Genomic DNA, 122,682 nt, shown 5'->3' on the forward strand with positions numbered 1-122,682 from the left:
ATGAGAACTAAATCTGTACAAACCAAGAGTGTTACCCAATTCATTCATGCACAGTAAGAAATTGTCACTAACTCTTTGTGAGGTAAAATTGCCAGTAAATGAACATTTTTGTGTCTCATTATGTAGGAAGTATTCTCGAATCTGCGCTTAGGTGGTTCATAACAAACAACCCTCTAGGGCGATGTTAATATTATAATAATATTAGAGAGAGCAATGGATTACTAAAACTTGTTTCGATTAAACTTTAACTTGATGTTACCAATAAACAACAGAAAAAGTCTTGATAATGTTCCAAACGATGACGTCGATTTGAGATAAATATCCGATCCTCTTGTCACCCGACCGATTGAGTAGGTACAAGGAGCGCGTGCATCAAACAGACATCTCCACAACTCCTCGCCTAACAGAGTGGTACAACTTCTCAGTATGTCAGAAGAAAAAGGTACGGTGTCTAGCCTAGATGCCACTAAAGCACATGTAAATTCTTAATGGTCACTGATAGAATTGGGTAAGCTGTTAACTGTAGTTTCTTGCCCATTTGAGCAAAGGTGACATTCTGATTACTTTTTTTAACAGAAAGGTTGGTCGGTGGCGGCAGTGGCGACCAGAGCCCACCGGAGTATACACCGCCAGTTTACGAAGCAACGACACCACCCGTACAGGTTTGTTTACAAGGAGTTGCATTCACGTTACTTTTAGGTTTTATCAACAAGATATCAGAGCCTTAAAAGTTCTTAAAAACAAGGCAAGAAATGGTGAGACAAAGATTATAGCGAGTATACTCTTTTCAGCAGAAAGCATGAATGTCGGAAAATGTTTCCTCTTACTGCGTCAAGCTCTAATGCTCTTCCTTGGGTAACGGGACGACTCAACCGCCGTGCGGGTTGGACTGTGTAATCAACTTGAACCCGGGTGTAATATACCCTTCACCCCTTCAGCAAATGAAATATTTTGCTCGCTACCGACAGGAAGAATATACACTAAATGGAATGTATGTATACACCATGTAACTTTGTACCCGACCGCTTTGATTTTTGATAAGCTGAAGTCACGCTGTTCCAGTCTTATCACAACCGCATGTGGAACAGGATCATCTCGACCTTTGGCTGTTAGATTCCACTGGTCGTATCTAACAAACACACACACACAAATTAAATATATGTCCTTGTGGGAAATATGGTCCGAATAAAGGCCACACCATATGATATTGAAGGAGGAGTTGGTGAATTTTCGATAAACAAACTGATGTTGACCAAATGTGAAATACAAAACTGTCATAGCAGTAAAGCATGAGAAACCAAATGTATTTTTGGAGAGGTGAGAAAAGAATTAGATGTGAAGCACAGAATCCTCCCTGATCGGTAAAGAATGTGTTCAGTGGGTTCTGGAGTTGCTGCCTTTTGTAGCATGTGTCAGCAGTACATTTTTCAACTATTCAAAGGAAAATGACAATGTTATGGTACATTCAAGAATGTACAAAACTAAATTGAACATAACAATTTCCCTGAAACCACTAAATTTTGTTGCAAATGAGGAAATGATCAATGCCAATCCCATGTAGATTAAGATAGAATATTAAACAACCATGTAAAGCGTATATCATCATTGTCAATGGTAAAACAATGCTAGATCAGTAATGTGTATGATATTCTGTGTTCAAATGCCATAAAGGTTTAAAAACACTACATTACATGTATGTTTGAACTTTTCGTAAAAAATAGTTACTGTGCCTCTCTACTGTGCCTCTCTACTCGACAAAAGACATTTGCTTTACTGGAGTACATATTCAGAGGATTGTGGTGTGCATTTCAAATTGCATGTAATTATGGCCATTGGTGGTCCCTGGAATTATACAACTGTTATTTTTATTACTGTACGTGCACTAAACTCGGCCAGAACACCTGATGCTGGCTCATGTGATTAGATGTGGATCTTGGCACCTCAATAAGTTAAGTTTTACAGAAGAGTTTTTTTATAGGGACAACAAGTAAACTTTATGTTATTCTATGGATATCACCAGTTATTTCATGTCGATGTAACTTACAATTACAGGTTGTTTATATATGCCAGGTTTTATTTCAAACCTAAACATGATTTCAACTCCCAGACAATGGCTAGATGTTAGACAACTTGCCCACACTCGCTTGCTTATAATAAGCGTTCAGTGCTGACACTGATCAGATAGCGAGTGGTTGATCGTGGTATTACATAATAATTCGTCGATTTCTCACACTATAAGATATACTTTGTCAATGCGCTATATAATCTCACACATCTACATTCTTAAAATCTAATCTCCGAGCGATATGACTGTAAAGACAAAAACATTATTATATCATATCATGCTACCATGCGCCATTCTGATTGGGCGAGAGCTCATTCACCGATGCTAAAATACTGTTTTAGCACTGATAGCAGTGGTAAAACGGGCCCCTAAACCAGCATTTTCGAAAATTTCCCACTCGCTGCATTTGAACGTACCCATCTAAACCATAGACCCTCGCGAAAAACCGAAACAGTCCGCTTTGTTTCAAAGAAAGAATACCGAATTTTGATACACAGATAAAGTGTGGGTCTGTAACTCACCTCTTGGTGAAAATAAGTTGGGATCGATGATAAAATACATCTCTGAAGCAGCACATTTGAGTGTGATGTAGACGAATTATTGCGTTGAGGCGACAGCGCACCGTGCACTTTTCTTGATATTGCGGGAATCGAGACGTGATATATCCTGCCGCTCTTTAAAATGAAGCTACTATTCGTTCACACACTAATAAATTGACACTTTCTCACAGTAACGGTATGTCAGATATTCTTTACCAAAGTTTGGGCTGCAACAGACCAGGGTGTCCTAACGATGTAGACCAAGAAGTTCAAAATAACAATGGGACGACTCCTGGCGACTGCGACAAAATTTGACATCAAATGCTGCGAACAATATCAGCGTCCAGCTCTCGCTGCATCGGGCAACACACACTGTACAACTGTCCATCACAATTGCAGTCATCGTACGTCTGGATTATTTCAAAACTGCATGTTTTCTGGTACGTCCAAATTATCCATCAAAAATACATCCTGTAACTTCACTGTACCACCTCTGAATGTCGCGACGGGCGACGTATACCGTATACGCGTTTAAGCGGTACAGAATGAGACAAATCTATTTTTAGTATGCCAAAAAAAACAGGACTATTGTTCATATGTAAATTTACGAAAAAATTGTTACTTTTTCTTTTGATTTGAACTCTTGATTGACCTGTTTTCTGTGTCTGCAGCAGGTATTTTAATGATAGTCTTCGCGTTGCATGCGAATAAAATGCAATGTTGATGAACGTATGCGTATTTATCGTACGATACTGTGTGCGTGTGTACGTAATCCCAACATAAAAATGCTCGGTCTCGGGCGCAGAATTTCCGACGATCGATCTCTCACACGGCCATTTTCTGCATTTGGGGCTTCAAGTGACGAAAATACTCAAACAAGACAACAAAGACACACAAGTTGATATAATATAATAGCAATAACCCCCTTTGCAGTCGGGTATACACTCGATTTTGGTACAATTCGCTCCATATAGCACTCGCCTATCGGCTCGTGCTATATGTCGCGCATTGTACCAAAATCTCGTGTATACCCTCCTGCGGCGTGGGTTATTGCTTAATTTGACTGCAAGGGCAGAATTTGCAACGACTCTGCACCTCTACACACATAAATTAGTTTTATCAGGAACACTATTAAGGTGAATTGTAAAATTTCTCAATCATTTACCTAAATAAAAGTGTAGCATATGAATTACATAAAGTTGGCTGCAGGAATTATAGCACTAAGAATATAAAAACCTGAATCAACAAGGACAAAAGTTTGCCTACAAACTTAAATGCCTACTTAACGAGTCACGGCCAAATTCCATGAAAATATCATATGGAGGAAAGAGATCTTGTTAGTAATTTTCAGCCACATCGCAAGATGGCTGTTTAAATGCAAATTAGTCACTTTAGGACAAATAATATATTTGTGTCGAGATAGGTCATAACGGTAGCGTCTTCCACTTCCAAGTTTAATTTGCTCTCATAAGTGAAGGATGATTATTGAGCTATTATGTTAGACTGCAAAAGTTCTTGGCAAAGTTCAAGTGAACTAAGGTGTAGACCAGATCATGTCTAGAGGCGGTGACAGATATTTGCCAAAAGCAAATTTTCTGGAAACGTTTCAATGTTCAAGATATAAATTTTCAGTAATTTTCATCTGCAAAATACAACTGTAGAGAGGAAAAGAATTAGTCAGAGCCAAACCTTTCCGAAAAATATTTAAACTTCCAGTTTACTTTACTCTATTGCTCTCCACAGTTCAAAGGTTATGATAGCACAACATTGCCCTTATGCTTTTATAATGCCAAGGAGTGAACCTATCGATATGTACGGTGAGGCTTTTTAACATTTGCTATTGTTCAAAAGCATGAAGATGAATGTGTATTTAAACAATATTGCCATTGGGAATTCAGTCAATTCATCAAATTTCATATAAATATTTAACATATTCATACAATGTAACATTCATACAAACATGTAACACGTTTGCATACGTGATTTTTTTTTCTTAATCAGCAGTCATGTAACTTGAGACATAATTATTGTACTTTGAATAGGCCATGAGAAAAACACCCTTGAAAGGCAGTCAGTCAACACTTTGAAAAACTTACAAAGTTAAAAGACATTGCTCAGTGGAGTAGGTGGAAAAATAATGCCATCCCATAATTCTTCTGCGACCCGCCAAATTTCAACTGGTCCACTCCCTTAACCTTGTTGACTCAACTGTACTGTCAACCCGATTGCCTAATTGTATGGCAGATTTGTATTGAATGATTGCTGCAGTTATATTGCTGAAACTGTATGCTAAAGCCAACATCCTTTGACAAAGCGTCCCTGTATAGATATTGACTTTGCTCCTCTTATAATCAAGTGTCTATGAGAGATGAGCTTCTCTTGCATACTCTGGGGATTAAACTCATTTTGGCATCGTTTTTTTTCCACAAAACAGTGATCATACCAGAATCTTTCCTGGAATTACTTTGCAACCTACATGCCATCTATCAATTTCTAAGAAAGCAAGCAAGACCACAACAACAACAACAACAACAACAACAACAACAACAACAACAACAACAACAACAAAAACAACAACAACATCTTCAACAGACAACAACAGCCAGACCTTGGGAATGCCATTTTATATAAGACCATAGAAATAGGTAAGCCATACTGCGTTGAAGCTTTGTGTATGTGACAAAAAGGACATGCCCCAATATAATTTGTGATTGACACAGAAGCACTAAAATATTCATTCAGTGAAGCTGTGCATGGCCTTGCTGAAAAATTATTCTATGATACTGCACTGGCTTTGCATGATTAATTGTGCCGGGGTTCTCTGACAGTTGACACCACATGTAGCAATGTGTAGCATTGGTCATTGCATCGTCTTCTCGCACTGGTCGTTTGGTCGAATACAATCTCCCAATAAATTACCAGTATAGAAACTACCTGCTATACTGCCTTACGAAAGTCGGATGAAGCTTCAAAATCTTGCGGACCAATCACAGCGCATGTTACGCACATTACATAAACGGAGAAAACCAAGATTGCACCGGCCAACTGCCGACTGTGCATGCAACCTAGGTGAAAGAGATCGACGAACTATCTTTACTTCAACGTTTCAACTTGTTTCAACAAAGATTTGCCACCTCCAGTTCGTCTCGTCATAAAGACACAGTTGCCAATTAAAATGGAGCTTACTACTTTCTTTTGTTTGTCAGTCAAACTCTTAACACAAAAGACGCTCGGGATACATTCTTCGAGGTCACTCTTAGATGTCGCCCTCTTGAAATGAAGTACTACTAGGAAGCAATTCTATATAACAACTTCAAGTACAAAGTAATATGTACATGTATGTATTTATATGCAATACTGTTAAATAACACTAATTCAAGTAAAAGAGTAATGATTTATGTTTCTTAGTTTCAGGCATCCAGCAATCATCAGGCTAATTTTCTCTGGAACTTCACTCTTATTTATATGCGTGGGACGTACCTTGGTACTATAGTTTTAGGTGGTGTTGCAATTAAATAGAAAATAGTTGTTTTGATGGTGAAACTTCGAAACCAACTCAGTAATTGACCATAATACATCAAAGCCCTAGGCCTTTTTCTCGAGAGACCAAATGAACTTTGATATTTCTGTAATTTTCTCATACTTCTTGTTAAGGAACATTGCATGTGATTAGCGAAGTGTGTCTTGAATGTTTTATTTTGTTTCAATGCAGGTATTACATGCTAAATATGCTCATGTTCAAGAGGACTACGGTCGTCCGATGCTCGATCCTCCAAAAGACCATCTGGCCCTTGCAATATTTGCCTGCATTTGCTGCTGCTGGCCACTTGGATTGGTCGCTATCATCAATGCACTAGATGTAAGCTCAGTTTCAAAATTCTTCTATTTTTCAGCACCGTTCGTAGGTTCTACGAATAGTGCTGTTTCAAATTCAAGGAGGGCATTGATAAAGGAACTAAAATACCAGCCTGTAAAGCCAGTCAGCGACCTAGTAAACTTTCCCCACCTACATAGTACATATCTATATCTATATATCTGGCACCCAACAGAGGGCAGTAGTAGTTTACTGTTGCTATGGTTCCTTTGTGGAAAACTGAATGTATACTTAGTATTTGTTCTTAGAAGTAGAAATAGGCCGCCCGTTATTCCTCGCCAGCCGAATCATTTAGGATGTTATCATATACCTTGATTCTCGTGCAAATTGTAAAGCTATTTGGAGAAGCCTCCTCACATCTGTACACTTGTTTTATTACGCACGTCCCAGTGCCCATATTTGGATGAACGCATCGAATTTCGGATCTAGTTTTGTATGAAGAAAGTTTATCTGAGTGTAAACAACAATGTGCGAGATTCAACAGTTACAGGCAGGCACACGGCGTCCAAATATGGGCAATCACGATCATTTCAGAATCCTGGTTACTACGCGCGTTGCTCTCAGCGCGTTCCATTTGTAAACGAAATGAGCGAGAGATTCGAACGTCTCCTTGTTCTGATCGTACGGGCGCCAGTGAAGTTAGCGAGGTCGGGTGATACCTCTCAGGGTTTCATATTAAAACCCAGTTTTCAATGAGCACGTTATCGACGACGTTTGCGTTGTTTAAAGATTTGAAAATGAACCTAATGTAAATCAGGTCGAGTTCGATCATTCGATAGATAAGCTAAGCCGTCACATGTACCTGCCGAACAGCTCTAAGTAGGTCATGTTATAGTAAAATCCTCAGAAATCAGGCTTAAAGGCACAATATTTCTTTTCAATCGAAACTTTCTGCTGCTGTTCGCATCTCATCGCAAGTGTAATGTAATTTACATCAATTTACACCACACCGTCCTTCTCACACCTCAATTTACATCCCATTCTTGATTGGTATATGAAGGTTACGTTGCTTTACAAGTTCTACGGGTAAATAAATGACGTCATTAGGCCTATGTGTACCAATACGTTACAGTACGCAGCCAACACTTTTCCAAAAAAAATTAAAAAATTGGCAATATATGTTTGATGTCGCACGTATTTCTATCACCATCGAACCTCAGAGTCAAAGGTGGAAACTTAGTAGGAAGGAATTATTTTGCGTTGATCCCGTGAATTACTTGAAAGAGCGGTTGAGAAAAGAACTAGCCTTGACGACTGTCGACTTCCTTTATCGCTGAAGGGCCCCTTGAAAAACTAAAAAGTTTCCTTTGACGGCTGAAAAACAGCAAAATAGAAGGAAAAACATTCAAAATTTGTCAAAAGGCTATCCCAACTGTACATGAAAACGTATGGCAAATTGCGCGAAATTATCCGACCGCTGTGTTAAGGCTCCGTATAGGGCGCTCAACAGGCCCCTTTTAGCAAGCTAAATACACTATCCTGTAAATTACGCAGAATTACCCAGGTCAATTTATTACACAAGTACGGGGTTGAAAGCGGGATTGAGGAAAGGACTAGCCTAAATGGCTTGATGACTGTCGGCCTACTCTTTCTACACAGGTACGTGACGCAGTGTTGGCTGGAGACCGTGTAAGAGCCGAAACCTCCTCGACCGGAGCAAGGAATTTCGCATATGCGTCTATCTGCATTGGTGTCTTCATTATAGTTGCTTCAGTTGTAGTTGTCAGAATAACAGTATCATGGTAAAGTGTCTGTAACACCGTGGTTGAAAGTTTGAGGGTGGAGTTTTGTAACAAGTACATCGGATGGACGGAGAGAATTAATTGGAAGGTCATATTTTCAAAAAAACTCTCATGGAGGGTCATATCTTATATTTTAGTAATTGAAAGATGAACACAAATTCTTAAAGGGCCAGTTGTACTACCTTTGATGAATCTGACTGAATCCGACTATTTTGAATTTTTTAAGTCAGTAACAAGTAATATTCTACTCCCAACAAAACGCTGAAACACCCAATTAGCTTGTCACAATAGTATCCATGTGTGTAAAATACCAAAACAATAAAAACCCTAAAAACCTCTAATGAAATACTAAAAACCTATCCGGTGAATCGCACCTGTTCCACTAATAAACATTTTTACTGTAGTATTTTCACTGTTTGCACTACATTTCTGTGTTCAACGCCGTGCAGCATATTGGAAGTCAGTGATTAGATTGTATTGTATGCATGGCGCCAGGCTTTGGAGCAAGAGGTCTTTGTCGATGCTTGAAGCAGAAAAAAAGTAAATCTTAAATGTGTTTTGACTATCTATCTGTATCGCGAAATTGAAATGAAAAATAATATAATACTTAACTTCAAAAAACTACAGTCTGAGGTTTGGAACTTTGTGTGTGGACTATCTAAAATGTGGAAATGCCATGAAAAGTTGTTAATTCACCATTTGCAAAACAATAGAGTGTCTACTGAGCAACAACAAAGAAAATATTAGGTTTGAATCTGGCGCTGTAAATAAGAATTCAAAGACTTTAAGGGACAGCGGTCAAAAATGGTTCAGGATACAAAGCCGGCCAGCACTTATTCACTACTGTAACAAAGTTTATAAATATTATGCGGTTCTCAAAACACATAAACTCAAACATCTTGTTACTGTGTTCAGCAAAAGCTTTGAAACATTTGCGATTGAATATAAGTGCTATCCACAAATCAAAATCCTTCCTTGGTCATGTTGAAGCCCAAAAGTATTCAACATTTCCTCAAATTGGCTTTATGTACCAGGCAAGCTATCTTTGGAATCTTATCTATAATATGTCGAAAAGTACATGCTGAGAAAATATAAGAAATATACTAGCTAATAAACTTTTGTGAAACTTTTTAATTTTTAAATTAGGAGGGCCTTTTTTTAGAAAGGTAAATTGAGGAGTGTCAATTTTATTGAATCGACCTGTCCAAATTCCTCCTTGACGGCTGTTCCCCAACACATGCATCTAGAAGTGGCTTTTACAACTTTTCTCAACATTTCTACGACCAGACCACTGAATTTTACAAAATTCGTGAAATCCACAAATTTTGATTTTTAAGCTGACACTTAAAGTCCTCAAAGGTCTGGAGAAATCCAAATAATTGTTCAATTGTGTCTCTTACCCCAAATTTTTCCGCAGAAAACATAGCAACAGACACCTTTTAAAAGATTTTTTTTGGCCCTTAGTTACTTTCCTTATTTCACAAAAGGCTGTCGAAATGCGCAGTACACTTGCTTAGCTGGCACTGTTTGTTTATGCAAGCATATCATCAGCTACTTTTGTCGACGACGTAAGTTTGGTCATCATGAATAAAAAGACTTTTCAACTAAAACTCTATGGAAGGACAAGCTCAATTGAGAAGCTAAACGATGATTAAGTGAGTAGACATTGCAACAAGAAACTGTGACATGTTATTATACAAGTATTGAGGATAAGTATGCGCAAAGATAGTTAAGCAGAGAGAAATATTGGTTCCGTTTATCTAGTATTAGCTCTACTGTCTTTAATGTATAATGGTTATAGTGATAAATTTCTCATTCATGTTATCATGTTTTTAGACCTCATTATCACATTATTGACGGGGAATGAGGTGCACTTGAGTTTCAATCAACAGCACACGAAAACAGGAAAGAATGAGCCTTCCATGCTATTTCGTTTTTTAACAACTTTCCTCCAATGTTAGCCATGAGCAAAGATCTTACTTTTCAGAAGTAAATAAGAGTTTCAATGTTTTATCGTATGTACCATGATCGCCTTGTCTAATGAGTACTCGTCGCCGTGATCTGTAAGCAACTCTGTTTCTGATGTTATTAAAGCGTGTATAACTTTTACAAGTTTTCATGAAAGACGCGCACTCAAGTTTCTTGATATATCCCACATTAAGTTACACGTCTATACATAAATATATAAATCTATACATATATAATACATAGATAATAGACAGATATCTATCTATCTATCTATCTATCTATCTATCTATCTATCTATCTATCTATCTATCTATCTATCTATCTATCTATCTATCTATCTATCTGTCAATCTATCTATCTATCTATCTATCTAGCTGACAAGTTAGCTGGATGATAAAAGGAACAATAGATAGAACAATAGATAGATAGATAGATAGATAGATAGATAGATAGATAGATAGATAGATAGATAGATAGATAGATAGAAGATAGATAGATAGATAGATAGATAGATAGATAGATAGATAGATAGATAGATAGATAGATAGATAGATAGATAGATAGATAGATAGATAAACAAATAGATAGATAGACAAACAAATAGATAGATAGATGGATACATACATAGATACATAGATACGTAGATACATAGATACACACATGCGCACATATATCCATCCAAACATACATACCTACATACCTACATACCTACATACATACATACATACAAATACATACATACATACAATCATACATACATACATTCATACATACATACATACATACATACATACATACATACATACATACATACATACATACATACATACATACATACATACATACATACATACATACATACATACATACATACATACATACATACATACATACCAAACAATTTGGATAGAAAACAAAGGTCTACGAGAATACCAAAAATCGCTAATCCAAAGATAAGTTTTTGAGTAAGACCTGTAAATTTTGTTGGCGTCATGCTGAAATAAGAAAGAAATATAGTATATTTTGTTTGGTTTGTTGAAGCTATGTTCTTTGCTACTCACGTAACAAGATTGTTGCCTTTCTTACTTCGGTCGGCTGTTCTGGTCAACGCGAGCGATTTGAAGATAACATTTGGAAGTAGAAGGTGAAGGTCAGACATAGGTATGTCTCTGCTAACTTTACTTTTAAGCTTGAACAGACTAGAAAGAGATGGAGAGTGAGCGAGTGATCGTCAACGAATGAATGAATAAACGAACGAATAAATAAAAAGCAGATAATAAATAAATCAATCAATCAGAAATTGTCATGACGGACAATTACCATTCAAGCACGTGTATATTGTGTGTCAAATAATGCATAAAAGATTCTCACACTGTGCACGTACAGTGGCAGTTCAGTAAGCCTCAAACAAGATAGGTTTTAAAATGAGAGAAAAGAAACAGATGACTCAAACTTCGTTGTTATAGAAATAAACAACTTGGGAAAAATCTTGAAAACGAGTCACATGATGACCACGGTCGGACATCAAAATGTTATCCTGGGAATTTTAATTGTCACTGGTCTTTTAAAAGGTACTTAAAACCAATTTTTCGTTACGTACCCAGTTGTGCGAAGGTGACATTGTGATTACTCATTCAACAGCACAATCAGACACGGGCAGCGATTGCGATCCTACTATCCACGTCATACACAGCAAGTTTACCATAGCGACGTCACTGCTAGTACAGATTTTATATAAAAAGCATTCACATCTCTATTCGTTTTTATTAACAAGAAATCAACACGATTTCTGACAAGACAAGACAAATCGTGAGACAAATATTGCAGCACAATTACCTGATTTTGAGCAGTAAACAAAGTTGGAAATTCTTTTCTTTTAGTGTGTCAAAGTCACATCGTCTTCCCGGGGCAACAGGGCGATCCACGTTACCATTAATTACACGGTGTATTATTAGCATGCGGGTGTAATGTACTTTGTACCCTTCGATTAATGGAACAATTTGCCTGCGAGCCTCAGGAAAAAAAGACATGAGCGACTTTTGTACCCGACAGATGTCATTTTAGATTAGCCTATGTTGCGTCTTTCAAGTCTTATTACAACCCGATGGAGAGGCAGATCGTTTCGACCCTCGTATATTATTAGGTAGTATTAGTAAGTAAGTTTATAATCCTCGATTTAATTGGTCGTACCATCGTTCGCAACCAGTACGCACTTCCTAATTTCGATCTTTTTGCAAGGCATCATAATGTATGTATGTATGTATGTATGTATGTATGTATGTATGTATGTATGTATGTATGTATGTATGTATGTATGTATGTATGTATGTATGTATGTATGTATGTATGTATGTATGTATGTATGTATGTATGTATGTATGTATGTATGTATGTATGTATGTATGTATGTATGTATGTATGTATGTATGTATGTATGTATGTATGTATGTGTGTATGTGTGTATCTATGTATGTATATGTGTATGTATGTATGCATGTATGTATGCATGTATGCATGTATGTATGTATGTATGTATGTATGTATGTATGTATGTATGTATGTATGTATGTATGTATGTATGTATGTATGTATGTATGTATGTATGTATGTATGTATCTATGTATGTATCTATGTATGTATCTATGTATGTATCTATGTATGTATGTATGAGACTGAGACTCATTGTTTCATTTAATTATTTTCAACAAATAATCAGCTTCTAAGTAGTCCTAGCCTCAGACTCTTTGAATTGCTGTAAAAAGTGACAATTTAGCAATTAATCATAGCCTTCTGAGACGCTGCCCTTTGGGAGGATACTTACCTATCACGGTCACCGCAAAGTTCATAATTGTTGTCATCCTTGTCAAAGCGTTTCACTCAATTGGGAACAGTATGTCAAATCATTGACTTGAACCAAATCTACGACAATCCTGACTATATAGGAGAATTAAAAACGACATCAAAAACCTATTTACGCTCAGAGTATAACAAATAGCGTGTTGCAAATCATATTATTAGCAACCCTGCCTTACCAAACTGAATGTTTTAATTCATGATGTTGAAATGAAAGCAAACTATATAACCCTTGAGAGTACAATGCTTATGTATCTCTACAAGGAAGTGTCGATAAACGTATCTCTACAAGGAAGTGTCGATAAATGTTCATATAACTATGAGCTCTTTCGGAAGCTTGAATATTTCGTATCAACTTAGACTTGGTACAAGTCTATGAATGAAATTGTTTTCTGCATGTGATGAGTATTCATGAGATCTGATTCCGCCTGTAACTCACCCATCTAGTTCACTCCAATAATGCGCAGATACTTTTATACAACTCGGTGAAAAAGCATTGTATTGTACGATTGTTTGCGGTCATCCAGGCCAAAGCGTTTGACATAAAAGTAACATGAAACAGGTAACGTACCAAAATTACCATATTTTACAAAGCGACCAACTTGAATCAAGTTTAACAACCACTGCAAATGATTCTGTCGTGTCGTTATGCAACGATCGGTTTGCACGAATCGATAATTAAGCTCCGGTGCCGTCAAACTGTAAATTTACCTAAAAAGTAATGTTATGACTGTGTAGATCGTCAATGGTAATCTCGATAATCGTGTAACTGTTCTCGAATATTTATACACCGTTTTGTGTTCATTTTTATTGGTGACGTTATTTTTAGGCGAGTTAGTGAGTGAGTGAATAAGTGCATGAATAAACAAACGAATCAATAAAAAAAGTAGTTATTAATGAATAAAAGAGCTATGTGATTAGTTACATGGTAATTGTTTTGGAAGCTTTGGCAATTCAATTTTACATGAAATGGAGAGAAAAGTATGAGAACTAAATCTTTACAAACCAAGAGTGTTACCCAATTCATTCATGCACAGTCAGAAATTGTCATCGACTCTCTGTGAGGTAAAATTACCAGTAAATAAACATGCTTATCACATTATGTAGGAAATATCCTCGAATATTCACTTAGGCGGTTCAGAACAAACAACCCTCTAGGGGGATGGAAAAATATTATTTTAAAATTAGAGAGAGCAATGGATTACTAAAACTTGTTTCGATTAAACTTTAACTTGAAGTTACCAATAAACTACAGAAAAAATAGTCTTGATAAATTCCAAACAATGACGTCGATCTGAGATAAAAGTCCGATTCTCTTGTGACCTGACCAATACAGTAGGTACAAGGAGAGCGTGCCTTAAAGAGACATCTCCACGGCTCCTCGCCCAACCGAGAGGTACAACTTCTCTGCATGTCAGAAGAAAGAGGTACGATGTCTAGCAAAAAGCTGCCATTAAAGCACATGTAAATTCGAGCGGTTTTCTCTATGGCCTCTCCGCTAGGCGACTGATGCCGTATGTTGTGGGTTCGAACCCGATTGAAAACTAGCCGTATCTTAATGGTCACTGATACATTTGGATAAGCTGTTAACTGTAGCGACGCCCATTTGAGCAAAGGTTACATTCTGATTACTTTTTTCAACAGAAAGGTTGGTCGGGGGCGGCGGTGGAGACCAGAGCCCACCGGCGTATGCTCCGCCAGTTTACGAAGCAACGGCACCACCAGTTTACCAAGCAACGGCACCACCAGTTTACCAAGCAACGGCACCACCAGTTTACCAAGCACCACCATTACAGGTTTGTGAAAAAGGAGTGGCATTCACTCTACTCTTAGTTTTTATCAACAAGATATCAAATCTTAAGATCTGAAGACAAGAAATTGTGAGAGAAAGATTATTGTACGACTCCTCTTCTCAGCCGAAAACATTAATGTCGAAAAATATTTCCTCGTACTGCGTCAAAGTGGAATGGTCTTCAGCAAGCAACAGGGCGACTCCACAGCCGTGCGGGTTGAACTGTGAAATCAACTTGAGACCCGTATGTGATATACCCTTTACCCCTTCAGTCAATGAATATTTTGTTCCCTCTCATCAGAAAAAATAGACACTGAATGGGATGTCCATATACGCCGTGTAATAGTGTAACAGACCAATGTAATTTTAGTAATCTGAAGTAAGGCTGTTCAAATCCTATTAAATGCCGACTTACAGCGGGATCATCTGGACCTTTGTCTATTATGTGACTTAAATGCCATGCATCCTGCAATCATCAGCTTGTCTGATGGTTGCATAATGCATGAACACGACTAATATATATATATATATATATATATATATATATATATATATATATATATATATATATATATATATATATATATATATATATATATATATATATATATATATATATATATATGAGAGTGTGTTTGTGTTTTGTGTCTTTGTGTGTGTGTTTGTGTGTTTGTGTGTGTGTACAGATATCCTTGTGCGAAGAAGGGTTCAAAGAATTAGGTAAACAACAATTTGTTATAAATTATCTAGCCCCGTCGCAACATTATATGGTATCGCCCTTCTTTGAACCCTTCTTCGCACAAGGATATCTGTACACACACACACACACACGCACACGCACACAACACAAACACACAAAGACACAAAGACACACACACCATATATATATATATATATATATATATTATATATATATATATATATATATATATATATATATATATATATATATATATATATATATATATATATATATATATATATATATATATATATATCATGTTCAAGAGGAATGAAGAAAGAATTAACTGTCAAGCACAGAATCCTCTCAGATCTGTAAAAATAGGTGCACTGCATTTTGGTAAAGTACGACAAACTCACACACTAAAATTAAAATTAAAAGTAATGTCATTTTCACTGAATTTTGAAAATCTATTGTTTAATATAGTGTCATTTTAGAAATGAAATAAACAGTTTTGTCACCTTATCCGTTTTCATTGAATTTGGATCTGAATTGGGCTTCCCGATTGAAAACTAGCCTTATTTTCTACCCTGGGTTGGTAACTCTGCTGGTGGACAGAATTGTCCCCGAGGTTATCGTTCTCCCAGTTAAAGCGTTGAATTCGTTTCTTCGCTTCGATAAAGTTTGTATGTGCGATGTGTGATAGTGAGCATGCGTGCGTGAGTGCTTCACGAACTCTACAACGTGTGGAGCGGTCTCAGTCAGAAAAAAATGCAACAACTTAGCCGGCTATTGAACCACTCTTTTTTGGGAGTGGAGATTTAGCCGAGCGGTTCTCTCTGTGGCCTCTCCGCTAGGCGACTGATGCCGTATGTTGTGGGTTCGAACCCGATTGAAAACTAGCCGTATTAGATATGGAAAAAATGCCAATTTCAATATACAGTCGATTTTAACATTCTAAAATACGGACATTCTTATGTGACATTTGGATATTTCCATCAATTTTTTATGTTTTAAAAAAAATGCTTTATCAGATATTTCACTGCTCACTGCACTTTAAAAAAGGTACGATAACTAGATGTCAGTATGACGGGAAATTTTCAAAATATATCCTGATTAATCACTTTGCATGACTGAAAAAATTTTCCCAACTTTGACTTAACTGCCTGTATTAATAATGAGTAACCTAGAGGGTCATCACAGTGAGTGGGTCAAAGGTCAATGAGGCCCCTTCAAATAGACACTGAACTGTTCCTATAAAACTATAGTCATGTCAATTGATACTACTAGTGTCGTGAACATTAATATCTTTCTTTTATTCCACTAAAAATATTAGCACTTATTTCATATCGATGTTACTTAACCTTTTAGGTTGTCAATGTAAGCTAGGTTTTATTTCAAACCAAAAAGTGATTACAACTCCAGACAATGTTCAAGCTATATGTTAGATTACTTTCAGACACTTGCTTGCTTATAATAAGTGTTCAGTGCTGACACTAATCAGATTGGCGAGTGATTGATCGTGGTATTACATAATAATTCGTCGGTTCCTCACATTCAGAGATATACTTTGTCAACACATTTTATAATCTCACACACCCACATATAATCCCAGATACTCTTAAAAATCTAACCTCCGAGGAATATAATGTGACTAAAGTTGCAAAAATAATATTACACGCAAGTTCAGAGTTTGAAATGACCGTGCACCTCTAGACGCTCAAAATTGTTTTAGCAGGAACACTACTAAAGTGAATTGTATCATTTCTTGATCATTGGTTAAATAAAAGTGTGTCATAGAACTTACATGAAGTTGGCTACGAAATCCGCAGCACCAGAAATATATAGTAATATCTCAATTGATAAGTATAGTTAATCGCACCTTGTAGGTGTGCTGTTCCAGTTGTAAACACCACAATTATGGTCAAGAACTTGTGAACATCACGAGCCTCGTGATGTTTACAAGTTCCTGACCATAAGTGTGGTGTTTACAACTGTAACCGCACTCCTACGAGGTGCGATTAACGACTTATACCACGAAAAACAGGCCAATCTTCTCTAAAATTTGAAAATTACTGTGTCAATAAATCGTCGACTTTTGATTTGAACACCCACAATGGAATGGGGCGAACCATTGTACGTCGAAAGGTTCACAGAGGTCATTAGGCACCTGGCATACATGTTTGGGAGAGTGACCTATCCCAGACAAGTAGGACAAGTGCTCCGGTCAACTGCAAATCTGCATATAAATAAGGGATATAGAGTGGTATAATGCACCTGCGCAAAAGGAAACTGTTTCAGTCTGATTGGTCAAGTAAAATGGCTACCTTTTCTATGTCGTATTGGCTATTGGCTGGCAAGAAGGCATTCGATCTATAGATGCACGTGATAGATCGAAAGCAACAGTTTGCGCATTATGATGTTCTTGCCTCGTTGATAGCTTTCAATGCCATTTTCGTGTTTTCGACTGGTCAAGATGGACCTTGTCAACTTGTTTGATCTGATGACCCTAGAGACTTCCTAGGGTTCCAAAGATGGCCATGTAAAAACAACCATAGTGGATTTTTCACAGGCGAACTGCCCTGTAAGAGCAGCCGCTACTATTGGAGCGCATCAAATCCATTATGTGAAGTTCAACTTGTAAAAAGGTACTTGGCCATGATACCATCGACAGGACCGTACTATCGACCACCCTTGCCAAGGGATAATCAAGTTCTCCTCCGAGAAAGTAGACGTCTTTACACAAAGCAAATATGCAAGATGGCTTCGAAAGAAGGCCACCATCACACTGGACATTCTAGCAAGGTGGTTATTATTTTACTAAAATTTAATAGATAAAACGAATTCTGTAAAGGTATAAAATTAAATTCATTGATCAATATATTTTGTTGTGTGTGCGGCAATATCACAGAATTTCTTTCGACTATCCCGTGGACATAATAAAAAGGCTGTACTTGTTTCCATGCTATTTGTGACATATATTCATATATTTTGTGTTTGATAATTTCAGGTGAATGCAGCAGCATCTCTGTACCATCACGGATTCGATGAGCAGCTTATCAAAAAACAAAGAGGTCACAGATCAGATGACAGTTTACGCGCCTCGAATGCATGTCTATCGCACTACAAAAGCATGTGTCGAATACATTACTACCACCTCCATCTAGTGTTAAATCAGAGGAAGCTGTAGTAAACCAGTTTCTCAAGTTGCTACAAAACAACACAACAAGGCGGACAGAATTGATCCAACCCAAGAAGACACTGTATCTAAAGATGGACAGTCTTCATCAACAAATCCTGTTGCTTATATTGAGCATGGTTCAAAGAAAGTTAAAATCGAATTATAAAATGTGATGTTATAACATATCAGTTGAACAAATTGTCTTTATTGTGTTACAAAATGTGTGTGAGTGCCTTAGGCATCTCGACTGGACCTATTGTTTTCATGCAAATTAGTAATCGGCCATAATTTTTTAACATTTAAATGAGTAATCACTACACTTTGATTGATATGATAATGATTTTCTTTCATCAAAGTGTGGTGATTACTTATTTACATAAGAATAAAAGTATGACTGATTACTAGTTCCATAAGAACAATAGGTGGCAGTCGTGATTTAGGAGATAAATGGATGGCGATATGGTGGTTTCAACAGGGTTTCAACTCACAACGTACGGTACCCAGTCACCAACGAATAAAAGTATGACTGATTACTAGTTCCATAAGAACAATATTGGCAGTCGTGATTTAGGAGATAAATGGATGGCGATATGGTGGTTTCAACAGGGTTTCAACTCACAACGTACGGTACCCAGTCACCAACGAGAAGCAACAGACAAAACCGCTCGGCCAATTCCCCAATCTCAAAAAAGATTGGTTCTTAACCGAGCTAAGTTGTTACAATTTGGGCCAACTCTTCCAGAGGCGTGCGCATATGGAGTCCATTCAAAGTATGACTGATTACTTGTGGAGTGGACCTATTGTTCTCATGCAAACTAGAAAATTCAAAAATCTAAAATGATTGGGTCTTTGTCTATGAATAGAAATGTAATTGTGCCATTTTCACCGTCATTGGTTCAGTAATGAGATATTCGAATCAGAGAGAAGTGTGCAATGGTACACAATGGTACACAAGATGCCATTGTTTTCTATGGGCAATCAAGCTTATTCGTTGCATTGTAAAATTAAAAATATATCTGAAAAAAACCCGTTCGTTTAATTTTCTCAGTTCGCTTCTATTTCTCAATATATTTGAAATTAGACATTTCTTGAAGGTTAACTAAAACTCTGTTGCTTTATTTTTTAGAGATTCACTCTTATTTTTATGAAATGACGAATTAACGATCGTTTGTGCTGTTGGCAGTGTTTTTACCTATTTTGCGTATGGATGTTATCACTTAGGTAGTTTTAGAATTCCTCTATGAAATTATTTTAAAAATGTAGTAATGGAAAGGGCAACATATAAGGGAAATAGAATCTGCATATTTTTCATCAATATTTAGCTATGCAGTGAGGGAATTTGACAAAATTTAAAACATGGCGCAGAAGGCGAATTCCACTCTCTATATGCTTAGTCGCCATATCTGTGGGAAGAAGTTGTATACACTATTGTGAAACAAAAAGGGGGCCTTTGGTCCCCCAGGGCATATTTCTCTATGTCTCTCAAGTGCAAGACACTTGCAGTCAGTAATGTGTGAGACAGTGGTTAGCTAGTTGTCTTTGAAGACATTCGACGCGTCTTCAGGCTACTTGCTGCTGACTTGCAGAAAACTTACTGCTGGACTTGCCGTATATCTCTATGTCCCTTATGAGATCGTTGTATGAGACATCATCAGTCGTTAGACGGGAGAAATAGACAAAGCATGATTAGCTTTGTCCAGCCCTCAGCGCAAAGACCCATGGAGATCCACACATCCTCTGCCGAGGCTGCTGCACCTCCCTTACTCTCCAGTGACTTGCAGAATGGGTGGCTCCTTGACCTTGACTCAGAGATGAAGATCCTGGGTATTGTGCCGGCACAGGTATATCGAATGGCCTAAACGGAAGTAGGGGTGCAGAAGCCTGTCCTCATCAAGAACACTGGCACCAGCGAGGTCTCGATCCTCTGACCACATACCCAGCAGTGCAGTGATCCTTGTTTGTTGCTGGATAGCCTAGTTGCACATTCCTGCCCCTGGGACGTAGATATAGCTCTACTGTCCCCTATTAGACTGAAAAATACAGTAACTGTCATAGGTGCAGCACAACCTCTTAGGCACACCTTCATTTTTCGGAGTCTGGTCCTGGCTGCCTATTTTGGGCGCTGCTTAGTCAGCTCTCACATTAATAGGCGAGGGTGTCAACTCCGTTTTCGGTGATCCAGTGCTTGCTGTCGAAAGAGGGGGAGAAGCCTTATTCAAGAGCTGTCCATAGAAAAGGTGCTCCAAGGAACGCAGCACATTCATGCCTTGGCAGAAGCTCCTCCTGCTGAAGAGAGCCTCTTTGAACTGCTCGTGGAGGATGAGCCATGTCTGCACACTTTTTTCACGCTATTGGCCCTCTTGATGACTGCCCCCTGGCCTCTTTGATTGAGTACATCATGGAACACAGGCCAACATACTCTGCAATAGGGTGCCCGGCGTACTCGTCTTTCATGTTCCAAGCACCTTGGCCCGGCCATGTCCTGGTAGATGTCCTATACATTGACCTCGACGAGGAGCGAGTCAGTATCCATGTAGAGCAGCTGACAGCACTCCCTGTACTGAGTTTTCATCTGATTGTATAAGAAGTTGTACATGTGGACCTTCGAGAGGTCCAGGATGCTCATGCCCACATACATGGGGAGGTTAAGGATGAGCCAGTGCTTGTGGAGCTGCTACAAGGTCAACGCCAAAAATGTTGGGCCGCACCTAGGCAGGTCTCGCCAGCAGGTGCTGAATCTTTTGCATCCCCATATGCACACACATTAGCTGCACGTCGAGCCGCTTGTGGAGGTTCTCAATCATTTTCCTGAAGATGGAGTTGTTCATCAGCTTGTAGAGTTTCTTTTCAAATGTAGTGGCCGTCTGCTTCTGGAGCTCTGTGTTAAGCTGGCTGTAAAGCTCCATCCAGGGGCTCTGCACAAACTTCACTGTGCTGGGGATCTCTTCAACCTCATCCTCTGGGAGAGGTACAGCTACAGTGTAGGATGTAGCGCTCTGTGCCGCAGAGGTTGGGAACCAGCTTTTCAACCTCAGTGGGTGCTTTATTTCCTCCAAACAGCCCTTTCTGGGGCGCCGACAGCCTCTATACCTGAACCACCATGAGTTATTGGTGAGAGGGTAATCATTGTCAGCCTGGTGCAGCTCGATATGGTACTGAAGGTCTGCCTTGTGGATATAGTCTTTAGGAGCGCCCTCTGGGAGGGTGGTGATTGTCGCTTTGGGCATTCCATATTTATCCTCCAATTGGAAGCCCCCTGTGGGTAACATCTGGCTCATCCCCGGCCATAGATGTTGTTAGCGTCCAGGTAGAGGATGTAGCTGTTTGGCATGGCTGGGTCTTATCCATCCATTGCGGGTTGTTTGCCTTGTGTATCTTTTTGTCACCATTGAGATTCCTCTTCGAGCTGGTTCTCAACAAAGAGTGCTAGTCATAGTCAGTTAGCAGATCTAGCATGATCCCTTTCTTTTTCAGAAGCGCGTCCCAGGAGAGACTGGGGCTGGTGTAGTAGTAGGCCAAGTTCAGGCCATACTTGCGCAGGCTTGTCTTTCGGAAGCTCTTGAATACGTCTGCCAGGAGGAGGACGTCTGTGCCATTGTAAAGATGATGGTAGTCACCCTGGATGTTGCAGCTGAAGGTCTCCCAGGCTTCTTTTGTGTGAGCGCGGTCGCTCTCTTTGATGCCTGAGCAAGAGAGCTTGCTGTGGAAAGTTTCTTTTGGTGGGACCTGGGGCTCAGTGAAGAATGCAGGGGTAGATGCCTTTGCGATGCAAGAGGGCGCATCACTCTTTGCAGGGCTTGTACTTCGCTGTTATGCAGAAGGCCTAGGGCTGGTTGGCTTCCACAAGCTTGTCTAAGGAGGTCAACAGGAACTGGCCACTGTCGATGAAGCGGAGCTGCCTAAGTGAGAAGAATATATACTTTTCTGTGTTGTTGGTGATGCAGGTGATCCTGCTCTGTACTTTCAAGATACCCTGTATCAGACGATAGGAGTCATAGCCCTGCAGGTTGTTGAAGACTACTAGTATAATTGTGGTTTGGGGGCTCAGCCGCAGCTTGAGGTTGCAAGCATTGTGGGCTGCCCTGCAGTACTGCCGTGTGATGTGGCAGTGGTCATGGACAGAGTCTCCAGCAAAAGGCTTCTGGCCTATGTGGCACGTAGTGGGACAGCAATAGGCCTTGAAGTCCTGTAGGGTCATCCTTAAGTCTTAGGGGTTGCCATGATTTCCTTTATATGATGCTCCCCTTCTTGGACAGCTCTGAGGAAATGCTCTGCCGGGTTGGGCCCTCCCTTCTCCACAGATGGGTTTGTCATGCCGTCAGAGCGCACGACCATGTTGCAGAAGCTGCTGATGCTGGGTGACCTAGGTGTTACTGACTGCAGGCTGGAGCTTTGGGCCCTCCACCTTTGTGATCAGGGTCCCGAAGTCAGCGTAAATAAAAAACGGTGCAGAGAGCTGCTTATGGTGGTTCAGGAAGGTGAGCTTGTTTTGCCTTCTTCTGGAATCTCGACCCTCTCAGCCATCTTCCCTATCCCGAGGCACTCAGGCTTGTTTGCCTCCAGCAGGTCCTGCCCTGTGTAGCCATGGAGGCAGCATACTCAGAAGTGTTTGTGATTGTCATGCTTTGATTGGTTATGCAAGAGCCGGTTGATGTCTTCAACCAGTTGTAGTGGAATTTCCCCAGCTGCCTCAATCGACATAACATTTCAAACATCTCCAGGGGAGTGGGGGAAGACTTCGCCTAGTGCCTCATCAATCTCCTTGGCCTGTATGTGTACCTCTTGCCTGTTGCAGAACACAAGCTCTGAGTGATCAGGGTTACAAGCTTGTTTGTCTAGCCTAAGGTGGACCCTCAGCACCAAAGGGAACTTCAGGCCCACCAGGTCAGAACCTCTTCATTGAATTTCTGGCTGATCTAGGTTGGAAATCGTCCAAGAAGGCTGGTTGGTCAGCTCTGAGGCAAATTCGTTCTGCAAAATCCATCTGCCAGCTCCGCAGTAAGTTCTTAACTGCACGATTTGTGCAGTGGAAGTGGAAATGATGAAACTAGAGCAATTGATCGGCCATAACTATATCTATGCACAATCTCCTTAACTTTATGCCTTCACCGCCAACCTCTAAAGAAAATAAAATATCCGCCACATAATTAAAAATCGTTTTATGCCCTTCTTGCTGTTTTCTAACGATGTCCCTCTGCTCTCAGAGCAGAAGCATCATAAACACATTTTTGTACCCACACCTCCCACAAAGGGATATCTTATTTGTTACCCATTCCCACGGACATTACACAGCACGAACCCCTCTTGACTTTAAAGTTGTGTATGCACAGTACTCCCCATGCACTTGCGACCGCAGAACTCAGTCGAGCTCAGCTTAAGCCACTGGCATGTGTTCTTTGGAATTTTCATGCTTACTTTATATCATTATACACATTATCACCTATGTCTAAAAGGATTTGCCGTGTTTGGTCTCACTCGGCAGTTGGTAAGCCCTCCCAGGTGAAATGGGCTTATGAACCCCAATTGTCTTTCGCTGAGATTGCGTATTTTTGCAAGTTGCGTGGTTCTGTGTTGTGAGCCTCCTAAGTTAAAAGGAGGCTTAGAAAGGGAGGTGTGGTTCAGAACCGACAGTTTCTATACTAGTAATGTCATTTTATAAAAGAACATAGAAATCTGTAGGCATGCTATGTTGAAGCTTTGTGTATGTGACTGAAAGAACATGCTGTAATATTATTTGTGATTGACACGGGGCAGTATAATATTCATTCAATGAAGCTATGTATGGTCTGGCTGCAAAATTGGCCTGTAACACTGCACTGTATTTGCATGATTAATTGTTTGGGTTCTCTGAAGATGGACAACACATATCCTTTCGAACGGGTCATTAGTTCCATTACAATCTCCCAGAAACTAACCTGTATAGGAACCACCTGCTATTCTATCTTACGGAAGTCGGATGGAGCTACAAAATCTGGCGGACCAATCACAGCACACGTTAAACATGTAACATTAATAAAGAAATCTAAGATTGCGCCAGCCAAATGCTGACCTAGGTGCAAGAGAGTGACTAAATATCTTTATTTCAACGTTTCAACAAAGATTTACCACTTTTAGTTCTTCTTGTAACAGAGACATTGTGGCCATTTAAAATGGAGCTTACTGCTTTGTTTGTCAGTCAAACTCTTAAAAGGAAAGAAACTCGCCAGACATTCTTCGAGTTTGTTCTTGGATTTAACCACCTTGAAAGTAAGTAAGCAATTATGTGATTGTTTATATACGGGTCATATACAAGCTCATGATGGAGCTATGAAAACATGATCCAAGTACCTGTTCCGCCATGGTCTTAGATGTCAGAGAGCATCAAGCTGCCCCGACAAGAGACCTTGGCAAGTGAAAATGCAGTCATTGGTACAATGATGCATTTGCCTTGCGCCGTATAACCGAGGACATGTATTGCTTAATACTTTTGTGACAGCATTCAGTGATGTAAAATAATTTTCTTTGAATATAAATGTCAGCCAGGCTACTTTGAGCTTTGATTTCTAGATTCTTGATTCTCCACTCAATAAGGCATACCTGTCTTCAGACATTGAATTTGGTCGTTTGTAACATTGGACATGAACGCTGTTGAGTAGTGACCGTTGGATTGGCTTTATCAAAAAGTAATCACTTGATATCGTTAACATGCAATTACTTATTGCATTGATTGGAGATGTTTAGGATGTTTGTACATACATACATACATACATACATACATACATACATACATACATACATACATACATACATACAAGAATACAACACAAAATTGCATCAAGTACAAAGTAATGATATGTGTTAGTTAAGTTTCATGCATCCTGCAATCATCAGACAGAAGAAGATGAGGGGACTGTTAAACAAACGCTCAGAGTTGGTTTCAAAATGTCGCAGCCTAAACAAACATTATTTGATGAATTTCAACACCATCTACAGTACCTGAAGAAATTATATCATAATTAATATAAGTATTATATAGAAATAATAACGCGAATAATAATAGGTTCAATTCCCGTGAAAATTTCACAAGTAGGGTATTTTGGGTCGAAAAGACCAAATATGATATCGATTTCACTGCCCCATGTTTCCATGGTAACCATTTTAGGGGTTGAAAATATCAATTTTTCTAATATCCCATGAAAAGTTACTTTGATTGATATGAAAATTATCTAGTGGGGGAGTTCGGGTCAGAGAACACAAAAACAGACTTATTTTAATGTTTCGAGTTGCCATGGTAACTATTTTGGGATTGAAAATGTTACTTTTTCCCTAATTCCTATTAAAGAACGATTGATTGATGTAAAAATTTGATCATAAGGGTTTGTCTGGTTAGCACACCAAAAAAATCACACTCATTTTAATGTGAGATGTTTCCATGGCAACCATTCAGGAGTAAAAATTACCAGTTTTTCAAAGATTCCATCTAAAATCCAGGAATCAACAGAATGTGTTATATCAAAGGGATATTTTGGGTTAGAAAGACCAAATATCCAGTGTAAAAATCCAGTAATCAACAGAAATATTATACCAAAGTGTTATTTTGGGTTAGAAAGACAAAATATGATATCAATTTTTACTGCCCTGTGTTTCCATAGTAACCTATTTGCATTTTAAAATTTCAATTTTTTTTTCCAAATTCCATTAAAAGTAATCCCAGTTACTATGCAAATGCTCTCCTTAGTGTATTTATCACAGCATGAACTCCATGTTCATTTTTGTTTTATGTTGCCTTGGTAACCATTTTGGAACCACAGTTTTTTTTTAAACCATAGACCCTCGAGAGGATCTATGCTAAAACATAATTCACTGTTTTTTATTTATTTTGTTTGATGCAGTCATCCCAAATAGGCTAAGTGTTATATAGTACAGTACTAACTCATTATGCATCGAATTATGTTTATGCCTTCAAATTAATTTTATGTGCTTAAAATTAATTCTACTAGTATCTCAATTAATTTTATGAACCCAATTCCCCTTATCACCCAGTGTACCATTATTTATCACAGGCAGTTACAGTAGCGCACAGTTTTTTTATTTAAAACATAATTCACTGGTGCTTATTTATTTTATATATTATAATGAACAACGTATTAATATTCATGTTATAATAATTTATTTTGATTTCTTTGCCTCATTCCAGGAAGAATAATGAAGACAAATTATTTCTGATTGTTTAACTAAAGTAAAATTATGACCATGTAGTGGTGCATTATTTTTGTGTGACCTGGCCTGGCCATAAACTTTATGATTAGCTAGATCTCCCCTTTCCATGGTAGCAACGGCTAAATTTGAACATGGTGCCTGTATACCTTTAAACATTTTTTTAAACCCAGCAGGCCAAGACAAGGGGGAAATATTACAAGTTAAATGTTTCATGTTTAATACTGCCCAGGGCTCGAAATTAACTTTTTTCCCTGGTAGTCCACTTGGGCTACCATTTTCTGAAGTTGGTAGCCCAGTGACAGTGGATTGTAGCCCATGCATATTTTAGATCAGGGGTATTTTTTTCGTTAACCAGACAAAAAAAGGCTATTTTTCAAGATTCTGCCTATGAAGTGAATTTTCTAGTCTTTTGATGTGTATACTTGCACACCTTTAATACCCAAGGAAACAGGTATAATGGACGACAGTGGGACTCCAAAGTTTTGTGACCCATTAACAACCCGTTCAACCCTCAGAGTTGTATGCAAATTTTAAAAGTCGCCATGACAACCTGACAACAACATGGCCTTTTCAGCACTAAGACATAGTGTAGCAGGGCTACAAATAGGCCATGGCCCTTCTGTCAGGAGGAGGCATAATTTCTGTGTCATTGTGATTGATACATTATGCTACGAGAATGCGTTTTTATTGGCCATCGTTTCCTGTGTCTGTCATTCAAGTATGCCAGTTCAGATATTGAAACTTTGTTGCAAAGTTCCACCGCACGGCCGGTTGTCTTCGTAATTTCCAGAACAAAGTCATATTATGGCAAATTTTTGTGCCCAGCCTGGTTTGACTGCATTTATCTAGCTCGTCCCAAAGTGACGGACGCATCTTTCAACCTTTCAGCTTGGTGAAAAACGCATTTATGGATTCGCCAAAGGCCTGTGGATTCGCATATTTTTGCACAAGTGCTACATGGACATAGGAAAAAGTTCGACTCACCCTAGCCCTCTCGATTGTTGAATAAAACCACGGTCCATGAGTTCTCGAAAACTGTAGTGTAGCATTCCAAAGTCTGTCACCCTGTTTTTTTTCAAAGTTTGGAGAAGGGCGGCATTTCCATCTGAATGATTGAACGACGTGAAACGCAAAATTCTATCGCATATCTTCCGGCAATATGTACAGTACCGTCAGTAGAAATACTGTATACGCTGCAGTGCTGAGTTACGTAAGCTTATAAGCTTATACTCCACAAAATGGCTACAGGCGGCGTGAACTTTCTGAAAGGATTTCCTAAACGTCCTTCTTGGTACCTTAGACACTCACATGTGATATCCTGAAAAGTATTCTCTGCAGTAATTCCAGTTTCTGTCAACATTCCAACGACACGATAGCGCGAGATCGGAGACGTTCTAATGTCACGCCACGCACTCCCAATAGCGCATGCTCTGGGATTCGCGTCGCGTCTCTGAAGGGCGCGCGCGTGTTCCGACGGAGAAGAACGCGAATCGCAGGGTCTCTGCCAGATTACACTGCCAGGGCGAAACATGCGAAATGCAGAAAATGTTTATTCTGCAATGCCAATATGACGCTTACGAAGTAAGTCTGAATAAGTTTTAAATTATACAACAGAATGAATCCATTGTACATTGGTACATTGATACGTTTATGAAAGAATTAGTACAGGATACGTTATGTTAGAGTTGGGGTGGGGGGGGGAATATTCGTTCGGTGGTCGCAGCATAGCAATTTCACTGCAGAGAGAGAGAGAGAGAGAGAGAGAGAGAGAGATTGTTAATTTATATCGGAAATCTTTTTCATAGTCGTGACTTTTGATGGAAGAAAACTAAAAACAAAATTAAATTGAACCGATTGAACGTGTATCCGTAAAGTTCGCACAAAAGTTAAAAGTCTAGGCCTGCTGGTATCGCGTAAACTGCTTAGTGTCACTTTTCCGACAAGCATTTAATTACCCCTTGGCTTAATGATATCCCCCTCTCTCCGTACAGTATAATGCATAATTCTGCGCTGCACGTAAAACAATTGGAAGTCACCCCTATTGACAAAATTAAAATATACAACACTTCTTTTTCAGAATTCCTACACAGCTTCAATGAACTGTTATTAGATTTCTATATAATACTTATAGCCCCTAAACTTGTAATAATAATAATAATAATAATAATAATAATAATAATAATAATTAATATAAGTATTATATAGAAATAATAACGCGAATAATAATAGGTTCAATTTCCGTGAAAATTTCACCATAAGGGTATTTTGGGTCGAAAAGACCAAATATGATATCGATTTCACTGCCCCATGTTTCCATGGTAACCATTTTAGGAGTTGAAAATTTCAGTTTTTCTAATATCCCATGAAAAGTTACTTTGATTGATATGAAAATTATCTAGTGGGGGAGTTCGGGTCATAGAACACAAAAACCAGACTTATTTTAATGTTTCAAGTTGCCATGGTAACTATTTTGGGATTGAAAATGTTACTTTTTCCCTAATTCCTATTGAAGAACTATTGATTGATGTAAAAAATTGATCAAAAGGGTTTGCCTGGTTAGCACACAAAAAAATCACACACATTTTTAATGTGATATATTTCCATGGCAACCATTCAGGAGTAAAAATCACAAGTTTTTCACAGATTCCACCTAAAATCCAGTGATCAACAGAATGTGTTTTATCAAAGGGATATTTTGGGTTAGAAAGACCAAATATCTAGTGTAAAAATCCAGTAATCCACAGAATATTATACCAAAGGGTCATTTTGGCTTAGAAAGACAAAATATGATATCCATTTTTACTGCCCTGTGTTTCCAGAGTAACCTGTTTGCATTTTAAAATTTCAATTTTTTTACAAATTCCATTAAAAGTAATCCCAGTTACTATCCAAATGCTCTCCTAAGTGTATTTATCAGAGCATGAACGCCATGTTCATTTTTGTTTATGTTGCCATGGTAACCATTTTGGTTACCACAGATTTTTTTATTTAAAACGTAATTCAGTTTTTATTTATTTTATTATTTATTATATAGTATAGTACTAACTTATTATGCATTCATTGAATTAAGTTTATGCCTTCAAATTAATTTTGTGCTAAAATTAATTCTACTACTATCTCAAATTAATTTTATGAACCCAATTCCCCTTAGCACCCAATGTACCATTATTTATCACAAGCAGTATCAGTAGCGCACATTTTTTTTTATTTAAAGCATGATTCACTTGTACTTATTTATTTTATGGATTTATAATTAACGACGTATTAATAAAAAAATTATTAATCAAAAACTGTAGCCATGCTCGAATACAAATGTCTTCTCATTAAATTACGTCATTGTTATACAAGAGTGAGCATTCCTAAGTCTGTCACCCTGTTTTTTTCAAAGTTTGGAGAAGGGCGGCGTTTCCATCTGAATGATTGAACGAGGTGAAATGCAAAATTCCATCGCATATTCGGCAATATTTACAGTAGAAATACAGTAAAAGCTCCAGGTTATACTCCAAAAAATGGCCACAGGCGGCGTGAACTTTCTTAAAGGATTTCCTAAACGTCCTACTTGTTACCTTAGAGACTCACATATGTTTTCCTGAAAAGTATTCTCTGCAGTTATTCCAGTTTCTGTCAAATTGCACATCATTTCTAAAGCTCAACGACACGCACGAGACGAAGAAGTTCCAGACTGAACGTTCACGCGCACGGAGAAAATTGCGCATGCTCATATTGTCAGCTGCACTGGCATAGACTCTTTCTCCACAGTCGCTAGCGCTGTGCCTTGTTTTGTGCGCGCCCACGGTGGGCCTGCATTCAAAGGCTACGCTGTGCATGTGAGCACGCGCTGCCAGACACAGCGACTGTCAGTTTTTGCAAGATATGAATATTCATAAGGGTAGTGATGTCAAAAGAAACACCTATCTAACTGGGCAGAGAGAATATATACTAGCTGGTAGACCTATAGTATACGCGGTATGTTTTTATTTTTCATTTTTAATTTTATTTGGCTATGGTACTTGTCATTTTTTTTATTAACGGATGTGTGCATTTCTATAAAGTACCCGGATCAGGCTGAAATCCGACCAGTCGCTTGCAAGAACGTCCAGACCCTGGGATTCGCATCGCGTCAATACCTGCTGGTATCGCTTAAAAACTGCTTAGTGTCACTTTTCCGACAAGCATTACCCCATGGCTTAATGATATCACTCCTTACTCCATACAGTATGATGCATAATTCGGCGCTGTACATACGATAAGTCACCCCTATTGACAAAATTAAAATAAACACGCCTCTTTTTTAAAATTCCCACAGTTTCAATGAACTGTTATTAGATTTCTATATAATACTTATAGCCCCTAAACTTGTAATAATAATAATAATAATAATAATAATAATAATAATAATAATAATAATAATAATAATTAATATAAGTATTATATAGAAATAATAATGCGAATAATAATAGGTTCAATTTCCATGAAAACTTCACGATAGGGGTATTTTGGGTCGAAAAGACCAAATATGATATCGATTTTACTGCCCCATGTTTCCATGGTAACCATTTTAGGGGTTGAAAATTCCAGTTTTTCTAATATCCCATGAAAAGTTACTTTGATTGTTATGAAAATTATCTAGTGGGGGAGTTCGAGTCAGACAACACAAAAAAAACAGACTTATTTTAATGTTTCGAGTTGCCATGGTAACCAATGTGGGATTGAAAATGTTACTTTTTCCCTAATTCCTATTAAAGAACTATTGATTGATGTAAAAAATTGATAATAAGGGTTTTTCTGGTTAGCACACCAAAAAAAATCACACTCATTTTAATGTGCGATGTTTCCATGGCAACCATTCATGAGTAAAAATTACCGGTGTTTCAAAGATTCCACCTAAAATCCAGTAATCAACAGAATGTGTTATATCAAAGGGATATTTTGGATTAGAAAGACCTAATATCAGTGTAAAAATCCATTAAATCAACAGAAATATTATACCAAAGGGTTATTTTAGGTTAGAAAGACAAAATATGATATCCATTTTTACCTCTCCTGTGTTTCCATAGTAACCTATTTGCGTTTTAAAATTTCATTTTTTTTTCAAAATTCCATTAAAAGTAATCCTAGTAACTATGCAAATGCTCTCCTAAGTGTATTTATCACAGCATGAACTCAATGTTCATTTTTGTTTTATGTTGCCATGGTAACCTATTTGGGAACCACAACTTTTTTTAATTTAAAACAATAGACCCTTGAGTGGGTCTATGTTAAAACATAATTCACTGTTTTTTATTTATTTTATGAATTTCTAAGTAACAACTTTTAACGTTTGTTCTATAATAATAATAATAATTGTAATTTCTTTGCCTTCATTCTAGGAAGAATAATTAAGATAATGTACATTGAGGCCATTCTTGTCAAAATTGTTTTCCGTTTGTTTTAGTGTGTTTGAATTAATATTAGTTTGACCAGAAAAAAATTTTTTCAAGCATTCTTAATTTTGTTTCATGCAGTCATCCCAAATAAGTGTTATAGAGTATAGTACCAACTTATTATGCATTCATCGAATTCATTTTATGCCTTCAAATTAATCTTATGTGCTAAAATTAATTCCACTTGTATCTCCAATTAATTTTATGAACCCAATTCCCCTTATCACCCAAAGTACCATTATTTATCAGAAGCAGTAACAGTTTTTTTAAAACAAAATTCACTGGTACTTATTTATTTTATGGATTTATAAATAACGACGTATAATAATGTTCATTTTATAATAATTTATTTTGATTTCTTTGCCTCATTCTAGGAAGAATAATGAAGACATATTATTTCTGATTCTTTAACTAAAGTGAAATTATGGCCATGTAGTGGTGCATTTTTTTGTGTGACCTGGCGTGACCCCATAAATTCTATGATTCATATGATTAGCTAGATCTCCCCTTTCCATGGTAGCAATGGCTAAATTTGAACATGGTCCCTGTATACCTTTAAACATTTTTTAAAACCCAGCAGGCCAAGACAAGGGGAAATATTACAAGTTAAATGTTTCATGTTTAATATTGCCCAGGGCTCGAAATAAACTTTTTTCCGTGGTAGTCCACTTTGGCAACCATGTTCTGAATGTGGTAGGGCGGTGACACTGGCTGGTAGCCCATGCATATTTTAGATCAGGGGTATCTTTTTTCGTTAACCAGACAATAAAGGGCTATTTTACAAGGTTCTGCCCGTGAAGTGAATTTTGTAGTCTTTTGATGTGTATACTTGCACACCTTTAATGCCCAAGGAAACAGGTGTAATGGATGACATTGGGACTCAAAAGTTTTGTGGCCTATAAACAACCCGTTTCACTCTCACAGTTGTATGCAAATTTTAAAAGTCGCCAGGACAACATGACAACAATATGGCATTTTCAGCACTGAGATATACTGTAGCAGGGCTAAAAATAGACCTTGGCCCTTCTGTTGGGAGGAGGCATAATTTCCGTGTCATTGTGATTGATACATTATTATCAAAATGCACCGAGAATGCATTTTTATTGGCCATCGTTTCCTGTGCCTGTCATTCAAGTACGGCAGTTCAGATATGGAAACTTTGTTGCAAAGTTCCACCGCACGGCCGGTCGTCTCTAGAACAAAGTCATAATATGGCAAATTTCTACGCCCAGCTGGGTTTGACTGCATTTATCTAGCTTGTCCCAAAGTGACGGACGCATCTTTCAACCTTTCAGCTTGGTGAAAAACGCATTTATTGATTCGCCAAAGGCCTGTGGACTCGCTTATTTTTTGCACAAGTGCTACATGGACATGGGAAAAAGTTGTTGAATACTCACTGTTTCAGTGAATCCGTCATGATCAGAGTTCTCAAATCAAAACATGTTGCCGAGCTCGAATACAAAGGTCTTCTCATTGAATTACGTCATTGTTATACAAGAGTTAGCCAAAGTCTGTCACCCTAATTTTTTCAAAGTTTGGAGAAGGCCGGCATTTCCATCTGAATGATTGAACGACGTGAAACGCAAAATTCCATCGCATATTATCTGGCAATATTTACAGTAGAAATACCGTATAGCGTCGCTCCAGTCCAGGTTCGTATAAGCTTATACTCCACAAAATGGCCACAGGCGGCGTGCCACTTTCTGAAATGATTTCCTAAACGTCCTACTTGTTACCTTAGGGACTCACTTGTGATCTCCTGAAAAGTATTCTCTGCAGTAATTCCAGTTTCTGTCAACATGCAAAGCTCAACGACAAGATTATAGCACGAGACGTAGTGTACAGACGACACATTCACGCGCATGCTCATATTGGCAGACTACACTGACACTGGCAAACGAGTGCGCATGCGTGAAGTTATATTTGCAGCACAGATTTCGCGGAAAACTCATGCTTTTTCCATCCCAAAACTTCCTCGATCGCTTACAGTAAATGCACATGAACAAAATAAAACCCAACAACGTCAGCACAGGGAGAGGGTTTATGGTTTTTGCCACAAACTACAAATGCCACGCTGAAGATACATTTAACATTCCACTGGCATAGACTCTCCACAGTCGCTGTGCCTTGTTTGTGGGCGCCCACGACTGCTACGATGGGCCTGCGATCAAAGGCTACGCTGTACAGCTCAGCAGCTGTGAGCACGCGCTGCCAGAGACAACGACTGTTGGTTTTTGCAAGTATATGAATATTCATAAGGGTAGTGATGTCAAAAGAAACACCTATCTAACTGGGCGGAGAGAATATACGTACGACAATTAGAAGTCACCCCTATTGACAAAATTAAAATAAACAACACCTTTTTCCTTTTTTTCAGAATTCCCACAGCTTCAATGAATTGTTATTAGATTTCTATATAATACTTATAGCCCCTAAACTTGTAATAATAATAATAATAATAATAATAATAATAATAATAATAATAATAATAATAATTAATAAAGTATTATATAGAAATAATAACACGAATAATAATAGGTTCAATTTCCGTGAAAATTTCACCATAAGGGTATTTTGGGTCGAAAAGACCAAATATGATATCGATTTCACTGCCCCATGTTTCCATGGTAACCATTTTAGGTGTTGAAAATTTCAGTTTTTCTAATATCCCTTGAAAAGTTACTTTGATTGATATGAAAATTATCTAGTGGGGAAGTTCGGGTCAGAGAACACAAATGTCAGACTTATTTTAATGTTTCGAGTTGCCATAGTAACTATTTTGGGATTGAAAATGTTACTTTTCCCTAATTCCTATTAAAGAACTATAATTGATGTAAACAATTGATAATAAGGGGTTTTCTGGTTAGCACACCAATAAAAATCACACTCATTTTAATGTGAGATGTTTCCATGGCAACCACTCAGGAGTAACAACATTTTTTTTTCAGAAGTCTCACAGCTTCAATGAATTGTTTTTTGGATTCTATTGTTATGTAGGTCATTTCCCCCACACTCATCATGACCTGAGTTCAATTAGTCTAGAACATTCTCAAGGTCACTGCCCTTGATGACCTCACAACCTTGAATTCAATTAGTCAGTGTTTGGAATGTTCTGGAAAGTTGATTAGTTGTGTAAGGGAGATAATTTTAGAACAGTAATTAGCATGTCAATAAAAGTTCTAGATTGTTCTTATATGCCTTTATAAAAGGGACGTGCACAGCTTCCAGTCAGACTTTTGGGATCGTGTCTCTTGTGTGTTACTAAACTCCAGCAGTAGTCATTCTCAAGACTTTTCAAGACCTTCACTGTCAACGCTGGATTTATACTGTGGACTTTGTGCAGCTTCAAGCCTGCAAGCCAAAGGACTGTTCATTCATCCGACTGACTGTTACAACTCTGAGACTGGAGCTTTGCCGTCCCAGCTGAGATAAGTAGTCTGTACACTTTTAAAGCTTGTACTCTGTCCCTGACTTAGCAATTAGTTTTGTTTTCGTAATAAATTTTGTTTAAACGTAACTGCTGAGTTCACCCTTTTGTTCGTTTTCTCTGCACGTAACAAATTGGGGGCTCGTCCGGGATACGAATATTTTGAGCCGTTTGACAACATTTTGCCTACCTTTTCAAAACTACTGTATACTGTGAACTCAGCGAAATTCAATCATGGCGGAATTCAAGCCAGACGAATTTATGGATGACCTTGATCAGGACACATTTAATTCCCTCAGAAAAGACAACCTCATAGCACTGGCCAATTTCCTTAAAGTAGATGTCAAAAGATCTATGCGCAAGCGAGAAATACAGTTCAAGATTGCAAAACATTTAGTTAATTCTGGCCATTTTGAGGAGTCTGCCTTAAAAGATTATGAGCCTGAGTCTTCCTTCGAACTCAAAAAATTGGAATTAGAAATACAGGCAGATTTCGAGCTAAAAAAATTGGCATTAGAAAAAGAAAAAGAATTACAAATGAAAGAAAAAGAATTACAAATGGAAAAGGAGAGACAGGCATTAGAAAAAGAAAAATACAAATGCAGTTAGAAATGGAAGAAAGACAGAAAGAGAGGGAATTGGAAATGAAAGAAAAAGAATTGCAAATGGAAGAAGACAAAGGGAGAAAGAAAGAGAGAAAAAGAAAAGGAAAGAGAATTAGCAGAACACCGACTGCAGTTAGAAATAAAACGTTTAGAGCTTGGACAGTCAGGAAAATTCTTCCCTTCAGACAAGTTTGACATCACTAAGCATTTCAGGTTAGTTCCCCCTTTCCAAGAAAAGGATGTCGATAAATATTCCTTCATTTTGAGAAAATTGCTCAGAGTCTGAACTGGCCTAAGGAGTCCTGGTCTATGCTTTTGCAGAGTGCTTTGGTGGGTAAAGCCAGAGAAATTTACATTCAGTTGTCAGTAGAGCAGGCTTCAAATTATGATTCTGTGAAGGAATTAATTCTCAAGGGTTATGAGTTGGTGCCTGAAGCTTACCGTCAGAAATTTAGGGATTGTGAGAAGGTGAAAGATCAAACTTATGTTGAATTTGCTCGAACAAAGAACAACTGTTTGATCGTTGGTGTTCTTCGGAAAAGGTCAGTCAGAATTATGACAAATTAGACAACTTGTTTTGATTGAGGAATTTAAAAGGTGCATTCGGAGTGACATCAAGACGTTTATCAATGAACAAAAGGCAGATACATTAGAGGTTGCTGCACGTTTGGCCGATGATTATTCATTGACCCACAAATCTTCATTTCTCAGCAAACCATCCCAGTCCTTTTCATACAGAAACAATGCAGGTAAATTTAACTCGTCCTTTTCATCCAAGAATTTTTCAAAGGAGAGTAGGAAATCAAATGACAACAGTTCACAAATTCAAGTAACACTTCCACATCATCAGATCCCAAGTCTCAATCTCCTTCTGACAAACAGTTCGGTACACTTTCTTGTAATTATTGTAAGAAAGACGGCCATTTAATGTCAGAGTGTTTCAAATTGAAAAGAAAACGTGAAGGTCAAAGTGGTCAAAGTGGATCTAAGCCCACCGGCTTTATTTCTTCATCAACTCAATTAGAGTCTAATAATGTGTGAACACATTTTCTGAGGTTAAACCCCTCTTATCCCCAATTAATGAGGTCAAGGTCAATTCTTCTCAAGATAGCATTATGGGTATTTTCGAACCATTTATTCATGATGGTTTTATATCACTTTCTAGTGATTTCTCTTCCGCTACCCCTGTCAAAATTTTAAGAGATACCGGGGCTTCCCAGTCTCTTTTGTTGGCAGATACCCTGCCGTTTTCTGAAAAGTCATTTTCAGGTTCTAAAGTTCTTATTAAGGGGGTAGATTGTAATGACTACATTCCTGTTCCTCTCCATAATGTCTATTTGTCTTCGGACTTTGTTTCTGGACCTGTGGCTTTAGGTATTAGGCCCTTTTTTGCCTTTTGAAGGGATTCACCTTCTTCTTGGAAACGACCTTGCTGGGGACAAGGTCATTACTAATCCACTTGTGACTGATAATCCTAGTTTAGATCAGGATCCAGAGCCAATTGAACAAGAGATACCCGATTTATTTCCTTCATGTGCTATTACTCGAGCCATGTCAAAGAAAACTTCCGAGAATCAAAATACTCTCAAAATAATGTCACAGATGTTGACTTAAATGACACCTTTCTCAGTCAGGTGTTTGACACGGAGCATTCCGTTATCCCTCGTGGATTTGAAACTTCCAGTAAAACTTCTGCTGACCAAAGTCAGACATTTTCTAGATCAAATCTCATTGCAGAACAACACAAAGACCCAGATATTTTGTCTTTGTTTGACAGGGTAGATGATGAAGATAAAACTTCAGATAGCTCTGTTTCCTATTATACAAAATCTGGTATTCTCATGCGTAAATGGAGACCTCCAGATGTTTTAGTTGATGACGATTGGGCTATAAAAACATCAAATTGTGGTTCCAAAGCCCTACCATGCTGAAATATTGCGCCTGGCCCATGAAACGCCCTGGGCTGGTCACTTAGGAGTCAGGAAAACTTATCATAAAATTCTCAGTCACTTTTATTGGCCTAATCTCAGGCAGGATGTAGCACATTTCTGTAAAACTTGTCACACATGTCAAATGGTAGGAAAGCCAAATCAGACCATTCCAAAGGCCCCTTTACAGCCAATTCCTGCATTTCAAGAACCATTTAGTAGGATACTAATAGACTGTGTTGGGCCCCTACCAAAAACAAGATCAGGAAATGAGTACATGTTGACAATTATGTGTACATCAACTCGGTCCCCAGAAGCCATACCACTGAGAAATATAAAGACAAAGACTATAGTGAGAGCTTTAGTCAAATTTTTCACTTTATTTGGCCTCCCTAAATGTGTCCAGTCCGATCAAGGCTCCAACTTTATGTCTGGAATTTTTCAACAAGTAATGGATCAGCTAGGCATTAAACAGTACAGGTCATCCGCCTATCATCCAGAAAGTCAGGGTGCTCTTGAGAGATTTCATCAAACTTTGAAAAACATGATTAGGACCTACTGTTTTGACACTGAGAAGCAGTGGGATGAAGGAATTCATTTTCTGCTCTTTGCTGTTAGAGAGTCAATTCAGGAGTCTCTTGGTTTTAGCTCATTCGAGCTTGTATTTGGACATACAGTCCGTGGCCCACTTAAGCTCGTTAAAGAGAAATTCCTATCAGACGATGATGATTGTCTGAATATTTTGCAATATGTGTCAGATTTTCGTACAAAACTCTCTAAAGCATGTGAATTAGCCAGAGAAAATCTTGAGTCATCTCAGCAGTCAATGAAAACCAAATACGATAAAAACCTCAAAACGGAAGTTTGAACCAGGTCAAAAAGTTCTTGTTCTACTTCCGGTTCCTGGCAAACCACTCCATGCTCGTTACTTGGGCCATATCTAATTGATAAGAAATTGAGTGATTTAAATTACATCATAATAACACCTGACAGGCGAAAACAAAAACAGCTATGTCACATAAATATGCTTAAGCCATATTTTGATAGGGATAATCCTACTATAACTCAGCCTGTCAGTGCAGTCAGTTCAAACCATTATGAAGATAGTGATACTGAAACTGACTTGAGTGAAAATACTCTAAACTCAAAGCTGGGCTCGGTCAAGCTTCAGAACTCAGAAATCCTGGAGAAGCTGGAGTCTACAAAGTTGGCACACACCTCCAGCCAGAACAACAACAACAGCTGAAGAACCATCCATGAACATTTGTTCCAAGATGTTCCAACGAGGACAAACATCATCTACCACAACGAAGATGTCTGCGACAGTAATCCAGTGGAACAACATCCAGACGGACTGAATCCTGCGAAAGCGGAATATCTCCAGGAGGAAGCCAAGTATTTGCCGAACAATGACTTTATCGAACTCAGTAAAAATAACCGGACTTTGCCGTGCATACTTTATGCCAAATTCAGTGCCATTTCAAGTTTTCCAACAACAAATTGCAAGAAGATAGTCATGGGACATCCTGTTTGCTATTTTTCACGCAAATTTAACAAATCTCAGAGAAACTACTCTACAATTGAAAAAGAGTGTTTATCTTTGATATTAGCTTTACAGCATTTTGAAGTTTATGTTACTTCTTCAAATCAGCCAATAGTGGTTTATATTGATCACAACCCTCTTGTTTTTCTGCAGAAATTCAAAGGCAAAAATCAGAGATTGCTAAGATGGAGTTTAATGTTACAGGAGTTTAATCTTGACATTAGACATATCAAAGGCAGAGACAATTTACTTGCAGACTGTCTCTCTCGTATTTAGAGTTTATTGTTGTTCACTTTCAAGAAATTTTATTGTTGTTCACTTTCAAGAAATTTACTTTAGAGTAAAACAAATTTTGAGTACTTAAATCCTTTTCAAGATTACATTTGCAAAAGAAAGATTTTTCTTTGAAAAATTTTCTTTTTTTTGAAGAGGGGGTGTGTTATGTAGGTCATTTCCCCCACACTCATCATGACCTGAGTTCAATTAGTCTAGAACATTCTCAAGGTCACTGCCCTTGATGACCTCACAACCTTGAATTCAATTAGTCATGTTTGGAATGTTCTGGAAAGTTGATTAGTTGTGTAAGGGAGATAATTTTAGAACAGTAATTAGCATGTCAATAAAAGTTCTAGATTGTTCTTATATGCCTTTATAAAAGGGACGTGCACAGCTTCCAGTCAGACTTTTGGGATCGTGTCTCTTGTGTGTTACTAAACTCCAGCAGTAGTCATTCTCAAGACTTTTCAAGACCTTCACTGTCAACGCTGGATTTATACTGTGGACTTTGTGCAGCTTCAAGCCTGCAAGCCAAAGGACTGTTCATTCATCCGACTGACTGTTACAACTCTGAGACTGGAGCTTTGCCGTCCCAGCTGAGATAAGTAGTCTGTACACTTTTAAAGCTTGTACTCTGTCCCTGACTTAGCAATTAGTTTTGTTTTCGTAATAAATTTTGTTTAAACGTAAACTGCTGAGTTCACCCTTTTGTTCGTTTTCTCTGCCGTAACACTATATAATACTTATAGCCCCTAAACTTGTAATAATAATAATAATTAATAAAGTATTATATAGAAATAATAACACGAGTAATAATAGGTTCAATTCCGTGAAAATTTCACCATAAGGGTATTTTGGGTCGAAAAGACCAAATATGATATCGATTTCACTGCCCCATGTTTCCATGGTAACCATTTTAGGTGTTGAAAATTTCAGTTTTTCTAATATCCCTTGAAAAGTTACTTTGATTGATATGAAAATTATCTAGTGGGGAAGTTCGGGTCAGAGAACACAAATGTCAGACTTATTTTAATGTTTCGAGTTGCCATAGTAACTATTTTGGGATTGAAAATGTTACTTTTTCCCTAATTCCTATTAAAGAACTATTAATTGATGTAAAAAATTGATAATAAGGGGTTTTCTGGTTAGCACACCAAAAAAAATCACACTCATTTTAATGTGAGATGTTTCCATGGCAACCATTCAGGAGTAACAACATTTTTTTTCAGAAGTCTCACAGCTTCAATGAATTGTTTTTTGGATTTCTATATAATACTTATAGCCCCTAAACTTGTAATAATAATAATAATAATAATAATAATAATAATAATAACAACAACAACAACAACAATAATAATAATAATAATGATGATGATGATGATGATGATGATGATGATAATAATAATAATAATAATAATTATAATTATAATAATAATAATATAATTACACACACACTCACACACACAGACACACACATACACACACCACACACATATATATATATGTATATATATATATATATATATATATATATATATATATATATATGCATATATATATATATATATATATATATATATATATATATATATATATATATATATATATATATATATATATATATATATATATATATATATATTATATACAATTACACATAAATGTCCTTGTGCGAAATTACAGTGCTCGATGCCGAAAAGAGCGCATTATAAATACATAGCACAAATTACTTAAAGTAGAAGTATATATATATATATATATATATATATATATATATATATATATATATATATATATATATATATATATATATATATATATATATATATAATAATACAAAACAAAACTTCAAGTAAAGAGTAATTATATCTGTTTTATATGTGTTGTTTTAATTTTCAGGCATCTAGCAATTATCAGACTATACTTTTCCGTTGGACTTCAATCTATATGGTTCGGACGTACCTAGATACTATAGTTTTAGGTGGCTGCGATTTAATAAAAATAGTTTATATGGTGACACTTTTTAACTAACCATGAGCGTTTGTTTAACAGTATGAATTTATCAGCGTCTATGTGTAGCTTTTCTAATGGACAAATATTACATCGCTTGCTTATATCAGAATATCTCGCTGCTTTGTCAGTAATTGACCGTGATCCATCAAAACCCTGATCTTTTTCTTGAGAGAGCAAATTAACTCTTACAGTTGAATACTGTTCTCATATTTTTGTACGATTGCATTTGATTAGCGAAGTGTGTCTGAATGTGTTCTTTTGTTTCAATGCAGGCATGCATAGTCCAGGTCCAGCGACATGTTCAATGTGTTCACGTTCAGGGGGAATACGGTCGTCCGATGCAGGATCCGCCAAATACCTATATGTGCCTTTCAATATTTGTCTGCCTTTGCTGCTTCAATCCATTTGGATATGGCGCCTTCATCAAGGCACTAGATGTAAGCTCAATTTCGAAGTTCTTCCATTTTCTCATCTAGTTCCTGGAACTATATTCAGGACAGATCTGCCAGAGACAGCTCTATTTCAAATCTCCGGATGACATTGGTAACAACACTAAAATGCAAACCTATCTACCCATCCGTCCAGCAAACCAGTCAGCCACCTAGTAAACCTTCCCTATCTACCTAGTACCTACATAAATATCTGAAACCCGCCAGAGGGCAGTAGTCGTTTACTAGCGCAACGGTTCCTTTGTTGAAAATCGTTTGTACTTAGTATTTGTTCTCAGAAGTAGCAATAGGTTATTCTAGTCACCCGAATCATTTAGTATGAAAATACATCTTTATGTACCTTTAACTCATCTGTTTGATTTTGCCACATTGTGCTTCGGTATGACTTGCGTAAAATATTACAAATCTAATGTTGACAATTCCCAAATGTGCCTGTCAATTCATTACCTTAGTTTTAGTGTCTGTGGGCCAAATGACAGCATCTGTAACTTATCATAGACACTCAATTCCAACGAGTTACGGAAAGCAATTGGGTCTGGATAATCTGAGAATGTTACAGCACCATCGAACCTCAAATTGAAAGGTGGAAAGTTAGTAGGGAGGACGTTTCTGCGTTGATCTTGTCAATTACTTAAAAGAAGGGATAAGGAAAAGCTAAGTTAAGTGTAGCGTTGACGACTGTCGACTTACTTTTTCTACACAGGCACATTACGCAGTGTTGGCTGGAGACCGGGTAACAGCCGAAAACTCCTCTATGGAAGCAAAGAATTTCGCAACGGCGTCTATCGTGTGTGGTGTCTTCTTCCTAATCGTTCCAGCTGTAGTTGCACTTGTAGTGATATTTATGCTTTGAAACAGTAAACTGTCTGTAACACCACGGTCGATAGTTTGAGGGTGGAGTTTTGTAACAACTACATCAGATGAACGAAGATATTTGATGGGGGGAATTATATTTTCGAAAACCTCTTATGGAGTTTTACAAACATGTCTTATGGAAGTCATATTTTATATTATAGTAATATCAGGTAAACACAAATTCTTAAAGGGCCAGTGATACTACCTTTAGATGATTTTCTCACGATTTTGAATTTTTTATGTCAGTTGTCAGTTGCAAGTTGTTATTCATAATGTTGAAACACCCAATTAGCTGATATAAGTGTCGATATGTGTAAAATACCAAAACAAGAAAAAACGCATAAAAAATCTCATATGATATTCTGAAAGCCTAAGTGGTAAAGCGCATCTTATTCTACAAATAAACATTTTACTATAGAAGTTTCACTGTTTGCACAACATTTTGGTGTTCAACTCCGTGCAGCATATTGAAAGTATTAAGGTTGTACATTGCATGTATGGCTTTAGGCAAGAAGTCTTTGTTGATGATTGAAACAGAAAAAAAACTAAATCTTTAAAATGTTTTGACAATCTATCTGTATCGCGAAAATGAAATCAAAAATAAATAATACTGAACTTCAACAAAGTACAGTCTGAGGTTTGGAACTTTGTGTGTGGAGTATCTAAACTGTGTAAATGCCATGAAAAGTTTTTAATTCACAATTTGAAAAACAAAAGAGTGCCTACTGAGCAACAACAAAGAAAGTGTCAGGTTTGAATCTGGGGCTGTAAATACATTTTAAATTTGCCTTCACTTTTTCACTGGCCAAACTAAGTTTTAAAATAAATGGAATTCTCAGAACACATAATGTTACGGCAGAAAACTAAAAAAACTTGTTATAGTGCTCAGTAAAAGCTTTCAAACATATGTGAATATGAATGCTATCCACAAGTCAAAATCCTTCCTTGGCCATGTTGACGTCTAAAAGCGTTTAACATTTCCATAAATTAGCTCAATGTACCAGACAAGCTATCTTTGGAAACTTATCTGTAATATGTCGAAAAGAACATGCTCAGAAGATATAAGAAATATGCTAGGTGATAAAACGTATTTGATTATTTTTTAAGTTTTAGAAGAGAAACTTGCCAATTTTGAGAAGAGAAGGATCAAGTTTTCCAACTTGTGAAAATAGGAGGGTCGTGTTTTAGAAAGATTGAATCGACCTGTCCAAATTACTCCTTGACGGCTCTTCCCCACACGTGCATCTAGGAGTGGCTTATATAACTCGTTTCGTTTCAAGTTAGGCTCTCAAACTACTCAAAGGTCTGGAGAAATTCTAAATAATCGTTCGATTGGGTCTCTTACCCCAAATTTTACCTTAGAAAACATAACAACAGACACCTGTTAAAAGTATTTTCTTGGCCATCAGTTACTTCCCTTTTCTCACAAAAGGCTGTCGAAATGCCCAGTACATTTGCTTAGCTAACACTGTCTGTTTATGCAAACATGTCATAAGCTGCGGTTGTCGACGACTTAAGTTTGGTCATCATGGATAAAAAGACTTTTCAGCAACTCTATTAAAGGACAAGCTCAATTGAGAAGCTAAAGAATGGATATGTGAGTAGACATTGCAACAAGAAAGTATGGCACGTTATCATTTAAGTATGGAGGATGAGTATGTGCAAAGATAGTTAACGAGAGATAAATATTGGTTCAGTCTATCTAGTATTGGATCTACTGTCTTTAACCTATAACGGTTATAGTGATTAATTTCTCACTCATGTTATCATGGTTTTAGACCTCATTATCAGATGCATGTAAATGTCATATTATTGACGCAGAGTGCGGTGCATTTGAATTTCCATCTGTTAAGTGATGAGGCTAACAGCAAACGAAAACAGGAAAGAATGAGCCAAAAATTGGCACACTGCCTTCCATGCTACATCTTATTTTAACAGCTTTCCTTTTATGTTAGCCATGAGCAGAGATCTTACTTTTCAGAAATTAATAAGAGATTCAATGTTTTATCGTGTGTATCAGGATCGCCTTGTCTGATGAGTACTCGTTGCCGGTCAAATGTAAGCAAGTCTGTTTCTGTTGTCAGTAAAGCGTGTACAACTTTTACGAGGTTTCATGAAAGAAACGCACACAAGTTTCTATATAAATTCAACTTAAAAGGCACACGTCTATACATAAATACATACATCCTCTATATATCTATATATATATATATATATATATATATATATTATATATATATATATATATATGATAGATAGATAGATGAATAGGTAGATAGATATATACCTGCCAAGCTACATACATACATACATACATACATACATACATACATACATACGTACATACGTACATACATACATAGCATTTCGTTATGTTTGTGCATTTTTGTGTATTGTGACCATATGAAAATATGTTGTTTATACTTGGCAATATGACTAATCCACGAATTCACGTTTTTCTACTGTCTTTTTACCGCTAAAAACATGCGACGCTATTTTGCAATCAAATAAAGTAGCGGGAGTTAGAAATAATGTTCATCGTACCGTTATGACACTTTTGAATTGTGGCACCTTTATAAAGCTCAAACTTACCCAAAATTTTTTGGAAAGAAAACAAATGTCTGCAAATGCAAACAGTCGCTAATCCAAAGCTGAGGCTTTGAGTAAGACTTTTAAACTTTCTTGGCGTCACGCTGAAATGAAAAAGAAGTAGAGTATATTTTGTTTGGTTTGTTGAAGTGATGTTCTTCGCTACTCACGTTAACAGATTGTTGACTCTCTTACTTCGGTCGGCTGTTCTGGTCAACGCGAACTTTAAGAAGATAACCTTTGGGAGGAGAAGGTCAGACATAGGTATGTGTATGCGGACTCTATATTTTAGCGTAGTCAGACTAGACAGAGATGGAGAGTGAGTAAATGAGAGATTGAATGAATGAATAAACAAACGAATAAATAAAAGCTGATAATAAATAAATCGATAAAATTGCTATTCTGTAGTACATGTATTTGTTTGCAAAAACATACCTCCATGAGCGGAATTCGAAGCCTTGGCTACACAGTGGGCAGACAATAACATGAGAAGTGTGAAGGTTTGAATCTTAACAAGTTCACAGTATTGCCTTATTTACCTATGTGTGGTAAGAATCCCTTACTTGTAATGAGAAAAGGTGGGGTCAGACATTGTCATGATGGACAATTACCATTCCAGTACGTGTATATTGTGTGTCAAATTATGCATAAAACATTCTGACACGGTGCACAGTGGCAGTCCAGTAAGCCTCAAACATGATAGGTTTTAAAATGAGATAAAAGAAACGGATAACTCAAACTCGTTGCTATAGAAATAAATAACTTGGGAAAAAAATCTTGAAAACGAGTCATATGATGACCACAGTCTGACATCAAAGTCTTATCCTGTGTCCTTGTGCCATCTGACCGATAAAGTAGGTCGAGGGTCGCGTACCCGGACGAGATATATCCAAAACTCCTCGTCTATCTGGAAGATACAATTCCTAAGCATGTCAGTCGAATTCTATCAATTATATCAATTTTATTATCAATAATTATGGTTTTGCCAACAACAGGCTCACACCTATCCCTTGAATTCATTCTAATATCACAGCACAGGTATGTCAGCCGCTAGGTCACTTTGTCGAATAATTTATCTCGAAGGATTTTAGCCAGCGACTGCTGTGCTTGGTGAAGTATTGTAGATACTATGAGTTCAAACGCCATAAATGTAACAAATCCAGTAAGACTGCGTCAAATTTTATCACACAATTTTACATGTTGAATTAATCATAATCGCAGAAACTGCTTATCTAATATGTCTTTAACTTTTGAAGTTATGTTATACAATTAACTGTATGTGCCTAACTTGTGTGAGAGAGTATAGGCGTAGATGGCAGTTTCTTTGCTGGCTATTGTTGAAAGTCAGTGTATATAGTGGGTCTGTAAGTATGCACCATACTGAAACACTTCACCGACGATAACAGTATTGTCAAAGGACCTCTGCACCCACTATACTTGGTAAATAATCCTGTCGTTTCGTTATGCAACGATCGGTTTGCGCGAATCGATAATTAGGCTCTGGTGCCGTCAAACTTTATATATACCTAAAAAATTTGTTTCGATTAAATTTTAACTTGATGTTACCAATAAACGACAAAAATAGTCTTGATAAAGTTCCAAACGATGACGTCAATCTGAGATAAAAGTCCGATTCTCTTGTCACCTGACCAATACAGTAAGTACAAGGAGCGCCTGCCTTAAAAAGATCTCCACGGCTCCTCGGCTTACTGAGTGGTACAACTTCTCAGCATGTCAGAAGAAAGAGGTACGGTGTCTAGCCAAAAATGGCACTAAATCACTGGTATACTCTAAACTGTCGCTGATTGATTTGGGTAAGCTGTTAACCATAGTTACTTGCCAGTTTTAGCAAAGGTGACTCTCTGATTACTTTTGTCAACAGAAAGGTTGGTTGGGGGCGGCGGTGGCGTCCAGAGCCGACCGGAGTATCAACCGACAGTTTACGACGTAACGGCACAACCTGTACAGGTTTGTGAAAAAGGAGTGGCATTCACTCCACTCCTGGTTTTTATCGACAAGATATCAAAAGCTTAAGATCTGAAAAACAAGACAAGAAATTGTGAGAGAAAGACCATAGAATGAAAAGACATTGTAAGAGAGAAAGATTATTCTACGACTACTCTTTCCAGCAGAAAGCATTAATGTCGACAAATATTTCCTCGTACTGCGTCAAGGTCGAACGGTCTCCAGCGGCAACAGGACGACTCGACAGCCATGCGGGTTGCACTGTGAAATCAACTTGAGACCCGGACGCAATATACCCTTTACCTCTTCGGTCAATGAAATATTTTGCTTGCTCTCGCCAGAAAAAATATACACTAAATTGGATGTCAATATTCGCCGACCAATTTTACTTTTAATAAACTGAAGTCACGTTGTTCCAATCTTATTAAATGCCGATGAACAGTGGGTTCATCGGGACTTTTGTCTATTACGTAGATTCTAGATTAAACTGGCTGTATCTAGCATTATTCAGAGCCGGTACGCACATGGTAGTATATATATATATATAATATATATATATATATATATATATATATATATATATATATATATATATATATATATATATATATATATATATATATGTCTGCAGGAGAATGTAAATTTTATGGGGATTTTTTACAGGGCAATCGACAGGTTTTCATCACAAGACAGGGGAGCTTCGTGTCTGCTGGGGAATGGTAAAATTTTAAGTAGAAATTTTCCAGGGGAGGGGAAATCGACAAGATTTTTCGCCACAGGGCAGGAAAGCTTCAGCAATTCACAATGGGGAGGGAAGCAGGCAAAAATATGTGGGGAGTGAAAACGAAGTTTAAGTGCGAAAGGGTAAGTATAAAAATTTCAGTGTGCAGAGGAAAAATAAAAGTTTAAGGGAAGGGAAAGAGGGCAAATTATGAATAGCTAATTAATTACCCTCTGGACTTAAAACTAGTCAGTTCACATTACTTGTCCTGCACAATATATCTTATCATGATAAGAACCACTTTAAAAGTGCATTGCTCGTTGGCTGCACATGTGGTATTCTTTGACAACGAACGCTGTGCCTGTATAGACATTGACTTTGCTTCTCTTGTTAAGCAACTGTGGATCAGACATTAGCTCCCCTAAAAGACTTATGGAATTATACCAAGTGCAGCCAAAAAAAGGAACATGAGGGTAGGGGAAATTTTAATTTTGCTTTGGCAGGGGACATATTTTTAGCTGACAGGGAGCAGATTTTTATTTTTTTGTCGGACAGGGCAAATATCAGTTGATTGGCCTGGGGACCGGGTCTGGGGAAAACACGAGGAGAGTGGAAGTTACTTGTAAAACGGGGACAGGGAAAGCCCATTTGTAAAATTAAATATGGGTAGGGTGTTTCCGGCGAGAGGAACACAGGGCAAGTCCTTATGCCTGTTACGAATTTATTTTTCAGGGCTGGGGCAAATTGGCAATTTTAACATCACAGGGCAAGGGAGCTTCATGTGTGCAGAGGAAAAATAAAAGTTTAAGGGAAACTGTTTTCTAGGGCAGGGGAAATCGACAGGTATTTTAGCTTCAATAATTCAAAATGGGGACGGAAAACAGGCAAAAATATGTGGGGATTGAATAAAAAATGAATATTGAGTGCGGGAGGTTAAGTCGAAATATTTTTAACTGAGGGCAAATTATGAACAGCTAGTTAATTACCCTCTGGACTTAAAATTTAGTCAGTTCACATTACTTGTCCTGCACAATATATCTTATCATAATATGGACCCCTTTAAAAGTGCATTGGTCGTTGACTTCACCTGTTAAACTCATATTGACAGTTTGTTTCCATATAACGGTGATCTAACCAGAATCTTTCCATTTTACTTACTTTGCAACCAACGTGCCATCGATCAATTTCAAAAGACAGCAATCACACTCAAGGAAATGTCATTTTATAAAAAAAACCCACTGAAATCGGTAAGGCATGCTACCTTGAATCTTTGTGTAAGTGTGTAACGAAGTCAGAAGTCGTCAGACGTTTTGATCATTGACTTTTAACTTGGGTGTTCCACTTATGCTGTATGACTTGTAGCTCAGGCTGGATTTGTGCTTGAGTTAACATACAGCAGCCAACACAGTGTCATGCAGAGACGATAATTCTTGAGAAGGAGACTTGCTTATTACGTCACATTCACGTCCAAACAGAGATCTAACAATTCCACGTAAAACTACTGACGTTATGATGCCAAAACTATGAAGTTCATCGTATCATGTCCAAAGGCTAGCTTAATTGACTATCCATAGTCATGTGACAAAATTGTTGCCACAGATTCGTCAAAGATACAAAATATTTAAATATCGCTGTTTACGTTAGACTGTAACATCACATTCTAGGATCTCCTTGCTTTCTTTTGTTTTGTTATTTGTTTAATTAAAAGAGTGCGATAAAAAAAATTAAGCAACTTGCAATTGCCTAATGTGATCATCAGATTAGCTTCTAAGAAAGCTAATCATAACACAATGCCATATAATTAGCGGATTAAAATATTACCAGTTTTTACCATTAAGAAGCTTTCATGAGGGAAAATGCCAAGAGAGTTTGACCGGTTAAGAAGGGCTTGACTACGCAGTTTCTGCGTAGTGAAGCGTCATTACGTATTCATGGTGACCCCTGGCCAGCTGTCAATATCTTTGGGGGCTTTTGTCTTTTGGCCTGCTTTGCATATGCGTCGTTGGACACGACCTGCCAATCACCAAGGTAGTCAATTAAACTATTAATTGACTGTTTACCGACCCAATTAACACTATCCAGCAGTATCAGTCATATTTTAATCGCGTGGCCCGGGTGGGCACAACGTAGGAACGCGTGTATTTCTATGTGTACGTTTCACTTGTGGTGTTGTTTGTACCATCGTGCGTTTGAAGTCCTTGTTTCACCTACAGTATTACCTTTAAGGTGACAGGCTTACTATTAATGTCATTGCACCGAGTTCTGTCCACGGTGAAAACCACCTGTTTGCCTACTAATTACTGCCCGCCGCTGCCCGTCCTGAATGTAGCCTATCTATAGCTACAGTAATCAGTCAATATATAATACCCCGCGCCTTATAATTTTTATATAAACCACAGTCTCTCTATCCACGAGGGACTGTGTATAAACTTATAAAATCATAGTCCGTGCCGTAAAATTGTTGACTTTCGATGCAATATACAGGTTGATCGTTGAATCGCACCGGCGCATCCATGTTTACTTGCCCCATAAGCTTACTACTCTGTAAAGGGTAGTAAGCTTATGGGGCAAAAATGAACACCGGGGCGAAACTTTTTGTGAACCCATGTGAAAACATAAATCATTTATCAGTTTTGATATATACTCCTAAATTGTAAGTTTGATCAAAATCGAGACCACATTCAAGGGCTATGCAGACTGTCCATGTACGCACACACAGTGACAAGAAGGCGGCAAACACCTACTTACCAAGCACATCGAATCGGCGAAAAGAAGCATAAAAAAGCTATAGGCTCATCGCCAAAACAAACGCGCCAAGCACTAACAAAAACCCATACCAAGCGGCCCTTTTCAGGGCCACCAAATACTCCAAAAAGAGAACTACCAAAAAAACATAAAATGACATAGAACACACAAACTCTTGAAAGAAGTAACAAAAATCGTACACATAAAAATAACGTAACAGAAAAAATGGCCGTGGAAATAAATCAGCTATTTCCAAAGAAAAGCCGACAACAACATGAAATTCAACAACAACCTATCATGTCGCTCAAACTATGAAACTCAAAAAAAATAGTACTAGGCAAAGGCCTTAAAATTAATTCGGACGCCAACAAAACCAAACAGAATAAAACCACCTCAGGATTTCAACAAATAAAGTCGTAAAATGTGACTACGCTACATCGTGAGACACAAACAATCGCAACAACACAAATTCAAAGAAAAGTCAAATTGGGCTCCACAAACAACAAAAACCAAAAACTTGAAAGCTATCTGAAGCTGCTAAACTCGCACTTCTAGAGATACTCTTTCAAACAAGGAAACAAAACATGTCGCGTGCTAAAAGAATCGCGATAAACCAGCTTGCAAACAATAGAAAAATTTCGGGAAAAAAACCCCTCGGCAAGGGTCGGGTTTTCGTTATTGTCAACACAAACGATTACGTACTCGAATGCGGAAGGCAATTACGCAACACTCAGTATTATACACAACAAGCCAGAACAAACAGTAAACAAAGTAAACGAACTATGAATCAAAATGTACGAGAACAAGCACATCAACCAGGATACTTGTGAGTATCTTGATCCAATAAACATAAAATCCGTACCCCCAGTGGTACTTATTGCCTAAAAATTCACAAACCCCCGCAAAAATGTAAAAGACACACCAGTCAAAACAAAATTTACCGAAGTAAAGAAACATAGAACAAACAAACCGAACCGCCAAACGGACTCACAACGTGACCAAAAATTAATATACTTGCCTCGCTAATCGAAAAGCAAGACCACTAAAATGCATTAAAATAAATTTTCACAAACACAAACTAAGGAAAGAATCTACACCGCGACTGATGAGAAACCACACCCGGGTTTCGAAACGCAAGCGTCAAAGGGCGACTCTATCAACTTTTGTAACAACATAGGTCCGGCTGCGTCTCGCCATAAGCTTTCCACACACAAACTAAACATTACCGTACACACTAATCCAAACTTCTCTACAAATATCCAAAGTTAAACAAACATTTTTATTAACACACACAATCGGATAAGAATGTAGGAACACATTTTCTAAACGAATCAAACACAAACTCGACACAAAAACATTTAGGATAGTTAGGTGGGGAGCCTCTTTCACATTTTTTACATCTCGCTATACTATCTACGATTCTAAAAATAAAGTCATCTGCCACTTTTTCTGTATACGCGGTTTGGCAAAACTCATCTCTTCAATCGAAAGTCGGGTGATTTCATGGTTCTTTGGGGTACCTCGAGCTTAAGGAATGTGGTTATATTCGCGATGTTTTATTCGAAATTATTTATTTCTTCTAGGGCAAATGCACGTAATTCATGCTGTTGGAAATACTGGCCGCTCATAAACAAGACAATAAACTCAATATCTGTGCATCTTTACTTTTATTGTCAAAGTACCACCGACACCCACAAAAAACCAAATGGTTCAGTCCACACGTGGGTTCAGTCCAGGTATTTGCAACGCCAGTCACCTAGGCGACGGTAATCCGCAACACTTATCACCATCGGGAAGGTACTCCTCCCCCTATACCACTGGCGATCCCACCCTCAAGGCACTGCGTCATTCGACCAAGCATTGTATTGTAATTTCCTGCATAAAATTAACAGCGAGGTCAACCGGTCAAACTGTCTTGGGATTTTCTGGCATGTTGGTTGTATGATAATCATGAGTTATGAAAATATTGATTTTACACCTGGTACTATCAAACAAACAATTATCTTTGCATAAACATTCACAGGCATGACACAAATACCAAACTTCTTGACAATGTGACTTAAAGGTCATGCTGTGATTGACACAAAGGCACTGAAATGATAATAATAATAATAATAATAATAATAATAATAATAATAATAATAATATATATATATATATATATATATATATATATATATATATATATATATATATATATATATATATATATATATATATATATATATATATATATATATATATATAGTGTTGCTGCCAGGAATTTTAGATCAGGGGACATTGTGTCCCACTACCATTTATTTTTGGGGACATTTTGTACATTTTGGGGACAACAAGCAGTTTTCAATCAAATTTTGCATTATTTTGTAACACATTAGTTTCACTGAACAAATTTCAAGCTACCGGGACCGCATCGCTATGCTTGAATTTCAGAAAATTGAAGCAGTATACCATATCTGCCGCAAATCAGAGCTCTGACGGACTACAGTCAAGCAAATTATGATATCAAGTGCAGAGTTTTAATTACTTTTAATCAAATAGCCAGCTCTGAAAGTACGTTGTGTAAGCCTCACAATAATTATGCAAAACAAAGATCATCGTCAGTAACAGATATATGATTGAGAAACTGTACTTCTGTATTTATATCTATTTCTCGTTTTATGCATGTAGCAATCATCAGGCTAATTTTTCGTTTGGACTTCACTCTTATTTCAATGATTGGAATTTACCTTGATACTATAGTTTTAGGTGGTGCTGCAATTAAATAAAAATATTTGTTTTGATTGTGACAGTTTCAAGCCAACTCAGAGCTTCTTAACGCCAGAGATTTATCAACGTTAATGTGTCACTTTCCTGATACGCAATTATAACAAAGATTGCTTATATTACATTAATGCGCTCCTCAGACAGTAATTGGCTATGGTACATCAAAGCCCTGGTCCTTTTCTTGAGAGGCCAAATCAATTTTGACAGTTGTCATTACTGCTCTCATACTTGTTGTTACGGAATGATTTCACGTGTTAGCGAAGTGTGTGAAGGTGTTATTTTGTTTCAACGTAGGTATGCCCAGGCCAGGGCCAACAACATGTAAGATATGTTCATATTCAGAAGGACTTCTCTCGTCCGATGAACAATCCGCCAAACGACCATCTGGTCCTTGCAATATTGGCCTGCATTTTCTGCTTCTGGCCACTTGGATTGGTCGCCATTATCAAGGCACTGGATGTAAGCTCAATTTCGAAATTCTTCCATTTTGTTATTTGAGTTTCCAGGAACATTATTCTCAATAGACCTGCCAGAGATAGCTATGGCATTCGTATTACCAATGCGATCCGTAACTAAAATACCAGCCTACTAACCTATCTACTCTACCGTTCAGCCACCCAGTAAACGTTGTTTATCTACCTAGTAAGTCTTACACATGTGACACCAGAGCAATAGTCGTTTATTAGCACTATGGTTCCTTTGTGGAAAATTTCGTATACTTACTATTTGTTCTTTAGAAGTTAAGCTGTAGGTTATTCCTCGTCAACCTAGTCATTTAGGATGACGACTGTCTACTTACTTTTTCTACACAGGTACATCATGCAGTGTTAGCTGGAGACCTGGAAAGAGCCACAGACTCCGCAAACAAAGCGAATGAATTCGCAGTAGCGTCCATCGTATTAGGAATCTTTATCATAATTCCAGGTTCAATTTTATTGGCACTACTAATTGACAACTACTAGTAATGATGACTTTTGATGATGTTTTAACTACGTTTGTTTTTAATGTCAACCATAATTTCTTGTTCTACTGCCCAAAGTATCTTGATGTAATCAGTATTCAGCTTATCAACTCAGCCAATACGAGTGTAAATTCCGTTGTTATTTTTAGAATGTGAATTCTGGTCTGGACTAGAAGTCAAATGGAAAGAATAACAGTACATTTTATACATAACACAATTTGAACTAATTTGGAATAATTGGATGGGAAAGTATGGCCATTTTAACCTGCAAATGTATGCTCATCTGCTCTTCTTTTTAAGTTACACATTTGTTTTTGTGAGTATTTTGTTATATTGCAACATTCAGCTATATGGCACCTAACACGTTTGAGAAAATTTCAAAAAGATTCCAATTATCCAAAATTAGTTCCAATCGTGTTACATATAGACGCTATGTTTACAAGCGAAGTAATGGGTGTTTCAACATTCTCTCGGGAGAAGAATGATATTTTGCAATTGACTAACAAAATAAAAATAATGAAAAAATCTTCAAAAGTCAGCATTACTGGCCCTTTACGAATCAAACATAGTAAACGCCATGGTTGATAGTTTGAGGGTTGAGGTTTTGCAAGAACTACATCGGATGGAGAGACTAGATTGGAGGGTAATATTTTGAAAACACCGTAATGGAGTTTTACAAACTTGTCTTATGGAGGGTCATATTTTATATTATCGTAATAGCAAAATGAACACAAATTCTTAAAGGGCCAGTAATACTACCTTTTGACGATTTTTTCACTATTGTTATTTTTTTATGTCAGTTGCAAGGTTTACTCTGAACATTATATTGAAACACCCCTTTAGCTTGTGATAACAGTGTCTATACGTGTTAAATGTTAAAATAACAAAAAACCTTAACAAGGTCAAATGACATACTAAAAGGCTATCTGGTAAATCGCATCTTATTCTACTGATAAACATTTTACTGAAGTACGTTTATATATATATTGTTTGCACTAAAATGTTGTGTTTAACTCCGTGCAGCATGTTGAAAGCCAGTATTAAGGTTGTATTGCATGCAAGACAAGGCTGTGGAGCAAGAAGTCTTTGTTAATGCTTGAAATAGGGAAAAATTAATCTTTAAAATATCTTGAATACTTATCTGTATCTAGAAAATAAAATTAAAAAATAAATAACACTGAACTAAAACAAAATACAGTCTGACACTAAGGTTTGGAACTTTGTGTGTGGTGTTTATAAAAATGTGGAAATGCTCTGAAAAGTTTTTATTACACCATTTGCAAAACAATAGATTGCCTACTGAGCAACAACAAACAAAATGGCAGGTTTGAATCTGGCGCGGTAAATACGAATTCAAAGACTTTAAGGGACAGCTAGCGGTCAATAATGGTTCAGGATAAACAACCGTCATCCACTTGCTCACTGCCCTAACTAAGTTTCCAAATATATGCGATTCTCACAAAATGTTGCCCCAGAAAACTCAAACAACTTGTCATAGTAGTCAGCAAAAGCTTTCAAAAATGTGATTGAAAGTCTGACTCCTTCCTTGGTCATGTTGAGGTCAAAAAGTGTTTAACATTCCAGCAAATTGGGTCCATGTACCAGTCACGCTATCTTTGAAAGCTTACTTATAATATGTCGAAAAGTAAACGCTCAGAAAATATAAGAAATACACTAGCTAATAGAACGTATTTCTGTAACTTTTTTTAAGAAAAGGATCAAGTGTTCCAATTTCGTTAAAAAGGAGGGTCGTATTTTAGAAAGATAAATTGGGGAGAGTCAATTTTATTGAATACTCCTGTCCAAATTCCTTGACGGCTGTTCCCAAACACATGCATCTAGACGTTGCTTATACAACTCTTTTCAACATTTCTACGTACAGACCACTGAATTTTATAAAATCGTGAAATCCACGAATTTCGTTTTTAGGTGTGACACTTAAACTGCTCAAAAGTCTGCTGAAATTCTAAATAATCGTTCGATGGGGTCTCTTACCCGAAATTTGACCTCTGAAAACATAACAACAGACACCTTTTGAAATATTTCCGTGCCCCTCAGTTACTTTTCTGTCGAAATGCCCAGTCAACTTGGTTAGCTAAGACTGTTTGTTTATGCAAGCTTATCATCAGCTGCGTTTTTCGACGACTAAATTTTGGTCATCATTGATATAAAGACTTTTCAACTACAACTCTATGAAATGAGAAGCTCAATTGACATGTTAAACGATCGATATGTGAGTATAGACATAGCAACAAGAATCTGTGGCATGTTATTATTCAAGTATTGAGAATAACTATACGCAAAGACAGTTAACCAGAGGTAAATATTGGTTCACTTTATCCAGTATTGGATCTACTGTCTTTAACGTGTAACGGTTATGGTGATTAAATTCTCATTCATCTTGTCATGTTTTTAGAGCTCATTATGTGATGCATGTGAATGTCACATTATTGACGGGGAATGTGGTGCATTTGACTTTTCATCTGTCAAGTGATGAGGCCAACAGCAAACGAAAACAGGAAAGAACTTTGTTCCCAAGTTAGCCATGAGCAGAACTCTTACTTTTAAGAAAATACTGTCTCTGGTGTGAGGTTTCATGAAAGATGCGCACTTATAAGTTTCTTTGTCTTTTCCATATAACAGAACACGTCTATACATAAATACATAATAATTACATACATTTAAGATAAATAATACATGGATAGAATGATAGACAAAGAGACAGAGAGACAGATAAATAGATAGTTGGTAGATAGATAGATAGATAGATAGATAGATAGATAGATAGATAGATAGATAGATAGATAGATAGATAGATAGTCATACATAAATACATACGTATAAACGTACATATATACATTCATACGTATATACGTAGATAGGAAGAGATATAGATAGATAGATACGGACACATATGCATACAAACGTACAAATGTACACTACATACATACATACATACATACATACATACATACATACATACATACATACATACATACATACATACATACATACATACATACATACATACATACATACATACATACATACATACATACATACATACTTACATACATACATACATACTTTCATACTTTCATACATACATAGATGCATGCATGCATGCATGCATGCACGCACGCACGCACGCACGCACGCACGCACGCACGCACGCACGCACGCACATACATACATACATACATACATACATACATACATACATACATACATACATACATACATACATACATACATACATACATACATACATACATACATACATACATACATACATACATACATACATACATACATTATGGTGCATTTTGAAATGATCGAAATTAGGAAGTGCATACTGGTTGCAGACGATTGTTCGACCAGTTGAATCATTGATTAAAAATTGACTTACTCAATACTACCTAATAATAGACAAAGGTCGAAATAATCTCCCTCTACATCAGGTTGTTATAAGACTTGAACGACGCAACATAGGCTAATTACAAACGACATCGGTCGGGTACAACAGTCGCTCGTGTCTTTTCTTCCTGAGGCTCGCAGGGGAAATGTTCCATTAATCGAAGGGTACAAAGTACATTACACCCACATGCTAATAATACACACTGTAACCCATGGTAATATGGGTCGCCATGTGACTTTGACACACTAAAAAACAGAATTTCCAACTTTGGTTTTGCTCAAAGTCAGGTAATTGTGCTGCGATATTTCTCTCACGATTTGTCTTGTCTTGTCAGAAATCGTATTGATTTCTAGTTAATAAAAACGAATAGCGATATGAATGTGAATGTTTTTGTATAAAACCTGTACTAGCAGTAACGTCGCTATGGTAAACTTGCTGTGCATAACGTAGATAGTATGATCGCCATCGCTGCCCGTGTCTAATTGTGCTGTTGAATGAGTAATCACAATGTCACCTTCGCACAACTGGGCAGGTAGCGATCAATTCAATGTAACTACCTTTTAAAATATCAGTGACAATTAAAACTTCCTGTATTTATGTGTAAATGTTTGTGCGCGACATTGTACCTTTTCCAACTGACATACTTAGGAATTGTATCTTTCGGATAGACGAGGAGTAGTTTCGGAGATATCCTGTCCGGGCACGCGACCAACGACCTACTTTATCGGTCAGTTGACACAAGGACACAGGATAAGATTTTGATGTCCGACCGTGGTCATCATATGACTCGTTTTCAAGATTTTTTTTCATTAGCTGTTTATATTTATAACAGCGAGTTTAGTACAACAGTTACTTGAAAGAGGGGTTGAAAAAAGACAAGCGAACTAACTAGCCTTGACGGCTGTCGAATAACCTTCTCTTTACAGGTAGGTGACGCAGTATTAGCTGGTGACCCGGTTAGAGCCGAAAACTACTCTGTCTGAGAGAAGATTTTCGCAACGGCGTCGGTTGCGTTTGGTGTTTTCCAAAGAATATTCGCACTAATCTTCAAACATTGTAATATATTCTGCGACGAGGCGTTGAAAAATTAGTTTTAGGGTGGAAGTTTTCAACAACTATACATCGGATGAACGAATACAATTAATTTGATGGTTTATAAAACAAACGAAAAAAAATAATTCAAAAATCCTGGAGGGAAGATCACCCTTTTTGCAAACTTGCCTTTCCGTAGGGTCATGTTTATATATATATATATATATATATATATATATATATATATATATATATATATAATATATATATATATATATATATATATATATATATATATATATATATATATATATATATATAATATTCATTTTGTAAAGCTAGATTAACTCAAGTTCTAAATGTTGTGGTCATCTTATTGAGACATTATCCAGTCATGTTAGCAAAATGCTGAAGGGAACAAACGATAAGCTTATACGATTAATTTAAACCATTACTAGTGACAGAAGAAAACTTGTCTCTCTGGTATGCGTTGTGATACTATGGGCTTCAGCTTCACCTATTTCACTTAGCTTATCTAGCAAACCGCGTCCTACTCCACAGATGAAGATATGTGATAGGCGTTTGTATCATTGGCATTTTCACTGTATTTCACTCTCCGCAATACATTTTTGTGTTCAACTCCGTGCAGCGTGTTGAAACGTCAAGGTTCAGTTTGCTTACAAGGCAAATTATGCACAGCTAATTGTTGAAAATTAAGTCCGCGTTATGAACAACACCATGGCTGGTTATACGCATGTCTTTGGTGACATACGCGGCATGTCTTTTGTTCCATGGTCGTCTCGGTAGACTATTGGCTTTTCATGTTAAAATGAGCTTCAAAGGTGTTAAACTTTTTGGAGGGTTTGTTTGTGGTTGATAATTGCACGAGAATATGCGAAACATACGACGAGATGGCATCGTACTGCCAGTCGCGTAGCAACCATAGTTACTTTGTGAGCTCTCAGGCCAGAAACACTTCTTCACGCCAATCAAAACATAACACGCCAGCAGTTTCATAAACATGTCCTTCCTTGACGCACTAAACTCGACAGTCCCTCGTGCCTTCTTTGACGCGATTCACTTTATTAAAGTGCGGTAGCAATCCATGTAGGCGATCGAGCGCCGAAGGCGCGAGATTGAGTGCCGAACGCACGTGTAAAAGACGGTATGACTGACCGTAAACCATTGAGTAAAACCATACAGTATCGATAAAAACTTTCAAATTTGGTTCAAACACGCTCATTATATATTCATAAAAATATGAGAGGAATTTTTAAAACGGTAAAACTCACTTTCCTGAAGCTCAAAACACTCCCGTTTTCGCCAGCACGTCAATTCCGCTCAGCACCACACGACAACAACAACACAAACTTTGCCGAACATACTTTCGCTTAACAATTGGCGAAAATCCGAAAATGGTCGGCACTCTTCGGAAAAGAGAGGCGAGAGCAACCTGAGGCGAGGCAAACATGGATAGGTTACGTAACCGCTTCACGCCTTAAACAATACCCGTTGCGAGTCTGTGGTTTTGCCTATGTTTGTATGTGGTTTTGCCTAAGGCCGTGGAGTAAGAAGCCATTGTTGACACGTAAAACGAACGAACACACAACAAAGAAAAGAATCTGAAAAATATCCTAATAACGTCTGTACTTGAAATGATTTTGACATAATTAATAAAATAACATTATGCTACCCTAAATTAATCCTTCGAGGTTTGGAAGTTTTTGTATGGAGTATAGGAAATTGTTTAAACACTCTGATGGTTTTTCTACTTCACCATCTGCATAACAATACGGGTGCCCTGTTAAGCAAATAAAAATGTAGCAGGCTTGAATGTTGTACTGTTAAAAGGTTTCAGAGCCTCTAAGAGATAATGTTTCAAAACCGATTCAGTAAAAAAGATCAACTAAATCTGTTCATCGCCTCAACGACATTTCAAATTATAAATTAACTTTCACACGGTAAACATTGTGTTGCGGGTAAATACTCCAAACCAAAAATTTGTTATGATGTGCAGCAAAACATTTAAACGGTTGTGATTGCATACAAATCCTAAGTACACGACTGCCTACTTTCCTGGCAATGTTGAGGGACATTCGAAAAGGATTTTACATATTATTTCGGTATTAGCTCCATGTAAAAGGCAAACCAACTAGACACCTCTGTTGGCATAAAACTTCGCTATTTATACATTACGGGCCACGGGAATAACATCCGGGATTTCCACAAAAGTTTTACTTCTCTGATGACCGAAACTAGTCGAGGGTTTCGAGAAATTCTAAATAATCCAGGATGTGGTCAATCTGTTGAGTTATGAGACGCACAGCTTACGAAAACAGAAAAAAGAACAAGGAAAAATAATAACATCGTCGTATACACATTATTTTAGTCCGTTTGTTTCCCTGGTAGCCATGACTATAGATCTTGCATTTGATTTGATTGCATAACAAATGTGGGGTTTAAGTACACAACGTAGAGAGAAGGGTCTATTGTAGCAAATATATTTACTAAAAATATAAGATTCAAGTTACACAAATATTCGAGTTTTATTCGTCTTTCTGTTGATACCACTAAATCGATCATAAACAAGCAAACCAAAGAGTTCAACTCTTCGAGTTAAAGCAGTGAAAGTAAACGACATAAGCGCTTTGACTACTCTCTTTTCAAGCCCAGCATTGTTAGCAACCTATTTTGTCGATTAGTTTGTTGTACATAGGACTTTAACAGAGAATTGGGAGTAAATACACATCTGTTAATTGGGAGATCAACGTATACTAACCGCCAGGACAGTCTGACGGGAAATATCGTGACTGGTTTCTTTACAATAGCGTTGTCTTCAAGTTGTGTAGTTTCTCATAATAAGGTTGGGAATCTCGAATGACATCTTGGACATATTCTGGGTATGAAGAGGCATCTATCTCAGAGACACTCTCTTCATTTGTAATAAATCCGCTGCTTTTCATCACTGTGCCGTACCAGGCATCGTCCCAGGACCAGTCTTCTAATCGACCGGGTTGCCAGTGAAGCATGCTTTCTTTGAACTCAAACCCTACAAAATCACAGAACTTCTTCATGGTGGTTGCCGGATCACGAAGCAGATCATCATCAGCGTCGATAACCATAGGTGTTTGACCTTTGACATCACTGATGTATCTGTACAACTCCCACAGGTCGTTGTAACCTGCAAAGTTCGGCAGAACTTCGCACAACTCTACCTTTAAATTTTCGGAGAGGAGGCACTTATAATTGGATGTGATAGCTTTTACAGGATTACGGATCAGGAATACATGGTGATATCCATTTGGAACGTACTCAATTTTGCCAGCCAAAACCAGAGAACTCGCGATATCCTTCAAAAAAACCCCTCGGTATCCAGGGAAGGTGCCCTCTAGGAGACTTTTGACGTCACTATACTTAAAGCCAGGAATAGGCTTGTCAACATGGTAATGTGATGTAAAGGCAACGCGTTCTTCACCAAAACAAGCTGCTTTGCCAAAGTATTCATGATACACTTTGACATCCTGTAGACTCCGAATCGATTGTTCAAACGCTGTCGATACACATCTGAATGTTGTCCAAAGGGCAGCCCTGGAAAATGACTCGGAACTTGAAGCATTCATCTTTTCTTCTGAAAAATAAAATATGAAATGATATGTGCTGCCCGTGCGCAATACTGCTGTTGGAGGTTAATTTGGTCGCAGGTAAGTATATTATGATTGTTAAGAAAAAATATTCCGAGCTGTATTTATGACATTGAAACAATCACTAAGTCATAATAATAAAGAAGCGATCTTCAAAGATTAGAGTGTTCTTTGCCTTACAAGAATAGAATTCCAACAATCCTTCCACTGCCAATGTGATCTGCTGAGTACAATTGTATTGAAGGTCGGAGGAAATTTTATTTTCAGAAAATTCCCTGAAATAGCCTGTGACGATTGGCTGATGTCATTACGAATCCGACTCAGTGCCCATTTCCCTCAACAATCAACGTCAAATTGGTGTAAAAATGTCAGCCTTTTTCAGTAACATGACCCGGCTCCGTGGTGACCTCGATTCTACGAACGATATCCTATATGCACCCTAGAGCGTTAAACGTGCGTAATTGTAAGTCCCAGGTAAAATGTAGTGCTGGATGTACAAGACCAGCGAATAAAGACGCTAATTCTAGTATTGAATGCATACATACTTATTATTGTAGCTCGCGACCGTGGCCGACACGACAATAAACCTCCTCGGACTGTAGTTTTGTCGTTCTGTTTTGATCTGCGCGTTTCCTCGGTCTATTTTGAGTATAACCCGGAAGTATTTGAGTAAACAGTTTGCTACAAACGATAAGGTCAAAGTTTTCGCAGAATAAATATAGGACCTCGAAAGTGAGCATTACTTAAAATTGTATTGATACATGAGTATCTATTTCCCTTTTTTGTTGGAGAAATCTGTTCAGATGATGTATTATTATGTTTTCAAAGATAACTTGTAACTAAAGCACTTGAGCGGCGCAACAGAGTACATCATGGCGACAACAACAACATCGTTTGAGACGTTCTACCGAGTACCTATAGTCATTGACGTAGAACGTCTCTCCCTTCTTACGTCCATGCTTTAACCACCAGCAAAAAATGTTCCACTATTTCTATCAAATGCGAGAAATTTCGTTAGCGTGCAGCATGTATCCTTGGAAACCTAAAAAGCATAAAATTGCAACCTACTGTAAGTAATGCGTCATGTGAGTTATTAGCCACGAACAGATAAACATAGTGGTATACGGGACAACCCCTCTGTGCGTGTCAGAACACGATACCTGTTCCTTGTTGAGTCATCAACGTTAAACTTATATATGCATGAATTATTTTTTTTTATCATAGCGGATACCATGAGTGAACCTGTTTCATCAAATTCTTAATAATGATCAGTGTCACTGTCTGTGTGTACATGTGTGTAATGATATAAAATAATTATTGTTGCGTTTAATTCAAGTATGAATGTTTCAGTTAATAGCTCAATCATTTATTGAGTACATATTCTTACGGTAATTTATGAAGTAACTGTGGGCATAAAACCCGATTTTTTTATATGTTCGTAGAGTTGTTTCTTGAAAAGTAAAATTACTTGTTTGTGTGCATCAGATTTTACATTTTTTTCACATCTTTCATAGCAGATGACGCAATCCAAGCCTTCTGGCAAGCTTGATATTCACAATACCATATACGGATTTTCCTGGAAATGTTTTGGGGCATCCATCTGAGGTGAGCATGCATGACAGATATATGTATGAAAGGTAACATTATTTCCAATTCTAAAATGAAAGTTTGGCGATTTGTTATTTTACAAAACATTCAGCTGACAAAACAATGAACTCAAAAGCCTGTCTACAACCTTTTCATTAAATCCCGTGCAACCTAGATACCATTTCACTAAAGTTGGCCAGAACGACAAGGTCCATTAATAAGATATATACAATGATATATTGCTGATTATCATATACCTGTGCCCTGTATCGTGTCTGTACTGAGTTCAGTGACATGATTTATCATGTTGATTTGCATGTCAATACAGTGATACGCCTTGTTGATTTGCATATGAAAGGAATGATCAGCGCGTCTTTCTTTCATTCAATTGAATATTTGCATATGAAAAAGTGATACGACCTGTTGATTTACATAACAAAGCCTGATACGGCCTGTTGATTTGCATACCGGACTACTTACATGGTGGCGCCCTAATCAAAACAAACTATGGTGCCCGTCTATGATTTTGACTTTGACTACGATATCATGTCCGATCTCCAAAAGTAGCAGGGTTTTGAGGCATAGGGAAATGCGGGGTATCTAAATAAAACACATGTGTCGATATCGGATTAACCTGCTAGTAGTGCTACCATTTGAACAAATCATCACCGTATGGGCACTGACAGATCGATGACAGACCAGCTGTTCCGTCCGTGCTTGCGCAGACGACAAGCAATTCGGACATGTCGGAGGACCGGCAAATTCAAAAGCACAACTTTCAAAAATATCGTGTATTCATGGTAAATGCGGTCTGGAAAATAATACCAAACACAACACTTGCATGTACCTTATCGATTCGGTAGATATCCTAAATGTTTGATGACAGAGTTCAAGCATTTCTCTGCTCAACCGTAAAATAATTTGCAATGAGCCAGCTGATAGATTACGTCAGACGCTAGTATATCAATCCGCCTTAGCAAGAGGACGCAAACAAATGTAGTCCATCAAGAAAAACCACAGTGAAACGTATCATATTTTAATATACGAGATTTATTCATTCAATAACGTGGGCATAGGTATATGATAAAGAGGTTATCCTCGATATCACCTCTTGGTAGAGTCGTATTGCTGCGAGTGCGGTTGTGGGCCGCATCACACTCGTCATCGACTCGTGTGATGCGGCCCACAACCGCACTCGCAGCAATACGACCCCACCACGAGGTGATATCGAGGGATAACCTCATAGTATTCAATTAGATTAGTTTTACTACATGTAAGGCGGCATTCATATACACCTCTTGAGGGGTTGGGTTGGGAGATTCAAAAAAAGTTCTCAGATTTTTTCCAATACACCCTAACAAACCAACAAAGTGTTCAAGTCCCCTCCTGACTTGCTATGATTTGAAGTCTCCATCAAAGAAGGCAAAATGTGGCCGATATAGTACTAGTACTATACTGCAATACCAATATAGTCCAAATATATCAAATCGTAATACATGGGAGGCTATTGGACAATCTATTAACATTTTCCCCGTAAAAAAAGCTATCTTTCTATATTTATATGTGTGGTAAAATCCATGTAAGCGTACTTTGCTTAAAGTGGCAGGTAAAAAGTGCATGAATATAGAACTAGCAATATATGTTCATCTATAGACGTTTAATAACTGATATAATGTACTTGTTGAACATGGGACTTTTACAAGTATATGAAATCCACTTAACATGTGAGTCTATGACAAAACCATGAATATTTTATTCCCAATATAAGACTTGCAATAATGGTGCATATATGGACCTTGAATAATTGACATTATTGCACTTAATAAGAAGAGGGTGGTACACGTGCATATGTATACAAGAAATTTTATTTTGGAATTTCGCCACTATACATTTAGTCTATAAGGAAACTATTAATATTGCTTTTACAATACCAAACTAGCTAAATCTGTGTATTTATAGACTCTTGATTATTAATATACACGTACTTGATTAGTCTATGAGAAAATTACCAATAGCACATAGGTTATCATCTCCCAAATTAATGTACACAGGTTGTTTGACCTGAAGCTTCCAGTTGTTATTGATGACACTATGCACTATTCTGAATAGTTTTAATATTTCAAAGTCCTCAAAAATTAACCATGTACATACGGCGACATGAACGTTTAATTGTCGGTTTGAGAATGTTATTTGTTGACCAAATATATTGTCAATGGGAAAATGTCATCAAATATGTTATCTCCAAAATTGTTATGGAAGGTTAAGTTGAAACTTTCAGTCATTATAGAGGACAGTTTTGCACAACAGAGGGGTTGAGTAAGAAGATATAACGACAAAATAAATATTTTGGCTAGAGGTGGCTGCTTGGATAAGCAATAAGTTGTTTTATATATATTTTAAGAAAAATTTTAACTTATTTTTGTATCACACTTTTATTGCCACAAATGTGATGTAAATCCTATATTTACAAGCAAGCAATAATATTATTATTATTATTATAACCTATAACTTGCGCCTGTAAGGCGCACCGAAAATTGAAATGGCAGGAAATGAAAGTGTCGGAAGGTATTTTCAAAGGAATTTGATATTCAATAAATGTTCAAGTCTCCTGTTTGCAATGTCAACCTTTCTCAGATCCCCCTTAGATGTTGTAAATTGTGTAAAGTCCCCCTGAAATGCTCCGTCCCCCTTCAGAGGTGTTTGTGAATGCAGCCTAAGTAATAGAAATATATCAAGTACTTTGTCATCGCAATTATATATCAATATCAGATTCAGTGTTGCTTTTAAACCTCTAACGAAGGAAATATCTTCTTGTACAGTAAAATCTATTTCAAAAGAGCGCATCATAGTACTGAGAACATTGTTCATTTTAAAGAGGTGCCGTGCCTGATTTATATAGATTACTTTTTGCATGTTTTCCCACGTCATGTGTACTTTCTATCGAGAAAATCACATTTTTGTTGTGGCAATACTATCTAAAATGCATCTTGACTTAAAATATTCGTCTTTACATGCACATAGTATGCTGTAAACTCACCAATATAAGTTCAGTGTCTAACAGTTTGATTTAAACTTTTTACTAACGTATAAGAAATTTACTTCTGCTACTAAAGGGAAATTCTGTGGATGAAAGCTTCAAGTACTATTACTTGTCTTGCATTAAGCAAATAGAAGCATATATTGTTTAATTGCAACCTAATGTAAGTACGAAGTTGTGAGACATTCGGCAAAAGTAAAAAAACTATTACTATTATATCAGCTCTTGAATTATGTAAGCATCTGATTATTTAGCTTCATATTAGAGCAATATTGGAGTTGGTTTTTAGAAGTTGCCATTGTTTTTACGGTTATGGAATATGCTTACAATGAGCCCCTTTAGATTCGATTCTCCTGTCACTTTTGAGTAATATTATAACTAGATATATAAATGTTTTTCAACAATTCATGATCATTATTTCTCTGATAATATTACTAGATTGTCCACTGCAAAGTTGTTCAGATCCTGGCACATAAAATGATACTGTTGCTGCATTATAACTTGCAACAATGCAACCGTGCAAATATATTTACACCAGCTTGGCAATGATCCTTATTCAGGAGAAGATTCTTATATCTTGGGAAAATTCACTGCCAATCAGGTAAATGGATCTCTGTAATGCTACATATGTTATCCAGCATATCCATATCAGATGAACATTGCCATAATTTTGTTATCAAGCTTGTTTATTGTAAATTGGTTTAAATATAGTTTCGCTCAGCTTAAATACATTCATTTGACTTATTTGAGGAATGTGCGGTGTTTCCAGACTGGAAAAGGCAAATGCGTGGTCATTGTCATATTTGACTGAAAATGACATGATTGCGAAGTTGTGTACAATTTTTGCAATGAGGCATCATTGACCAGTTGATAAGATACTTTGACAGAGTCACGATCGTTTTCGCTGTAGAAAGTTCCGTTTGTTTTTGAAAGTAGCAAAACTCATTCATTAATGTTAGCAATCGATTAAGGATCTTGAAGTGTAATTTTTTTATACCTAAATATTCTCAATAAAATAATTTGACATTGAGCTTTACTCAAGACAAGGATCAATAGCAGTAATTGTAATATTTCATACAGAAAATTGAACTATTGAATCGTTCTCCGTTTGAGGGCTTGTGCAGAGTGGTGGTTGCAGCTTTTCAAGGATGGTAGATGAAGGTCTCTTTGTGAATAGAAGTAACACACACAAGTAAGTTGATTAATCTGTCGGTTCAATATACACTCCTAAAACACCTTTTGCTTGGTAAACAGTAAGGCTTTTGTTTAAATGTTTTTGTTTTTTCTTGACAAAGTTGAAAAGCATCTACAAAAAGTTCAATGAGGATGTATCAGCTTTTTTCCGTTGCAGGCGTTTCTCACATCTGAGAGCGGTAGCCTAGTTTATCTGTTCTCTTGTATGTGTCTCGTCCGCTTCTGTTATCTGCCAGTAATCCAAAGTGAACGAGATACGATCATTTTCTCGTGGATTGACCGTCGTATACGGAAAAAGCTCAATTAGAAGTGCCATGTATCTTACCAAATATAATATACCATTACCCAAACTTGGAAGCATACTGACAGACAGACACACACACGTGACGCATACATACATACGTACGTTCTTTATTCTTTGCTATTCACATTAACAGTTTGTTGTCTCTATCTGATTTGCCGTCTGTCCCGGGCGACGATAAGACATTTTTTAAGAAAGAGGTCAGATGTATAGGGATTGCATATCATTGCTACATTTGAATGTAGTCGTAATCGGACTAGAGAGATATATATTCGACTTCTGACCTAAGTAAATATGGAAACAGAAACAGAAATAATGTTGAATTGCAAACTGTGCATTTTAGTAGACTTGCTGTCTCTTAAAGTTTTGAAATTTTTCGCAGATTGATTTATGTCAAAATTTGTTTATGGTTACACAAACTTATATTTCTTTGATGTGGCGTTGCGGAAAGGCAATTGTCTGTATTTGCTATAATTTGATAAACTTCTTCTATATTACAAACTTTATACGGCTGGTTAGTCATCAAAATACGATAGAGAATGAGAAATCATTTTTCTTTTAAGTAAGACAGGATAGCAATGTCGTCTATCGACAATTTGAAGAAAATTGCGATAATAACTAACAAAATGGCAACAACACTTCTACGTCGCAATGCACATGCAGACCCGGTAAAACGGAGGGTAGCGGGTTATTTCCATTATATACATACGAGGTCTCGCCCCCCTAGTTGAGGACATCTGTACGCTTGTGTGTCAGAAATGACCAATTTTTGGGGGATTTCCTTGGTAAATATTTGGATTTCTTACTTTTAGTCTATTACATGTGAACGTTTTCCTGGCGCAGGATATATTTTCTATGTTATTGACCCCTATTAAGAGGTTTTTTAAATGTTATGTTTTGGGATTTTTTTCCTCGGAAATGTGACCCATTGGGCGTCACATACCCGTACACCTTCTATCGGAGTGGACAGTAAAAGAATACAACAATATATCAAGAGTTTTTAGGGGTGAAATATTACAGCTGAAATATTACAGAAATATTTTAGGTGAGTGAAATATTACATTTTGTAGGCAGCCACATGTACTTTGTTGTTTTCTTAATACACAGTACAAATGCTTTGACCAGTGTCTTTTAACTTCCAAAATTAATCTATTTTGTCAACGATTTTTGGTAAACATGACTGGACAGAGAATTTGCAGTTAATTCAGTAGACTTTCGATCAAATTTGCACTCACAACGTATGACACCCAGTCACCTAGCGAAAACATGACAGTCTAAAACCACTCAGCCAAATTCGTACTCTTAAAAAAGACTGGTTCAGTAACCGAGCTTCATGTAAGTTATTACAATTTTTATGACTGCGACCCCTCCACACGCTGTAGAGTTCATGAGGCACTGTACCAGAGCAATGAATACATCGCTTAACCGGGCGAAATGCAGCCTTTGGGGCAATTGTGTCCACCAGCAGAGTCATTCAGAGATCTATGTATACAAGCCGCTCAAGCAGTCTAATGGGTAAGAATTATCGTGATTGCCACCGTACGATCACTTGTTTCCGTGGTTTCTTTACAATAGCGTTGTTCTCAACTTGTACAGTTTCTCATAATAGGGTTGCGAATCTCGAATGGCATCTTGAACAAATGCTGGGTATGAACACACATTTATCTGTGAGGCACTCTCCTCAGGATGTTTTTCATTTGTTATAAATTTCCGCTGCTATTCATTACTGTGGCATACCAGACATCTCCCCAGGCCCAGTCTTCCAAAGGACCGGGTTGCCAGTGAAGCATGCTTTCTCTGAACTCAAAGCCTACAAAATCACAAAACTTTTTCATCGTGAATGTAGGGTCGCGAAGCAGATCATCATCGGCATCGATAACCATAGGTGTTTGACCTTTGACATCGCTGATGTATCGGTACAACTCCCAGAGTTCACGGTAACCTGCTTCGTTCGGCAAAACTTCGGACAAGTCTGTTAGTAGCTTTTCGGAGAGAAGACACTGATAATTGGAAGTGATAGCTTTTACAGGGTTACGGATCAGGAATACATGGTGAAATCCATTTGGAACGTAATCAATTTTCCCAGACTGAACTAGATAAATCGCAATTTCTTTCATGAAAACACCTCGATATCCAGGGAAGGCACCCTCTAGTAGACTTTTGACGTCACTATACTTAAAGCCAGGAATAGGCTTGTCGAGATGATATCGTGACATAAAGGCCAAGCGTTCTTCACCAAAACAAGCTGCTTTACCAAAGAGTTCGTGATGCACTTTGACATCCTGTAGATTCCGAATCGATCGTTCAAATGCTGTCGATACGCATCTATAAGTTGACCAAAGGACAGCCCTTGAAAATGACTCAGACCTTGAAAGATTCATATTTTCGTCTGGTGTCATAATTATATGTCATGCCTATCCGCATTATTTCTATTTGAGGTTAAGTTGGTCGCAGGTAAGTATATATTTATTGTTAAAAAACATTCCGGATTGTTACAGTCAATTGAACTTTTGATCTCAACACGCTAGATTTTAGTCACACTGAAATTTTCGGTTGCAGCACTACAACCTTCGTCAGCAGAATAACCCGATCTCAATGTCGTGACCTTTCGGACACTCGACATCAAAATCGGGTCATCGACTTTTAGTACTTTATACCTTCCACTGTCTCTATTAAGGAATGGCTGGTTAACTCGGATATATTTCGCCTCCTTGACACCCTTTTCGAAGTATCGGGGATCCCTATCAAGAATTTCTACATTTTCCAAGTCCACAAAGTGGTCTGGTGATTCAGTGTGGATATGTTGGGAAACCTCCGATGTTGTAGAGCTGGGGCGCCGGTGTTCAAGAAATCCAGTTTTTTTGAGATCTCTTTGTTTTACCGAATCAGATGTAAAGTTGTGTGCAGGCACCCTTATCGGTGTGATCTTTACACGGAATCATGTAAACAGGACCAGTGATGTCTTTCTTGGCAGTTTTGTCCTTGGGTGCACCAAGTAACTGGCGTAGTGTTTGAATAGGTTTGAAACAAACCATTATGCCGTAGGAGTTGAAAGTCTGTTTCAGGGCCTCAGAAATACCCTTCACATACGGTAGAACAATCTGTCCTTTGCGAACGAAGTCTTTTTGTGCTTTTGAGGTGGTCGCTTTCGGTTTACTGACCCGATTGAAAGTCCATGATGGATACCCACATTTCGCGAGATCCTGCGTGATGTGTTGCCTTTCTTCTACGCAATCAGTCACATCGGTAATAACGGACTCTGCCCGATGGAAAAGGGTTTGTATCACTCCAAGTTTATGTTGTATTGGGTGATTAGACGTGACATTCAAATACTAGTCTGTATGCGTAGGTTTGCGGTAGATTTTAAGATTTATGGAGCCGTCTTCTTGGACTACTGATAAGGTATCCAAGAAAGCGAGCGACCTGTTCTCTTCACCTTCAGTTGTGAATTTAATATCAGGGTCAAGAGTATTCAGATGGTCTGTGAATTCCTGAGCATGACACTTCTTGAGTTTTGTGTGCGTATCATCCACATACCTAAACCACCACAGGGGTGTGGGGGGTGGGGTGGGGGTGAGGCGCAGTAGCAATAGCTATCTGTTCCAGATGTTCCATATACAAATTGCAAACAATAGGCGACACAGGTGAACCCATTGCTGCTCCATAAATTTGTAAGTAATATACTCCGTTGTATACAAAATATGTGCAACGTTGCGTTACTGACAGGTGAGCTCTTTAGGTATAGGATAATGCACGAGTGAAGTGCATTATCCGACTTACAACTCGTGACCTTGCACCTGCGAGTGGGCACGGACCAATCAGATTACAGCAATTAATTAATGGCCATTTTGAAAGTGCGCACCTGTGTATAGTACTATTTCATTGGCTAAGGATAAACACATGGAAATTTCCACGTGTTCTACATGGAGCGTAGACGTGGCTTTCCAACGTGCACGTTTTTGTCATTGGTGACACTGCAACTGAACTGCAAGCACACAGTACAATAAATTACCCACAATTCTCTTTGATTTGTATCCTTGAAGGTTACATTTCTAATAACTTTTTCAGTTCTGTATGTAAGCAATAATGTGCAGCATCAGAATAATTGATAAATAATATCTAGTAAAAGTACGTTTAGAAATTTCAGTGAAAGTTTCCAAATAACCATTTAACAACCAGGGAAGTCACGTTCTGTAGGTACTACAAATGCCATACTTTTTAGCCAGCACGTTATAACGAACTGAAGGGGTCATTCTCTGAGAAAACTTAGAATGCAAATTTCTTTTGTCATTTCCATTGGAAAAATTTATAAAATTTTGTTTCAAAAAAACAGGTGCAACTAGTCTCCCTCCTTTCCATCAAAACATTCTGTATGGCTGAAGACATCAGTGGAAAATTTTACAAAAATGCTATCTCCTCTCTCAATCTTGCATAATTTTCCAAATAATTTAAAATGAGAATTGAAAAGAATGGTGTCCTTAAAAGTACGTTTTCAGAATGTTTACAGCTAGTCTATGAACTTGTCTACACATGGGAGACCTGGTAGACTTCTCTGGGGAATCTCTGAGGATACAAATTGCAATGAATTATGGGAAATCTACAGTACTGTGAAGCATCATGCTGAGTGACAGCGATGAAGACTTGTTCATTACACACAATACTTTCCGAAACCCCTCTGCTAGTGATAACCCTGAAGAAGACGACTGGCTGTTTCAAGACTTTGGAGAGTTACTGGGTGAACAGGGAGAAGGCTCGGCACAAGTAGAAAGTCTCGCTGTCGACGTTGCGCCTCCTAGTATGTCAAAGCCTGTTCCACTGCTTGTAAGAGACACGTTGCCTGTTCATTCTGACACACCTTGCCCCTCCCGTTTGGATATAAAAAGTGACAAAGAGATAGAAAAAATGGCGATTGAAAGGATTCCTAAAAACACCCTAAACAAAAATAGTTGGGCCGTAAACACATTTAATTTCTGGCAAAAGGAGAGAAATAAGTTTGCCTCAGACCCGTCATTTAATATTAGTGTAATACATCCTAAACTCGAGGAAATGACGAAAGATGAATTAAATTTTGCATTGTCACGCTTTGTTTCTGAAATAAAGAAAAAAGACGGGAATGATTATCCTGGACAAAGTTTGTATCAATTTGTGATGAGTATACAAAACCATTTGTCAGTAATGGGTAAAAGCTGTCAGTTTCTGAATGACCCCACCTTTAAACAGCTGAAAGATACTTTAGATTGTATCATGAAAACAAGGAGCGCTAAAGAAATTGGCACGCAAAAGCGACAGGCCGAGGTGTTGAGTGTAGACGATGAGAACAAATTTTGGAGCAGGAAATTGATTGGCGATTTTACACCACAAACTCAATTGGACGCTCAGGTCGTCCTTTTCGGAATAAATTTTGCTTTGAGAGGGGGCCAAGAGCACAGGAATTTACGCCCAGGCCAAATTTGCAAAAAATACTGTGAGATTGTTGGGAAATATTATCTGGAATACACCGAGGACGTGTCAAAAACAAACAGTGGTGGCTTGGCATCAAGGAAAGTGAAGCGTAAAGTTACAACTGCGTTCGAAAACACAGACTGCAAGGAGAGATGCATTGTGCGTTTGTATGATACATACAACAAACTTTGGTAAGAATCCTGTTTTGCTTCAGTGTTGAAGTGTACTTTACTAGAGCCATGGTAGATGTTCCAAGTATATCGTGCCTTGATTATTTTGGTTGTGGCGCTTTCCACTGCGCATAATGTGAACAATTAATTCGAACGTCCGGTCTACTGGGTCGTCCACTATGACGCTCGAAATTATTACTTTTCGATGGTTTTGTAATATTCTGAGTAAAATGTGTTGAACTAGAAATATTGGCTGATAGAGGGCGCCTTTCTTCAAAATTTAGCCCGGTGACCTTATATATTTTTATGAATAAAAACCTTGGGCCATATTCTGCCAATAGCTGAAATTATCTGACAAACATGGATAACGAGATGCGTACAACCTTAATGTTAACGTTGACATAATCAGTATACTATATTACTTCACCAAGTCCAACTTTTAATTGTTGTATCCCCAACCGATTTCGGATAATTAACACGTTTATGTCAATTTAGTCCTTCAGATCGCCCTCAAGACGTATACTATTTGCAGCCGGCCAAGAAAATAACCGCAGATTGTTGGTATTCTACGATGCCAGTTGGGAGGAATACACTAATGAAAACTGTGGCAAGACTCTGCGAAAAAGCGGGAATTGAAGGATACTATACGAACCACAGTCTACGGGCCACAGCAGCCACTCGCTTATTTGCCGATGGTATGGACGAACAACTAATTGCTGAAACAACGGGCCATCGGAGTTCTGCTGTTAGATCTTACAAGGTACTAATAAATTACAACATAGTAAATTATAACTCGAGACGTTTATTCATACAATTGATCAAAAAGAAAACTTGGTATCATAAACTTTGTATAAATTGATAAACTTTTGGGTACAAACGGAAAAGTGGTACCGAATGAATGACGGTAGTTGGACTCGATCATGCGATGGCGTTTCTAAAATGTTTATATTTGCTCTGGTTTCAATGCCGTGCATTTGCCGATGTATTGTTCACGTGCATAATCAAAAATCTTAACTCATTTAATCAGAGTTTTGTATTTGTGTTACAGAGAACAAGCATCGAACAGCAGTTCGAGGTGAGCAAAGTTTTGCAAGGAAGGCCACCAAAAATGGCGAAGTTGGCAGATTTCGGGCCGGGAAAGCAGTCGATCAAAGAGGAGTGTGACGAAGAATTGAAGTGCCAGGTGGAAGAATGTTCGAATGTCGAAATTCATAAAGAAAACAAGAGCAGCGTCCGTTACGTTCATTTTGAGGCCGATCTTCCAGAGGGAGCAAACATATCTTTGAAATTCGATAAAAAGTAACGTAATGTAGACATTCAATTAAATCATGGTGTATTAAAGTCCCTTCTGTGTTTTTGTAGTGTTTCTGTTGTGTCGGTCACTGTGTGGTAACGGCCTCCTGTTGTCAAGTTTGCACTAGTTTGATTTCGACATTAGATATTGCACCGCTGCAGTGCAATATCTAGATATTGCACCGGTGCAGTGCAATATCTAGATATTGCACTGTACCGGTACAAAATTGAGAACAGGTCGATGTTTATCTCGCAGAGAACTGCACGACAAAACAAAGACAATGGCCAAGAGCAGTGTTGTAATCAAGAGTAATGTCTTTCTCCAGTTTATGATGAATGATTCCAATGGCTTTGTCTATTGGAACCGATGTAAATAATGCAGTGACGTCATAGGATCGTAAAACTTCATCTTCCTGCACCCGTCTATTTTGCATACATTCGGCAAAATGCTGCGAGTTGACAATAATGATCTGTTTATCCGGTTAGGAGACAAAACGTACGTCCGCTACAAGTTTGTCACAATTGTATGTTATCGTACCAACACTGCTCACAATCGGCCTAAGTGGAGTATTTTGTTTATATACCTTAGGCAAACCATAGAATTTGGTGGACTCTCAGTGGTGGGGTATAATTTATTCCAGTATTCTTCTCTGTTAATCCCTCCTTATTCTGCTAATGAAGGTTGTCATGCTGCAACCGAAAATTTCAGTGACTAAAATCTAGCGTGTTGAGATCAAAAGTTCAATTGACTGTAATTGGCTACCAACACAGATGAATTTCCATGCAAAAGTTCCGGATTGTATTTATTGAATCAGTCGCTGAGGTTGTGTTCATAAATAGCGGTTAGGAAGGAAGACTGGAGGAATCGCGATTGAAATCTTATTTTTTCAGATCCCCCCTCACTACCCTCAAAAATATTCAAGTTCCCTCGTCTGTATGATGACAAATTTTCAAGTACCCCTCCCATTATCATGTAGCCGCATAGGCTTATTTAATAGGGATGCACGCAAGGAAACACTAAAAATGCATCGGGCAGTTCTGCTCGCAGATGTTTAACACTACCTGTTATTAGCACTTTGTAGAACCATATTCGTAAGGCAAGTTCTTAAATTGATTCAATTTAAACACATTAGTGGACTTTTTTATTTATCAGTCAAAGCCGACTTGAGTTTATCCAACTCTGACCAGGTCAATGGCACCTGCTGAAGAGCACACAAAATGACGATCATGAGAGTGTATGCAAATTGTGAATTCAAGTCTACATTAGATGCTACTTATAAGTTTTCCAAAATTGACAATATTGAGAGGGTAGAATATTCCATCAAATAAATTAATGTCTGAAAGTTTCGGTGTAATAATTGTAAAATTAAAATAATTCCATTCAGTCACACATTTTTTTCAATTAAATTATATTCTTTACGGTACAAAGTTTTTATTTTAGCATTATTTTACGATGACAATGAGAAAATTTAGAAGATTAAGAACGATGACCCCATCTTTTTGTTTTTGATATTTGATTATTCTCATATGCAAGTCTTCCATGTGTTACTTTCTGGCCTGATCTTGTGTACAAGTATGTTTCACTGTCATGTGCGTCAAATGACCCGAACTCTTTTCAGCGACACAGATATCTCTGACACTGCTCATATGCAGTGACAGTGACACTGCTCAAAGGCAGTAGCAGGACATTAGCTGTATTAACTTTGATAATTTTGACAATAATTTTGTTCAGTTTATACAACTGCATTCTTGTTCTACTCCCTACAGGGTGTTAAACTGTCCGGTATTCAGCTTGCCAACACAGCCTGTGAAATGTATCCCGCATTTGTATCATTGACAAACGACTTTCAGTCTGGACTCTAATTCAATTATCACTCAATATGCAGGCTTTTTAGTCGATAAAACATAAAACTGTGTGTTTCAGCATGCTGTAGGGAGACAGCAAGAAATTGTATTTTGTATATTGCATATAATACAATGGTGATAAATATTGAAAAAAAAAATTATCACCAGTTGCAGCTTCTGCCCCGATACTAGGCCTACTTGTTTCTTTGTTTTTTTACGAAAATTAATACATTTTTCGATTCGAGAAAAAAGTAATGCCATGCGACAAAATGGTTTTAGATCTTGTTTAATTATTACCAACATTAGAACTATTGGATGACATTAAAATGTTATTAAATTTTCATTGAATTAGTCACTAAACATTGGAATCGTATAAAAAAGGAAACCAACAAATTTTCAGGCCCCCATAGGCAGAGCAAAGCTTTCGAGTCCCCCCTCTGCTACCGCAAAAATTTTAGAACCACCACATCAAATTCCTCCGGCCCCCTCATTTTTTTGTGAATGCAGTCTAAGTTTTAATAATAAAGAATTGGTATTTAGAGATTAGCATATTCTTTACCTTAAAAAACTAGGATATCATTTAATCTGTCCAAACGAAAACGGAATACCAACTATCTTTGCCCTACCACTATGACCTACTTAGTAAAATTTGATTTGAGGTCAGAGGAATTTCATTTTCAGAAATTTCCTAAAAATAGCCTTGGACGATGGCCTGATGTCATGACGAATCCGCGTTTTAATAATAGGGAATTGATCTTTAGAGATTAGCATTTTCTTTCCTTACAAGACCAGTATATTATTTAATCTACCCAAACGAAAACGGAATACCAACTATCCTTGTTCTACCACTGTGACCTACTTAGCAAAATTTAATTTAAGGTCAAAGGAATTTCATTTCAGAAATGTCCTAAAAATAGCCTTGGACGATGGGCTGATGTCATGACGAATCCAATTCAGTGCCCTTTCCCTCAACATTCAAAGTCAACATGTGTATTGTCATTCTTTTCAGTAACATGACCTCCGCCGTGGTGACCTCGAGTCTACAAACGATAGGCTATGTGTACCCTACAGCGTAACGTGCTTAATTGTAAGTCCCAGGCAAAATTTATTCCTGGATGTACAAGATCAGCGAATGAAAACGGTAATTCTAGTATTGAATACATACATACCTATTTGTTTCGTTCGCGATCGTTGTAATTTCGTCGTTCTGTTTTGATCTGCGCTCTTCAGATCGTAATTTCCTCGGTCTGTTTTTAGCATATCCCGGAAGTGCTGGAGTAAACAGTTTTCAACAAACATTAAAGGGTCATAAATTTTGCGGAATAAATATGTGAACTTGATTGTGATTATGATTTATAGTTGTATCGATAAATGAGTATCTATTTTCCGTTTTAGTTGGAGAAATCTGTTCAGGTGATATTATATACCCAAGCACTTAACCGGCGCAACAGAGTCCATGACCCGGGGGGGGGGGGGTAACTCTATGGCTAATAGTACGGGGGGCTCCGCACGAACATGGAAACCCAAACTGTTGTGATACCAGTTTTGAGCAAAAAAACCTACCCTTTCTGATACCTAGTTGTGGAAACGCAGCTATCTCTTGGCGGGGTAGCGTGAGTTGCTATGTGAGTGGCGGGGTTGACCTTTGACCCGCATAGCAACTCACGCTACCCCACCAACAGATAGCTGCGTTTCCACAGCTAGGCCTGTTAATAAAATTCTTTGTTTGCCGTCCTTGGATTTTTGAAAAACCTACCAGCCAGCCAGCAAAAAAAACAAACACAGAAAAAAAACACAACACAGATCAATCGCATAAACTCTAACTTTTCCATCGGTTTATGGGTCACAATCAGTATGAAAAAATCATCTGTTACATTTACAATGCAGTGTTTCTTATGCTCTTCATTAGCACGCTGAAAACAATGCGTGGAAACAAAGGTTATATTTGTATAAGTACAACAAGCATACTTAGAGTTAGGTGACTCTGAGTCTGAACAAAAATTCCATAATAAACAATGGCAATAAACACTATACCAGTACATAATGTACAACATGTACAGTGTGATAGTAATCAACTGGTTGTGTTACGAAGATCTACAGATTGTCTCTGACGGAGATTTATGCACTCAGTCTGGGTGGTCATAGGTGCCAGTAAAACTATTAATTAAAATAACAAGATCTCAAATATGAATAAAAAGCATATTTGCGACAAATGCAACTTACGTATACGAGGATGTTTACAAAGTTTTGAAGAAAACAAAATATATTTGAATTAACACCTAATGAAGGAACCTAAGAATTTCACGTAATGAGTTCAATTTTGCAACGTGTCTAAGTGACATTTGTATATTATTCTTGCAAAACCTGAACATTCCACATATTAAACTGCAAAAGTTACTGAGTATAACAAAGTATAGATGTCACTCAGAAAACAAATGCTAAACATCTTGGTAAAAGGTGAAACTACTGTCTCTTCCATACAACACAGTCCCTCTATCCATAGTGGATAGAGGGACTGTGACATATACAATTAGAATTTTTGCAGTAAGAAGAGTGGGTAGCTGAGCAAATCATAACAGCCTCGAGTACAAATCCTCCTTTTTAAGTGTCAAATAAATACAAGTCCTGAGCACTGTTCTGCTGAGTTAAATGCTCCATTAGCTGTAACTTTAAAGGCTATTTATTCTGAATTTTGTGTATCAACTAGTCTTTTACCCGAATTCTAATAGCGCTGATCTCGGTGTCAGGTTTGTTACTATATATAGCTGCGCGCGACTTCGAACACCGCTGCCTGAAAATCGGACAAATTGTGTTACTGCATGCGCGGTCGTTGTTGCAACTTATAGTCTGAGCCATAAATTCATATGAATTAGTGTGATTTTCTGTATGCATTATGACGCTAGCAGGTTTTGATTTCATCGTTCTTGCCGAAAATGCAGACAAATTTTTGCACATTAATGAAAGAAAAATGACGTTAAGTGATCAGCGCTATTGCATACTAAAATGCTGAATATTCTGTTTGTCAAGACAGCAATGCCGAATGGCCATTGCTATTTTTGAAAACTGAATTCTAATCCGGACTTATAAAATGACCACATCGTTTTTAGCACAAAAACAGTGTTCAAAGTGAAAGCAACTTATACTGCGTACGAACTATTTGGAGCATTCAACAACGAACATTTCACCGGCGGTAACTGCTTGCCCCACCACCGGGCTGCTTGCCCCCTCGTGATCAATCGCGGATCGCGCAGAAGCTGATGGAAATTCAGTTCCATTCCTTATTCGAAGCTAAACCAGTCAAGAATTGTTTTCGATCCGTCTTGTATGGAGACCAAGCCAATACAGCGCACTTCCGCCGATTTGGAAACTTTGAGGGAGAAATAAACTTGTGAAACGGTCGATCGATCTTCACTTACGGTATACTGCAGTCCACTACAACAGGAGGTGCACATGTACACTTTACGTACAGCGGTTGATGTACCCCTTTGCGATAGGTAATCTGATTTGTATCGAAACGATCGTACGACATTTGCGTTTTTGAGACATTTGAGTAAGTTGCTGCGTCATTGCCGACAAAGGAAGGACACAACGCATCGTATTTTCGAGCATACGATCTGTGTTTGTTTTTCATATTTCGTCCAAAAACCTACCCGCACGCGGACGGCAAACAAAGAATTTATTTTACGGCGCCCTATCTGATACCATACAATACCATACGTATACAGATACGACTCACTCGCCTTGCGTACCAGGGGTACCAACAGTCAAACCGACAGATCGGAAATATTGATGGTAGATCTGGGATGTAGATACATGGGTTTCCAGTGTTGACAGCATGATTTTTTAACAAATGTCAGTTTGTGTTTAAAACCGGACCCTTTCTCATACCAACACCTCGTGAAAAGTATACCCTTTCTGATACCAAACAGCGCAAAAAAACGACCCCTTTCGCGCGGACCCTCCCCGTATAGCCATCTATGGGAGTTACCCCCCCCCGGGGTCCATGACGACAACAACAACATTTTTTGAGACGTTCTGCCGACTACCTATAGTCATGGAGGTAGAACGTCTCTCCTTCTTACCGCCATGCTGTAACTAACAACAAAAATGTTCCACTACTTCTATCAACTGCAAAAAATTTCGTTTACTTGCAGCATGTAACCCTAATAACCTAAAAGGCATAACACTGCAGCATATTTTAGGTAGTGTCATGTGAGCTATCGGCCACTGAACACGAACAAATAAATATAGTAGTATAGGGACCATCCCTCTGTTTATGTCAGAACGCGATTTACTGTGCCTTGTTAAGGTATCAACTCATGTACATGAATTTTATTTATCATTGCTGATGCCATTAGTGAACCTGTCTTTTATCAAATTTTAATAATGGTCAGTATCACTTTGAGTGTGCATGTGTCTAATGTTATATTTTAATCATTATTCTGTTAAAAATTCAAGTATCAATGATTCAATTAATGGATCAATCATTTATTGAATATATCTTCACCGTTGTAATTTATCAAGCAACATACAACCCGATTATGTTATTTGTTCTCAGAGTTGTTTCTTCGAAAGTAGAGTTCGTTATTTATGTACATCAGACTTTGCATTTTTTCACAAGCCTTCTAGCAACCTGGATATTCACAATATTTTGCACTGATTCTTCATCTGAGGTGAGCATGCATGACAGATTTAGGTATGAAATGTAACTTCATTTCCGATTCTAAAATAAAGATTTCAAATTGGCAATTTGTTAACCTACAATAGATTCAGATGACAAACCAGTGAACTCAATAGTCTCTCTATAAAAGTTACGAATTGTTATTTTTGTTTGCATATCCAGTTATGTATTTAAACAATAAGGCACACCGACCGACGGTATACAACGACATTTTGATCAGTTCACGACATATATACGCGAGCGATAGCATACACGAAGTGAACTGGTAAAAATGGAGTGGTATACAGTCGCTGGGTGTGATTTATTGCTATTATATCATAACAGTATTATATTGAAATTCTGGAATGAAACGTCAAAACAGTTTTCTCTTGCCGAAAGCCCGCGCGTGTGCAAACCGTGGTATACAGCGAATATACCACGGTTCATTTCACTTCTCGACCAATTAGATCGCTGCATTTGTGCAGTCAATATACTGGTATGATATAATACAAAATAATTCTTATCGAGTACGATATATCACATTTACTGTACAGCTAGAATATCATAACACATATCATAGTTATGCTAATGAAGATCAATCAAAGTCGTCCTTTGAGCACTGTTATTGATATTAATTGATACAGCTTTTTGGTTGTATCGTTGTACGAGAGTATGACATGTAATGTTTCAGCAAAAATATCATAAAAACACAAGCACAATACCTTCATCAAGTCCTAAGCAACTCAGATACCGTGTCAAGAAACTGAAGTTGGCCAGAACGACAAGGTCATATTAAACACCTATTGCCTGGTCATGAGGGCTATAGCGCCCGTCTATTACCCCGAGGGGCCGTGTGTTACCAGAAACACATCGCTATTCCCCGAGGCCGTAGGCCGAGGGGTATAGAGATGTGTTTCTGGTAACACACGGCCACGAGGGGTAATAGACGAGCGCTATAGCCCGAATAAAGACCAGGCGATAGGTGTTTTATAACACACCACATGCTCATGTTGTATTGTTATATAGTTTTTAATGTGTTTTGATATTTTGCACCACAACAATCCATTGTAACAAGTTTACTGGGCGATGTTTCCACAGCGGTTTCAGTTGTACGTGGTAGTACCACTTTCTTTCAAAAAATATTCTAAGCATACCTAGCGACATCCTAAGTTGCACTTTAATCTTTTCCGTCGATGAGCTGTTCAAGTTCCTACGCTGTTGGAAAATGTTGGAAAATCTGTTTTAGAGAATGTGTCGTCACGTATCCCGGACGCACATCACGTTCCAGTCGCCCGCCATTGTTGCAAAGCTGCAGACGACACTACCGTCACGTGACCTGACACTTTTCCAAATTTGGTCAGAACTATTTCCCTAGGGAAATAGCTTTTCAAAAAATACCCTCTGACGTCACTTTTTTCGATCTGATGGGGACTAGACGTATCTATTTTCTCGTCACGTGACGTATTCTAGCGAATCGCGACACGGAATGAGCATGTGGTGTGTTATAAAATAAGATATAAACAATGCCAAGGGTAGTTTTACTACTCGTAAATAATAGAAAAGTATCTGTTACTTTGTTAGTCTAGTATATGTGAACATGTTTCTTTCACATATTGTGGACATTTTCTTTGTTATTGACCCCTGTTTAGATTTTTTAAATGAAAGAAGGACAATTGATATTATAAATAAAAGTAGATTAATGTTTTAGTACAAATGTGACCCATTTGGTCTTCACATAACCGTACACCTTTCTATCCGAGCACCCCCGGGAGGGGGGTGTGAAACGGTCCCTCAGAAAACCGTTTTCTGAGTATTGCCTAAATAATAAACGTACGGTTGAATTACCAAGATATCGATGACAAGAGTGCCCCTGACTTTTAAATGCCCTTCACGCTTAGCGTACATGACTGTGATGGTGTGACGATGACAGACGCGCATGGCATACGCTGATACCCCGCGCATAGCTAATTAACATTTAACGGTGATTGTTGAACACTAATAATAAAACAATGATTGGCATACAGTGAACCGTGAAAGAATATAGCAATATATGTACAGTTGTGAATTTTACTCATTGCTGGAAGTCTCGTGCTCTAAATGTGTTCTAAATGTTACGTAAGATACTGCGGTGGTAAGCTTCATATATTCTAGATGTGAAACGTGGTTGTAACTTCCCCCACTACGCGTATAGAGAAGAGTGCGTGCAGATTACAGAGAGAAGAGAGAAGGGACTGATGTAGAAAATACATTCCAAGGAAATATAACAGATTCAAACCACATGTCACACGAATTATTCGAAAGTTTAGTTTTATTCGCCTTTATGTAGTGTTTATCTTGATACCACCAATTCTCAGTAAGAGGTTAATTTTCCTTGTTAAGCAATGAAAGTAAACACTACAAGCGCTTTGATTAGTCCTTTTCGAGCTCAACATTGTTGGCAACCTATTTGTCAACTAGTTTGTGGTACATAGGAGTGAACAGAGAGTTTGTTGTAATAGACACGTTAATCCATTCAGAGATAAACGTACACAAGCCGCCCAAGCAATGTAACGGGAAAGAATTAATATCGTGACTGCCCCGTGCGATTACTTCTTTCCATGGTTTCTCCACTATAGTGTTGTTCTCAAGTCGTACAGTTTTATCATAATAAGGTTGGCAGTCTCGGATGACATATTGGACATATTCTGGGTATTAAGAGACCTCTTTCTCAGAGACACTCTCCTCATTTTTAATAAATCCACTGCTTTTTATCACTGTGCCGTACCAGACATCTCCCAGGCCCAGTCTTCTAATCGACCAGGTTGCCAGTGAAGGATGCTCTCTGAGAACTCAAAGCCTACAAAATCACAAAACTTCTTCATGGTGGTTGCCGGGTCACGAAGCAGATCATTATTGGCGTCGATAACCATGGGTGTTTGACCTTTGACATCGCTGATGTATTGGTACAACTCCCACAAGCGTCGTTTGGCAAAACGTCGAACAACCCTGTTTTTAAATTTTCGGAAAGAAGGCACTTATAATTGGAAGTTATAGCTTTTACAGGGTTACGGATCAGGAATACATGGTGAAATCCATTTGGAACGCACTCAGTTTTCCCCGCCCGAACAAAAGGATTGGCAATTTCCTTCAAAAATACCCCTCGGTACCCAGGGAAGGCGCCCTCTAAGAGACTTTTGACGTCACTATACTTAAAGCCAGGAATAGGCTTGTCAAGATGATATCGTGACATAAAGGCCAAGCGTTCTTCACCAAAACAAGCTGCTTTACCAAACAGTTCGTGATGCACTTTGACATCCTGTAGATTCCGAATCGATCGTTCAAATGCTGTCGATACACATCTGAACTTTGAATGTTGACCAAAGGACAGCCCTGGAAAATGACTCGGAACTTGGACCATTCATCTTCTTTTCTTCTGAAAAATAATAGATAAAGCGATGTGTTCTGCCTGTACGGATTATTTCCATGTGATATTAATTTGTTCCATTGTAAGTATACAATCATTGTAAAGAAAAACCATTCCAAACTGTTTTCAATTCATCGAATCAGTTGCTACGTTATTAGAATATAGAAGCGGTCTTCAATCAGAAGGTTACAGTTCTCTTTGCCTTATAAAGCTAGGATATCATTTAATATGTCAAAACGGAATCCCAACTATCCTTGCACTACCACATCCTAAGCAGACTTTAAATGGAGGTCAAAGGAAATGTCATCTTCAGAAAGTCCCTTAAAACGAGGATGATTTGCTGATGTTAGGATAAATCCGATTCAGTGCTAATTTTCCTGAACATTCAAAGACAAACTGGTTAATTAAAGTCGTTATTTTTCAGTGACATGACCTCCGCCATGATGACCTCGAGTCTACAAACCATATTATATATATAACCTTGAGCGTACCGTGTATAAGTGTATGTTCAAGGCGATATTTTTGCTAATTCTAGTATTGAATGCATACATACCTATTGTCGTACTGTTCGACAGTAAAATCAGTCGATAAATTATTGGATAAAAGTACGATTGCGATGGACTTAAAACGACTTTCACCGTTGAACGCTACAAGCTGTATATTGCTCAAGAGATTCCTAAGTTTCAATCACAGTTATCATGTCTTCGGTGCATTCTTTTGCCATGCATTACGCCATCAACGGCAAGATGTCAAATATGTGCGGCTGTGTTTAGGTCATTTTTGCAATGTTCTCTGAAACATAGTGCAGATATCTATAGCATGTGAATTAAAGAAGAATTCATTGTGTACGCGAAACAGAATTGCTTGGTATCAGCCCGAGAAACTCTCCCCACGATGTGATTGGTGCACCGGGGTAAGGTATTAGACTTACCCGGCCACATTGCAGACAGCTCGAATGACGACGTGTGGCCTGGTACAAATAATCTTCGACATTTAAATCAAGTCCTTATATAGGATCGATGTTCAGCTTCCAAAACTGATAAACTTCTGCTATAAAAACTAACACGGCGACAACAGCGACACCACTGTACAAAGCTGCAATTGCGCAGACCCGTCCTAATTGGAACCGGAGGTCATTCCTAATGTATCCACACCGGTTCGCCGCCCAATTCGAGAAAATCTGTATGCCTAAATTGACCAATTATTATGGGATATCCTCGGTAAATTTTTGGATTTCCTACCGTTAGTTTATTACATGTGAACATTTTCCTTTCAGATGTGGACATTTTTTTGTTATCGACCCCATATAGTGTTTTTACAACCGAAAGAAAGACAACGGGGATTACAAATGAAAGTGGACCAATGTTTTGTGATCTTTAAGTAAAATTTTAACCCATTAGGACTTCAGATACCCGTACACCTTTCTATCCGAGTACCCTTGGAGGGATGTGAAACGGTCCCTCACAAAACCGATTTCTGAGTATTGACTCATTCAAAAACGTACAGTTGAATTACCAAGATATCGATGACAAGAGTGTCCCTTAACTTCAAAGCCCTTCACGCGTAAGTAACATGACCGTGACGATGATATGATGACGACAGACGCACATTGCATACGCTGATATCCAGCACATAGCTAATTAACATAAATTAAGCAATAACCCCCGCCGCTCGAGGGTATACACGAAATTTTGGTACAATGCGCGACATATAGTACGAGCCGATTATTGCTATAATATTATGTCAACTTGTGTGTCTTTGTTGTCTTATTTCTGTATTTTCGTCAGTTTGAGCCCCAAATGCAGAAAACGGACGTCTGAGAGATCGAAAGTCGGAAATTCAGCCCACGAAACAGAGCATTTTTATAAGTTTGGATTGCGTCGACAACACACGCACACAGTATCCTCCGGATTACCTCACTACGTTCATCCACATTACATTTTATTCACATGCAACGTGAACATTATATTTGTAAAAATAAACTACCTGCTGCAGACATAGAAAATTGGTCAAGAGTTCAAATCAAAAGAAAAAGTATTAATGTTTTCGTAAATTTACATAAGAACAATAGTCCTGGCTTTGTGGCATACTAAAATAGATTTGTCTCATTTGAACCGTATGCGTCGACCGTCGCAACATTCAGATGTGGTATAGTGAGTTACACGAGCTATATTTGATTGATCATTTGCACGTAAATTGTACTAGAAACAAGCAGTTTTGAAATAATCTAGATGTTGGATGTTTGCAAATAACTGTGATGAACAGTTGTGCAGAGTGTGTTGACCGATTCAGCCGCGAGGGCTTGGAGCTGATGCTGGTCGTTGCATCTGATGTTAACTTTCGTCGTATCGCCAGGAGTCATCTCATTGTTATTGGACCCCTTCTACGTCGATAGAACGCCCTGGTCTGCCACAGCCAAAACTTTGGGAAAGAATATCCGACATACTAAATTTACTTGAGGAAACGTCAATTAATTTGTTTATGAACGAATAAATGCAGTATGTCGCGTCTCGACTCGCTCTTAATCAAGAAAAGTGCACTGCGCGTTGTTACCTCAATGCAATGATTTGTGTACATAACAGCAAGATATGCTGCTTCAGAGATATCTTTAGGCCTAATGACTCAAACTTGTTTTCACCAAGAGGTGAGTTACACTTACAGACCCGTACTTTATCTGTGCATCGAAATTCGGACTCCGTCCTTCAAACAAAGTTGACTGTTTCGGATGAAGTTTCGATCGGTATGTCCAAATGCACCGACTGGGCAATTTTCGAAAATGCTGGTTTAGGGGCCCGTTTTACCACTGCTACCAGTGCTGAAACAGTATTTTAGCATCGGTGGAATGAGCTCTCGTCCAATCAGAATGGCGCATGGCAGCATGATATAATATAATGATGATTTTTGAATACTCATTATAAAAAATTAACACAGTGAAGCGACAAAGAATTTAGCGATATATTGGAGTTTGTAGGGGCTTTTTGAAATATTACATTTCAATGTGTTCTAAATATAACACAAGGCAACGGTGGTAAGCTTCATATACTAGATGTGAAACATGGTTGTAGTCCCCCAATATGCGCAACACGACGCACTTAGAGAACACTGCGTGAAGATTACAGCAGTTTATGAAAGATAATGTACGAATGCAAGTAGGTCTGTGGAAGAGAGGGACTGTTGTAAAAAATACATTTTTAAGAAATGTAACAGAGTCAAATTGCATATCATACAATTTATTCGCGCTTTATTGCCTTAATTAGATGTTTATGTTGATACTTATAATTTGATGATAAACAAATAAAACAAATAAACAAACAAGCCAAAGTGTTCGACTTTCCGTGTTAAAGCAGTTACAATAAACAGTACAAGCACTTTGACCAGTCTCTTTTCAAGCCCAACATTGTTAGCGACCTATTTTGTTGACAAGTTAGTGGTAAATAAGGCTGAACAGAGAGTTTGAAGTAAACTGGTACTTCTATTATTCGGAGATCAACGTATACAAGACGCCCATGCAGTCTAACGTGACAGAATAAATATCGTGACTGCCAACGTTTGCGATCACTAGTTTCCAAGATTTCTTTACAAAGATGTTGTTCTCAAGTTGTACAATTTCTCATAATAGGGTCGAGAATCTCGAATGGCATCTTGAACATACCCTGGGTATGAGCACACATTTATCTCAGAGACAATCTCCTCAGGATGTTTTCATTTTTAATAAATCCGCTGCTATTCATCACTGTGACGTACCAGGCATCGTCCCAAGACCAGTCTTCTAAACGACCAGGCTTCCAGTGAAGCATGCTTTCTCTGAACTCAAACCCAACAAAATCACAGAATCTTCATGGTGGATGCCGGATCACGAAGCAGATCATTGTCGGCGTCGATAACCAAAGGCATTTGGCCTTTGACATCCCTGATGTATCTGTACAACTCCAACAGTTCACGGTAACCTGCTTCGTTCGGCAAAACTTCGGATAAATCTGTCTGTAAATTTTCGGAGAGAAGACACTTATAGTTGGATGTAATAGCTTTCACAGGATTACGGATCAGAAATACATGGTGATATCCATTCGGAACGAAATCAATTTTCCCAGACTGAACCAGATAAATCGCAATTTCCTTCAAAAAGACACCTTGATAACCGGGGAAAGCGCCCTCTAGGAGACATTTGACATCACTAAACTTTAAGCCAGGAATAGGCTTGTCAACATGGTATCGTGACGTAAAGGCCGAGCGTTCTTCACCAAAACAAGCTGCTTTGCCAAAGTGTTCATGATACACTTTGACATCCTGTAGATTCCGAATCGATCGTTCAAACGCCGTGGATACACATCGGTAAGTGGACCAAAGAGCAGCCCTGGAAAATGACTCGGAACTTGAAGCATTCATCTTTTCTTCTGAAAAGTAAAATATGAAATGATATGTGCTGCCCGTGCGCAATACTGCTGTTGGAGGTTAATTTGGTCGCAGGTAAGTATATTATGATTGTTAAGAAAAAATATTCCGAACTGTATTTATGACATTGAATCAATCACTAAGTCATAATAATAAAGAAGTGATCTTCAGAGATTAGAGTGTTCTTTGCCTTACAAAAATGGAATTCCAACTATCCTTCCACTGCCAATGTGATCTGCTGAGTACAATTGCATTGAAGGTCGGAGGAAATTTTATTTTCAGAAAATTCCCTGAAATAGCCTAGGACGATTAGCTGATGTCATTACGAATCCGATTCAGTGCCCATTTCCCTCAACAATCAACGTCAAATTGGTGTAAAAATGTCAGCCTTTTTCAGTACCATGACCCGGCTCCGTGGTGACCTCGATTCTACGAACGATATCATATATGCACCCTAGAGCGTTAAACGTGCGTAATTGTAAGTCCCAGGTAAAATGTAGTGCTGGATGTACAAGACCAGCGAATAAAGACGCTAATTCTAGTATTGAATGCATACATACTTATTATTGTAGCTCGCGACCGTGGCCGACACGACAATAAACCTCCTCGGACTGTAGTTTTGTCGTTCTGTTTTGATCTGCGCGTTTCCTCGGTCTATTTTGAGTATAACCCGGAAGTATTTGAGTAAACAGTTTGCTACAAACGATAAGGTCAAAGTTTTCGCAGAATAAATATAGGACCTCGAAAGTGAGCATTACTTAAAATTGTATTGATACATGAGTATCTATTTCCCTTTTTTGTTGGAGAAATCTGTTCAGATGATGTATTATTATGTTTTCAAATATAACTTGTAACTAAAGCACTTAAGCGGCGCAACAGAATACATCATGGCGACAACAACAACATCGTTTGAGACGTTCTACCGAGTACCTATAGTCATTGACGTAGAACGTCTTTCCCTTCTTACGTCCATGCTTTAACCACCAGCAAAAATGTTCCACTACTTCTATCGAATGCGAGAAATTTCGTTAGCATGCAGCATGTATCCTTGGAAAGCTAAAAAGCATAAAATTGCAACCTACTGTAAGTAATGCGTCATGTGAATTATTAGCCACGAACAGATAAACATAGTGGTATACGAGACAACCCCTCTGTGCGTGTCAGAACACGATACCTGTTCGTTGTTGAGTTATCAACGTTAAACTTATATATGCATAAATTATTTGTTTTATCATAGCGGATACCATGAGTGAACCTGTTTCATCAAATTCTTAATAATGATCAGTGTCACTGTCTGTGTGTACATGTGTGTGATGATATATAATAATTATTATTCCGTTAATAAATCAAGTATGAATGTTTCAATTGATAGCTCAACCATTTATTGAGTTCATATTCTTACGGTAATTTATGAAGTAACTGTGGGCATAAAACCCGATTTTTTTTATATGTTCGTAGAGTTGTTCCTTGTAAAGTAGAATTACTTGTTTGTGTGCATCAGACTTTACATTTTTTTCACATCTTTCATAGCAGATGAGGCAATCCAAGCCTTCTGGCGAGCTTGATATTCACAATTATATACCATATACGAATTTTCCAGGAAATGTTTTGGGGCATCCATTTGAGGTGAGCATGCATCACAGATTTATGTATGAAAGGTAACATTATTTCCACTTCTAAAATGAAGGTTTGGCGATTTGTTATTTTACAATACATTCAGCTGACAAAACAATGAACTCAAAAGCCTGTCTACAACACTTTCATTGAATCCCATGCAACCTAGATACCGTGTCACTAAAGTTGGCTAGAACGACAAGGTCCATTAATAAGATTTATACAATGCGATATTGCTGAGTATTCAAACTCACGTAGATTAGTTTCACTACATGTAAGGCGGCATTCATATACACCTCTTGAGGGGGTTGGGTTGGGAGATTCAAAAAAAGTTCTCAGATTTTTTCCAATACACCCTAACAAACCAACAAAGTGTTCAAGTCCCCCTCCTGACTTGCTATGATTTTGAAGTCTCCATCAAAGAAGGCAAAATGTGGCCGATATAGTACTAGTACTATACTGCAATACCAATATAGTCCAAATATATCAAATCGTAATACATGGGAGGCTATTGGACAATCTATTAACATTTTCCCCGTAAAAACAAGCTATTTTTCTATATTTATATGTGTGTTATAATCCATCTAAGCGTACTTTGCTTAAAGTGGCAGGTAAAAAGTGCATGAATATAGAACTAGTAATATATGTTCATCTATAGACGTTTCATAACTGATATAATGTCCTTATTGAACATTGGATGTTTTCAAGTATATAAAATCCACTTAACATATGGGTCTATGACAAAACTGTGAATATTTTATTCCCAATATAAGACTTGCAATATTTGTGCATATATGGACCCTGAATAATTGACATTATTGCACTTAATAAGAAGAGAGTAATACACGTGGATATGTATACAAGAAATTTTATTTTGGAATTTCGCCACTATACATTATAGTCTATAAGGAAACTATTAATATTGTTTTTACAATACAAAACTAGCTAAATCTATGTATTTATAGATTCTTGATTATTAATATACATGTACTTGATTAGTCTATGAGGAAACTACCAATAACACATAGGTTATCATCTCCCAAATTAATGTACACAGGTTGTTTGACCTGAAGCTTCCAGTTGTTATTGATGACACTATGCACTATTCTGAATAGTTTTATTATTTCAAAGTCCTCAAAAATTAACCATGTACATACGGCGACATGAACGTTTACACTGACCTTGACCCAAATTAATTGTCAGTTTGAGAATGTTATTTGTTGACCAAATATATTGTCAATGGGAAAATGTCATCAAATATGTTATCTCAAAAATTGTCATGGAAGGTTAAGTTGAAACTTTCAGTCATTATAGAGGACAGTTTTGCACAACAGAGGGGTTGAGTAAGTAGATATAACGACAAACTAAATATTTTGGCTAAAGGTGGCTGCTTCGATAAGCAATAACTTGTTTAATATAACCTATAACTTGCGCCTGTAGGGCGCACCAAAAATTGAAATGGCAGGGAATGAAAGTGCCGGAAGATGTTCAATAAATGTTCGAGTCCCCTGTTTGTAATGTCAACCTTTCTCAGATCCCCCTTAGATGTTGTAAACTGTGTAAAGTCCCCCCTGAAATGCTCCGTCCCCCTCTAGAGGGGTTTGTGAATGTAGCCTAAGTAATAGAAATATATCAAGTACTTTGTCATCGCAATTATATATCAATATCAGATTCAGTGTTGCTTTTAAATTCTCACGAAGGAAATATATTCTTGCACAGTAAAATCTATTTCAAAAGAGCGCATCATAGTACTGAGAACATCGTTCATTTTAAAGAGGTGCCGTGCCTGATTTAAATAGAAGATTACTTTTTGAATGTTTTCCCACGTCATGTGTACTTTCTATCGAGAAAATCACATTTTTGTTGTGGCAATACTATCTAAAATGCATCCTGACTAAACATATTCGTCTTTACATGCATATAGTATGCTGTAAACTCACCCATATAAGTTCAGTGTCTAACAGTTTGATTTAAACTTTTTACTAACGTATAAGAAATTTACTTCTGCTACTAAAGGGAAATTCTGTGGATGAAAGTTTCAAGTACTATTACTTGTCTTGCATTAAGCAAATAGAAGCAGATATTGTTTAATTGCAACCTAATGTAAGTACGAAGTTGTCAGACATTCGGCAAAAGTAAAAACTATTACTATTATATCAGCTCTTGAATTATTTAAGCATCTGATTATTTCGCTTTATGTTAAAGCAATATTGGAGTTTGCTTTTTAGAAGTTGCCATTATTTTTACTGTTATGGAATATGCTTACAATGAGCCCCTTTAGATTCGATTGTCCAGTCACTTTTGAGCAATATTATAACTAGATATATAAATGTTTTTCAACAATTCATGATCATTATTTTCTCTGATAATATTACTAGATTGTCCACTGCAAAGTTGTTCAGATCCTGGCACATAAAATGATACTGTTGCTGCATTATAACTTGCAACAATGCAACCGTGCAAATATATTTACACCAGCTTGGCAATGATCCTTATTCAGGAGAAGATTCTTATATCTTGGGAAAATTCACTGCCAATCAGGTAAATGGATCTCTGTAATGCTACATATGTTATCCAGCATATCCATATCAGATGAACATTGCCATAATTTTGTTATCAAGCTTGTTTATTGTAAATTGGTTTAAATATAGTTTCGCTCAGCTTAAATACATTCATTTGACTTATTTGAGGAATGTGCGGTGTTTCCAGACTGGAAAAGGCAAATGCGTGGTCATTGTCATATTTGACTGAAAATGACATGATTGCGAAGTTGTGTACAATTTTTGCAATGAGGCATCATTGACCAGTTGATAAGATACTTTGACAGAGTCACGATCGTTTTCGCTGTAGAAAGTTCCGTTTGTTTTTGAAAGTAGCAAAACTCATTCATTAATGTTAGCAATCGATTAGGGATCTTGAAGTGTAATTTTTTATACCTAAACATTCTCAATAAAATAATTTGACATTGAGCTTACCCAAGACAAGGATCAATAGCAGTAATTGTAATATTTCATACAGAAAATTGAACTATTGAATCGTTCTCCGTTTGAGGGCTTGTGCAGAGTGGTGGTTGCAGCTTTTCAAGGATGGTAGATGAAGGTCTCTTTGTGAATAGAAGTAACACACACAAGTAAGTTGATTAATCTGTCGGTTCAATATACACTCCTAAAACACCTTTTGCTTGGTAAACAGTAAGGCTTTTGTTTAAATGTTTTTGTTTTTTCTTGACAAAGTTGAAAAGCATCTACAAAAAGTTCAATGAGGATGTATCAGCTTTTTTCCGTTGCAGGCGTTTCTCACATCTGAGAGCGGTAGCCTAGTTTATCTGTTCTCTTGTATGTGTCTCGTCCGCTTCTGTTATCTGCCAGTAATCCAAAGTGAACGAGATACGATCATTTTCTCGTGGATTGACCGTCGTATACGGAAAAAACTCAATTAGAAGTGCTAGTAGCATACCAAATATATTATACCATTACCCAAACTTGGAAGCATACAGACAGACAGACACACACACGTAACGTATACATACATACATACATACGTAAGTTCTTTATTCTTTGCTATTCACATTAACAGTTTGTTGTCTCTATCTGATTTGCCGTCTGTCCCGGGCGACGATAAGACATTTTTTAAGAAACAGGTCAGATGTATAGGGATTGCATATCATTGCTAAATTTGAATGTAGTCGTAATCGGACTAGAGAGAGATATATTCGACTTCTGACCTAAGTAACTATGGAAATAGAAACAGAAATAATGTTGAATTGCAAACTGTGCATTTAGTAGACTTGCTGTCTCTTAAAGTTTTGAAATTTTTCGCAGATTGATTTATGTCAAAATTTGTTTATGGTTCCACCAACTTATATTTCTTTGATGTGGCGTTGCGGAAAGGCAATTGTCTGCATTGTCTATATGATAAACTTCTTCTATATTACAAACTTTATACGGCTGGTTAGTCATAAAAATCGATAGAGAATGAGAATAATTTTTCTCATAAGTAAGACACGATAGCAATGTCGTCTATCGACAATTTGAAGAAAGTGCGATAATAACTTACAAAATGGCAACAACACTTCTACGTCGCAATGCGCATGCAGACCCGGTAAAACGGAGGGTAGGGGTATTTGCATTATATACATACGAGGTCTCGCCCCCCAAGTTGAGGACATCTGTACGCTTGTGTGTCAGAAATGACCAATGGTTGGGGGATTTCCTTGGTAATATTTAGATTTTTTACTCTTAGTCTATTACATGTGAACGTTTTCCTGGCGCGGGATATATTTTCTATGTTATTGACCCTATTAAGAGGTTTTTCAAATGTTATGTTTTGGGATTTTTTTCCTTGGAAATGTGACCCAATTGGGCGTCACATACCCGTACACCTATCGGAGTGAACAGTAAAATAATACAACAATATATCAAGAGTTTTTAGGGGTGAAATATTACAGGTGAAATATTACAGAAATATTTTAGATGAGTGAAATATTACATTTTGTAGGCAGCCACATGTACTTTGTTGTTTTCTTAATACACTGTACAAACGCTTTGACCAGTGTCTTTTCATTTCCAAAATCAATCTATTTTGTCAACGATTTTGGTAAACATGACTGGATAGAGAATTGGCAGTTAATACAGTAGACTTTCGATCAAATTTGCATTTACAACGTATGACACCCAGTCACCTAGCGAAAACATGACAGTCTGAAATCACTCGGCCAAATTCGTACTCTTAAAAAGACTGGTTCAGTAACCGAGCTACATGTAAGTTATTACAATTTTTATGACTGCGACCCCTCCACACGCTGTAGAGTTCATGAGGCACTGTACCAGAGAAATGGATACATCGCTTAACCGGGCGAAAAGCAACCCTGGGGATAATTGTGTCCACCAGCAGAGTCATTCGGTGATCTATGTATACAAGCCGCTCAAGTAGTCCAATGGGTAAGATTATCGTGATTGCCACCGTACGATCACTTGTTTCCGTGATTTCTTACAATAGCGTTGTTCTCAACTTTATGATGGATGGATGCCCACATTTCGCGAGAGCCTGCGTGATGTGTTGCTTTTCTTCTACACAATCAGTCGCATCGGTAATAACGGACTCTGCCCGATGGAAGAGGGTTTGAATCACTCCAAGTTTATGTTTTAACGGGTGATTAGACATGAAATTCAAATACTGGTCTGTAATGCGTAGGTTTGCGGTAGATTTTAAGATTTATAGAGCCGTCTTCTTGGACTACCCATAAGGTATCCAAGAAAGAGAGCGACCGTTCTCTTCACCTTCAGTTTTGAATTAATATCAGAGTCAAGATGATCTGTGAATTCACGGGCATGACACTTCTTGAGTTTTGTGTGCGTATCATCCACATACCTAAACCACCACAATGGGGTATGAGGTGCAGTAGCAATAGCTTTGTCCAGTTTATGATGAATGATTCCAAGGGCTTTGTCTATTGGAACCGATGTGAATAGTGCAGTGACGTCATAGGATCGTAACTCTTCATCTTCCTCCACCCGTCTATTTTGCATACATTCGGCAAAATGCTGAGAGTTGACAACATGATGATCTGTTTGTCCGACTGAGGGAGACAAAACGTCTGCTACAAGTTTGGCACAATTGTATGTTATGGTACCAACACTGCTCACAATCGGCCTAAGTGGAGTATTTTGTTTATGTACCTTAGGCAAACCATAGAATTTTGGTGGGGTCTCAGTGGTGGGTATAATTTTCTGTTCAACACTACCTGTTATTAGCACTTTGTAGAACCATATTCGTAAGGTAAGTTCTTAATTTGATTCAATTTAAACTCATCAGTGGACTTTTTTTTATCAGTCAAAGCCGACTTGAGTTTATCCAACTCTGACCAGGTCAATGGCAGCTGCTGAAGAGCACACAAAATGACGATCATGAGAGCGTATGCAAATTGTGAATTCAAGTCACAGTCCGGACCGTGTTCAAGTCTACATTAGATGCTACTTATAAGTTTTCCAAAATTGACAATATTGAGAGGGTAGAATATTCCATCAAATAAAGTAATCTCTGAAAGTTCGGTGTAATAATTGTAAAATTGTAAAATTAGAATAATTCCATTTAGTCACACATTTTTTCATTTAAATTATATTCTTTACGGTACAAAGTTTTACTTTAGCATTATTTTACGATGACAATGTGAAAATTTAGAAGATTAAGAACGATGACCCCATCTTTTTGTTTTTCATATTTGATTATTCTCATATGCAAGAATTCAAAATCCCTGATAACTTTCTTGTCTCCTAGTCTTCCATGTGTTACTTTCTGGCTGATCTTGTGTGCAAGTATGTTTCACTGTCATGAGCGTCAAATGACCCGAACTATTTTCAGCGACACAGATATCTCTGGCACTGCTGGTATGCAGTGACAGTGACACTGCTCGAAGGCAGTAGCAGGACATTAGCTGTATTAACTTTGATAATTTTGACAATAATTTTGTTCAGTTTATACAACTGCATTCTTGTTCTACTCCGTACAGCGTGTTAAACTGTCCGGTATTCAGTTTGCCAACACAGCCTGTGAATATGTATCCCGCATTTGTATCATTGAAAAACGACTTTAGTCTGGACTCTAATTCAATTATCACTCAATATGCAGGCTTTTTATTCGACAAACATAATACTGTGTGTTTCAGCATGCTGTAGGGAGATAGCAAGAAATTGTATTTTGTATATTGCATATAATACAATGGTGATAAATATTGAAAAACATTATCACCAGTTGCAGCTTCTGCCCCGATACTAGGCCTACTTATTTCATTGTTTTTACGAAAATTAATACATTTTTCGATATTTTCGAGAAAAAAGTAATGCAATGCGACAAAATAGTTTTAGATCTTGTTTAATTATTACTAACATTAGAACTATTGGATGACATTAAAATGTTTCATTGAATTAGTCACTAAACATTGGCAACGTCAAATTTTCAGGCCCCCATAGGCAGAGCAACTTCAAAGCTTTCGAGTCCCCCCTCTGCTACCGCAAAAATGTTAGGATCACCACACCAAATTCCTCCGGCCCCCTCATTTTTTTTGTGAATGCAGTCTAAGTTTTAATGATAAAGAATTGGTCTTTAGAGATAAGCATTTTCTTTACCTTACAAAACTAGGATATCATTTATATAATCTGCCCAAACGAAAACGGAATACCAACTATCCTTGCCCTACCATTATGACCTACTTAGTAAAATTTGATTTTAGGTCAGAGGAATTTCCTTTTCCGAAATTTCATAAAAATAGCCTTGGACGATGGGCTGATGTCATGACAAATCCGCGTTTTAATAATAGGGAAGTGATCTTTAGAGATTAGCATTTTCTTTACCTTACAAGACCAGTATATTATTTAATCTACCCAAAACGGAATACCAACTATCCTTGTTCAACCACTGTGACCTACTTAGCAAAATTTGATTTAAAGTCAAAGGAATTTCTTTTCAGAAATTTCCTAAAAATAGCCTTGGACGATGGGCTGATGTCATGACGAATCCAATTCAGTGCCCCTTTCCCTCAACATTCAAGGTCAACATGTGTATTGTCATTCTTTTCAGTAACATGACCTCCGCCGTGGTGACCTCGAGTCTACAAACGATAGGCTATGTATACCCTACTGCATAACGTGCTTAATTGTAAGTCCCAGGCAAAATTTATTCCTGGATGTACAAGACCAGCGAATGAAAATGGTAATTCTAGTATTGAATACATATCATGTTCAGGTGATACTATATACCCAAGCACTTAACCGGCGCAACAGAGTCCATTATGGCGACAACAACAACATCGTTTGAGACGTTCTGCCGACTACCTATAGTCAGTGAGGTAGAACGTCTCCCTTCTTACCGCCATGCTGTAACTAACAGCAAAAATGTTCCACTATTTCTATCAACTGCAAAAAATTTCGTTTACTTGCAGCATGTAACCCTAATAACCTAAAAGGCATAACACTGCAGCATATTTTAGGTAGTGTCATGTGAGCTATTGGCCACTGAACATGATCAAATAAATATAGTAGTATAGGGACCATCCCTCTGTTTATGTCAGAACACGATTTACTGTGCCTTGTTAAGGTATCAACGTTTAACTCATGTACATGAATTTTATTTATCATTGCTGATGCCATTAGTGAACCTGTCTTTTATCAAGTTTTAATAATGGTCAGTATCACTTTGTGTGTGCATGTGTCTAATGTTATATTTTAATCATTATTCAGTTAAAAATTCAAGTATCAATGATTCAATTAATGGATCAGTCATTTATTGAATATATTTTCACCGTTGTAATTTATCAAATAACATATAACCCGATTTTGTTATTTGTTCTTAGAGTTGTTTCTTCGAAAGTAGAGTTCGTTATTTATGTACATCAGACTTTGCATTTTTTCACAAGCCTTCTAGCAACCTGGATATTCACACTGATTTATGTATGAAATGTAACTTCATTTCCGATTCTAAAATAAAGATTTCAAATTGGCAATTTGTTATTCTACAATAGATTCAGATGACAAACCAGTGAACTCAATAGTCTGTCTATAAAAGTTACGAATTGTTATTTTTGTTTGCATATCCAGATATGTATTTAACCATAGAGAAAGATAGATAGAGTCACAACGGGTATTGTTCAAGGCGTGAAGCGGTTACGTAAACCATCCATGTTCGCCTCGCCTCAGGTTGCTCTCGCCTCTCTTTTCCGAAGAGTGCCGACCATGAATCCTTCGGTAATTTTCGGATTTTCGCCAATTGTTAAGCGAAAGTATGTTCGGCAAAGTTTGTGTTGTTGTTTTCGTGCGGTGCTGAGCAGAATTGACGTGCTGGCGAAAACGGGAGTGTTTTAAGCTTCAGGAAAGTGAGTTTTACCGTTTTAAAAATTCCTCTCATATTTTTATGAATATATAATGAGTGTGTTTGAACCAAATTTGAAAGTCTTTTATCGATACTGTCTGGTTTTACTCAACGGTTTACGGTCAGTCATACCGTCTTTCACACGTGCGTCAAGGAAGGACATGTTTATGAAACTGCTGGCGTGTTATGTTTTGATTAGCGTGAAGCAGTGTTTCTGGCCTGAGAGCTCACAAAGTAACTATGGTTGCTACGCGACTGCAGTACGATACCATCTCGTCGTATATTTCGCATAATCTCGTGTAATTATCAACCACAAACAAAGCCTCCAAAAAGTTTAACACCTTTGAAGCTCATTTTAATATGAAAAGCCAATAGTCTACCGAGACGACCATGGAACAAAAGGCATGCAGGCGTTACACTCTGTTTATGTTACTCTGTGACTAAACAATAAAGCACACCCACCGACGGTATACCACGAGATTTTGACCAGCTCACGACATATATACGCGAGCGATAGCATACACGAAGTGAACTGGTCAAAATCGAGTGGTATACAGTCGCTGGGTGTGATTTATTGCTATTATATCATAACAGTATTATATTGAAATTCTGGAATGAAACGTCAAAATAGTTTTCTCTTGCCGAAAGCTCGCGCGTGTGCAAACCGTGGTATACAGCAAATATACCACGGTTCATTTCACTTCTCGACCAATTAGATCGCTGCATTTGTGCAGTCAATATACTGGTATGAATAATACCAAATAATTCTGATCGTGTACGATATACACATTTACTGTACAGTTAATATATCATAACACATATCATAGTTATGCTAATGGAGATCAATCAAAGTCGTCCTTTGAGCACTGTTATTGATATTAATTGATACAGCTTTTTGGTTGTATCGTTGTACGAGAGTATGACATGTAATGTTTCAGCAAAACAATCATAAAAACACAAGCACAACACCTTCATCAATTCCTAAGCCACTCAGATACCGTGTCAAGAAACTGAAGTTGGCCAGAACGACAAGGTCATATAATAAGATATAAACAATGCCAAGGGTAGCTTTACTACTTGTAAATAATAGAAAAGTATCTGTTACTTTGTTAGTCTACTATATGTGAACATGTTTCTTTCACATATTGTGGACATTTTCTTTGTTATTGACCCCTGTTTAGATTTTTTAAATGAAAGAAGGACAATTGATATTATAAATAAAAGTAGATTAATGTTTTAGTACAAATGTGACCCATTTGGTCTTCACATAACCGTACACCTTTCTATCCGAGCACCCCCGGGAGGGGGGTGTGAAACGGTCCCTCTGAAAACAGTTTTCTGGGTATTGCCTAAATCATAAACGTACGGTTGAAATACCAAGATATCGGTGACAAGAGTGCCCCTGACTTTTAAATGGCGTTCACGCTTAGCGTACATGACTGTGACGATGATATGATGATGACAGGCGCGCATGGCATACGCTGATACCCCGCGCATAGATAATTGACATTTAACGATGATTGTTGAACACTATAATATAACAATGATTGACATACAGTGAACCGTGAAAGAATATGGCAATGTATGTAGAGTTTGTATCGGCTTTGTGAATTTTACATATTGCTGGTAGTCACATGCACTTAATATGTTCTAAATATTACGTAAGATACTACGGTGGTAAGCTTCATATACTATATGTGAAACGTGGTTGTAATCCCCTAATATGCGGAACACGACGCACTTAGAGAAGACTGCGTGCAGATGACATCAGTTTATGAAAGATAATGTATGAATGCAAGTAGGTCTGTCGAAGAGAGGGGACCGTTGTAGAAAATACATATTTTAAGAGATGTAACAGAGTCAAACTGTATATCATACAAATTATTTGCGCTTTTATTGCCTTAATCAGGTGTTTATGTTGATACCGATAATTTGATGATAAACAAATAAAACAAGTGTTCGACTTTCCGTTACAATAAAAAGTACAAGCACTTTGACCAGTCTCTTTTCAAGCCCAACATTGTTAGCGACCTAGTTTGTTGACATGTTAGTGGTAAATAAGGCTGAGCAAATAGTTGGAGTAAACTGGCACTTCTAACTGGAGATGATCATATACAAGCCGCCCAAGCAATCTAACGTGACAGAATTAATATCGTGACTGGCACCAGCGATCACTTGTTTCCAAGATTTCTTTACAAATGAGTTGTTCTCAAGTTATGCAATTTCTCATAATAGGATCGAGAATCTCGAATGGCATCTTGAACAAATGCTGGGTATGAACACACATTTATTTGTGAGGCACTCTCCTCAGGATGTTTCTCATTTGTTATAAATCCGCTGCTATTCATCACTGTGCCGTACCAGGCGTCGTCCCAGGACCAGTCTTCTAAACGACCAGACTTCCAGTGAAGCATACTTTCTTTGAACTCAAACCCTACAAAATCACAAAACTTCTTCATGGTGGTTGCCGGGTCACAAAGCAGATCATCATCAGCGTCGATAACCATTGGTGTTTGACCTTTGACATCTCTGATGTATCGGTACAACTCCCACAGTTCACGGTAACCTGCTTCGTTCGGCAAAACTTCGGATAACTCTGTCAGTAAATTTTCGGAGAGAAGACACTGATAATTGGAAATGATAGCTTTTACAGGGTTACGGATCAGAAATACATGGTGAAATCCATTTGGAACGAAATCAATTTTCCCAGACTGAACCAGATAAATCGCAATTTCCTTCAAAAAGACACCTTGATAACCGGGGAAAGCGCCCTCTAGGAGACCTTTGACGTCACTAAACTTGAAGCCAGGAATAGGCTTGTCAACATGGTATCGTGACGTAAAGGCCGAGCGTTCTTCACCAAAACAAGCTGCTTTGCCAAAGTGTTCATGATACACTTTGACATCCTGTAGATTCCGAATCGATCGTTCAAACGCCGTGGATACACATCGGTAAGTTGACCAAAGAGCAGCCCTAGAAAATGACTCGGAACTTGAAGCATTCATGTTTTCTTCTGGAATATATAATATGAAATAATATGTCATGCCTATACGCATTATTGCCACCTGATGTTAATTTATTCGCAGGTAAGTATACAATCATTGTAAAGGAAAATCATCCCAAACTGTTTTCACGCCATCGAATCAGTTGCTAAGTTATTAGAAGAATGAAGTGGTCTTCGAAGGTTACAGTTCTCTTTGCCTTATGAAGCTAGGATATCATTTAATCTGTCAAAATGGAATCCCAACTATCCTTGCACTACCACATCCTGAGCAGAATTTAAAACGCCCTCAGAAAAGTCCCTAAAATAGCTAGCGCAGACCGATGGGCTGATGTCAGGACGAATCCAATTCAATGTTCATTTCCTCAACATTCAAAGAGAAAATGGTGAATTAACATCATTCTTTTTAAATAACATGGCCTCCGCCGTGGTCACCTCGAGTCTACAAACCACACAATATATATAACCTTGAGCGTAAAAGTTTCGGTGTAATAATTGTAAAATTAGAATAATTCCATTTAGTCACACATTTTTTCATTTAAATTATATTCTTTACGGTACAAAGTTTTACTTTAGCATTATTTTACGATGACAATGTGAAAATTTAGAAGATTAAGAACGATGACCCCATCTTTTTGTTTTTCATATTTGATTATTCTCATATGCAAGAATTCAAAATCCCTGATAACTTTCAAGTCTCCTAGTCTTCCATGTGTTACTTTCTGGCCTGATCTCGTGTAAAAGTATGTTTCACTGTCATGAGCGTCAAAATGACCCGAACTCTTTTCAGCGACACATATATCGCTGGCACTGCTGGTATGCAGTGAAAGTGACACTGCTCGTAGGCAGTAGCAGGACATTAGCTGTATTAACTTTGATAATTTTGACAATAATTTTGTTCAGTTTATACAACTGCATTCTTGTTCTACTTTCTACAGCGTGTTAAACTGTCCGGTATTCAGCTTGCCAACACAGCCTGTGAATATGTATCCCGCATTTGTATCATTGACAAATGACTTTCAGTCTGGACTATAATTCAATTATCACTCAACATGCAGGCTTTTGTCGACAAACATAATACTGTGTGTTTCAGCCATGCTGTAGGGAGACAGCAAGAAATTGTATTTTGTATATTGCATATAATACAATGGTGATAAATATTGAAAAACATTATCACCAGTTGCAGCTTCTGCCCCGATACTAGGCCTACTTATTTCATTGTTTTTACGAAAATTAATACATTTTTCGATATTTTCGAGAAAAAAGTAATGCAATGCGACAAAATAGTTTTAGATCTTGTTTAATTATTACTAACATTAGAACTATTAGATGACATTAAAATGTTATTAAATTTTCATTGAATTAGTCACATAACATTGGAATCGTATAAAAAGAGAAACCAACAAATTTTCAGGCCCCATAGGCAGAGCAAAGCTTTCGAGTCCCCCCTCTGCTACCGCAAAAATTTTAGAATCACCACACAAAATTCCTCCGGCCCCCTCATTTATTGTGAATGCAGTCTAAGTTTTAATAATAGGGAAGTGATCTTTAGAGATTAGCGTTTTCTTTACCTTATTTTAAAAAACTAGGATATCATTTAATCTGCCCAAACGAAAACGGAATACCAACTATCCTTGCCCTACCATTATGACCTACTTAGTAAAATTTGATTTTAGGTCAGAGGAATTTCCTTTTCCGAAATTTCATAAAAATAGCCTTGGACGATGGGCTGATGTCATGACAAATCCGCGTTTTAATAATAGGGAAGTGATCTTTAGAGATTAGCATTTTCTTTACCTTACAAGACCAGTATATTATTTAATCTACCCAAACGAAAACGGAATACCAACTATCCTTGTTCAACCACTGTGACCTACTTAGCAAAATTTGATGCAAGGTCAAAGGAATTTCATTTCAGAAATTTCCTAAAAATAGCCTTGGACGATGGGCTGGTGTCATGACGAATCCAATTCAGTGCCCTTTCCCTTAACATTCAAAGTCAACATGTGTATTGTCATTCTTTTCAGTAACATGACCTCCGCCGTGGTGACCTCGAGTCTACAAACGATAGGCTATGTATACCCTACAGCGTAACGTGCTTACGATTGTAAGTCCCAGGCAAAATTTATTCCTGGATGTACAAGACCAACGAATAAAAACGGTAATTCTAGTATTGAATACATACATACCTATTTGTTTCGTTCGCGATCGTTGTAATTTTGTCGTTCTGTTTTGATCTGCGCTCTTCAGATCGTAATTTCCTCTGTCTGTTTTTAGCATAACCCGGAAGTGCTGGAGTAAACAGTTTTCAACAAACATTAAAAGGTCATAGTTTTGGCGGAATAAATATGTGAACTTTATTGTGAGTATGATTTATAGTTGTATCGATAAATGAGTATCTATTTTGCGTTTTAGTTGGAGAAATCTGTTCAGGTGATACTATATACCCAAGCACTTAACCGGCGCAACAGAGTCCATGACGACAACAACATTTTTTGAGACGTTCTGCCGACTACCTATAGTCATGGAGGTAGAACGTCTCTCCTTCTTACCGCCATGCTGTAACTAACAACAAAAATGTTCCACTACTTCTATCAACTGCAAAAAATTTCGTTTACTTGCAGCATGTAACCCTAATAACCTAAAAGGCATAACACTGCAGCATATTTTAGGTAGTGTCATGTGAGCTATCGGCCACTGAACACGAACAAATAAATATAGTAGTATAGGGACCATCCCTCTGTTTATGTCAGAACACGATTTACTATGCCTTGTTTAGGTATCAACGTTTAACTCATGTACATGAATTTTATTTATCATTGCTGATGCCATTAGTGAACCTGTCTTTTATCAAATTTTAATAATGGTCAGTACCACTTTGTGTGTGCGTGTGTGTAATGTTATATTTTAATCATTATTCTGTTAAAAATTCACGTATCAATGATTCAATTAATGGATCAATCATTTATTGAATATATTTTCACCGTTGTAATTTATCAAGCAACATACAACCCGATTTTTGTTATTTGTTCTTAGAGTTGTTTCTTCGAAAGTAGAGTTCGTTATTTATGTACATCAGACTTTGCATTTTTTTTCATAAGCCTTCTAGCAACCTGGATATTCACAATACTATGCACTGATTCTCCATCTGAGGTGAGCATGCATGACAGATTTATGTATGAAATGTAACTTCATTTCCGATTCTAAAATAAAGATTTCAAATTGGCAATTTGTTATTCTACAATAGATTCACATGACAAACCAGTGAACTCAATAGTCTGTCTACAAAAGTTACGAATTGTTATTTTTGTTTGCATATCCAGTTATGTATTTAAACAATAAGGCACACCACCGACGGTATACAACGACATTTGATCAGTTCACGACATATATACGCGAGCGATAGCATACACGAAGTGAACTGGTCAAAATGGAGTGGTATACAGTCGCTGGGTGTGATTTATTGCTATTATATCATAAGAGTATTATATTGAAATTCTGGAATGAAACGTCAAAATAGTTTTCTCTTGCCGAAAGCCCGCGCGTGTGCAAACCGTGGTATACAGCGAATATACCACGGTTCATTTCACTTCTCGACCAATTAGATCGCTGCATTTGTGCAGTCAATATACTGGTATGATATAATACCAAATAATTCTGATCGAGTACGATATATCACATTTACTGTACAGCTAGAATATCATAACACATATCATAGTTATGCTAATGAAGATCAATCAAAGTCGTCCTTTGAGCACTGTTATTGATATTAATTGATACAGCTTTTTGGTTGTATAGGTGTACGAGAGTATAACAGTGATGTTTCAGCAAAACAATCATAAAAATACAAGCACAACACCTTCATCAATTCCTAAGCCACTCAGATACCGTGTCAAGAAACTGAAGTTGGCCAGAATGACAAGGTCATATAATAAGATATAAACAATGCCAAAGGTAGCTTTACTACTTGTAAATAATAGAAAAATATCTGTTACTTTGTTAGTCTACTATATGTGAACATGTTTCTTTCACATATTGTGGACATTTTCTTTGTTATTGACCCCTGTGTAGATTTTTAAATGAAAGAAGGACAATTGATATTATAAATAAAAATGTTTTAGTACAACTGTGACCCATTTGGTCTTCACATACCCGTACACCTTTCTTTCTGAACACCCCCGGGAGGGGGATGTGAAACAGTCCCTCTGAAAACAGTTTTCTGAGTATTGCCTAAATCACAAACGTACGGTTGAAATACCAAGATATTGGTGACAAGAGTGCCCCTGACTTTTAAATGCCGTTCACGCTTAGCGTACATGACTGTGACGATGATATGATGATGGCAGACGCGCATGGCATACGCTGATACCCCGCGCATAGATAATTGACATTTAACGATGATTGTTGAACACTATAATATAACAATGATTGACATACAGTGAACCGTGAAAGAATATAGCAATGTATGTAGAGTTTGTATCGGCTTTGTGAATTTTACATATTGCTGGTAGTCACATGCACTTAATATGTTCTAAATATTACGTAAGATACTACGGTGGTAAGCTTCATATACTATATGTGAAACGTGGTTGTAATCCCCTAATATGCGGAACACGACGCACTTAGAGAAGACTGCGTGCAGATGACATCAGTTTATGAAAGATAATGTATGAATGCAAGTAGGTCTGTCGAAGAGAGGGGACCGTTGTAGAAAATACATATTTTAAGAGATGTAACAGAGTCAAACTGTATATCATACAAATTATTTGCGCTTTTATTGCCTTAATCAGGTGTTTATGTTGATACCGATAATTTTATGATAAACAAATAAAACAAGTGTTCGACTTTCCGTGTTTAAGCAGTTACAATAGATAGTACAAGCACTTTGACCAGTCTCTTTTCAAGCCCAACATTGTTAGCGACCTAGTTTGTTGACATGTTAGTGGTAAATAAGGCTGAGCAAATAGTTTGGAGTAAACTGGCACTTCTAACTGGAGATGATCGTATACAAGCCGCCCAAGCAATCTAACGTGACAGAATTAATATCGTGACTGCCACCAGCGATCACTTGTTTCAAATATTTCTTTACAAATGAGTTGTTCTCAAGTTATGCAATTTCTCATAATAGGATCGAGAATCTCGAATGGCATCTTGAACAAATGCTGGGTATGAACACACATTTATTGTGAGGCACTCTCCTCAGGATGTTTTTCATTTGTTATAAATCCGCTGCTATTCATCACTGTGCCGTACCAGGCGTCGTCCCAGGACCAGTCTTCTAAACGACCAGACTTCCAGTGAAGCATACTTTCTTTGAACTCAAACCCTACAAAATCACAAAACTTCTTCATGGTGGTTGCCGGGTCACAAAGCAGATCATCATCAGCGTCGATAACCATTGGTGTTTGACCTTTGACATCTCTGATGTATCGGTACAACTCCCACAGTTCACGGTAACCTGCTTCGTTCGGCAAAACTTCGGATAACTCTGTCAGTAAATTTTCGGAGAGAAGACACTGATAATTGGAAATGATAGCTTTTACAGGGTTACGGATCAGAAATACATGGTGAAATCCATTTGGAACGAAATCAATTTTCCCAGACTGAACCAGATAAATCGCAATTTCCTTCAAAAAGACACCTTGATAACCGGGGAAAGCGCCCTCTAGGAGACCTTTGACGTCACTAAACTTGAAGCCAGGAATAGGCTTGTCAAATGGTATCGTGACGTAAAGGCCGAACGTTCTTCACCAAAACAAGCTGCTTTGCCAAAGTGTTCATGATACACTTTGACATCCTGTAGATTCCGAACCGATCGTTCAAACGCCGTGGATACACATCGGTAAGTGGACCAAAGAGCAGCCCTAGGAAATGACTCGGAACTTGAAGCATTCATGTTTTCTTCTGGAATATATAATATGAAATAATATGTCATGCCTATACGGATTATTGGCACCTGATATTAATTTATTCGCAGGTAAGTATACAATCATTGTAAAGGAAAATCATCCCAAACTGTTTTCACGCCATCGAATCAGTTGCTAAGTTATTAGAAGAATGAAGTGGTCTTCGAAGGTTACAGTTCTCTTTGCCTTATAAAGCTAGGATATCATTTAATCTGTCAAAATGGAATCCCAACTATCCTTGCGCTACCACATCCTAAGCAGAATTTAAATAGCCCTCAGAAAAGTCCCTAAAATAGCTAGCCCAGAACGATGGGCTGATGTCAGGACGAATCCAATTCAATGTTCATTTCCCTCAACATTCAAAGAGAAAATGGTGAATTAACATCATTCTTTTTAAATAACATGGCCTCCGCCGTGGTCACCTCGAGTCTACAAACCACACAATATATATAACCTTGAGCGTAAAAGTTTCGGTGTAATAATTGTAAAATTAAAATAATTCCATTCAATCACACATTTTTCATTTAAATTATATTCTTTACGGTACAAAGTTTTACTTTAGCATTATTTTACGATGACAATGTGAAAATTTAGAAGATTAAGAACGATGACCCCATCTTTTTGTTTTTCATATTTGATTATTCTCATATGCAAGAATTCAAAATCCCTGATAACTTTCAAGTCTCCTAGTCTTCCATGTGTTACTTTCTGGCCTGATCTTGTGTACAAGTATGTTTCACTGTCATGAGCGTCAAATGACCCGAACTCTTTTCAGCGACACAGATATTTCTGGCACTGCTGGTATGCAGTGACAGTGACACTGCTCGTAGGCAGTAGCAGGACATTAGCTGTATTAACTTTGATAATTTTGACAATAATTTTGTTCAGTTTATACAACTGCATTCTTGTTCTACTCCCTACAGCGTGTTAAACTGTCCGGTATTCAGCTTGCCAACACAGCCTGTGAATATGTATCCCGCATTTGTATCATTGACAAATGACTTTCAGTCTGGACTATAATTCAATTATCACTCAACATGCAGGCTTTTGTCGACAAACATAATACTGTGTGTTTCAGCCATGCTGTAGGGAGACAGCAAGAAATTGTATTTTGTATATTGCATATAATACAATGGTGATAAATATTGAAAAACATTATCACCAGTTGCAGCTTCTGCCCCGATACTAGGCCTACTTATTTCATTGTTTTTACGAAAATTAATACATTTTCGATTTTTTCGAGAAAAAAGTAATGCAATGCGACAAAATAGTTTTAGATCTTGTTTAATTATTACTAACATTAGAACTATTGGATGACATTAAAATGTTATTAAATTTTCGTTGAATTAGTCACTAAACATTGGAATCGTATCAAAAAGGAAACCAACAAATTTTCAGGCCCCTATAGGCAGAGCAAAGCTTTCGAGTCCCCCCTCTGCTACCGCAAAAATTTTAGAATCACCACATCAATTCCTCCGGCCCCCTCTTTTTTTTATGAATGCAGTCTAAGTTTTAATAATAAAGAATTGGTCTTTAGAGATTAGCATTTTCTTTACCTTATTTTAAAAAACTAGGATATCATTTAATCTGCCCAAACGAAAACGGAATACCAACTATCCTTGCCCTACCACTATGACCTACTTAGTAAAATTTGATTTGAGGTCAGAGGAATTTCATTTTCAGAAATTTCCTAAAAATAGCCTTGGACGATGGGCTGATGTCATGACAAATCCGCGTTTTAATAATAGGGAAGTGATCTTTAGAGATTAGCATTTTCTTTACCTTACAAGACCAGTATATTATTTAATCTACCCAAACGAAAACGGAATACCAACTATCCTTGTTCAACCACTGTGACCTACTTAGCAAAATTTGATGCAAGGTCAAAGGAATTTCATTTCAGAAATTTCCTAAAAATAGCCTAGCCTTTCCCTCAACATTCAAAGTCAACATGTGTATTGTCATTCTTTTCAGTAACATGACTTCCGCCGTGGTGACCTCGAGTCTACAAACGATAGGCTATGTATACCCTACAGCGTAACGTGCTTAATTGTAAGTCCCAGGCAAAATTTATTCCTGGATGTACAAGATCAGCGAATGAAAACGGTAATTCTAGTATTGAATACATACATACCTATTTGTTTCGTTCGCGATCGTTGTAATTTCGTCGTTCTGTTTTGATCTGCGCTCTTCAGATCGTAATTTCCTCGGTCTGTTTTTAGCATATCCCGGAAGTGCTGGAGTAAACAGTTTTCAACAAACATTAAAGGGTCATAAATTTTGCGGAATAAATATGTGAACTTGATTGTGATTATGATTTATAGTTGTATCGATAAATGAGTATCTATTTTCCGTTTTAGTTGGAGAAATCTGTTCAGGTGATATTATATACCTAAGCAACAGAGTCCATCATGGCGACAACAGCAACATCGTTTGAGACGTTCTGCCGACTACCTATAGTCATGGAGGTAGAACGTCTCTCCTTCTTACCGCCATGCTGTAACCAACAGCAAAAATGTTCCACTATTTCTATCAACTGCGAAAAATTTCGTCATCTTGCAGCATGTAACCCTAAGAATCTAAAAGGCATAACACTGCAGCATATTTTAGGTAGTGTCATGTGAGCTATCGGCCACTGAACACGAACAAATAAATATAGTAGTATAGGGACCATCCCTCTGTTTATGTCAGAACACGATTTACTATGCCTTGTTTAGGTATCAACGTTTAACTCATGTACATGAATTTTATTTATCATTGCTGATGCCATTAGTGAACCTGTCTTTTATCAAATTTTAATAATGGTCAGTATCACTTTGAGTGTGCATGTGTCTAATGTTATATTTTAATCATTATTCTGTTAAAAATTCAAGTATCAATGATTCAATTAATATGGATCAATCATTTATTGAATATATCTTCACCGTTGTAATTTATCAAGCAACATACAACCCGATTATGTTATTTGTTCTCAGAGTTGTTTCTTCGAAAGTAGAGTTCGTTATTTATGTACATCAGACTTTGCATTTTTTCACAAGCCTTCTAGTAACCTGGATATCCACAATACTGTGCACTGATTCTCCATCTGAGGTGAGCATGCATGACAGATTTATGTATGAAATGTAACTTCATTTCCGATTCTAAAATAAAGATTTCAAATTGGCAATTTGTTATTCTACAATAGATTCACATGACAAACCAGTGAACTCAATAGTCTGTCTACAAAAGTTACGAATTGTTATTTTTGTTTGCATATCCAGTTATGTATTTAAACAATAAAGCACACCGACCGACGGTTAACCACGAGATTTTGACCAGCTCACGACATATATACGCGAGCGATAGCATACACGAAGTGAACTGGTCAAAATCGAGTGGTATACAGTCGCTGGGTGTTATTTATTGCTATTTATATTGAAATTCTGGAATGAAACGTCAAAATAGTTTTCTCTTGCCGAAAGCCTCGCGCGTGTGCAAACCGTGGTATACAGCGAATATACCACGGTTCATTTCACTTCTCGACCAATTAGATCGCTGCATTTGTGCAGTCAATATACTGGTATGATATAATACCAAATAATTCTGATCGAGTACGATATATCACATTTACTGTACAGCTAGAATATCATAACACATATCATAGTTATGCTAATGAAGATCAATCAAAGTCGTCCTTTGAGCACTGTTATTGATATTAATTGATACAGCTTTTTGGTTGTATCGTTGTACGAGAGTATGACATGTAATGTTTCAGCAAAGAAATCATAAAAACACAAGCACAACACCTTCATCAAGTCCTAAGCAACTCAGATACCGTGTCAAGAAACTGAAGTTGGCCAGAACGACAAGGTCATATAATAAGATATAAACAATGCCAAGGGTAGTTTTACTACTCGTAAATAATAGAAAAGTATCTGTTACTTTGTTAGTCTAGTATATGTGAACATGTTTCTTTCACATATTGTGGACATTTTCTTTGTTATTGACCCCTGTTTAGATTTTTTAAATGAAAGAAGGACAATTGATATTACAAATAAAGTAGATTAATGTTTTAGTACAAATGTGACCCATTTGGTCTTCACATACCCGTACACCTTGTATCTGAACACCCCGGGAGAGGGATGTGAAACGGTCCCTCAGAAAACCGTTTTCTGAGTATTTCCTAAATCATAAACGTACGGTTGAAATACCAAGATATCGGTGACAAGAGTGCCCCTGACTTTTAAATGGCGTTCACGCTTAGCGTACATGACTGTGACGATGATATGATGATGACAGGCGCGCATGGCATACGCTGATACCCCGCGCATAGATAATTGACATTTAACGATGATTGTTGAACACTATAATATAACAATGATTGACATACAGTGAACCGTGAAAGAATATAGCAATGTATGTAGAGTTTGTATCGGCTTTGTGAATTTTACATATTGCTGGTAGTCACATGCACTTAATATGTTCTAAATATTACGTAAGATACTACGGTGGTAAGCTTCATATACTAGATGTGAAACGTGGTTGTAATCCCCTAATATGCGGAACACGACGCACTTAGAGAAGACTGCGTGCAGATGACATCAGTTTATGAAAGATAATGTATGAATGGAAGTAGGTCTGTCGAAGAGAGGGGACCGTTGTAGAAAATACATATTTTAAGAGATGTAACAGAGTCCAACTGTATATTACACAAATTATTCGCGCTTTTATTGCCTTAATAAGGTTTTTATGTTGATACTGATAATTTGATGATAAACAAATAAAACAAGTGTTCGACTTTCCGTGTTTAAGAAGTTACAATAGAAAGTACAAGCACTTTGACCAGTCTCTTTTCAAGCCCAACATTGTTAGCGACCTAGTTTGTTGACATGTTAGTGGTAAATAAGGCTGAGCAAATAGTTTGGAGTAAACTGGCACTTCTAACTGGAGATGATCGTATACAAGCCGCCCAAGCAATCTAACGTGACAGAATTAATATCGTGACTGCCACCAGCGATCACTTGTTTCCAAGATTTCTTTACAAATGAGTTGTTCTCATGTTGTGCAATTTCTCATAATAGGGTCGAGAATCTCGAATGGCATCTTGAACAAATGCTGGGTATGAACACACATTTATCTGTGAGGCACTCTCCTCAGGATGTTTTTCATTTGTTATAAATCCGCTGCTATTCATCACTGTGCCGTACCAGGCGTCGTCCCAGGACCAGTCTTCTAAACGACCAGACTTCCAGTGAAGCATACTTTCTTTGAACTCAAACCCTACAAAATCACAAAACTTCTTCATGGTGGTTGCCGGGTCACAAAGCAGATCATCATCAGCGTCGATAACCATTGGTGTTTGACCTTTGACATCTCTGATGTATCGGTACAACTCCCACAGTTCACGGTAACCTGCTTCGTTCGGCAAAACTTCGGATAACTCTGTCAGTAAATTTTCGGAGAGAAGACACTCATAATTGGAAATGATAGCTTTACAGGGTTACGGATCAGAAATATATGGTGAAATCCATTTGGAACGAAATCAATTTTCCCAGACTGAACCAGATAAATCGCAATTTCCTTCAAAAAGACACCTTGATAACGGGGAAAGCGCCCTCTAGGAGACCTTTGACGTCACTAAACTTGAAGCCAGGAATAGGCTTGTCAACATGGTATCGTGACGTAAAGGCCGAGCGTTCTTCACCAAAACAAGCTGCTTTGCCAAAGTGTTCATGATACACTTTGACATCCTGTAGATTCCGAATCGATCGTTCAAACGCCGTGGATACACATCGGTAAGTTGACCAAAGAGCAGCCCTAGAAAATGACTCGGAACTTGAAGCATTCATGTTTTCTTCTGGAATATATAATATGAAATAATATGTCATGCCTATACGCATTATTGCCACCTGATGTTAATTTTTTCGCAGGTAAGTATACAATCATTTTAAAGGAAAATCATCCAAAACTGTTTTCACGCCATCGAATCAGTTGCTAAGTTATTAGAAGAATGAAGTGGTCTTCGAAGGTTACAGTTCTCTTTGCCTTATAAAGCTAGGATATCATTTAATCTGTCAAAATGGAATCCCAACTATCCTTGCACTACCACATCCTAAGCAGAATTTAAATAGCCCTCAGAAAAGTCCCTAAAATAGCTAGCCCAGAACGATGGGCTGATGTCAGGACGAATCCAATTCAATGTTTATTTCCCTCAACATTCAAAGACAAAATGGTGAATTAATGTCATTCTTTTTTTAGTAACATGGCCTCCGCCGTGGTCACCTCGAGTCTACAAACCACATAATATATATAACCTTGAGCGTAAAGTGTGAAAGTCCCAGGCGAGATTTGTCGCTGGATCTACAAGACCAGCGAATGAACTTAAAACGCTAATTCTAGTATTGAAGCATACATACCTTTTGTTGTACCGCTCGACAATAAAATCAGTCGATGAATTACTGGGTAGTTGTACGATTGCAATGAACTTAAAACGACTCACCGTTGACCGCCACAAGCTGTATCCTGCTCCAAAGATTCCAAAGGTTCTGTTACAGTTAACATCTATCTTCGGTGCATTTTAAGGCCATGACTTACGCCACCAACGGCAAGATATGAAATATTTGCGGTTGTGTTTCGGCCATTCATTACAATGTTCTTTGAAACATAGTACAGATATCTACAGAGCGAGAATTAAGCCTTTACTAGCGAACACCTCTTTAATGGGGATTGGCGGGGGAGGGGGAATTGAAAATATCAAGGGTATACGGGCATTTAAATGACTTAAAGGGGGACTCGAAACGATTCTTTGCTTGATTGATATGAAATATGTGTTGGGTCGTCTTTTTGCGAAAAAAGTAATATTTGGCATAGGATACTGTGCAACGTGCCACGCCCCTTTATCTATTCTGCAGTTTATATTTCTGACATTCTCAATACCAGATGTTTAAATAAATAAGAAAATTTTGACCCAAAGGCAAGCAAATTTTGAAGCAAAGTAATAGATTGCTTTATTTATTCGGTTTAATACTTTTCATATCATACTGTGGTCAAAAAAATAAAAGTCGCATAACGACTTCTTTGAATTTGCCATAAAACGTGATCAACACCCCGATTGCCAGAGTACGTTTGTGTTTTGTTCATGTTTTCTCTACGCTGGCTTTGCTCTCAGGTTGTACAGTTTCTCATAATATGGTTGGCAGTCTCGAATGACATCTTGGACGTATTCTGGGTATGAAGAGACATCTATCTCAGAGACACGATGTTTTTCATTTGTAATGAATCCGCTGCTTTTCACTACTGTGCCGTACCAGGCATCGTCCCAGGACCAGTCTTCTAATCGACCGGGTTGCCAGTGAAGCATACTTTCTTTGAACTCGAACCCTGCAAAATCACAGAACTTCTTCATGGTGGTTGCTGGGTCACGAAGCAGATCATCATCGGCGTCGATAACCATAGGCGTTTGACCTTTGATATCTCTGATATATTGATACAACTCCCATAGTTCAACGAAACCTGCTTCATTAGACACAGTTTCGGATTTCTCCCCGCTTAGCTGCTCTGAGATAAGACTCATATAAAATGAAGTGACAACTTTGACTGGGTTACGTATCAGAAATACATGACTGAATCCATCGGGTACGAAATCAATCTTCCCCGAGAGAACTAAAGCCATCGCCACTTCCTTCATGAAAACACCTCGATACCCAGGAAAGGTGCCCTCTAGAAGTATTTTAATATCGCTGAATTTACAACCGGGTACAGGCTCGTCAACATGGTAGCGTTTAAAAGCAATGCGTTCTTCGCCAAAACAAGCCGCTTTGCTGAAGTTTTCACGGGTAACCATGACATCCCCAAGCTCCCGAATCGATCGTTCAAATGCTGTCGATACACTTCTGTACGTTGACCAGAGGATGGCCCTAGGAAATGACTTGGAATCATTCATCTCGTTCTACAAAAGAAGTGAATTATGAAAACTTTTATTGAATCCTTCTATTAGCTTGTTCGCAGATACATGTGTGAAGAAAAAAAACGAGTATTCCAAAAACTATTGGTATGGTCAAACGGCAAATTAAAAACATAAATGGGAGTTCGAATTTTGCTCGGCAAAGCTTGTCTGTCTTTGGACCATAAATAATCTGTTGATATCCTCAAGCCTGTCGACAGGAGTACGGGGTCGTAGCTGTGGCAAAACGATCAAAGGACAATTGTAATGGCTGTCAGAGGCAGTTTGACCCTTCAAAAAGTCACCACTGATAGCCTAGAAGAATGGGCTGATGTTTTCGACCGAATGCAATTATTGTCAGTTCTCTGACATTCAAGTTGAGGATTGTACCGTTCTTCTTCAGAAATCACTACTTTCGCTGTGATGGCCAGACATCTTTTACGTGTCGGGCGTATTACTTGAATCGCCGACAACTGGACAAGTTTTGCACTTAGATTTAGGTCAGACAAGCGAATGATTACCCTGCACTGAAATTAATGCTGGCATACCAAATCCAATGCATACATACGTACTGTTGTATCTCGCTCTGATAACGTTAGTTCACTACCTGCTGTTGCATGAAACTGCGACTGTACTGGACGAAAGACGACTTTGTGCACCGCTGATTCTTACTAGCTGTGCCCTGCTATGAAGACGCAAGGACAGGGCACATTTTTCCAACGCAGACAAAAGGTAGTTATCAAAGGTGCATGCAGTGTCCTCATACATGTAGGTCATGTCGCCACCAACGGCGACATTTCAAACAATTGCGTATGCAGTCAGTCCAATGTCAGTCCAGTCCAACAACTCTATTTGAAATTTAATTGCACGAGTAGGTGTGCTGTTACAGTTGTAATCACCACACTTATGGTCAGGAACTTGTAAACATCACGAGACCGAAGGCCGAGTGATGTTTACAAGTTCCTGACCATAAGTGTGGTGATTACAACTGTAACAGCTCACCCACGAGGTGCGATTAACGACTTATACCACGAAAAATAGGCCAATCTTCTCTAAAATTTGAAAATTACTGTCAATAAATCGTCTACTTTTGATTTGAATACTGACAATGGAATGGAGTGACCCATTGTACGTCGAAAGGTTCACAGAGGTCATTATGCACCTGGCATGCGAGTTTGGGAGAATGACCTATCCCAGACAAGTAGGACAAGGGCTCTCGTCAACTGCCATTCTGCATTTGAATAAGGGCTACAGAGTGGTAAAATGCACCTGTGTAGAAGGAAACTGTTTTAGTCTGATTGGTTAAATGAAATGGCTTGCCTTACTCTATCTTGTTGGCTATTGGCTAGCGAGAAGGAATTCAATCTGTAGATGCATGTGATTGCTCCGTGGATGCATCAGGCTTTCAATACCATTTTCGTGTTTTCGACTGGTCAAGATGGACCTTGTCAACTTGTCTGATCTGATGACCAAGAGACTTCCTAGAGTTCCATGGACGGCCATGTAAAAACAACCTAAGTGGATTTTACACGGGCAAACTGCCCTATAAGAGCAGTTGCTACTACGGAGCGCATAAAATCCACGATGTGTACTTCAACTTATAAAAAAGTACTTGACGATGATAACATCGGACGGGATTGTACTATCGATGACCCTTGCCAAGAGATAATAAAGTTCTCCTGCCAGAAAATATACGTCTTTACACAAAGCAAATATGCAGGATGGCTTGGCCAGACTGCCAGCACACTGGATATTCTGGCAAGGTAATTTATTCTTTTACTAAAACATTTATACACAAAACGAATTCTGTAAAGTTATAAAATTAAATTCATTGACCAAAACAATTTGTTGTGTGTGCGGCAGTATCACAGAATTTCTTTCGACTATTCCACAAACGTTACAAAAAGGCTGTACTTATTTCCATGATATTTGTCACATATGTCTTGTGTTTAGTACTTTCAGGTGAATGCGGCAACATCTCTGTACCATCAGGGATTCGATGAGCAGCTTATCAAAGAACAAACAGGTCAAAGATCAGATGACGGTTTACGCGCCTCAAATGTATGTCCACTGCACAACAAAAGCATGTGTCGAATATATTACTACCACGTCCATCTAGTGTTAAATCAGAGGAATCTGTAAGTAAACCAGTTTCTCAAGTTACGACAAAACAATGTAACAAAACAGATAAGATTGGTCCAACCCAAGAAGACGCCGAATCTAAAGATGGACAGTCTTCATCAACAAATCATGTTGCTTACATTGAGCATGGTTCAAAGAAAGTTAAAATTGAATTATAAAATGTGATGTTATAACATATCAGTTGAACAAATTGTCTTCATTTTGTTATTGAATGTGTGTGAATGCTTTAGACATCTCGACTTGACCTATTGTTCTCTTGCAAATTAGCAATCAGTCATACTTTTTTCATATTTAAATAAGTAATCACTACACTTTTATTGATATGATAATGTTTTTCTTTCATTTAAATGTGGTGATTACTCATTAACATATGAAAAAAAGTATTACTGATTACTTACTTTGCATAAGAACAATAGGTGTCAGTCGTGTTTTCAGGGATAAATGGATGGCAAGAACAATAGGTCACATGACCTGGAGTGGTATAAGAAATTTAACAGCCCAGGTAATGTTTTCCTAACGATCGAACTTGAACGCGTTACCGTTGAGTCTGCGCAGTAGTTAGTTTATTCCAGGTGAATCTCTTCTTTATCGCGTTCACCCCACACTCACATGTAATACATGAAAACAGAATACAAATCATGACGTTCACCCCACTCAAACATTCACAAAGCACAGACATGGACCAAGTCTATGGTACACCGAGTGAGGGCCGAGCACTCGTCAAGAAGTGCGAAGAATTTTTCCATATCGGCCGTCATCTGTGGTGTCGTCGTCATAGCTTTGGTGGTTGTTGTCATCATGACGCTTCACAACCAGACTGAAACGACGGGCTTGGGGCGACTCTTTGCAACAGCTCCCTATACAAACTGGATTTACGTTGACAAACTTTATCAATTTGCGCCAAGACAATACGCAATACTCCAGAAACTATATACGCCCGTAGAATACTAGAATGCGCCTCGGGGACAGATATTCTGACTCTCAAACTTTTACTATTCTTTTCTGAACTAACACTTGTGGGGGTTCATTTTAAAGCTCGTGGTGTAAGAAAACTTTCTACCGTCTTAGTTTTTCTAAAATCGAAAATTTTAATTTTTTCATACTGTTAACACAGCGATGGCGGCCACTTTGAATTTCAAATATCGGTAAATCTTAGGTAATTCTATTCTTTAGTACGCAGTCCCTCCACACACCGATTGTGTCTAGTACAAAATTTACACGATGACCCTTATTTTTATTCTTGATTTTGAAAGGGAATGGATGAAATAATCCTTGAGGAAAGTTTGAGCAAAGTTTAAGTCTTTCACTTTCAAGGCGCATACCACCTTAAATCCCAAATCGTTTCTCAAAAAGGTGTTAATGAACTTACCTTCTAAGCTTAAATGTTATAATTATGTTGTATCAAGTTGCACCCCTGTGTATGTTCTATGACGTCATATACCCGCTCATGGTGTAGGAAATGTTTGTGAATTTACACGCCTGCGCACTTACGGTAACTTGAATATTCGTGTTAGTGTTTCGATATAAACGGCAACAAATCAAAGATGGTTAGGCCGCGTTCAAAAAAAGTGGGGGGGGGGGGCTGGAGGAATTCAGGGGGGATTCGAAAATTTTTGGGGTAGTCGAGGGGGGGGGACTTGAAAGTTTTGCTCTGCCTATAGGGGGGGGGGACCTGAAAATATTTTGACTCCCAACATTTTGATGTCGTCCAATGGTTCTAATGTAAGTAATGATTAAACAAAATCTAGAACCGTTTTGTCATATTTTATGTCTTTAATCTCGAAAAAGTTTAAAAATGTATGAATGCCATTAAATTTTCGTTAGAACAAGTTGGCCTTGTAATGGGGCAGGAGCTACAACTGTTGATAATTTTTCAATATTTCTATGCTGTTACAGAGTTCATTGACTCTGACGTCAATTCTGCATAAAGGTTAATTATCAGGTTCAGACAGGTTCAGACTTTGTTAATTATGTGCGATGATTACACCTTATGTGAGAAACCTAACAAGTACATATTGTTCTGGTGTTTATGGTCTTGGCGATTGATATATGTAGGTACCTTGGCACCAATATGTCAGGGAAAGATTGCATTTATTTGTATGTAAATAAGGGTTGTATGCATTGAATTGTATATACACGGTGTCTTTACGTACACCAGCTCAGACGAAGGGACAACATCTTGAGAGAAGGAACTATCTGGCAATATGTAGCATCCATTTATAAGAAATAAACGGTGTTATCTTTGAAGATTTGGAGTCTCTACGCTGTTTCTGTATCCCGATACCCTCTCGCATGGCGATTCCCCGAGGAGGATAATTGTCGATGGCAACACATGGTGGAGAATCCGGGTATACAGAGCAAGCTCCAGTTGGAAAAGTTAACACCGAACGAAAAATACGTACAGCACGATGGATGCAGCCGAGAACGAAGGTATAAATGTGGCTGAATGGCAGCGCGATGTCACGGCCAGGTTGGCAGAGTTACAGGACATCGTCTCTGGAAACGGCGATTGTTTAGGACCGGGCATTTTCCACGGTCTCGAAAATGAGAACGCGCTTCGATGGTGGCAGCGATACACTAACTTTGCGGACTTTCGATGCTGGTCAGATGAAAAAAGACTCAAAGGCTTTGGCCTTTACTTATCAGACGAAGCCGAGAGG

General features: G+C 37.7%; 4 protein-coding genes and 1 long non-coding RNA gene across 7 annotated transcripts; 2 read left to right on the top strand and 3 right to left on the bottom strand.

Annotated features, from left to right (window-relative positions):
* The first annotated feature begins 356 nt into the window (after positions 1-356).
* Positions 357-44,033, top strand: LOC139119293 (proline-rich transmembrane protein 1-like). 3 transcript variants are annotated; one of them, XM_070683037.1, is made up of 4 exons: positions 357-442; positions 14,686-14,837; positions 42,383-42,547; positions 43,263-44,033. In XM_070683037.1, the coding sequence occupies exons 1-4, from the start codon at positions 427-429 to the stop codon at positions 43,410-43,412; spliced, it is 483 nt and encodes a 160-aa protein (XP_070539138.1). In that variant the 5' UTR covers positions 357-426; the 3' UTR covers positions 43,413-44,033. The 3 variants fall into 3 exon arrangements, with proteins under 3 accessions (XP_070539138.1, XP_070539137.1, XP_070539139.1); XM_070683036.1 differs by lacking the exon at positions 357-442 and adding an exon at positions 14,341-14,468; XM_070683038.1 differs by lacking the exons at positions 357-442; positions 42,383-42,547; positions 43,263-44,033 and adding exons at positions 14,349-14,468; positions 18,526-18,894.
* A 3,613-nt stretch (positions 44,034-47,646) lies between these two features.
* LOC139119294 (proline-rich transmembrane protein 1-like) lies at positions 47,647-56,354 on the top strand. Its single transcript, XM_070683040.1, has 4 exons — positions 47,647-47,750; positions 47,886-47,971; positions 54,495-54,659; positions 55,013-56,354. The coding sequence occupies exons 1-4, from the start codon at positions 47,735-47,737 to the stop codon at positions 55,160-55,162; spliced, it is 417 nt and encodes a 138-aa protein (XP_070539141.1). The 5' UTR covers positions 47,647-47,734; the 3' UTR covers positions 55,163-56,354.
* A 5,778-nt stretch (positions 56,355-62,132) lies between these two features.
* Positions 62,133-63,919, bottom strand: LOC139119295 (uncharacterized). Its single transcript, XR_011548895.1, has 2 exons — positions 63,798-63,919; positions 62,133-63,239 (listed from the first exon to the last, which is right to left on the bottom strand). It is a non-coding gene; the product is annotated as an uncharacterized lncRNA (long non-coding RNA).
* A 39,325-nt stretch (positions 63,920-103,244) lies between these two features.
* LOC139118156 (uncharacterized) lies at positions 103,245-104,057 on the bottom strand. Its single transcript, XM_070681450.1, has one exon. The coding sequence runs from the start codon at positions 104,055-104,057 to the stop codon at positions 103,245-103,247; it is 813 nt and encodes a 270-aa protein (XP_070537551.1).
* A 12,863-nt stretch (positions 104,058-116,920) lies between these two features.
* Positions 116,921-118,599, bottom strand: LOC139118289 (uncharacterized). Its single transcript, XM_070681557.1, has 2 exons — positions 118,429-118,599; positions 116,921-117,886 (listed from the first exon to the last, which is right to left on the bottom strand). The coding sequence occupies exons 1-2, from the start codon at positions 118,444-118,446 to the stop codon at positions 117,086-117,088; spliced, it is 819 nt and encodes a 272-aa protein (XP_070537658.1). The 5' UTR covers positions 118,447-118,599; the 3' UTR covers positions 116,921-117,085.
* Positions 118,600-122,682: the final 4,083 nt, after the last annotated feature.

Source organism: Ptychodera flava, chromosome 19, assembly GCF_041260155.1.
Source record: "Ptychodera flava strain L36383 chromosome 19, AS_Pfla_20210202, whole genome shotgun sequence".
NCBI lineage: Eukaryota > Metazoa > Hemichordata > Enteropneusta > Ptychoderidae > Ptychodera > Ptychodera flava.

Excerpts from the sequence above, each read along its gene's own strand:
- LOC139119293 (XM_070683037.1), top strand. Across the intron at positions 14,838-42,382 it reads ACCAAGCACCACCATTACAG|GCATGCATAGTCCAGGTCCA; the intron begins GTTTGTGAAAAA and ends GTTTCAATGCAG. Across the intron at positions 42,548-43,262 it reads CCTTCATCAAGGCACTAGAT|GCACATTACGCAGTGTTGGC; the intron begins GTAAGCTCAATT and ends TTTTCTACACAG.
- LOC139119294 (XM_070683040.1), top strand. Across the intron at positions 47,972-54,494 it reads TAACGGCACAACCTGTACAG|GTATGCCCAGGCCAGGGCCA; the intron begins GTTTGTGAAAAA and ends GTTTCAACGTAG. Across the intron at positions 54,660-55,012 it reads CCATTATCAAGGCACTGGAT|GTACATCATGCAGTGTTAGC; the intron begins GTAAGCTCAATT and ends TTTTCTACACAG.
- LOC139118156 (XM_070681450.1), bottom strand. The coding sequence starts at position 104,057 with ATGAATGCTTCAAGTTCCGAGTCATTTTCTAGGGCTGCTCTTTGGTCA.